This window comes from Triticum urartu, chromosome 3, assembly GCF_003073215.2.
Source record: "Triticum urartu cultivar G1812 chromosome 3, Tu2.1, whole genome shotgun sequence".
NCBI lineage: Eukaryota > Viridiplantae > Streptophyta > Magnoliopsida > Poales > Poaceae > Triticum > Triticum urartu.
The window spans coordinates 451,594,159-451,738,337 of NC_053024.1; positions in this window are offsets into that span (position 1 = coordinate 451,594,159).

A 144,179-nucleotide genomic window follows, 5' to 3' on the forward strand; every position below is an offset into this window, starting at 1 on the left:
TTAGAAGAACTACCAAAGGGTGGAACTCCAATGAGGAAGCTAATCTTAGAAGATACAAAAGGCTTCTCCTCCTTGAGTTTGATTCTCTAGATATTAAGGCAGAAACCACTGACCTCTCTGAGGCTGAGACTAATAGATTAAACTTTGTCCATGGAGAGCTCAAGAAAATTTGGCTTCAAGAAGAAGTCAAAGCCAAACAAAGGTCTAGAGATAGGAACATTAAGGAGGGTGATAGAAATACTGCTTACTTCCATGCAGTAGCTAACCAGAGGAGGAGGGAAACCCTCATTCACTCCCTTGATGGCCCTAATGGCCCTATTAATGAGGTAGATGAGATGCTGAAAATGGCTAGTGACTTCTACAAAGACCTGTTTAAGAAAGAAAACCCTTCTGGGTTCTCTCTACATTTTTTTTCTCTGCTTCTGAAAAAGTCTCTCCTGCTGAAAATGAGCTGCTAGAAGCCCCCTTTTCATAGACAGAGGTGAAGGAAGCCATTTTTTAGCTCTTATCCTGATGGGGCTCCTGGTCCTGATGGGATTCCCTTCTTGTTTTACCAGCATTTTTGGGACTTGATGAAAAATGATCTCTTAGATCTTTTCCAAGCCTTTCATAGAGGAGAGTTGGATCCAGCAACTTACTCATGGGGGGTCTGTTGGGGTCAAGTTAAATAACTATGAAAGTGATTTTTTCCTTGTTGGTAAAGGCCTTAGGCAAGGTGACCCCATCTCCCCGCTTTTGTTTAATTTAGTAGTGGACGTTCTTACTAAAATGCTGAGCAAAGCTGCTGATCATAGTCTGATTGCAGGGCTCTGTCCTGAGGTCTGCCCTGGTGGCATCATCTGCCTTCAATATGCAGATGATACCATCCTTTTCTTAGACAATGACTCCACACATGCTAGCAATCTGAAAACTGTTCTAACCTAGTTTGAACAAGTCTCAGGCATGATAATCAACTACTCTAAAAGTGAACTCATCCCTATCAACATGGATGATCAGGATTTAGCTGACTTCCTCTCTATTCTAGTCTGTAATAAAGGTTACTTCCCCATTAAGTACCTAGGTATCCCTCTCCACTATGATAAACTGAGGAGAGAGGATATCCAACCCCTTCTGGATAAAATCATTAAAAGGATTGCTGGGTGGAGGGGCAAACTTCTCTCTTACAGAGGTAGATTGATCCTCATACAAGCTTGTTTGGCTAGCATTCCAGTGTATCTCCTCTCCTTCAAGTTCTCTAAATGGGCAGTGAACCTCATCAATTCTCAGATGTCTCATTGCTAGTGGAATGATTTTGAGGGAAATAGGAAGCTACACCTTGCTAATTGGGCTCTAGTCTCTATGAAAAAAGATTTTGGAGGCCTAGGCATACCTAACCTCCAAGAAATTAACATATGTCTTCTAGGGTTTTGGATTAAAAGATTCTATGAGGAAGACCTGAAACCCTAGAAGCTTCTTATTGCCCATAAATACCTAGGAAATAAACCTAATATTTTTGTCCCTTCCTCCAACCCTAAGACCTCTAGATTCTGGAAAGGATTAAAATCTATTATGCATGCTGTGAAATTTGGCTACAGATGGAACATAGGGGATGGGAGCAGAACCAGGTTCTGGGAAGATACTTGGTTTGGCACATCCCCCCTAGTAGTCCAATTTTGGCCTATTTACTCTGTCCGCAATGAGCTTAACAAAAGTATCAATGAAGTTTGGGACGGTCAATGCCTAAAACTCTCTTTTAGAAGGAACTTTAGTGATAGTCTCATGGAACAATGGTTCCAGTTGGAGGAAATTGCCAAAAGCATTACCTTTACTGCCGAGCCGGATGCCCTGATTTGGCAGCTGGACAATAAGGGGAAGTGTTCCTCCAGCTCCCTCTATCATGTTATCAACTTTAGAGGGGTTCAACCCGTGTTTATCCCTGCTGTTTGGAAATTGAGAGTTCCCCCTAAAATTCATGTATTTCCCTGGCTTCTCTCCAAAAACAAATTGACGACTAGGGATAACATTAGGAAGAGACACATCATCAAACCCCTTGATTGTGTTTACTGCTTGGAACAAGAGTCTTGTTCTCACCTATTTTTTGAATTTATAGTTGCTAAACATCTCTGGCCCCACATTGAGGAATATTTCTCTAGTCAGATTGGCTCATCCTTCGAATCTGTCGCCAGATTCTGGATTGCTACCAAAAAGTGCTCAGTTTTAAACACTGTTAGCTCAGCTGTCCTTTGATGCCTCTGGAAATATAGAAATGCTATGATTTTCAGTAACACCTCCAGGATTTCCATTCCGCAGGTCTTGAGGTTGATCAGGAACATGGTGAGGAACTGGGCGATTCTCTCCTCCTGATCGGACAAGGACAAGTTGATGAGCTTCGTGGAAACCCTAACAAGATCCCTCCAGAAACTGTTGGCGATCACTTGTGGCTAAACAAGGCTCGACCTACTCTGGGGCTGGACCCCTGGGCTCGTCTCAAGATCTCTGATGAAGATGACGGGCACCTGGCACCGAAAAAGAGGGACATCCACCATGCTATGCCTTCCAGCCCGGTGTCTCCGCTTGCTTACTGGTCACCGCATGCTGACACGGCCCCTCGGCTGAAGACCATGAAGGCTTTGCTGGACCCTCCTTATGTCATTTGAGTGCTCTATCCGCTCTACGTTTGGCACCGCTCGGGTGATTTGTGTTATTCAGAGAACTTGTTCATCCACCCCCCTAGTTTGTAGCTTTTCTACCTTTGCTTTCGAACTGCTCTTTGAGCTGCTGTATCAGAATATGTTGTGGTTTCATTCTCAGCAATGGAACCGGGGAGATGCTCCCTGTTTTTCTAAAAAAATTATTTTATATGTTATTATATATTATTTTTATTGTCATCATATATTTAACAGATACTTACATATGTAAGAAAACAATATCCCGCATCTTATTAACTTATAAAAATAATTTCTTAACAAATAAAATCCTGGATAGTTTTGGCACGAAAATCCTAGTGATTGTGTACAAAAGCTTGGTAAGATTTAAGGAAGAATGTAATAATATCACTTATTACTTAAATATATTTATAACAAAATGCTCAGCCCCTTTTTATTTTTTGATAACATTGCTGGCCCAACCCAACATTATAATTAGAATCAGCCCAGCAAAATCGTGTATTTCGAGAAAGTGCAAATGGCCTATAATTTTTTAGGAAATAAAATAAACGGGCCGCATGGACGCTACATTATTTGTTCACCCAGCCCAGTTAATGGCTGTAATTCAGAAAAAAAGATCAAATTGACTGCAAATTCTACCGCGCAAAAAAAGACTGTAAATTCTGGAAAAAAAATGGGTTGAATACGTGCCACATTTTTGGAGGCTGAAATGTGGGCCAATAGGTCGAAGCCAATGCAAGTCGTTGTCAATTTAGTCAACAAATGATTCTGACATGTTAGCCGTTGGATTTACATCCAATGACCGGCATCCATCTTCAATCTCTCGTCTTCTTCCTCCAGCGCCACCGGGACCACCTCCCGCCTCCTGCTGCTAGCAGCTCTGCTTAGCACGCTTCGCTATGAAGCGCTACTCCACCGTTGGCCAGGCCATCCCTCCACCCCTCCACACCTCCTGTTCTTCTCCACCGACTGCTGAACCACACCACACTAGAACCAGTTAACCCTCGTACACCTCTCTGTCTGCGACTCTACTCCTGCATCTTCCCATCTCCGGCTCGTTGCTGTCTGGGGCCTCGCCGTCGTCGACCACCTTGGATGCGCTCGGCGCGACATGGTCAACGTGGTCAACGAACGACACCATCGGAAGTAGACTGTGCGTGGAGAGGCTGACAGCTGGGTCCACGGCCGCACACAAGGAAATGCCTCCTTATTACGCGCAAAATAATGATTCCTCCACCTGACATCCGGGACCCACCGGAAGGGCCTCTGTATTTCGCGAAATAAAGTGCCCCCCGCTGACATGTCAGACCCACCAGCTATCTTCACACGCAAGGAAGTGCCTCCTTATTACGCACAAAAAAAATGAATATTCCCCCTGCCAGCTGGATCCCAGCATAGTGGGAGGCTGACTTGTGGGCCTACCAAGTTGACGGGGACGGAGGGCTTTGTCAACTTAGTCAATATGAACGATTCTAGCTCCTATTACCGTACGATGTTCATCCAACGGCCGTAGTGCTTCTTCAACCTCTGGTTTTCTTGCTCCAGCCGCCCAAACCAGCGCCGGTCGTGCCGCGTGCTCCTGCCTCCCGTGGCCGGCTGTGATGCCGCGGAGGCCTCATCGCCCCCTACTACTCCCACCGCTGGCCAGGCCATCCCTCTACTCACCCACACCCCCTGTTATTCTGCGGTGACAGCAGCCTCACACCGCAGCCGAACCAGTGAACCCTCGTACTCCTCTTCGCGTGGGCATTCACTGCTGCTTCTTCCCTGGCTCCGAGTCGTCCCCTTCCTAGTCCTCGTCGTCGTCCACCGCCGTGGTGCTCTCGGCGTGGCGTGGTCAACGTGGTCAATGACCGACTTCCATCGGAAGAGTACTGTATGTGGAGAGGCTGACAGCTGGGTCCACGGCAGCCGCAAGGAAGTGCCTCCTTATTACGCGGAAAATAATTATTCCTCCACCTGACAGCGGCGACCCATCGGACGGGCCACCAGTATTTTGAGAAAAAAATCATTACCCCCTGACTGCTGGGACCCACCGGACGGGCCACCGTATTTCGCGAAAAAAACGTTCCCCCCGCTGTCAGCTCGGACCCACCGGAAGTGCCTCCTTATTACGCACAAAAAAATGAATACTCCCCCGGCTAGCTGGGACCCACCTTGCTGGGAGGCTGACTTGTGGGCCTACTAAGTTGATGGGGACGAAGGGCTTTGTCAACTTAGTCAATATGAACGATTCTAGCTCCAGTGACCGTACGATGTCCATCCAACGACCGTAGTGCTTCTTCGACCTCTGGTCTTCTTGCTCCAGCCGCCCAAAGCAGCACCGGTTGTGCCGCATGCTCCTGCCCCCGTGGTCGGCTGTGCTGCCGCGGAGGCCTCACCGCCCCCTACTATTCCCACCGCTGACCAAGCCCTGCGGCGATGACAGCCTCACACCGCAGCCGAACCAGTGAACCCTCGTAGTCCTCTCCGCGCGGGCTTCCACTGCCGCGTCGTCCCCTTCCTAGGCCTCGCCGTCGTCCACCGCCGTGGTGCTCTCCGCGCGGCGTGGTCAACGTGGTCAAGGAACGACTTCCATCGGAAGAGTACTGTACATGGAGAGGCTGACAGCTGGGTCCACGGCCATAGCCCAATTTTTTTGTGATTTGCCAAGTAAGTCGCTTTGTCAGGCTTGTTGGGCTGCAAATCTTTCAATACGAGGAGAGCTTTCATTCAGCTGGCCGAGAAAATGGCCCATCAGTAATGAGAAATGGGTTGTACATTTTTAAAACACATCAAACCGACAATTAGTTTCAAATATATTTTTTTCATTTCAAGATTTTAAATTACATTAATTTTTATGCGTGGAGAATTTGTTGGATTTTATATTGATATACATTTATTTTTAAAATCAGTTTGAATGTGAGTCGGAATTTCGGGATTAAAAACAGTTTGGACCGCACCGAAATATGCAAAATTTCGTATAATTTTTTAAGCATTGCCACAATATGGGTTGTAATGCTAACAAAAAGAATATGGGCTCCAAAAAACCTTAAGAATTAGCAAATGGGCTGTAAATTATTAGAAATAATGGCAGATGGGCTATATGCTGTTTTCCATAGATTTGAGGCTTTCCTTGAAAAAAGGTTGACACACAAGCACTAACTGTTGGATGTCCATCCAACGGCCGTCGTGCTTCTTCAATATCTGCTCTTCCTGCTCCAGCCACTCAAACAAGCGCTGACGGGACTGCCTGCTCCCTCCTACCCGCGGCCGGCTGTGCTGCCGCGCAGGCCTAATCGCCCGACCGTACTCCCATCGCTGGCCTAGCCATCCCTCTATTCACCCACACCTGCTGTTATTCTCCGGCGATGGCAGACGAACCAGTAAACCCTCGTACAGTTGTACTCCCCTCCGCATGGGAAACAACTGCCGAGTCTTCCCTGCCTCCGTGTCGTCCCCTTCCTAGGCCTCGCCGTCGTCCACCGCCCTGGTGCTCTCGGCGCGGCGTGGTCAACTTGGTCAAGGAACGACTTCCATCAAACGTGGACTGTACATGGAGAGGCTGACAACTGTGTCCATGGCCGCAGCAAGGAAGTGCCTCCTTATTACGCGGAAAATAATGATTCCTCCACCTGACAGCTGGGACCCACCGGACAGGCCACTGTATTTCGTGAAAAAAACATTTCCCCCTGACTGCTGGGACCCACCAGCTACATCTTCGCACGCAAGGAAGTGCATCCGTGCAAAAAAAAACGATTCGCCCCCTGACTGCTGGGACCGACCAGCTACATCTTCGTAGGCAAGGAAGTGCCTGGCAGTCGGGACCCACCTAGTCGAAGCGTATGTAGCGTTGTCATTCTGGTCGTGAACGTGTACGTACATACTGGTCGATGTAGAGGCACGCACGTGTCGTAGTAGAGGCGCGCACGTGTCGTATTAGAGGCGCGCACGTAGCATTTACACGTACGTACAACGGCCAGGGTGCAAGAAAGAAAATACGGCCACGTATGTGTACACACGGGCGGGGTCTCGAACGCCTACTCGCGCATACGTACGACCAGGGCTCGTGTACATGGCTGGGTCGGAACGGAGAAACAGCGTCGTCTCGTGTTCATGGGGAGGCAACGGAATGCGTCGTGTTCATGGGGAGGCAACGGAATGCGTCGTGTTCATGGGGAGGCAACGGAATGCGTCGTGTTCATCGGGAGGGCTTGGACGGAACAGGTGATGGAAACGAGGCCTGGCTTACCGCAGAACGGAGGAAACGGCCTTGTGTTCGACCGGCCATGTTCGAAACGGGATCCTGTTCATCGGGAGGGGTCTGGCGTATCGCAAAACGGAGGAAACGGACCTCCTACGGTCGAAACGGGGGTCTTGTTGATCGGAAGGGGTGTGGCGTACCGCAGAACAGATGAAACGGACATGTGTTGGAGCGCTACGGTCGAAACGGGGGTCCTGTTCATCGGGAGGGGTGTGGCGTACCGCAAAACGGGACTCCACGGGATACTGTTCATCTCCACCGTCGACCTCCTCCAGCCTCCACGGGCTCCTGTTCATCCAGCCTCCATGGGCTCCTGTTCATCCAGCCTCCACCGCGCGCTACTCCACCGGCTACTGTTCAACCACCCCTCCACCGTCTACTCTTCATCCAGCCCTCCACACCACGGGGTCCTGTTCAACCACCCCTCCACGGGCACCCCTCCACCGTCTACTATTCATCCAGCCCTCCACACCACGGGGGCCTGTTCAACCACCCCTCCACCGTCTACTGTTCATCCAGCCCTCCACACCACGGGGTTCTGTTCATCCACCGCTCCACGGGCACCCCTCCACCGTCTACTGTTTATCCAGCCCTCCACCACACCACGGGGTCCTGTTCATCCAGAGGCAACGCCACCGCTCACTGTTCATCCAAACCCCTCGCAACGCTCACTGTTCATCCCATCGATCGGCTTCAGTTAGCAGCAGTAGCGAAGGAATCGCTCGATCGGGTTCAGTTAACAGCCATCGATCAATCGCTCGGGTTCAGTAATGCGTAGCCTGCAGTGCAATCGCTCGGGTTCAATTAGAGCCCAACGCCTCGCTCAGGTTCAGTTAGAGCCAACGCCTCGCACACACGCGCATACGTGTACGAGAGAAACATGCATCGCTCGGCCCCCGACCTCCCACCGTAACCGAGAACTCCCCAAAATTTTCCTCCCCCTCGCTTCTCCCATGATTTTTTCCGTCATGGACGGCCTAAAGAATGTCATGCAGCTGCGTCTCCAGCCCGCCCAGGACGAAAAGCCCATTTTCTGTCATCATTTTTTGTCATAGAAGTAGGAGCCCACCACATCTATGATGATACCGGGTTTTGTCACAATTATCGTCATAGAAGTGTCATATGTATGACATAAATTTTTTTCGTTCGGCCCAAAATGTCACGGATGTGTCTTTTTTTGGTAGTGTCTGTACCCCTCTGGTGTATATATAAACCGGAGGGTTTTAGTCCATAGGCATCATCATAATTCATATAGACTAGACATCTAGGGTTTAGCCGTTACGATCTTGAGGTAGATCGACTCTTGTAACCCCTATACTCATCAAATACAATCAAGCAGGACATAGGGTTTTACCTCCATTAAGAGGGCCCGTACCTGGGTAAACATCGTGTTCCCTGTGTCCCTTGTTACCTTCGATCCTCAGATGCACAGTTCGGGACCCCCTACCCGAGATCGGCCGGTTTTGACACCAACAATGAGCCATGGCCGAACGTATGCACGAGTAGGCGTTCGAGACCACGCCCGTATATACGACGTGGCCGTATTTTGTCGGGTGGTAGGTGCGACATATGCCAACGGGTGGCTTATCATTGTGGGAGCCAGTAAGACATCGCCGGTGCCTGGAAATGGGATAAGGCGAAGACATGCACGCCGGCGGATCTTACCCAGCTTCGGTGCTCTCTGTGGAGATAACACCCCTACTGCTGCTCTGCGGGGTCTCCGCATGTTCACTAGATGAATCAAGTAGCTACACAACGCTCCTTGAGCTGTTGGGTGGGAGGAGGAAGAAGGGCACGGCTAGCCTGCTTCTTCTCCTTGTGTGGTGTCTAGGACTAGCAAGGGGTCCAACCCTTTGCATGGGTGCTCCGGGGGGTTTATATAGGCCTACCCCCGAGGGTACAATGGTAATCCGACTGGGCGCGGGGCCCAGCCGTCTGTGACTGCGCTCGCCGGCTTCTGCGCCGGCTGCTGGGGCCCGCCGACTGGTGGGTCCCGCCGACTGCCGGCCCCTTGGTCGACAGGCAGGCCCCACTGTCCAGGGCCTGGTCAGCCGCTGGTTACTGTGGCTCCATCTTGTTGACGTGAGCTTCATCGTGGTAAGCGTGGCTACAGTACCGCCGCCTGTCAGGCGATCGCTGTAGCCTCACCGCGTCTTGTCTCCTTTATGGGGCGTCTTCTTTGAGGGAGGCGGCAAGCCGGCTGCGGGGAGCCGGCTCTGTCTTGGGCCGACTGGTTGGAGGCGTGGCCACCTTCGGGCGTCTCTCTGCTCAAAGGGGCCCACCGTCTGTGGGCCACGCGGGTGGCCCGTCGTGGGTGATGCCAGGGTCAACATGGAAACAGTGCCGCGCCGGATGGGTCATGCCTACCCCGTACGGCGCACTGTGCCGGGCGTGCTCCGGGATTCGGGGGTGGCAGGCTTTACTGTAGCCACGCCCCGTTGCACCGCCGTTAGGTGGGTGCAAACTTTTGTGAGTACGGTCTTGACCGCTTTATGGGGAGCCGGCTCCTTGGAGTCGGCCTTCTCATGGCCGGCTTCTTGGAGTCGACCTTCTCATGAGGGCTAAAGTCGGACCGCCTTCCGAAAGCCGGCCTGGGTGGCAGGCAGCAAGGGGAAGGCGGCCCCATGTCTTGGATTCTTGAGAGCCGGGCGGGCTCGTAACTTTTTCAGAAGGGCCGGGGGAAGCCGGCTAGGCTATCCATAGCTATTTCCTCCGACATATTTACTTTCTTGCACCCTTGATGTACGTATGTGTACATGCTACGTGCACACCTCTACTACGACACGTGCCCTTCCTTACTCGGTCGGTTCGTCTCTGCAGCCTGCAGACAGACCGATCGTATGTATGTACACGTTCACGACCAGAATGACAACGCTACGTACGCTTCGACCAGGTGGGTCCCGACTGTCAGGGAGGATAAGGAGGCACTTCCTTGCATGCGAAGATGTAGCTGGTGGGTTCCAGCAGTCAAGGGGGAAATGTTTTTTCATGAAATACGGTGGCCCATCCGGTGGGTCCCTACTGTCAGGTGGATGAATCATTATTTTGCGCGTAAGAAGGTTGCACTTCCTTGCTGCGGCCGTGGACCCAGCTGTAAGCCTCTCCACGTACAGTACTCTTCCGATGGAAGTCGTTCCTTGACCACATTGACCATGCCGCGCCGAAAGCACCAAGGCGGTGGACGAGGCCTAGGAAGGGGACGACGTGGAGCCGAGGAAGACGCGGCAGTGGATGCCCACGCGGAGAGGACAACGAGGGTTCACTGGTTTAGCTGCGGTGTGAGGCTGCCGTCGCTGTAGAATAATAGGGGGTGTGGGTGAGTAGAGGGACGGCCTGACCAGTGGTGGGAGTAGTAGGGGGCGGTGAGGCCTCCGCGGCAGCATAGCCGGCCACGGGAGGCAGGAGCAGGCGGCATGACCGGTGCTGGTTTGGGCGGCTGGAGCAAGAAGACCAGAGGTTGAAGAAGCACTACGGCTGCTGGATGGACATCGTACGGTCACTAGAGCTAGAATCGTTCATATTGATTAAAGTTGACAAAGCCCTCCGTCCCCGTCAACTTAGTAGGCCCACAAGTCAGCCTCCCACTATGGTGGGTCCCAGCTAGCAGGGGGAGTATTCATTTTTTGTGCGTAATAAGGAAGCACTTCCTTGCGTGCGAAGATATAGCTGGTGGGTCCGAGCTGACAGCGAGGGGATGTTTTTGCGAAATACATAGGCCCTTTTGGTGGGTCCCAACTGTCAGGTGGAGGAGTCATTATTTTGCTCGTAATAAGGAGGCATTTCCTTGTGTGCGGCCGTGGACTCAGCTGTCAGCCTCTCCACGTATAGTCCACTTCTAATGGATGTCGTTCGTTGACCACGTCGACCACGCCACGCTGAGAGCACCAGGGCGGTGGATGACGGCGAGGCCTAGGAAGGGAATGACATGGAGCTAGGGAAGATGCGGTAGTGGATGCCCACATTCAGGGGAGTACGAGCGCTGACTGGTCGGCTGCGGGGTGAGGCTGACGTCGCCGGAAAATAAATGAATGTGTGGGTGGGTAGAGGGATGGCCTAGCGGCAACACAACCGTCCACGGGAGGAGGGAGCAGGCAGTCCCGCCGGCGCTGGTTTGGGCGGCTGGAGCAGGAAGATCAGAGATTGAAGAAGCACGACGGCCGTTGGATGGACATCCAACAGTCACTGCTCTGTGTTGACTAAGTTGACAAAGCCTTGCGTATGCGTCAATTTTTTTAGGACAACATCATCATCAACCTAGTAGGCCCAGAAGTCAGCCTCCAAATCTGTGGAGAACATCATACAGCCCATTAGCCATTATTTTCAATAATTTACAGCCCATTTGCTAATTCTTAAGGATATTTTGAAGCCCATATTCTTTTTTATTAGCATTACAGACGATATATTCTGGGCACTGCTAAAAAGTTCAATGAAAATTTTCATATTTCGGTGGGATCCAAACTCTTTTAGTCACAAAATTTCAAGTCACGTTAAAAATAATTTAAAAAAAATTATATCAAAATAAAATTCAAAAAAATCTCCACAAAAAAATGAATGAAATTTAAAATATTTACTAGCAAGATGCCCGTGCGTTGCACGGAACATGAGGATGCATTTGTATGAGTAGTTTATCTTGTGGGGGAAAAGGATGAACGAGGGAAGTCCGTATCTGCAAATGTGGAGAGGAGTGCGGGTAAATTGTCATAGTTTCCTTCCTATCTGTTAGATATAGATCGGACGGCCTATGTTGCAGGATGGCAGGCACATCATCATCACCAACTCTGCTTTTTATAAGAGTAGAGAAATCCAGAAAAACGATATTTTAATGTAATTGCCGGTTGGCTTTGGTTTAAAAATTTATAGCCCATTTCTTACAACTTATAGACCATTTTGTGGTGAAGCCCATTTCTTACTACTTACATCCCTCCCCGTCTTGAAAGATTTGTAGCCCAACAGGACTGAGAAAAGCAAGTAGGCCTCGGTTGGGTATTCTCCAAAAAAGAACTGGGCTAGCCATTTTAAAAAAGAAAAAAGATATTAACTGCGCTCGTCATGTGCTTAAATAAAAGCGTAAGCGTGGGCTAGACGGGACACAGCCCCCGCACAGCGCGCAGTTGAGCTCCATCTCTAAAACTATAAAGTAATTGGGCGAGCTGCTGCATCCCTGTTGTTATCCGCTCGTTGTGTAATTTTCTCGTTTATTGACTACATTGACAATGGCGTGGGACCTAGTTTTCAAATAATTAGGAGAAGTATTTTTTGGCTTGTAGGATTAATAACGAGGCACCTGCTTGCGAAATGCAATGACCATGGTGGGTCCCTACTGTCAGCCTCTCCACGTACAGTCATCTCCTGATTCCTCTCGGTTGTTTACCATGTTGACAACGCCAGACGGCGGCGGGCACAGCGAGCGAACCAAGGAGGAGAATGACGGCGAGGCCTTGGACGGAACGAACCGGAGCACTGGAAGGTGCGGCAGTGTAGTGGCAAGCGGAGGGGAGTACGAGGGAAACAACATGTAATTGAAGCTTACAAACTGTACAAAAAGCCCAAGGATTAATTGTTCATCAAATTTAGACAAAACCCAGATTGAACATGGCAATAACATCTAACCCAACCACTCTTTTTCGCAGTAACAAACAAATGGACCGACCTGATCCATAAAATCAACATCCTATGCAAAAAAATTATTGAAGGATGACTTCAAGTTGTTGTAAATAGAGGCTGAGCATGTTCAAAAGCCCATTTGTCCACCTGAAACTTCTTTTTTTGTTGTTCAACATGTCCGTCCGTGAGAAATCTCTTTATGAAAAACTTAAGCCTCATGGATAATAGTAACCTCGCATTCAACATGAAGAATGTGACAAAGCTTCTGTTTTCCTGGTTGGATGCATATCCATCCACCGTTATTGTCCTCAAACGAATGTCATGAGAATTGAGAAAATCCTGGTGCTTATTACGCCATTGATTGGTTATATGTTTTGCTCCATGTGGTTGTGCCTAAGTAGACATGGAGACTGTATACAGTTAAGGTCTAAAAAAAGAGTATGTCAAAAGAGCGACAACTGAATGGTTAATTTAAGTACAATATATACGGGCTTTCAATGTGCATGAAATCATCACCTTTATATATAAATTCTCCAGAGATCGAAAGCATTGTAGCAAGCCAATAATTATGTTCAGATCAAACTAAACATTCTGATATATAAGATCTTGACAGAATCCAACAACATTGATAGGCTATCCATGGACGAACTGTTCATTGAGCATATAACATAATATTAATACCCAAAGTGTACTCCAAGATGATATAAAACTTATGCACACAAATGAAAAGGCATCTTATGATTACAAATGTGTAGATGATAATATACGATACCTAAAAAAGTGAGGAGCCAAACACCAACTTCCTACGTCATTAAATGGATCACAAATTACACCCAAGGTCTCTAGTTTGGGCGTAGAGACGATAGTTATTTGCGAAGGTTTATAACAATCATCAAGGAGCAACCTTTGAAGTGAAGGGGCATCTTCGATGATGAGTTGCTGTCCTTCAAAAAAAATTCCAATGCTTTTAAGGTGAGGCGACTTTATTTGGAGACAACTGATAGGGATTTCTATTCCCAGAACAATCAGCAAGCGCTCCAGGGCAGGGCAACCGGAGTGGATGATGCTGTGCAGTGAGGCCTCCGACAGATAAACCACCACAAGCAAAAAAAATTAGCAGTGGAAGTCGAAGCATTTGTACCAGATCGTGTGGTAGATGGCACCGGGCGAAGGTGGCAGTGTGGAGAGAGGAGGAAAACCACGAGATGGACAATGGTGGTGTGGGCACAAATTCTTGGTGTGTTCATGGTACGAAACTTTCGTGGTAATGGTAGAACTCAAAATGCTGGAGTTTTCCGAATTCAGGGGATGTCAGCCATGCGTCCACCGTGCAGGGTATGGACAGCAGGTAGCGTGTCCGGATGCAGATGCGTTGAACAAGGCCCTGCTAGTGAGAGGAGACGATGGCTCTGAGGAGATCAAATTCAGGAAGGATAGAAATCTAACGATAGTCGAGATTGAGGGGTGCAGTGCGCCATATCGGGCGCCACCGAGTTGAGAGGACTTGTGTGCGGCAACAATCCTTGGTGGGATAAGAGAGATGATCTCCCCAAGGATGTCGTCTGGGAGATCGCTGATGCGGTCCACAGGAGATTCTATGGGTTCCTCAGATCCGGGTGGGGGCGGGGGGGGCTCGCCGCTGCTCCCCGCGTTGCCGAGTGCGGGATCTACAGCTGGCGGGAGCCTCATCTTCTTGGCACTAGGGACAGCCGACTCCATTTTCCTTGCGGGCGTCGCGCCGAGCTCACGGGTTTGAGCAGAGTAGCTAGAGACGAGCCTAGTGGTAGTGCGAGTGGGGAAGAAGGATGGCTGGGGTTTTCTATACGAGTGGAAGAAAAGGAGCAGGCATTTTCTGTACGAGTGAGGAAAAAGGTGAGAGGGGGTTTGTTGGATGAGTGAGGAAGATGGGGAGCAGGGGAATTGGGGGGAGACGGAAGCGGGAGAGTCCAGCGAGCTGCAGTATAAGTGGAAGCGAGGAGGAAGGAGGGTTTTTCTGGGATCGCCCCCTCTTCAAGAAATATGGGCTTCTCCTCGCAAAAAAAACAAATGGGCTTTAAGATGGATAGGCTTTTGTATCGGCCCAGTCGGCTGCCCATGTTTCGTACTGGAGGGCCTTGTGCTAGAGGCAGCCCGAGACACTCTCCAGCTTATTGCCCATTCGAAAGAAAAAAAAGATGCCTCCAGCTTATGGCTACTATCGATAACCTTTTTCAACTTGGCATCCACCAAATTAGAGGATGCGGTATTGGATGCAGACACTCACACTGGTCGCGTAGCGCAGCAAAGTGAGGTGTCAAATAACATGCCTACAATATACTTACTAGATTGTGAAGGTTCACAGGCTAGTCAACATTCACATTAAACTAAGCTTCAGAAGATACGATATGCATACTATTCAGAAGAATAAAAGTTCAGCATGTTTATGCATCTCAATGATTCACCATACTATAACCAATACAAAGCTAGGAGAAGGTGTGGAAATAAAGAAAATCAGTCGATGCTTCTCCGAGCAAAGGGCCTCCCCACACACGCATTAATTTCCTGGGCATGCTTGTTTCTTGTCAATCGTTGCGAGCACTTTGAGCATGTTGGCAACTCCACAGCTAGCTGGCTTCCTCATCTTGCAATTGATGCTGACACATTTGCAGCAAACACATGAGGTAATAGAGATGACTCAACATCAGTCCACATTGTGCAGTTCCCCTGAAATCATCTTCATTGTCCTGAATCTGAAAAGATAGGAAAACAATAGATATACTTAAATGGTGTTGCAAAACAGTAGCACATATCAATAGCTCGGCATGAAAAAACACGATCATCTGGATGAAGGGGATACTGACCTGCCGGAGGAAGATTATATATAATTTCATAAGTCCTTAGTTGATTTCCACCTTCGGCTGCACTGCTTGTTTGCTCCTCCACACATGACAGGATCGTTCCGCACTGCAATCAGCAAGTCAACGTATGAATAAGCTTATTTCATCTTGCAGTCACTACTGTGGGATGGTACAAACACGACACTGCGATTAGAGACCCTTCAACAAAACTGTGTGCGATGCCATAATCGCAAACAGTGGTGTAAAAACCCCGTCAAAAAGGTGCAAAAAGTTTGTGATGACGGATGCATCAAACACGGTTCTGATTTTAATTGCGTGTGCGATGCAGGGCATACGATTCAGTTCAATGAACTGTTCGCGATGATGCGGAACAAAAGAAACGGGCAGCCAGATGAAGGCGGGTGCGATATACAACATACGGTTCACTCGGATGAACTCTTTGTGATGAGGAGGAACAAAAGAAACGGGCAGCCAGATGAAGGTGTGTGAGATATACATCATACGATTCACTAGGATGAACTATGTGTGATTAGGGAACATAATGGAAACAGTTCAACTGAACACGGTTCAACTGAACAAGATGTGTGTGATACACGGCAAACAGGTCCATAATCAGAAATGTGTGCGAAGACCAATAATAACATAGATGATTGCTGCTAATAAGCTGTGTGATTTGCTCTGTCTATAGAAGAATAACATGTATATATATATATATAACTGAAATAAACATCCAATTACATAAGTGACTATACAGATCATTCGCACACACCTCAATAAACAATCGCATGCATTCTAAAGTAGGAGAAACGATCGTCTAGTCATCTACTTCTTGTGATGCTCCCGCCACTGCTATGTGGCTCGATCCCTCATCTGAGGTAGGAAGAAGACAGTTCCTCATGTCAATGATCCGCCTGTACATCTCGTAGCTTGTGTACGCGTCCTTGGCCGCGTACTTGACGTGTTCTTCATCCAGTCTCTCATGCCAAACACCGTGCCAGGCATTCTTGTCCTTCTCGCTCTCTTCCTTCATCTTCGCGTAGTAGGGGTTGATGATGGACGAGGCGAGGTCAACCAGGGAGTTCAGTTTGTTGTTGTCGCTCCCTCGGACCTTGTAGTGGTGCTGGATCTTGACAAGATTTGGGCAGTTCAAGCCCGAAACCTTGAGCTCTTTTAGATCGTTGGTGGTGTCCATCGTAGCGAAACTGTAGTCGGAGCTGTTGATAAACCTGGAGAAACACTCGCAAGGCCTTGTGGCTAGGCGGTAGTGGTAGACGAGGACGTCATGTCGCACGCACAACTAGGCAACGACAACCTTCTGATCATGCCCGGCACGACCCATGGTGTACTCGAGGTCGAAGCCGACCACTTGGTACTTGTCCTCGGCAAGGAACTGCTCCATAGTTTGGACGGAGATCTCCACCGAGACCGGATCGTTTGTGTACACCACTGAGAGAGCCTTCCCCCTCACGTGGGTGTCCATGATGTGTTGCGTGGTGAACTGCCCGCCGTTGTCGTCGTCGGCTGCTGGGAGCACCATTGGAGCCATGGGGAGCGCCATTGGAACCGTTGGATGTCCTCTCTGTATGTGTCCTCGTGGGTGTGCTTATTGTGTGGTGTGAGATGAGAGATGAAGGTAAATGGACGCATGAATAGAAGGGGGCCGGGTGGCGTGGATTCTCGGCGCGTCCGCATGGCAGTTTTTGCAGCGTGTAACTACATCGTTGCGCCACGCCCGGTGCAACCGCATGCACACAAACATGCGTGGTCGTGCGCCGGCCCCAAACACTGGCAGGGCGCGTGGAGGGACGAGGGCAGAGCACCCGGAGGGACGCGAGAGTAGAGCGCGCGCGGCGGGATGCGAGAGCAGAACGCGCCGCGGCCGCCTCAACCGCAAGCAACCACATGCATAGAGCCGTTGAACACGCAGGAAATGGTCGCCTACAAGCCGGCTGACAGTTGCGTCGCTGCATAGAGAGCGGACTTGTGCTACTACCTCCGTCTTGGTCTATAGTCCCCTTTATATTCTATGCCATACTTTGCCCTTAAATCTAACCACCAAAATGTTAATGCATGTTATAAAAATTATATAATTGGAAACTATGTTCAAATACGAATCCAACTATATAATATTTGGCGACATCCATTCGTATTTTATTAGTTAAATCCTACTTATAAACCAGGATGGGTGTATGGTAGGTAATTAAACCACAAACGTTTTTTTGTATTAACCATATGTGCATGTGTCCTTTCGTCCTCCTCTCGCACGTCTTGTCACCCCGCTGCCACAGACGGCTTACAACACAAGCTTGCGCAACGCGCATGGGCATTCTTTTGGCCAAACAGTGGTGCCAATGAATCGTCGGTGAGCCCGTTCCGGTGCAACTTCGCAGGTTCCCGTGCAAGCTTCCCGCTTGACTCGGTGAAATCCCCCAAAATCCCAATGCTTATCGGCCTGCTATATAAACCCTCATGGCCGACGAGTTCTGCATCGCATTTTCCCATCCCTCCCTGTAGCTTATCTCGTCTGCTTCTCCCACAATCGCCAATGGCACCGGTCCGTCGTCATCGCTCAGCCACTCCGCCGTCAATAGAGGACAGCTCTAGCTGGGAGGCTACACTGCGGTGGCGCGCAGTCCCCGGCGTAGTGTAGTGCGCGTGGCGTCCCTGTTGGGTGTGCACGGGACACCCACCACACGCTCCACTGCCGCTGCCCGTCGGCAGCTATTGCCGACCACCGTTGCCGCCACACCACCATTGAAAGCCAGGGCCATCGCCCGCTCCGCCATCGCGGCCCGAAGGCGGGAGGTGGCTGTCGTGGTCGCCACCCCACTGCCGGCCACCATGGACATCACCCGCTGTGCCACCGCAGCCTGAAGGTGGGAGGTGGTGGTCGTGGCCGCCAGCCCATCATCGGCCTCCGTGGCTGCCAGCCCATCGTTGACCGCCGGGGTCATCACCCGCTCCGCCACCACCGCCGAAGGCGGGAGGCGGAGGTGGATGCCTGCATGTGCGTCAGCGACCTTGCCCGCTACACCGAGTTCCTGCGGGAGGAGGAGGAGTGCCTCGTCGAGCACGGAAAGAGCCTTACCGCCGCCGTGGCAGCGGCACACACCGCCTTAGAGGCGAGGAATCCGGAGATCTACGAGGAGAACCACCGCTTCGAGAGCGGTCATATGGAGCGGTAGAGGGCATTCGAGGTGAGCGTCGCTGAAGCTGCAGCAGCGGCAGGCACCGTATTGCGGTTGCCCAGCTCGTCGGTAGGCTCCTCCTCCTCTGCCTCTTACTGAGCGCGCTCGGCAGAGGACAGGCAACCAGAAGTAGTACAAAGCCCCTCCGTAGTATAGTAGTAGTACTATTTAGGGGCTATTTTGTTCAGTTCATCTGACTATAGATGTGGTGAAATTGTACAACCTACTTAAAATTAGCTAGTATATATAGTTGAACTAGCTATTTTAGTACGTGGCTGGCAACAATTGGGGAAAAGTTTGGTCGGTTCAGCTATCGAGTAGAACTATTTGTATAAATTAAGAACGACTGCTTAATGTATGAATGAAATCTATGCTTAATTACTGAATTTTAGTTGCAAAAATTAGATACTGCCAGTGATTTTTAGCTTCATATTTTGACAAATCACAGTGTTACAAGGTTAACAAATGACAATGTTACTAGATCAACAAATGTCAATCTTTCCGATTTGACAAATGGCAACATACCCAAATTGTTTGTAAGTGGTTGCACACGGGTCATCTAAAAGAACTGTTTGTGTTGAAGAGCTGCACAAATCATGCTCTCACTTTGCATACGGGTGTTCTGTCTAAAACGTTTGCGATCAAGTGTTGCACAAATCCTGCTTGGCACATTTTCCCTTGGCTTCCTGGGGAAGCTGTCGGTTCGCATACGGGTGTTCTAACTAAAACGTTTGCGATCAGTGTTTTATATTTAAAAACCATTGACGTTTCTTTCAAAAGGAAATCGTTTGATTAGTCTGTACATTAAGAGAGAGAAATGCAAGTTTGCTCAAACCATATCTTTCATTCAGTCATACTGCGAATCTATATTCATATGATCGAGATACAGTATTAAACCCAAGAAAAAAACTATTTCCGGTGGTGGCGGAGGCGGCGTGTCGTGCCGTCGTTGTTGTTGTCGTCCGGGACGCCGTTGTTGAAGTCTTCAATGCAGCACAAAATGTTCTTCACTTGTAAATCAAACATCATGTCATTGCGTGATCGACAAGCGGGGCGCGGGAGGACGGCAGCTGGCGGCGCTGAGAGGTAACGGTCGACGGTGGCGTCCCATGCCGCTGAGGAGGGCGCGCGCCCGGGCACGGGCGCGGTTGGTGCGACCAAACGCACAGGGACCGGTGCCTTGGTGGGTGGAGGGGAGCGCACGGGCACGGGCGCTGGCGCTGGCATGTACACGAGCTCGCGCGGGTCCGCGGACACCTCGCTGACGCACGCGGCTTCTAGCTCTATGATAGTGCTCGGCGACCAGCCCGTCAATGCTACGGGGATGGTCGCTGGCGCGGGAGCTGGGATGGTAGCTGGGATGGGAGCGGGGGCAGCAACCGCCGCGGCCAGCTCATTCTGGGACATGTCCATGAGGCCCCATTCCTCCTTACTTTCTATTTCCTTTGGCTCGGAGCCGACTTCACCAAACTTGAAGACCAGTGGCAGATGATCCTTCTGCGCCATGGCGTTGGTGGAGGTCTGCAGGGGGGGGAATGTGAGGCGAACAGTAAGGCCACCCGTATTAAGCAGCGGCTCGGGCGCCATTAATGTAGAGGAAGGCGGGCAGCCATGGAAGTCAAAGAGCTTGCTTCCCAGTGAGCCTGCGTAGCGTACAGCTCGCATGCTTCCCGGTGAGCCTGCGCATTTGGAGGACAGCTTGCACGCCTCTCGGTCAGCCTGCACACTGGACTGCGCTCGCACGCCTCCTGTTCAGTCAAGGTCAAGCAGCTGTCCGCACGGCACCTCCTATGGACATTAAAACCAAGACACGTGGCATCACATGAATGGTTAAGAGAACGCACACGGTTTGAATTATATAAACGTTTGATATATTAACGTGGTAGCTATTTTTTCAAAATGCCTTTGTTGGCTGTTATTCGAGTGCGCCTTCTCTCAAAATGGACACAAAAAATACCACAGCATGTCGGATGCCATTCCATGATAGCATGCCAAGTTTCATGAATTTCAGACGAGTTTTGGATTTACTAGAATTTAAAAACCACGCATCTCAATGTTTTGCCGGAAATCAACGGTGCCCTGGTGTTTGAAATTCATTCCCATTTATTGCATGGGACCTAAGCATGCACCCAAGGACACATATTTGATTATTCAACCAATTTATATGCACTGGAGCATGTGCATGTAGTTCAAATTTGAATTATGCACATAAATGCATTGAAAACTTAGTTAATGCATAAAAATGTCCAAATGATCCCCGAAAAATCACAAAAATTGACACAACACTCCTGTTGTTGTACGTTGACACGAGAAAAAATTTGAAAGCAATAAGAGGCAATGGATAACATTTCATCCCCAAAGGTGGGACGTTCCTACCGAAACCATCATGCTTGTTGTGAGAAGTTTTGGTTTGTGAGAAGCATATACCAGGGTTCATACTTTCACTAGTGCAAGTTCTCTCAATAATAATAACATAATTGGATCATATAACTATCCCTCAACATGCAACAAAGAGTCACTCCAAAGTCACTAATAGCGGAGAACAAATGAAGAGATTATGGTAGGGTACGAAACCACCTCAAAGTTATCCTTTCTAATCGATCTATTCAAGAGCCCATAGTAAAATAACATGAAGCTATTCTTTCCGTTCAATCTATCCTAGAGTTCGTACTAGAATAACACCTTAAGACACAAATCAACCAAAACCCTAATGTCACCTAGATACTCCAATGTCACCTCAAGTATCCGTGGGTATGATTATACGATATGAATCACACAATGTTAGATTCATCTATTCAACCAACACAAAGACTTCAAAGAGTGCCCCAAAGTTTCTACCGGAGAGTCAAGTCAAAAACGTGTGCCAACCCCTATGCATAAGTTCATGAGGTCACGGAACTCGCAAGTTGATCACCAAAACATACATCAAGTGGATCACATGATATCCCATTGTCACCACAGATAAGCACGTGCAAGATATACATCAAGTGTTCTCAATCCATAAAGACTCAATCCGATAAGATAACTTCAAAGGGAAAACTCAATCCATCACAAGAGAGTAGAGGGGGAGAAACATCATAAGATCCAAATATAATAGCAAAGCTCGTGATACATCAAGATCGTGACGACTCAAGAACACGAGAGAGAGAGAGAGAGAGATGAAACACATAGCTACTGGTACATACCCTCAGCCCCGGGGGTGAACTACTCCCTCCTCGTCATGGAGAGCACCAGGATGATGAAATGGCCACCGGAGAGGGATTCCCCCCTCTGGCAGGGTGCCAGAACGGGTCTAGATTGGTTTTCGGTGGCTACAGAGGCTTGCGGCGGCGGAACTCCCGATATATTGTGCTCTCCGATGTTTTTAGGGTATATGGATATATATAGGCAAAAGAAGTCGGTCAGGGGAGCCACGAGGGGCCCACTAGGGTGGGGGCGCGCCCAGGGGCAGGCGCGCCTCCCTGCCTCGTGGCCACCTGGAAGCTTCCTTGACTTCAACTCCAAGTCTCCTGGACCATCTTCGTTCCAAAATCACGCTCCTGAAGGTTTCATTCCATTTGGACTCCGTTTGATATTCCTTTTCTGCGAAACACTGAAACTAGGGGAAAACAGAAACTGGCACCGGGCTCTGGGTTAATAGGTTAGTCCCAAAAATTATATAAAAGTGTTTAATAAAGCCCATAAACATCCAAAATAGATAATATAATAGCATGGAACAATCAAAAATTATAGATACGTTGGAGACGTATCAAGCATCCCCAAGCTTAATTCCTGCTCGTCCTCGAGTAGGTAAATGATAAAAACAGAATTTTTGATGTGGAATTCTACCTAACATAATCATCAATGTAATCTTCTTTATTGTGGCATGAATGTTCGGATCCATAAGATTCAAGAAAGTTTAATATTGACATAAAAATAATAATACTTCAAGCATACTAACTAAGCAATCATGTCTTCTCAAAATAACATGGCCAAAGAAAGTTCATCCCTACAAAATCATATAGTTTGGTCATGCTCCATTTTCGTCACACAAGAATGCTCTCATCATGCACAACCCCGATGACAAGCCAAGCAATTGTTTCATACTTTAGTAATCTCAAACTTTTTTTCAACTTTCACGCAATACATGAGCGTGAGCCATGGATATAGCACTATGGGTGGAATAGAATATAATGAGGGGGTTATGTGGAGAAGACAAAAAAGGAGAAAGTCTCACATCTACATGGCTAATCAATGGGCTAGGGAGATGCCCATCGATTGATGTCAATGCAAGGAGTAGGGATTGCCATGCAACGGATGCACTAGAGCTATAAATGTATGAAAGCTCAACAAAAGAAACTAAGTGGGTGTGCATCCAACTTGCTTGCTCACGAAGACCTAGGGAACTTGAGGAGGCCCATTGTTGGAATATACAAGCCAAGTTCTATAATGAAAAATTCCCACTAGTATATGAAAGTGACAAAATAAGAGGCTCTCTATCAGAAAGATCATGGTGCTACTTTGAAGCACAAATGTGGAAAAAGGATAGTAGCATTGCCCCTTCTTATTTTATTTTATTTTTTTCTTTTTCTTTTTTGGGCCTTCCTTTTTATTTGGCCTTTCTCTTTTTTTGGGGACAATGCTCTATTAATGATGATCATCACACTTCTATTTATTTACAACTCAATGATTACAACTCGATACTAGAACAAGATATGACTCTATATGAATGCCTCCGGCGGTGTACCGGGATGGGCAATGAATCAAGAGTGACATGTATGATAAATTATGCATGGTGGATTTTCCACAAATACGATGTCAACTACATGATCATGCAAGGCAATATGACAATGATGAAGTGTGTCATAATAAACGGAACGGTGGAAAGTTGCATGGCAATATATCTCGGAATGGCTATGGAAATGCCATAATAGGTAGGTATGGTGGCTGTTTTGAGGAAGATATAAGGAGGTTTATGTGACGCCCGGATAATTGAGCTACAGTAACCCTCTACTAATGATGCCACGCCGCCTCTGACACTGTAGTTAATCTCGGGTTAGTTCAAAAACCGATTCAAAATTCAAATTCAAAATCAAGGCAAACAACAAAAGTTTTGAAACTTTAAAACTAAAATGTTCGGGTTGTGCCAATTAATTCATAGGTAATTGTGATGAAGAAAACCCCACTTTCATAAAATGTTTAAATAATCTAAGATGGATAAAACAGCAACAAAACAATTAGTTAAATGCCTTTAACAATAACTAAAATATTAGAATATTTTATTTAGTTGCCCAAACTTTTGTGACACTAGCCTATTTCATAACACTAAATTAGGGACTATTTTTATAGTTTATATTAATAAAATAAGAGAGGAACTTGAGCTAAAACAGTAAAATAAAATAGATAAAGGAAAAGAATAAAAATAGAAAACAAAACAAAATACAAAAGAAAGGAGAACCCCCCTAGGCTTCGGCCCACCAGGCCGCCTTGCCGGCCCAACCGGTCGCCCCCCCCCCACTCCTTATCCTATCCCCTCACCCCTTGACCTAACCGACCCCCCCACTCACCCACGTCTCCCTTGTCTCCCACGCGCACCACCACACACTCAACAACGAGGGCCTGTAGGATCGAAAGTATGTCTGGAGGGGGGTGATTAGACTACTTGACCAAATAAAAATCTAGCCTTTTCCCAATTTTAGTTCTTGGCAGATTTTAGCTATCTTAGCACAAGTCAAGCAATCTCTACACAATTCAAGCAAGCATGCAAAGGGAAGGGTTTGGAGGATTCAAACGCAATTGGAGACACAGATGTTTTTGTCGTGGTTCCGATAGGTGGTGCTATCATACATCCACGTTGATGGAGACTTCAACCCACGAAGGGTAACGGTTGCGCGAGTCCATGGAGGGATCCACCCACGAAGGGTCCACGAAGAAGCAACCTTGTCTATTCCATCACGTCCGTCGCCCACGAAGGACTTGCCTCACTAGCGGTAGATCTTCACGAAGTAGGCGATCTCCTTGCCCTTACAAACTCCTTGGTTCAACTCCACAATCTTGTTGGAGGCTCCCAAGTGACACCTAGCCAATCTCGGAGACACCACTCTCCAAGAAGTAACAAATGGTGTGTTGATGATGAACTCCCTGCTCTTGTGCTTCAAATGATAGTCTCCCCAACACTCAACTCTCTCTCACAGGATTTGGATTTGGTGGAAAGAAGATTTGAGTGGAAAGCAACTTGGGAAGGCTAGAGATCAAGATTCATATGGTAGGAATGGAATATCTTGACCTCAACACAAGTGTAGGTGGTTCTCTCTCAGAAAATGTGTATTGGAAGTGTAGGTATGTTCTGATGGCTCTCTCCAAGAATGAAGAGTGGGTGGAGGGGTATATATAGCCTCCACACAGAATCTAACCGTTACACACAATTTGCCAAACTCGGTGGGACCGAATGGTTAAACTCGGTCGGACCAATTTAGCAAACCTAGTGACCGTTAGGATTTTCGGTGGGACTGAGATGCAACTCGGTAAGACCGATATGGTTAGGGTTAGGGCATAACGTAATCTCGATGTGACCGATTACACAAACTCGGTGGGACCGATTTTGGTAATAAGCTAACCAGAGAGTTGGTCAGGTAAACTCGGTGGGACCGATTCGCTCATCTCGGTGAGACCGAAATTTTACAAAAGGGAAACAGAGAGTTTACATTGCAATCTCGGTGGGACCGATCGCTCATCTCGGTAAGACCGAAACGTTACGAAGGGAAACAGAGAGATTACAATCCCATCTCAGTGAGACCGAGATCCCTATCGGTGAAACCGAATTGCTAGGGTTTGTGGCAGTGGCTATGACATTTGAAACTCGATGGCGCCGGATAGAAGGAATCGGTGGGGCCGAGTTTGACTTTTGGTTTAGGTCATATGTGGATGTGGGAAGGTAGTTGAGATTTTTGGAGCATATCACTAAGCACTTTGAGAAAGCAAGCCATTAAGCAACACCTCATCCCTCCTTGATAGTATTGGCTTTTCCTATAGACTCAATGTGGTCTTGGATCACTAAAATATAAAATGTAGAGTCTTGATCTTGAAGCTTGAGCCAAACTTTTTATCCTTAGAATTTTGAGGGATCCACTTTCCTCATCCATGCCATGCCATTCATTTAGCTTTTCATGAAATATTAATCTTGGAATAATGTTAGCTCAATGAGCTATATGTTGTTAGGAATTACCAAAACCATCCGGGGATAGTTGCACTTTCAATCTCCCCCCTTTTGGTAATTGATGACAACATATAGATCAAAGCTTCGACAAATAATAATAATAGTGAAAGATATTGTCGCTTTGAGAAGTATGTGAAAAGCAAGAGCTCCCCCTAAATTTGTGCATATCTTAAGATTTGCTTTAGACTGCAAATGCACAATGAGTTAGGATCTTGGGTTACTCTTCCATGTCACATACATCTTGGTGGAGCGCTCAAAATGATAAGAATTAAATACATGCACACATCACCAAGCAAAGTGAATGATCATATAAGGATAAGTAAGATAATATCATCCAACAAGCATAAGTGTAGCTTATGATCAACCACATGATCATCAATGTCTCATAGATAATAGCATAGTATCTCAAGCAATCAAAAGCAAACAAAGTTCAACCACCGAAGCAAGAGAGAATAAAAAGCAACACTCTCTCTCGAAGCCTATGATCTATACATATTTCCCCCCCTTTGGCAACAAGTTACCAAAAAGTTCATAGAAAATGCATAGCACTAGAACGTCTCTCAGGCTTGGTCTTCAGGTGGTGGTGTCCGGAGAACTCCAAGGACGAAGGCTTCAGTCGAAGTAGACGGAGTTGATGGGGTAGGTGCTGGAGCTGGTGGCACTGAAGCTGTAGCTGGTGCAGATGAAGTGGCTCTAGTGTCTGGTATAGACACTGCAGCAGATCTCTAAGCTCAGGGCACTCTGGAAAATGCATCAGTGGTTGTCTTGCCCTTCCTCTCCTGCATGTCATCCTGTAGCTGCTCCACAACAGACTGAATCTCAGTTACTTTGACATCTAAATCATAGAATTTTTGTTCCACGATTCTTTCCAGGCTCTCCTGGCACTACTAGGAAAAGGCCTACTAATGGCGCACCTAATTTGGCCATTAATGGCGCATTAGTGGTGCGCCATTAGTAGCATGCCATTAGTATATTTTACTAATGGCGCACCACAGGTGCGCCATTAGTATCTGGTATACTAATGGCGCACCCCAAATGCGCCATTAGTATATACAACAGTGCACCATTAGTATGCCTCCCAGGGGGCCATGTATACCCAGGTGCTTTGGCATACTAATGGCGCACGACAGCAAGATGCGCCATTAGTAACTTCGGCATACTAATGGCGCACTCTTTAATGATGCGCCATTAGTATCCTTTGGCATACTAATGGCGCACTATGATGTGATGCGCCATTAGTATGAATATTAGGTTTTTTATTTTTTTATTTTCTGTTTTTTGCACAGGTTACAAAATGTATAATTGGACAAAATATAGACAGCACACATCAACAACAGATTCATCGAATACAATAGAAGATTAGTCTCTGAATACAATTCATCATTTTAGTCTCCGAATACAAGTCATCATATTAGTCTCCGAATTGAAAAGACCAAACAAAGATAGAACATTATATTACAAGTCTCGAGACCGCGAGTTTGTCTTCACATTACAAGTCGATATCGATCATCTAAACTACCATCACATAGAAGAGAGCTGCGGTCATCACGATGAGCATCATCACGATGAAACTCGTCTTCATCCGGTTCCTCCAACGCTCCCTCCCCTCTCCCGCTAGATAGCGGGCGTATCTAGATTTGGCGTCGGCCTTAGTGGCGTACCCTTTGTAACTGTTACCGCTGAATCGGTGAACCTGTCTCCGACACTCCTCCCAGTCGTCGTAGACTCCGGGAACCTTACCCTTGTACACGACATACCACGGCATCGCTATGCAGTAGCCAAACGAAACGTTAGTACCAATTCACAGACAATACATAAGCAATATATAAGTATGCAACAGAACGATCGGAAGAGAAAAGCAAGACATTAATAGCATCCATTACATCTTAAGTTGAACGACTCTCGAAACCAAAGAGACATACTACAAGTTCATTAAAGTTTAATTACAACATGAGACTCAAGGGACCGGAGCGTGGATGAAGCCGCCGTCTATCGTGGGAGTCATGAAAGAGCGGGCGTTGTCAGCCTGCATTTGTAGGATTGTGTCGATGTCACTGTTGGACGGTTGATTTCTGAGGTAGAACTGCCCCGAGGTACGAAGGACATCTTGATGGATGATTTCCGCAAACTCCGACTGGATGCGAAAGAATTCTTGTCTGATGTCCGCGTCCTGGATTGCCGACACGCTCGCGGCCCAATCTTTGAGTCTACTCGGTAGAAGAAGGTGATGATGGTCCCATACGATCGCCCGCATGTGATGGATGGCGTAGTAGGCACCCTTCTGACCGCCAGGCGGCTGCTTGACGCAGCAGAACATCGTATTGTGGGAGAACACGTGCTTGCCATACTTACGAATAGGCCTGGTGAAGGTGCCTCCAGATTTGATGTAGCCGGGGAGAACATCATCAAGAACCTTCTTGACATTTGTGTAGTCTACGTTCGACTGACGGTCTGGGTCAAAATACGTGGCCATGGAATATTTGGGGCTTAGGAGGATGAGCGTGCAATGTGTGTCACTGCAGAAAACACGGAATGTTAAAGGAAAAACAATCGAAATCTAAGAATTCATATGTTATGGGGCGGTTGAGGGGAGGACTTACTCGGGAAAGTAAGGCACGAGGAAGTTATCCTTATCTTGGTTTGCCAGAATGATGCCTTCGAGGTAAGAACTCGCGACTTGCCGGTCCCCAGCGCTGCCCAAGATCTTGGCACGCATGTAGAAGGGGTCGACTATCACGATGTCCGGGGTCTTGTCGCGAATGATCCGCATCTCCATACTCAGCGAAAATAGCCGAACGAAGGTGTAGTGCAGCGGATGAAGGTTCAACATAGCGTGGATGTCATCAAACCGCAGGACGATCGTACCCCCGATGGAGTTATCCACAAAGCCCTTTCCCTCTGGCACCTTGGCCGCGAAAACCGGGTATGCCACATCCTTCTCTCTGAGACGCCGCTTCTCCAAAGAAAGAACACTGTCATGCAGACTCCGCATAGCACCGGTTGCAGCATCGAGCATATTTCTCGGTAGCATCGGCCTACCCGCCACATGCACCCTCCTCGAGATATCCTCAGGTGAAGGTGGCCCGTCCTGAGCACGGATCATACTCGGTGCCGGCTGGCCCGCACCCTTGTTAGTCTTTCTTTTGTGTGCCTTCTTCTTCTCATGTAATGGGACCGAGTTCTGCTCACAGACCGCCTTCTTGAGTGTGTTGGGGCTGATCATATTTCGCACCTCGCCTATCTGAGGCTCGGTGAAGTCGGCAGCTGGAGGCGTCTCCTGAGAGCTGAACTGCAGACGACGCCTGTTGCAACTTGGCTTCTCCGCGGTACCAGCTAGAACGCGCACGTCTTTTGTTGGGTTGGGTTCTTGAGAAGGAGGCCCCATGAAGTCGCCACCATACCCATGATCGGCAAAGTACTGATCGACGTTGGCAAATGTATCGTCGTCATCGTCGTCGTTCTGATCCTGTGCCATATGCATGTTTGGATCCAGTGGCATAGGGATGTCCGGCACCGTTGCGGCGGTCTTGCCATGGGGCCGACTTGGCGGCGACACGACTGGCGGTGTTGTCTTTGGGGTGGTGTCCCCCGCCCCCAAACGAATCTGGCTCTTCGGCCAAAGCAGGGGCCAGCTCAGGCAAGCGCTGAGGGTCATCACGTCATCATCGTCGGCCCCGACGGGTCGAATCGGAGGTAACAACTCGTCGCAGCCTGGCAGCACCCGAACCAGTTGAACCCTAAACAAGTTGGGTGGCATCTGGGTACCGTGGAACAAGGGGTTGCCCGGTTGAACGATTTTGCCCTTGGCGACATCGACCAACTCGTTGTTCACGAAGTGCAGGAGAGTGCACGGAACATCGGCGGTGCCCTACGAAAACATGTAGGGCGTCAGGGATTCCCAGTCAAAGGCAAGGAGATGAAGTCCTCGGCCGAGAGAGGCTTAATTAGTTACCGTGATGATGGCGTCGAGCTCGGCTAATGTCGAGGCACTGCCAACGGCGGGCGTGCAGTTGACGGAGGGGCCGCTTGCTGCAGAGGTGCCGGCCGGCGTACACCCGGGTGCATTAAGCTCCCGTGCCGCCTCCGCCGGAGACACCAATGCCGTCTCCGCCGGAGACACCAATGGCCCTGCCATCGCGGTCTGCAAGTTGCTGGCCATGAAGCTAGGAATCGGGGGCCGCCCCTGTTGGCCACCCACAATCCACGCACTAATCCCCTGGATCAAGGTAGGCACAATGGCGGTGATCGTCGCTCTGAGTTGTTGTTGCACTTGCTCTTGGACAATCTCCGGAATCCGCGCCACCTGTGCCCTGAGTTCTTGAACCTCGCGCGCCTGGCTTTCCGGGCTGGTCTTTTTCTCCTTTCGCCCACCAGTGTTATAGTATGACGACCATTTTGTCGACAAGCCTTTGCCGGCCACACGACCAGCTGACGTCGGCTTACTGAGCTTATCCTTGTTCTTCATTACATTCAACGCCCTATTTAGAGTGGTGTCCCAAGGGTTGCTCTTAGTCGACCCCGCGCTACTGCTTTCAGTCGCCTGCGGAAGGAATGTGAACCATTTAGAAATTTGGCTTCATTAATTAGAATGCAACCATATGGAGCTAATTACGCGGGGGTGTATTCCTTACCAGAACAAGCTCAAGCGTCCTGGTCTTCGGATCCGTGGTAAGATCCTTTGTTTTCGGGTCCTTCTTGTACCGGGCCCTGACAAAGTTCCTGGTCTGCTTGTCACCGTATTTATCGAAGAGGGGCGGTAGGCCTTGCTCGGCACGGTCCGCCTCCTCCTTGTCCCATATAGGCTCCGCCACTCTGTAACCGCCGGGACCGAGCGTGTGTTCCCCTAAGTTCAGCTCCCGCATTTCTTTCCCCCACTTACTTGATTCGGAGCTTGCGGTGCTCGAGCAATTGATCTTGAAGTCGTTGTAGTCATCTTCGGTGATCGAAGGATTTTTCTCCTTGATCTTCTCATAACTCTCACCTTTCTCGATCATTCTCTTCACATTGCTTTTCCATGTAGACAGGGCCGTGCTCATCTTCGTGAGGGCAGCATTGTTCACTTTATTCCGTTTGAGGCTTGTGTTTTCAAATTCAGCGGGGAACTTGTATCGTTCGTGCAGCTTCGTGAAGAGGAGGTTGCGCAAATTCCCTCGGTCAGGATGCCTGAGGTTCTCGGTGTTGATCGAGATGGTGCTCCGGAGAATGCACCCGAGCTAAAGCGAGTACCCCTTGACTATTCGTTCGGGCGCCATTGGATTCCCGTTGGAGTCCACTTCAGTAACTTCCTCCTTGAGGGTGCGGAGCACGGTCGGGCGCCGGTCCTTCCATTGCCTCTTCGGTTGGCTGCCATCTGTGCGTGCACCGCCATCATCAGTGGTGGCATCCTTGGCGGCACCATCAGTGGTGGCATCAGTGGGGTCATCCTCGGCGGTACCATCAGTGGTCTCAGGATCGGTGGGGAAGGCGGCGTCCTCATACAAGTGAGGTTGTTCCTCCATCTCCTGGGACAGCTCCCAGAATTTCTTGCCGCCCGAACCCCTGGCCTCATCGTTGTTGGCCACGTTTCTCTATAAATAGGAACAAAGTTTGGTCAAAAAGTTGGTTATTGTCAAGGAACAAGATCTCTAAGTTGACCAAATAACCTAATTCTCGAGGAATGTCGCCAAAAAGTTGGTTATTGTGAAGGAACAATTGAGAGATGTTTGTGATATTGCCTAGGTGTTTTGGGATAGAACCTGTTAGTGTATTGTTGCTAAGGTCCAAGTCCACGTTCTCAGGGTAACCTAGTTCTTGAGGGGTGTGTCTAGAAAGTTGGTTGCTGCAAAGATACAAGGTTGTGAGTTTGGTCAAATTGCCTATGATGTTTGTGATATTGCCTTGGATCTTGAAGGCACTATTGCATGATGCAGTGGTACAGCCAGCATGGGACCTCATCTTTGCAGGCTAATTTTCTAGATTGTAACACTGGGTTTTGTGCACAAGCTAAGCTAGCTAAGACAGTAGCTTCCTTGCAACCCACAAAAGACAAAGGAAAAGGGGTGAAAAGGGGGAGATGGTTAGCTTTGATGAGCAGGCAACATCTTCCTAACCCCCTTCTTCTTGTCTCCTCTCACTATCTCTCTCACACACATGGCAAGCAAGGGTGTCTGAGTGTGTGAAAAAAATACTAAACTAATCCAACCACTAAAGCAAATTAATTTTTATTTCGGTTGAGAATCGGGCACCTTCTAGGTCAAGAAAATTGGGCATGACCTTTGCTAATTTTCTTGACCTAGGAGTGCCCCATTTCTCAACCGAAACGGAAATTAATCAACATTTCAGGAGAAAGGGGTTATTTTAGAAGATCACAAGTAGCAGCAGCATCACTTGACAAAATCACAACTAGCAGCAGCAACTCGCAGATAGCAGCAGCAGCATCACTTGACAAGTAGTACAGCAGCCGCGTGGGCTGGATTAGCTGGAAAATAGTTAAACTGTTAGGCATTATGTGTCACAGGTACTACTACAGTTTTAAATAAGAAGATAAAAAAGAAAGCTGATGTACAAAACCTCAAAACAATGCAAAGTGCTGTGGGCTAAAAAACAATTACAGTAGACTAAAAAACAGGAATCATTATCTTCTATATGAAGCTGAACTAGGCAGACTGAACTGATTTTGATTTTCAAGTTCCAAAGTACCATCAAAACCATTGGTTTACGTATCAAGGTTCAGTATGGACTTTTTACTTATGAAATGATTCCCCACCCCTAGCAAACAACTATCTTCAGACAACCTTCTAGCATCTGTCCATAAACCCAACAGACACAATGTTGTGCCTGTTAACCACGTACTGATTTAATCCAACAGCAGTTCATACTATTTCCTAGTCTTAACTCCTAACTGAAAGTCTGAAACAGATTATCAAAAGTTCGGAACAATTACAGTAGGCTAGAAAATGGGAACCTATGTGAAGCTGAACTAGGCAGACTGAACTGATTTGGGTTTTCAAATTCCAAAGTCTTCCACTAGCAGCATATCGTATTAAAGCACAGTAGCATCAAAACAAATAGTTCCCATATCAAGGTTTAGTGTGGATTTTAAATCTGTCCATAATAGCATCAAAGAACTGATTTGATTCAACAACTTTTAATGAAAGTCTGAAACACATTAGGAAAAGTTTCAGACCACATAAACTGTTTTTCAGACTAGTAGTTTCGAATACCCAAACTTTTACTAAATTTGGAATTTGGAGGTCACCGACCTCTTCATCCCTTTTACTGTCAAAAAACTACTAATAGCACAAGTGACATGAAAATTCAGGAGTAGGAGATCACAAAGGCCATGTCATGCTTGGCAATATTTGTTTACTGAAACTAAATGAACATTTTACTGGTAGTGTACTGATAGTGTAATCTAGCTATTGTACTGATATTTCTGTTTCTTTGAACATTTTACTGTCAATAAAAATGATGTACTGCTGCTTTCAGTTAATTCAAATTAGCTAAAACCTCTTACTGTCAAATAGTGCTGATGTTTACTCTATGAAATAAACTACTCCTCCTCTCTTCTCTTCTTTAGTTAATTAGGAATAGTTTTAGAGGTAACTAACTGAAACTATTTATCATGTTGACAACAGTAGCATGTGGACCTATCATGGTGATTTCATATCAAAATAGAGGAGTACTCCTGTTCATTTGGAGAACTCATACAACAATTGTTATGCATCAAACTTGGGATCAACAGTAGCATGTGGCCTTATCATTCTGGTTTTTGGATGATTTAGTTAATCAAATTCCTCAATTGAGGAACACCTGGACTTGTCATTCCGGTCTTGGGATCAACAGTAGCATATGGACTTATCATTCTTGTTTCTGGATGATTTAGTTAATCAATTTGACATCAATTGACCTGGTTTTTGGATCAATTACTAGTTTGCTGCTGTGAATCAACTATACAAAACATGGCTGGAGAAGCAAAAAAAATCACAGGTAACCAGTCAAGAGGGGAGAGGGGAAGAGGGGGAGAGGGGAAGAGGGGGAGAGGAGGAGGGGGAGCTCACGGGGGCCGGGGGGAGGCGGCGTCGGGGCAGCGGCGCGGCAGCGTCGAGGCGGCGTCGGGGCGGCGGGGCAGCGTCGAGGCGGCGGGGCAGCGGCGTCGGGAGAGGAGAGGGGAAGGGGATCGAGGGCGAGGGCGAGGGAGAGAGAGGGGATAGGGAGGGGCCGGGGAGGGAATATGGATGGGGCGGGCACAATACTAATGGCGCACCACCCCTCGGTGCGCCATAAGTACATCCATACTAATGGCGCACCTCACCATGGTGCGCCATTAGTATTTTTTTTCGATTTCGACTCGAGCCAACGGGTTATCTTCCACCTGACCTAATCCACACCAAGCCCCCTCTACTAGCTCGACTGGTCAGCAGCCAGTTCTCACACTAAGAGGTCCTGGGTTTGATTCCTAGGCTCCACAAATTTTTTTTTATGCATTTAAAATGTTGTTTGATACTTATTTGTGTTTAAATATGTTCAAACTTGTTTAAATCATAACAGTAATTTTTTTTATAAGACAGTAATAATTTTTTAAAAAATATAATCAAACAGTAATGCCGGTGGAGCGGGGGAGGGTGCGCGGGGTGCGGGGGGTCGGCGGTGGCGGTTGAGTAGGGGAGGGGTGCGGGGGGGTCGGCGGCGGCGGTTGAGTAGGGGAATCGAGGGTGCGGGGGGTCGGCGGCGGCCGGTGGACCGGGGGGTGCTCGGCGGTGAGGGGGACCGGATCTGGCGAGGTGGGATAGCGATCGAGATGGAGGGGGATCGAGATCGAGTGTCCATGAAATTTAAAAATATTCATGATAGTTCAAAAAGTGCCCATGAAATACAATCGAGAAATGAAGGCTACGATTTAAATACAATCGATCTTAGCTAGCTATCTGTTCACAATCTTCTTGCCCTTCTTTTTCACAAATGGAGTTCTTCTGTGGAACGGACGTCCTTTAGGTAGGGTGGTCCTGCTTCTTCTTGTGGTGTATGCTGCTACTTCATCATCGTCGTCATGTTCGATCCTCGGGTTGCCGTACTTGTCGAAGTCTTGCTCATTGGCTACTCCATTCGTTCCGATGATCTTCCTTTTGCCTCTCCTCACGACAACACAACTAGGCTTTGACGGGTCGGTAATGAAGAAGCATTGGTCCACTTGGGAAGCTAGTACCCATGGCTCATTTTTCGCGGTGACGTTTGCGCCCGCGGTCTTGGATTTGGCTTCGGGTATAACCATGGTGGTGAAATACCGGTCTTCTTTTAGGACGCTCTTGGCCCATCTGACACGGAACATCGGGACCTTCTCTCCAGCGTAGCTCAGCTCCCAGATCTCCTCGATCCTTCCGTAGTATCTGTCCTTGTCGTTACCGGTGTAGGATTCCATCGTTACCCCAGAGTTCTGATAACCATCGCTCTTCATGTCCTTGGCCTCGGTGTAGAATGTGTAGCCGTTGATATCGTACGCCTCATAGGTCATCAGGTTGTGCTCGGCGCCCTGTGACAAGGCGAATATGAGTTGTTCTTCCGCGGAAGAATCCTCATGTAAAGGGTACGACAAAAGCTTCTGCTTGAACCAACGCGTGAAACATGAGTTGTGCTCTTTGAGTATATCTCCGTCCGTCCTCTGTTGGCCTCGGTCATTGTACGTCTTCTTAATAAAGGTTTTGTGCTCTACCACCCAAGGATCGACCACGTCTATGTGTTGTAGCGCGACTAGGTTTGCTCTTTCAAAGTAGGCGAGTCGACCCTCGAAGTCGACATGCATTTCGCGATGACCCTCACGATGACCCCATCCAGCGAGCCTGCCGAGGTGCCTGTTGACGGGCAGACCAACGGGGTTCTCGATGCCTAGATAATTCGTGCAGTAGGAGATGCACTCTTCGGTCAGAAAGCCCCTGGCTATGCTTCCCTCTGGACGTGACATGTTGCGAACGTATCCTTTGATGACACCATTCATCCTTTCGAACGGCATCATGCTGTGCAGGAATGTCGGCCCGAGTTGGATGATATCGTCCAAGATATGGACCAGCAGATGCACCATAACGTCGAAGAATGCGGGCGGGAAGTACATCTCAAGCTCGCATAGTATCACCACGATCTCTTCCTGTAGCCTTCTGAGTTGCCTCACGCCAACAGACTTCCAAGAGATGACGTCGAAAAAGTTCCATAGGCCAAATAGGGTTTCACGGATGTGCGCGTCCATGATCCCATGGATTGCAACTGGAAGTATCTGCGTCATCAGCATGTGACAGTCGTGAGACTTCATCCCGTTGAACTTCAGCTTCGCTGGGTCTAGGTATTTGCTTATCTTCCCCGCATAACCGTAAGGAAGTTTTACTCCTACGAGGCAGGTGAAAAACTGCTCGATCTCCTCCTGACTTAGAGTGAAGCACGTGGGAGGGTAGTCATTTCCGGTCTTCTTGGCCTTCTTGCCTTTGCGACGACTTTCCGTGTCTTGCTTCGCCTCATCATCATCATCATCATGATCATCATATATAGCGTGAAGCTCCTGCCTGATGCCCATTGATTTCAAGTCAGCCCTTGCTTTCGGCCCATCTTTGGTCCTCTCTGGCATGTTGAGCAGGGTACCAAGCAGACTCTCGCACACGTTCTTTGTGATATGCATGACATCAAGGCTGTGAGGCACATGGTGGATCTTCCAGTATGGCAAGTCCCAGAAAACAGACCTCGTTTTGCATACCTTCAGCAGCGGCTCTGGCGCCTTTTGCTTCTTTCCCGGCAGTGGGCAGTCTTTCCAATTTTTCAACAGCTCATCTATTTCCTCGCTGCTCCTCGTACGCGGGCGTCCTCGGGGTTCGGTTTCACCATCGAACAGATCCTTGCGTTTTCTCCACGGGTCATCATCGCGAAGCCACCTCCAATGTCCCATGAACACGGTTTTCGAAGACCCGGGATCTCTATCTAGCTGGCGATACGTTGTGTCATCCATGCACCTGACGCATCCAGAAAATCCGTGGACCACCTGCCCCGCGACATATCCGTAACCGAGATAGTCGTGCACCGTCGTGAGCAGCGCGGCTCTCATAGGGAAATATTCTTTCTCTGCGGCGTCCCACGTATTGGCTGGCGTTTTCCACAGCGTGTCAAGCTCCTCTTTCAGCAGCCCCAGATACAGATTGATGTCGTTCCCTGGTTGTTTCGGTCCTTCAATTAGCATACTCATGTGAATGTACTTCCTCTTCATACACAACCAGGGGGGAAGGTAGTACATCCACACAAACACAGGCTAGGTGCTATGTGTGCTTCTCTGGCTGCCAAACGGATTGACTCCATCGGTGCTCGCGCCCAGCACGATGTTCCTTGGATCGTTCCCAAATTCTGGGTCTTCGAAGTTCAACGCTTGCCACTGGCTCGCATCCTTAGGGTGACTCAGCATCTTGTCTTTTTTATCTATCTCCGGATCATTCGCGTCATCTTCTCGCTTCTTCTCCTCCCTATCCATGTGCCAACGCAGGAGCTTTGCTACCTTAGGGTCCGCGAAATACCGCTGCAGACGAGGAGTGATCGGAAAGTACCACACCACTTTTCGAGGAGCTTTCTTCCTCTTCTTGTATCGAGTGACGCCGCACACCGGACATATGGTAGACTCCGCGTGCTCGTCCCGATAAATGATGCAATTGTTCATGCACACATGGTATTTCACGTGCGGTAAATCCAGAGGACACACGATTTTCTTCGCCTCCTCCAAACTGGTCGGGCACTTGTTCCCCTTGGGAAGACGTTCGTGCCAGAATGACATGTTCTCGTTGAAGCATGCGTCTGTCATTTTGTGTTTTACCTTCATCTCCAGAGCCATGAGCATTACTTTCAGGCGGGTATCCTCGGGCCTGCATCCTTCATACAATGGAGTAACCGCGTCTAACTCAAGTTGATCCATCTTGGCTTTCTCTCGGGCGGCAGCTCTTGCGTTATCCGTCTGCTTGAGAAGCAGCTCTTGAATATGAGGGTCCTGCACCCAGCCCATCGATGGTCCAGCGTCGTCTGCTCTGCCGGCATCATCATCTTCATGATCATGCCCGTCGTTTGCTCCAGCATCTTCCTCATCATCATGTCCTGCATCTTCTACATGATGACTGTGTATAGCATCACCGTCGTGATCATCTCCTGGGGATTCTTCGTCTTCTCGCCTGCCCGAGCCGCGGTGGTTGTCTTGCTGCCCTTCCTCATTTCTTGCCCGGCCCCCATGGATGACTTCGTAGTCATCTTCATCACCTTGCCACCGATAGCCATCCATGAAACCACGCAAGAGCAGGTGGTCCCGCACCTGCCCGGATTCCGGGTCCGCAATAAGGCTCTTCAGCTTGCATCTTCGACACGGACATCTTATCTCCGTCTCGTTCTTTTGAAGCATCTCGGCCTTCGCGGACCTCAAAAACCTATTCACGATGCCTTCGGTCATCATGCGGACCATGGTCGCCTGCGGGGTAGAGCAAAACGACATTTTAGAACCAAGAAAAAATTTGGCATGACTTTCCCTAAAAATAGGACCAAAAAGAATGCTTAATGCCAAAATTCTCGCCGAAGCGGAAATGAATCAACATTCCGGCAAAATATTGGCAACTATCGCATTTCAAATACCGGTACACCTCCAAACACAAACACATATGCAACACCACAAACATATGCAACACCACGAACATATATAGATCTAGCTAGGCCATAAAAAGTGCATGTGCACATTGTTGTAAGGAGAACAACATAAATATAGCTTCCCCCCTTACTTACCTATCAAAACAAGGTAATTTAACCACTTAAATTGAATGAATCTATGGTGGAAATGAGGTGAAAAAGAGGAGGCACCCGAGACAAGGAGGAGGTGGAGAGAATGAAGTGGGGGGAAAGTGAGTGTGGGTAGGAGAGGCTGTCCAAAATATCTTGTTGCTGCCCACTTACTAATGGCGCACCAACTCTGGATGCACCATTAGTAATCCAGGTTACTAATGGCGCACCTTCTGGTGGTGCGCCATTAGTAGTTTTGCAAAAAAGGGAATAAAAAATATAATAAAAAAACAACATTAGTGGAGCACTTTCCGGCAGGTGCGCCATTACTAGTTACAACTAGTAATGGCGCACTGTGTCTGGATGCGCCATTAGTATGTTTGGACAGGCGCACTAGTTAAAAAAATATTTTTTGGATACTAATGGCGCACCCTGGGCCAGGTGCGCCATTAGTAGTTTCAACTCTAATGGCGTATCAGAAGGTGGTGCGCCATTAGTATATACTAATGGCGCACCGCTTGTCTGGTGCGCCATTAGTGTCAATCCCATCTATAGCCCTTTTTCTAGTAGTGTGGTTTTGAGTTAGGGTGGCCAACCCCTTCTCAATCCTCGGAGATGATGCTATCAAGTAACCAAGCTGGTCCTGCTTGCTTTTCAAAAAGTACTCAGATGCCTCCTCTTGAGTTGGCATCTTGGCAGCCTTCTCTCTCTTTGCCTTCTCCTTCTTTGCTTGTGCTTGCACTGACGAGGGTTCATCTTCATTCATCACAACTTGGTTGTCCTCGAAGTCAGGATAGATAGGAAAGTGTTCCTTATCCAACAAGTATGTGCCTGTGCCCATCTTTGAGTTTATCAACTCCTGGATCTGTGGGGCATATCCACAACTTCTTTTCTGGTTAGCTGTTGTCCTCTTGATAGTCTCAACTATAAGGCTCATGACCTTGAACTTATGTGGCACATCAAATATATGGAGCAAGTTAATTGCATGCCCTCTGAGCATGTTGTGGTCACCTGACTTGGGCAAAAGAGTGTGCCTTAGGATCCAGTTGATCGTTGGCAGTCCTGACAGAAGAAAATGGACTGACCCAAACTTGAAAGTTTCAAGGGCATCTTCAGGAATCTCCTTGTACATCTGTGACATAGAATTGTGATCCATCTTTTTCTTGGCATAAACATCCAAGTCATCTTCACTTTCCTTTGGGGCATTGACCAGATTGGCCCATTCCTCAATAGTTGATTGGTACCTTATACCTTCAGACATCCATACTATCCTGCCATCTGTATAGAAGTGTGCTGTGGAGTAGAATTGCATTATGAGCTCCTCATTCCACTTTGTGAGCTTCTGCCCAACAAAGTCTGCAACTCCACAAGCACGGAAGCTGTCAAACACACCAGGATAGTGTTCCTCATTTTCCTTCATGTAGGTCCAGTTGACCCACCTCATATCACACACTATAGGCTTCTTGTCCAACAAAATTGTCTCATAGAAATCCTGCTGTTCCTTTGTGTGGAACCTGTAATCAATAGCAATCCTTCTCCTTGTAGAATATGGGTCTGTCTCTCTCCATTTCCTCAGTCCTGAGTCTCTCCTCATCTTCATGTTCTCAGCCACAGGATGAGCATCATTGTGGTCTGGAATTTTTGGCTTTAATTTTCTCAGAACATGCTCTTCATCTTCTTCTTCAGCAACAGTCTCAGGCACTAGGGCCTTGTTCTTCTCAGCAGCTGGTATGTTTCTGGTATTTCTCTTTGGTGCAGTCTTGGGCTTGGAGGCAGCTTTGGGTGCTTCTTTGGGCTTTGATGATGCAACCCCTATCCTAATAGCATCACCCATAAGCTTCTGTGCCTTGGGTGCTGGTGCATCAACCTCTTCTTCCTCTTCTTCTTCCATCATGGAAGCCTTTCCAATCACTCTGGCCATGGTCTTCTTGACCCTTTCCTTCCTTTTCTTTCCTTCTGCAGCAGGCTCTTTGGGTTGAGATTCCAAAGATTCTTGAGAGGATGCTCTGGCCTTAGACATTGGTTGTCTTCCTGCTGGCCTTTTGATCTTCATCCCTGGCTTAACTACAGCTGAGCTGTACTCCTTCTTAACCACTTTCTTCTTTGATGTGGCCTCATCCTCAGTGACCACATAGTCTTCATCCTCAGACTCTGAAGTTTTCTTCTTGCTTGCTCTAGTGGCAGCCTTTGGAAAATTGCTTGGGGTGCTCCTGCTACCATCATCTGAACTGCTAGAGGGACTAGTGCCCTAACTCAGGTGAACCTGCTCCTCTGACCTGTTCTGGCTGTCACTCTGGTCAGACATGTTGCAAACACTGACAGCAGACCCTGTGAATAGATATAGATGAGATAGAGTGGATGAGCATCACAAAATACAGAGATTTTTGCAAAAGAATGAGTCAAAAACTTAGTTTTAGTTTTCCACAGAAAGCATTTCGGATCAACCGATTTGCAAACTCGGTGATACCGAAGCAGCTGTTGGAACCTAAACTAGTGAACTCGGTCAGACCGAGTCACAGTTCGGTAGCACCGAGACTGCTAGGGTTTCACAAAGTCCTGAACTCGGTCACACCGATTTGCAATTCTCGATCAGACCGAGAACCACATGTGCAATGGCCTTGGCCAAATCGGTGGAACCGAGTTCTGCAACCCGGTGGGTCCGAGATGGTTTCAGTGGAAACCTAACCCTAAATTTTCGATTCAACTCTAATCTACGGAGTGTTTTGACAGGATAGAAGCATTTCAATCGTGGTAAGAATCATAATGAAAACAATGTGCTAGGAATCGGACGGGGATAGCACTGTGATCGAGTCCATACCCTAGTTCAGCGGTGAACTCGCTACGGCGGCAACGGCGGGGAAGAATTCCGTTGACGGCGGCGGAGACCAGCGACAGAAGGCGGATGGCGACGAGGAAGACGATCCGGAGACCCTGGAGGCAGAGCGAGCTATGCGCGGGCGAAGGGGTTTCGGAGAAATTTCCAAAATTTTGCCTGTGAGTATATATAGCCCGACCCTGTCGGTGTGACCGAGTGGAACAACTCGGTGGCACCGAGATGCATAACTGTTGTCAGTTACAGCAACTCGGTGTGACCGAAAAGTTCAAATCGGTTGCACCGAGATTGAAGACCTAGATCGACTTAGTGATCTCGGTATGACCGAAATGGAGGAATCGGTCAGACCGAAACACACAAAGAAGTTTTGGAAGCTTCAGTCTATGACGAATCGGGGACTCCGAGTGCTCCTCACACGGAGTGGTTCGAATCTGACTTGATCAAATTTTATGATGTAGCATGAACAGAGTTTGAGACGATAAAAAGCATAGATAGCTAGAGAGGGTTCTTAGGCATTCTTGTCCATCCACTTGGCAGAAAAAAAAACCAATCAATCAAAACAACAAGTGGATGTCCTTGAATGAGTAAAATATATGCTCACACAATAAAATGGCAATTGAAATATGTGGCAAAGCATGCACAACCAATTCTAGCATCTATCAAACAATTTGCGATGACTAGGTCATCTATATATGAGTATATTGACTTAGGAGTCAAATGAGAACATTTGGTCATAGGTCATACTCATCGTTTAAGCACAAGTGGGGTTACCACTTTTACATAAAGCATTGTTGTGTTCACACCATTAGAGTTGCTTTAGCTCAATTCTTAGAGTAAAGCTCCCCCTAGATGTGAGATCCCCCCTAAGAGGGATGAACTAACCTTGGGTTTTGTCGATGATGACTTCATGTAGATGTTGAAGATGTGCATGCTCAATGTTGATGTAGATCATTTGGAGCTGTCCATTGGAGTGAGTTGCACTTTCAATACCTACATGGGTTAGTCCCACAAGGAACAAACAAGGATATCCATAGACATAGAGTGATGCACACACAAGATGATATCTATGAAAGCTTTTAGGTTACCTTGTCCCTTGTCTTACCAACAAGAGGGTTTGTGACTCCTTGAACTAGTGCAAGATGTGGAAGTTGATTGCACTTGTTCTTGCCAAGATGATAAGAGTGAAGTATGTTGGCGGAGTCACCCTCAAGAACTATCTAGTTCTTCTTCTTCGGGATCCACACCATCTTGATGGGAATCCTCAGTGTTGTAGTTGTACTTGATGAAGTGGAACTTGAAGTAGTCTTGGGAACCCACTTGACCAAGGCCTTAGGAGCTTCTTCAAATGCATCAATTTCCTCTTGAAGCTTGTCCTTGCCTTTTTGCTTGTGGTCTTGTGGTGGAAGATCATCTTGAGCTTGTGTCCCTTGGAGAGAAGTAGGATCATACTTCTCTTGTTGAGGAACAAACTTTGTCTTGGGGTATTGATCTTCTTCCCACTCAACTCCATTGGCATTGAACTTTCGTTCAAAACCAACACCTTGATTCTTCCGGTGCCTTCCTTGCTTGGGTACAATTTCCTCGAATTGCTTACTTCCGGCAAGGCTCTTGTAAACACCTTTCTCTATAATTCCCTTCAACAAGCTATTTTCTTGCTCAAGTGTAACTTGGCTAAAAGAATCATTAGTGGAATCAAGAGAACTACTAGAGGCAACAATATTGGATTTAGCATGATTATTGTTACTACTAGAGGAAGAATCTTTCTTGTTCTTGTTACTAGACTTGACTTGAGGCATGTAAGTGGATAAGAGTAAACGCTTGGCAATGTAAGAAGAACTTTTCTTGCGAAGATCGTCATTGATTGCTTTTAAGAACTCATGCTCTTGCTCAAGGTTGAGCTTTTGAAAGCGCAATTTCTCATGAGTCCTTAAAAGTTCTCGATGATCTCCTAAGATAGTTTCATGAGCTAACTTAAGAGTGTTTAGTTCTTTAGTTAGAGACTCAATCTTCTCCTTATCATTGTCATTCGTTTTATCTTGATTAGCATGATTAATTGACATTTCATCATAGTATTCATCACTAGAGTTGTCAACAAGTAAATCATCATCACCTAACAAGTCATCTTCATCACTATTGAAATCAACATACTCGGGGTGTGATACCTTTGGGCCTTTAGCCATGAAGCATGTTCCAACTCCTTCATTTGGTGAGTCAAATATGTCGTAGGAGTTGGTTGTCACAAGTGCTAGACCGGCAACACCTTCATCTTGAGTATATTCGGAGTCGGAGTGATAGCTTCTCTCGGAGTGGTTGTCAGAGTCGGAGCCGGATACCCATTCACCAACATGAGCTTGATGTCTTCGTTTTGTGTAGCTCCTTGATGACTTGTCCTTTCTTTCCGAATCCTTGCTTCTCCGTGAGGGTCTTCGTTCATAACGATCATCTCTACTCCTTCTTTCTCTAGATGGTGATTCTTCTCTTCTACTTCTTCTCTTGGGAGAATGTTCTCTTCTCTTGTAGGGGGCCGTACACTCATTGGAATAGTGTCCGGGCCTTCCACAATTGTAGCAGTTTCGCTCTCGACTAGAAGATCTTTTGTCATTGTAGGACCTTGATTTGGAGCTTCTCTCTTTGCTTCTACTCTTGTAGAACTTGTTGAAGTTCTTAACCATTAAGCTCAATTCTTCATTGAAGGTTTGTTTCTCACTCGATGATGTGGGGGCTTCACATGAGGCTTTGTAAGCACCACTTGATTTGTTGTGAAGTTCCTCTTTATCCTTGAGTGACATCTCATGAGCAACAATTCTTCCGATGACTTCCGTTGGCTTGAGATCTTTGTAATTGGGCATCATTTGGATCAATGTGCACACGGTATCATATTTTCCATCCAAGGCTCTTATCTTCTTGATGATGAATCTATCGGTCATCTCTTCACTCCCTAAGCCGGCAATCTCATTTGTGATAAGAGCAAGCCTAGAGTACATTTCAGGGACACCTTCACCATCCTTCATTTTGAACTTGTCAAGTTGACTTTGAAGCACATCCAACTTCGATTCCTTGACGGAGTCGGTACCTTCATGCATGTCAATCAAAGTATCCCAAATTTCCTTTGCATTCTCAAGATGGTTGATTTTGTTGAATTCTTCGGGGCACAATCCATTGAAGAGGATATCACAAGCTTGAGCGTTGTATCGTAGCATCTTAAACTCATCTGCGGTAGCTTCACAATTTGGTTCTTTCCCATCAAAGAATTCACCTTGCAAGCCAACACACACAATAGCCCAAATGGCGGGGCTATGTCCAAGAATATGCATTTTCATCTTATGCTTCCAACTAGCAAAATTAGTACCATCAAAGTAAGGACCTCTACGGTGATAATTTCCCTTGCTAGACGCCATACTCTCCTAGGTTGTGAAACCAAGGCTATGACCACCAAAAGCTATGGAAATCAAAGCAAATGGAGACCAAAGCTCTGATACCACTTGTAGGATCGAAAGTATGTCTAGAGGGGGGTGATTAGACTACTTGATCAAATAAAAATGTAGCCTTTTCCCAATTTTAGTTCTTGGCAGATTTTAGCTATCTTAGCACAAGTCAAGCAATCTCTACACAATTCAAGCAAGCATGCAAAAGAGTATATGAGCAGCGGAAAGTAAAGCATGCAACTTGCAAGAATGTAAAGGGAAGGGTTTGGAGGATTCAAACGCAATTGGAGACACGGATGTTTTTGTCGTGGTTCCGATAGGTGGTGCTATCGTACATCCACGTTGATGGAGACTTCAACCCACGGAGGGTAACGGTTGCGCGAGTCCATGGAGGGCTCCACCCATGAAGGGTCTACGAAGAAGCAACCTTGTCTATTCCATCACGGCCTTCGCCCACGAAGGACTTGCCGCACTAGCGGTAGATCTTCATGAAGTAGGCGATATCCTTGCCCTTACAAACTCCTTGGTTCAACTCCACAATCTTGTTGGAGGCTCCCAAGTGACACCTAGCCAATCTAGGAGACCACACTCTCCAAGAAGTAACAAATGGTGTGTTGATGATGAACTCCCTGCTCTTGTGCTTCAAATGATAGTCTCCCCATCACTCAACTCTCTCTCACAGGATTTGGATTTGGTGGAAAGAAGATTTGAGTGGAAAGCAACTTGGGAAGGCTAGAGATCAAGATTCATATGGTTGGAATGGAATATCTTGACCTCAACACAAGTGTAGGTGGTTCTCTCTCAGAAAATGTGTATTGGAAGTGTAGGTATGTTCTGATGGCTCTCTCCACGAATGAAGAGTGGGTGGAGGGGTATATATAGCCTCCACACAGAATCTAACTGTTACACACAATTTTCCAAACTCGGTGGGACCGAATGGTTAAACTCGGTCGGACCGATTCAGCAAACCTAGTGACCGTTAGGATTTTCGGTGGGACTGAGATGCAACTCGGTAGGACCGATATGGTTAGGGTTAGGGCATAACGTAATCTCGGTGTGACCGATTACACAAACTCTTTGGGACCGATTTTGGTAGTAAGCTAACTAGAGAGTTAGTTAGGTAAACTCGGTGGGACCGATTCGTTCATCTCGGTGAGACCGAAATGTTACAAAAGGGAAACAGAGAGTTTACATTGCAATCTCGGTGGGACCGATCGCCCATCTCGGTAAGACCGAAACGTTACGAAGGGAAACAGAGAGATTACAATCCCATCTCAGTGAGACCGAGATCCCTATCGGTGAAACCGAATTGCTAGGGTTTGTGGCAGTGGCTATGAGATTTGTGGGTGGGGCCGAGTTTGACTTTTGGTTTAGGTCATATGTGGATGTGGGAAGGTAGTTGAGGGTTTTCGAGCATATCACTAATCACTTTGAGAAAGCAAGCCATTAAGCAACACCTCATCCATCCTTGATATTATTGGCTTTTCCTATAGACTCAATGTGGTCTTGGATCACTAAAATATAAAATGTAGAGTCTTGATCTTGAAGCTTGAGCCAAACTTTTTGTCCTTAGAATTTTGAGGGATCCACTCTCCTCATCCATGCCATGCCATTCATTGAGCTTTTCCTGAAATATTAATCTTGGAATAATGTTAGCTCAATGAGCTATATGTTGTTAGGAATTACCAAAACCACCCGGGGATAGTTGCACTTTCAGGGCCCTCGTGCTCGAACCCCCCTCGCAACCTCTCCTCTCTAGTGCTCCTCCGCGACTCTCCGGTGCTCCTCAGGCGGGACGCAGCTGCCGCTCGTCGGCGAGGCAACCACCGCGCTGTTGGTCTTCTTCTCTGCTCGTTCTGGATCGGGCACGACCCCACCGACGCCACGACGTCATCGCCGTCCCCGGTCACCGGAGCCGCCCCCTCGTCCACCTCCACCTCACCGGACGCCTCGTCATCCTCTTCCCCACGAGCGCCATCGAGTCTCGCTGCCCCGCTTCTCTTCAACGCTGGTGAGGCCACCGGCCTCCCGCTTCCCCTGCACTCCGTCGTCGAGCCGACCACCGCGCCGGCGCACGCCCTTGACCACAGCACCTTACGCGCGGCGACCGCGCTCACCGCGGCCCCGCCCCGCCCGGCGTGCCATTGCGCGTGCGCAGCCGCGCCAAGCCGCACCCGCCCGGAGCGCTTGCACCTGTCGTGCCCCGCACCGCCGCAGCCTCCCCTGCTGCCTGCATTGCATGCCCACGCCGTTGTCGCCCGCCTCGCGCTCCACCCCACGGCTGACGCCCTGCCACTGCACCGCCGAGCCTGCTCTGCCACAATGGCCGCTCGTCGCGTCTGACCACAACCTTTTCCCTGCTCCACATACCCCGCTGCCGGCCTCGACCATGGCCTTGCAGGGGCCAGGTTCAGCCACCACACCCCTGCCCCTCCCCTGTGCGTGTTCGTGCACAGGAGGGAGGTGGCCTGAGCCACTTACAGGTGGGGCCCAGCCCCCTCTTAAACGAAAAAAAATGAAAATTAAATATATATATATATATATATATACTAATTAAATAATTAACCTAATTAAGTTTGCTTAATTAACTTAATATTAATTAAACTGTTTAGTTAAACTCTAATGGAAGCTAACTCAATGACAGCAAGGACCCACCACCACTGTTCACTTTGACCAGTCAATGATGACTGGGCAGTTGACCTAGTCAACTGGCCCGCCCTGCCATACACTGGCTGGGTACACTTCTGGGTACCCATAGCCTTTTTCTTGTTTATTTTCGAGATATAAATAATTCCAGAAAATGATTAAAACTTTGGAAATTAATATAAAATAAACCGTAGCTTGGAAGGAAAATGTTTGTACATGAAAGTTGCTCAGAACGACGAGACGAATCCGGATACGCAGCCCGTTCGTCCGCCACGCATCCCTAGCATAGCGAACACGCAACTTTCCCCTTCCGGTTCATTTGTCCGAAAACGCGAAACACTGGGGATATTTTCCCGGATGTTTCCCCCCTTCACCGGTACCACCTCTTACCGCGTTAGGGCACCCCTAGCACCGCTACTTGTCATGTCATGCATTGTCATGCCTTTGTTTGCATTATATTTATTGTTTCTTCCCCCTCTTCTCTCGCTAGACACAGAGACCGACGCCGCTGCTACCCAGTACGACTACGGTGTTGACGACCCCTCCTTCTTGCCAGAGCAACCAGGCAAGCCCCCCCCTGATCACCAGATATCGCCTACTCTTCTCTATACTACTTGCATTAGAGTAGCGTAGCATGTTACTGCTTTTCGATAATCCTATCCTGATGTATAGCCTGTCCTTGCTATTACTGTTGTTACCTTTATCTGCAATCCTAAGGCTTAGTATAGGATGCTAGTTTATCATCAGTGGCCCTACAATCTTGTCTGTCTGCCATGCTATACTATCGGGCCGTGATCACTCGGGAGGTGATCACGGGTATGTACTATATACTTTATACATGATACATGTGGTGACTAAAGTCGGGTTGGATCGAGGAGTACCCGCGGTTGATTCACGAATTGGGGGCTGGGAGGACATACTTTCCCGACATCCCTCTGTGTGGATCTTTGTGGCAAAGCGACAGGGCAGGTTGTAACCACCTAGGAGAGAGGTGGGACTGGCCCTGGTCGGCGTTCGCGGTTATTTCATAATAACACGCTTAACGAGATCTTGGTATTTGATTTGAGTCTGGCTACTGGCCTATACGCACTAACCATCTACGCGGGGGCGGTTATGGGCACTCGACGTCGTGGTATCAGCCGAAGCCTTCGTGACGTCAGCGACTGAGCGGCGCGCGCCGGATTGGACTGGAACGCCTGCTAGGCTAGGTCTGCTTCCGGCCGCCCTCGCAACATGCAGGTGTGCAATGGGCGATGGGCCCAGACCCCTGCGCCATAGGATTTAGACCGACGTGCTAACCTCTCTGTTGTGCCTAGGTAGGGCCGCGACGTGTTGATCTTCCGAGGCCGGGAATGACCCAGGAAAGTGTGTCCGGCCAAATGGGATTGAGCGTGTTGGGTTATGTGGTGCACCCCTGCAGGGAAGTTAATCTATTCGAATAGCTGTGATCTTCGGTAACAGGACGACTTGGAGTTGTACCTTGACCTTATGACAACTAGAACCAGATACTTAATAAAACTCACCCTTCCAAGTGCCAGATACAACCGGTGGTCGCTCTCTCACAGGGCGGCGAGGAGAGGATCATTGGTTAGGATTATGCTATGCGATGCTACTTGGTGAACTTACCATCTACTCTCTTCTCCTGCTGCAAGATGGAGGTTACCAGAAGCGTAGTCTTCGATAGGACTATCTATCCCCCTCTTATTCCGGCATTCTGTAGTTCAGTCCACATATGATACCCTCATTCCATTTGATACCAATGCATACATATGTAGTGTAGCTCCTTGCTTGCGATTACTTTGGATGAGTACTCACGGTTGATTTGCTCCCTCTTTTCCCCCTTTCTATACCCGATTGCTGCGACCAGACGTTGGAGCCCAGGAGCCAGGCGCCACCGTCGACGACGACTACTACTACTCGGGAGGTGCCTACTACTACGTGCAGCCCGCTGACGACAACCAGGAGTAGTTTAGGAGGATCCTAGGCATGAGGCCTGCGCCTCTTTCGATCTGTATCCCAGTTTGTGCTAGCCTTCTTAAGGCAAACTTGTTTAACTTATGTCTGTACTCAGATATTGTTGCTTCCGCTGACTCGTCTATGATCGAGCTCTTGTATTCGAGCCCCCGAGGCCCCTGGCTTGTAATATGATGCTTGTATGACTTATTTTATTTGTAGAGTTGTGTTGTGATATCTTCCCGTGTGTCCCTGATCTTGATCGTACACGTTTGCGTGTATGATTAGTGTATGATCGAATCGGGGGCGTCACAAGTTGGTATTAGAGCCGAGTGCCTGTAGGAATCCCCCTTCCACAATCCTTTGCCGAAGTTGAGTCTAGTGGATGAAAACTATTTTGCTAACATGGTTGTGCGGCCCATGGGCCCATGTCGCCATTGGGTGGTATTAGGGTCTTTTATTTCCCGACCTATACTCTGGGACTTTGATCTCTCTTCTATTCGGGTTAAATGATTTTACTAAAACTAACTCTAGGTTCTCATAACTACTTTCTCCCAGAGAGCCCCTCACCCCAGATGATTGCTTGGTGCACCGAAGGATTCCAAAGATACTCTCCGAGGTTTTCCCGAGACCCTTGTGCCCACCGACTTTATAACCCCCTACCACCGTTATACCCTTATAGATAACTACCTACAATTGTCATTCATACCTTCATTCTCAGTTGCTCTTGTTATTACAAGATGCCCTAAATTGCTCTCTGTTGTTCCGGAAATCCTTTAAGCTTACTGCCTTGCAGTTCTTTACCACATGAATACCCCTATTGAAAGTTCCTCGCACTTATTGAGTATCCGTTCATCCCCAGTGGTTCGTATGCTTCGTAAGATACTATGAAATACTATCCGACCTTCTGAGCATCCTCTTTGAACTATTGCTCTGCAAATACTTGTATGCTTACATTATGGATGCTCCCATATCACTAGCAATATTCACTAGTATCTTTTGACACTGTCATTTTGATCCTATTGATTCAACATGTGTGCGAATGCACACAATCATCAATCGACCCTTCTAAATTATCTTTCCAACTCAGGCATCATTTTAAGGATGAGCTGGATTTCGACCAATCAAATTGCCATCGATTGTACCCCTAAGGCTACTAAACTTATCCATCCCTAATCAGAGCATTGCTTATGACCCCTTGTCTTGGAATTCATAATTCCTTTGCATTTGAGCTTTGAGTTAGTGAATGTTTCTACAATATGACCTCATTGCATTCTTTCTTCCTCTGGTTGAGTACCGATGCTCACATCAGATCCCTTGTGGACCACCAGAACCTTTGTCGGATTTTAACCGACCGTGTCCTTCATATTGAATAACCTTGTGAGCCTTTCTATGGGTAAATAATGCCTTTGGTAAATTGTATTCTCTGCTTTGTGAACCATGCTCTACTTTCGAGGTTGTACTATTTACTCTGAAGTTTGTGGTATATGTTCCTAAGATGCCCTGATGGGTTGAACCTATGCCTTCCCTAATCCGTGTGAACCCAAAAGATTTCACGGGTCATAATTATCTGTTATTGCACCAGGTAAAAATTTCAACAACTATTGTCATTTTCGAAATATGAGAGGTGAATGAAAGGTTATGCGTTGAACAAGTGGGAGTCGACCTTGAACCCTGTGTTCATGCCCATGGACCCGATGTATACCTTATCATGGAAGCTTCTCTTAAAATAATTATCTCCTTGTTATAAGTTCAGCTTGTATCTGTGGACGTGGTTCCGGCCATGTTTCTCCTTGATTCCATTTCTCGTGCAAGTTTGAGCACTTGTCTTCTGCAGAGCATTACTCTAGTTCAACCTCTACTTTGATCTATCGTCGAGTATTACCTCCTGGTATCTCGAGATTATCATGGAACCGCATAACTTCTTACGAGTTCTTCATCAAGTGCTACATTCTCATTGATTCCAATTTTCACGGGCTCTGAGTTATTAAACACTCAAAGACACCAATAACTGACTCAAGTACGCATCGTGATTAATCAGCTCTTGGTACCTTCATTACTTACGAGTTTGAACTCGATCACGTCATCCCTAGCCTGCTTGGCTATATCCTTGTCGTGCCAATTTTAACTGTGCTACCTGGTCCTTCTTCCCGGAGCAAAAATTTCGATGGTGAGCTAATCTTACGTCGATCTTCCTCGTCATATCAATTTTCCTTGAACAACAAGCTTGATTTCAAGTTTGTGTCGTACCTATGGTTTCAATAACTTTTCGCTTCATCATTTCGTTAACTTGGTGTCATCGCCAATCGATTACATCTTCATGAAATCTCTCAACAACTTTGTCGTGATCATCATCAACATTTTGACCCCTTCCAGGATATCAATTGAATTCATGATGAGAAGTACCACCCTTGTCCTCGATGATTTGTGTTATCATCGACCACTTTATTGCCTTCCGTTTAACACAAACTTGTTCGTGTTTCATGATATACCTTGAGATCCTTGCTATCCAGCATTTGTTCTTTACCTTGGAGTATTACCATCTTTTATGTCAAGAGTGTCGTGATAATTTCACCTACTCCTGAGCATTCTTGATACATGTAATACTTATCACCATCACCATTCCTTCTTGGTCCTTGTGTTGTTCCTAACCGGAATACCGACAAATGAACTATGATGTGTGAATTCAAAACTTTTAGCAACCCTATTGCTTTGAACCAATGTTTAATTGTGTATGTTTTCCTCGAGCATACATCTTTATATCATTTTGATTTGACAAATGTTATCTCCTTGTTCACCTAATTGGGGAGATCCATCTCTTGAAAATCTCGATGGATTGACACTGAGTCCATCAGCCACCCCCTCATCCTCTCCTTGGGTTAATGATGAACTCATGATTCGGGACTTACTTCCATAGTTCATTTCCCGAAAATCTTACAATGTCATCTCGTCAATTGCGTTGCACCTTTTCTTTCTCAGGCATCTTGAGTCTGAAGTATCCTGACACCAATCAGACCTGAATCTCGGCCAGGTATGATGGTTGGAACATATTTCCAAGTGTTATAACATTGGTCTTTAACCCGATAAGGTGATGTCATCCAAACACACCTGCTCGGAGGGCCTATTGTAATAGTTTCCTTTCTAGCAAGGTTAGTCATTCTTCGATGAGTAATTTGTAAGACTTATTCTATGAGTTGTTTTCGATGGATTCCTTGTGTATCCAAAGTCTGATCTTTACCCAATGACCATGTCAATGATATCTCGAAGCTTGTCTGTGGTACTCCGATTTTCAACGAGAACATTTGAAGCTCAATGCTAATTGTTTCCTGCTCAATTACCCAAGCACCACTGTATGGGTAATGTCATGAAATTCCTCTCCCCTTAACTAAGTGATTTTCTACCTTCTATCCGGTCTTGGATATCATACCCTGCTTGTTCTTGGGAAGGATATGGCCCTGAAATATGTGTTTAAACACATTTTCCTTTCCATTGTTCTGTTTAATCTAATAATCACATTTTCCTTTCCATTGTTTTGTTTAACCTTCTTGAGGTTTATATGATCTAAGCAGTAATACGTCATTGCTTTTATAAGCACCTCAGTGTACAACTCTATTAGTAAGAACATGTTACTATTGTTGATGACATTCCGGTAGCCGCCGATGGACGAGAACTTTGCCTATTGGTCCGTCTCGTTCAACGAGCAGGAAAATGGTTCTCTTCGTCCCTCTCCCTTGGTACCGATGTTGTTGCCGACATAACTGACAGGCTATCCTCTGACATGCCTTGCTTACATGATCGTGCAAGATGTCACCGCCCTTCCTACTTTTAACCTACATGGTGGGCCAATAACCCACAGTTCCACAGGATCGAAACCTAACTCTCTTGTACACCCCCGGTTTCCAAAGTTATTCCTCACGCGTGACCTCGTACGTAATTCATGAGCCACCCTCCGAGAGATCATCAATCCTGGTACCAGACATAATACTTATTCCCGTTGCTTTGAACCCCTTTCACATGTTGTTTCCGGCATCGAACGATTACCTACCCCCTTGAAACTTCTTAGGGTACCTCCTTACTTTACTCTCGATATTTTCTTAAGTTTCAATTCGAGAGATACTTATGCTTCTTCCCCTGAGTTAACCGTCTGATGCTCAATCCTGTTAGAATCCGTCCTTATAGAGTTTTCCCTTCCTACCCTTTCGTAAGTAGGTGAAGATCCTGAAGGAGGGACGACAACTTCATCATGATGATCTGAAGCAGAGAAATGAAGACATCAGCGCTATGGATCGACCACTTCAAGAAGAGCAAGCAAGACCGAGAATATACGTTAGGATTTCGTAACCAGACCTTTCCCCTTATTCCACCTCTTAAATCTCGGGACGAGATTTCTTTTAGTGGAGGAGAATTGTGACGCCCGGATAATTGAGCTACAGTAACCCTCTACTAATGATGCCATGCTGCCTCTGACACTGTAGTTAATCTCGGGTTAGCTCAAAAACCGGTTCAAAATTCAAATTCAAAATCAAGGCAAACAACAAAAGTTTTGAATCTTTAAAACTAAAATGTTCGGGTTGTGCCAATTAATTCATACATAATTGTGATGAAGAAAAACCCACTTTCATAAAATGTTTAAATAATCTAAGATGGATAAAACAGTAACAAAACAATTAGTTAAATGCCTTTAGCAATAACTAAAATATTAGAATATTTTATTTAGTTGCCCAAACTTATGTGACACTAGCCTATTTATTAACACTAAATTAGGGACTATTTTTATAGTTTATATTAATAAAATGAGAGAGGAACTTGAGCTAAAACAGTAAAAGAAAATAGATAAAGGAAAAGAATAAAAATAAAAAATAAAACAAAATACAAAAGAAATGAGAACCCCCCACCCCACTGGGATTCGGCCCACCAGGCCGCCTTGCCGGCTCAACTGGTCACGCCCCCCCCCCCCTATCCTATCCCCTCACCCCTTGACCTAACCGACCCCCCCACTCACCCACGTCTCCCACGCGCGTCGCCACACACTCAACGACGAGGGCCCTCGTGCTCGAACCCCCCCTCGCAACCTCTCCTCTCTAGTGCTCCCTCGCGGCTCTCCGGTGCTCCTCAGGCGGGAAGCAGCTGCCGCTCATCGGCGAGGCAACCACTGCGCTGTTGGTCTTCTTCTCTGCTCGTTCTGGATCGGGCACGACCCCGCCGACGCCACGACGTCATCGCCGTCCCCGGTCGCCGGAGCCACCCCCTCGTCTACCTCCACCTCGCCGGACGCCTCGTCATCCTCTTCCCCACCAGCGCCATCGAGTCTCGCCGCCCCGCTTCTCTTCAACGCTGGTGAGGCCACCGGCCTCCCGCCCCCCCTGCACTCCGTCATCGATCCGACCACCGCGCCGACGCACGCCCTTGACCACCGCACCTTACGCGCGGCGACCGCGCTCACCGCGGCCACGCCCCGCCCGGCGTGCCGTTGCGCGCGCCGCAGCCACGCCAAGCCGCACTCGCCCGGAGTGCTCACACCTGCCGTGCCCCGCACCGCCGTAGCCTCCCCTGCTGCCTGCATCGCATGCCCGCGCCGTTGCTGCCCGCCTCGCGCTCCACCCCGCGGCCGATGCCCTGCCACTGCACCGCCGAGCCTGCTCTGCCATGCTGGCCGCTGGTCGCGTCTGACCACAACCTTTTCCCTGCTCCTCATACCCCACTGCTGGCCTCGACCATGGCCTTGCCGGGGCCAGGTTCGGCCACCACGCCCCTGCCCCTCCCCTGTGCGTGTTCGTGCACAGGAGGGAGGTGGCCTGAGCCACTTACAGGTGGGGCCCAGCCCCCTGTTAAACGAAAAAATGAAAATTATATATATATATATATACTAATTAAATAATTAACCTAATTAAGTTTGCTTAATTAACTTAATATTAATTAAAATGTTTAGTTAAACTCTAATGGAAGCTAACTCAATGACAGCAAGGACCCACCACCACTGTTCACTTTGACCAGTCAATGATGACTGGGCTGTTGACCCAGTCAATTGGCCCGCACTGCCATACACTGGCTGGGTACACTTCTGGGTACCCATAGCCTTTTTCTTGTTTATTTTCGAGATATAAATAATTCCAGAAAATGATTAAAACTTTAAAAATTAATATAAAATAAACCGTAGCTCGAAAGGAAAATGTGTGTACATGAAAGTTGCTCAGAACGACGAGACGAATCCGAATACGCAGCCCGTTCATCCGCCACGCATCCCTAGCATAGCGAACACGCAACTTTCCCCTTCCGGTTCATCTGTTCGAAAACGCGAAACACTGGGGATATTTTCCCGGATGTTTCCCCCCTTCACCGGTACCACCTCTTACCGCGTTAGGGCACCCCTAGAACCGCTACTTGTCATGTCATGCATCGTCATGCATTTGTTTGCAATATATTTATTGTTTCTTCCCCCTCTTCTCTCGCTAGACACAGAGACCGACGCCGCTGCTACCCAGTACGACTACGGTGTTGACGACCCCTCCTTCTTGCCAGAGCAACCAGGCAAGCCCCCCCTGATCACCAGATATCGCCTACTCTTCTCTATACTGCTTGCATTAGAGTAGTGTAGCATGTTACTGCTTTCCGATAATCCTATCCTGATGCATAGCTTGTCCTTACTACTACTGTTGTTACCTTTATCTGCAATCCTAATGCTTAGTATAGGATGCTAGTTTATCATCAGTGGCCCTACATTCTTGTCCGTCTGCCATGCTATACTATCGGGTCGTGATCACTCGGGAGGTGATCACGGGTATATACTATATACTTTATACATGATACATGTGGTGACTAAAGTCAGGTTGGCTCGAGGAGTACCCGCGGTTGATTCGTGGATTGGGGGCTGGGAGGACATACTTTCCCGAGTGCCCTTTGTGTGGATCTTTTTGGCGAAGCGATAGGGCAGGTTGTGACCACCTAGGAGAGAGGTGGGCCTAGCCCTGGTCGGCGTTCGCGGTCATTTCATAATAACACGCTTAACGAGATCTTGGTATTTGATTTGAGTCTGGCTACTGGCCTATACACACTAACCATCTACGTGGGGACAGTTATGGGCACTCGACGTCGTGGTATCAGCCGAAGCCTTCGTGACGTCAGCGACTGAGCAGCGCGCGCCGGATTGGACTGGAACACCTGCTAGGCTAGGTCTGCTTTCGGCCGCCCTCGCAACGTGCAGGTGTGCAATGGGCAATGGGCCCAGACCCCTGTGCCATAGGATTTAGACCGGCGTGCTGACCTCTCTGTTGTGCCTAGGTAGGGCTGCGACGTGTTGATCTTCCGAGGCCAGGCATGACCCAGGAAAGTGTGTCCGGCCAAATGGGATCGAGCGTGTTGGGTTATGTGGTGCAGCCCTGCAGGGAAGTTAATCTATTCGAATAGCCGTGATCTTCGATAACAGGACGACTTGGAGTTGTACCTTGACCTTATGACAACTAGAACAAGATACTTAATAAAACTCACCCTTCCAAGTGCCAGATACAACCGGTGGTCGCTCTCTCACAGGGCGACGGGGAGAGGATCATCGGTTAGGATTATGCTATGTGATGCTACTTGGTGAACTTACCATCTACTCTCTTCTCCTGCTGCAAGATGGAGGTTACCAGAAGCGTAGTCTTTGATAGGACTAGCTATTCCCCTCTTATTCCGGCATTCTGCAGTTCAGTCCACATATGATACCCTCATTCCATTTGATACCAATGCATACATATGTAGTGTAGCTCCTTGCTTGCGAGTACTTTGGATGAGTACTCACGGTTGCTTTGCTCCCTCTTTTCCCCCTTTCTATACCTGATTGCTGCGACTAGACGTTGGAGCCCAGGAGCCAGACGCCACCGTCGACGATGACTATTACTACTCGGGAGGTGCCTACTACTACGTGCAGCCTGCTAACGACGACTAGGAGTAGTTTAGGAGGATCCCAGGCAGGAGGCTTGCGCCTCTTTCGATTTGTATTCCAGTTTGTGCTAGCCTTCTTAAGGCAAACTTGTTTAACTTATGTCTGTACTCAGATATTGTTGCTTCCGCTGACTCGTCTATGATCGAGCTCTTGTATTCGAGACCTCGAGGCCCCTGGCTTGTAATATGATGTTTGTATGACTTTTTTTATTTGTAGAGTTGTGTTGTGATATCTTCCCGTGAGTCCCTGATCTTGATCGTACATGTTTACATGTATGATTAGTGTACGATCGAGTCGGGGGCGTCATAGTTTATGTGTGATAGAGCGTATCATATCACGGGGTTTGGATGCACCGGCGAAGTTTGCACCAACTCTCAAGGTGAGAAAGGGCAATGCACGGTACCGAAGAGGCTAGCAATGATGGAAGGGTGAGAGTGCGTATAATCCATGGACTCAACATTAGTCATAAAGAACTCACATACTTCTTGCAAAAATCTACAAGTCATCAAAAACCAAGCATTACGCGCATGCTCATAGGGGGATAGATTGATAGGAAAAGACCATCGCTCATCCCCGACCGCCACTCATAAGGAAGACAATCAAATAACACCTCATGTTTCAAATTTGTTACACAACGTTTACCATATGTGCATGCTACGGGACATGCAAACTTCAACACAAGTATTCCTCAAATTCACAACTACTCAACTAGCACAACTTTAATATCACTATCTCCATATCTCAAAACAATCATCAAGTATCAAACTTCTCTTAGTATTCAATGCACTTATACAAAAGTTTTTTATTATATCAAAAGAAAATTACCATGGTGTTCTAAAGGACTCTCAAAATAATATAAGTGAAGCATGAGAGATAAATTATTTCTATAGAATAAAACCACCACCATGCTCTAGAAGATATAAGTGAAGCACTAGAGCAAATGAAAACTACTCCAAAAGATATAAGTGAAGATCAGTGAGTAGTTGAATAATTATGCAACTATTGTGAAGACTATCCCATTTAATAATTTCAGATCTTGATATTTTATTCAAACAGCAATCAAAACAAAGTAAAATAACATTTTAATAATGGAAAACATCATGTGAATAAGCAAAAACTTCGGATCAACCGAAACTAACCGATAGTTGTTGAAGAAGAAAGGTGGGATGCCAACCGGGGCATCCCCAAACTTAGACGCTTGAGACTTATTAAAATATTATCTTGGGATGCATTGGGCATCCCCAAGCTTGAGCTTTTGTGTCTCCTTAATTCTTCTCATATCACGGTCTCCCTAAATCTCAAAAGCTTCATCCACACAAAACTCAACAATGACTCGTAAGATAAGTTAGTATAAACCAATACAAAAATCTTATCATACTCTACTGTAGAAAATCACTAAAATTATTATTCAACATTGCATACTAAATGCCTCTGCATATTTAATAGTCCTATCCTCAAATAGAATCATTAAAGAAGCAAACATATGCAAACAATGCAAACATAACAGCAATCTGCCTAAACAGGACAGTCTGTAAAGAGTGCAGCGAGATACATACTTCCCGACCTCCAAAAATTATGAAAGAAAATTTTCAATGTAGTAAATTTATCAAAGCTTATTATGCAAAAGGTTTCAAAATTTTATCACACTCTGACTTTTCTAGGTAATTTTTGCAACAGCGGTAAACTTTCTGTTTTCAAACAGCAACATGTGGATTTGTAAAATAGGCATAGTAAAGGCTATCAATGCCACTTTTACTGAAATAAAAGATGAAAAACATTGTTCTAAATAACAGCAAGCAAATATTAACAAAAAAAATTAACGCTCCAAGCAAAACACATATCATGTGGTGAATAAAAATATAGCTCCAAGTAAAGTTACCGATGAACGAAGACGAAAGAGGGGATGCCTTCCGGGGCATCCCCAAGCTTAGGCTCTTGGTTGTCCTTGAATATTACCTTGGGGTGCCTTGGGCATCCCCAAGCTTAGGCTCTTTCCACTCCTTATTCCATAGTCCATCGAATCTTTACCCAAAACTTGAAAACTTCACAACACAAAACTTAACAGAAAACTCGTAAGCTCCGTTACTATAACAAAATAAATCACCACTTAGGTACTGTTGTGAACACATTCTATTGGTGTAATATCTACTGTATTACAACTTCTCTATAGTTCATACCCTCCGATACTACTCATAGATTCATCAAAATAAGCAAACAACACATAGAAAACAGAATCTGTCAAAAACAGAATAGGCTACAGTAATCTGTGGGTTCCGAATACTTATGTAACTCCAAAAATCCTGAGAAATTAGGAAGTCCTAGAAACTTTGTTTAGTAATCTACTGCAAGTGGAATTGGTATTTTATCACTCTCTGGTAAAAAATGAAAATTATTCTCGTGAGCGCATACTTTCTGTTTTTTACAGCAAGATCAAATAACAATCACCCAAGAAGATCCCAAAGGCTTTACTTGACACAAACACTAATTAAAACATAAAACCACTTCTAACCAGAGGCTAGATGAATTATTTATTACTAAATAGGAGAAGCAAGGAACAAGAATAAAATTGGGTTGCCTCCCAACAAGTGCTAACGTTTAACGCCCCTAGCTAGGCATGATGATTTCAATGATGCTCACATAAAAGATAAGAATTGAAACATAAAGAGAGCATAAATAAGAATATGACTAGCACATTTAAGTCTAACCCACTTCCTATGCATAGGGATTTTGTGAGAAAACAACTTGTGGGAACAAGAATCAACTTGCATAGGAAGGTAAAACAAGCATAACTTCAAAATTTTAAGCACATAGAGAGGAAACTTGATATTATTGCAATTCCTACAAGCATATATTCCCCCCTCATAATAATTTTCAGTAGCATAATGAATTAATTCAACAATATAACCATCACATAGAGCATTCTTTTCATGATCTACAAGCATAGAAAATTTACTACTGTCCACATAAGCAAAATTCTTCTCATTCAGAATAGTGGGAGTATCATAAGATACTTGAATACTATAAATTGTTTCCACATTAAAAGAGTAAGGTTTAGAAAAAGGGTAATCAAAATCATGACAAGTTTCATAAATATAATCATCACTACTTTTTATAGCATATGTATCATCACAATAATTATCATAAGTAGCAACTTTGTTCTCATCATAATCGATTGAAACCTCTTCCAAGGTAGTGGAATCATTACTAAATAAAGTCATGACCTCTTGATACGTCTCCAACGTATCTATAATTTTTGATTGTTCCATGCTATTATATTATCTATTTTGGATGTTTATTGGCTTTATTATGAACTTTTATATTATTTTTGGGATTAACCTATTAACCTAGAGCCCAGTGTCAGTTTTTGTTTTTCCTTGTTTTAGAGTATCACAGAAAAGGAAAATCAAACGGAGTCCAATTGACCTGAAACTTCACGGAACTTATTTTTGGACCAGAAGAAGCCCACGGCATATCGGAGATGGACCAGGAGAGTCCCGGGCTGCCCACGAGGGTGGGGGGCGCGCCCACCCCCCTTGGGCGCGCCCCCCTGCCTCGTGGACAGCCCGAAGATCCACCGACGTACTTCTTCCTCCTATATATATACACCCATATACCCTAAAAACTTCGGGGAGCATAATAGATCAGGAGTTCTACCGCCAGAAGCCTCCGCAGCCACCGAAAACCAATCTAGACCCGTTCCGACACCCTGCTGGAGGGGAATCCCTCTCCGGTGGCCATCTTCATCATCCCGGTGCTCTCCATGACGAGGAGGGAGTAGTTCTCCCTCGGGGCTGAGGGTATGTACCAGTAGCTATGTGTTTGATCTCTCTCTCTCTCGCCCTCTCTCTCTCGTGTTCTTGAGGTGGTACGATCTTGATGTATCGCGAGCTTTGCTATTATAGTTGGATCTTATGTTGTTTCTCCCCCTCTACTCTCTTGTAGTGGATTGAGTTTTCCCTTTGAAGTTATCTTATCGGATTGAGTCTTTAAGGATTTGAGAACACTTGATGTATGGCTTGCGTGGGATACCCGTGGTGACAATGGGGTATTCTATTGATCCACTTGATGTATGTTTTGGTGATCAACTTGCTGGTTCCGCCCATGAACCTATGCATAGGGGTTGGCACACGTTTTCGTCTTGACTCTCCGGTAGAATCTTTGGGGCACTCTTTGAAGTACTTTGTGTTGGTTTGAATGGATGAATCTGAGATTGTGTGATGCATATAGTATAATCATACCCACGGATACTTGAGGTGACATTGGAGTATCTAGGTGACATTAGGGTTTTGGTTGATTTGGTGTTATTCTAGTATGAAGTCTAGGATAGATTGAATGGAAAGAATAGCTTCATGTTATTTTACTACGGACTCTTGAATAGATCGATCAGAAAGGATAACTTTGAGGTGGTTTCGTACCCTACGTCCCTACCATAATCTCTTCATTTGTTCTCCGCTATTAGTGACTTTGGAGTGACTCTCTGTTGCATGTTGAGGGATATTTATATGATCCAATTATGTTATTATTGTTGAGAGAACTTGCACTAGTGAAAGTATGAACCCTAGGCCTTGTTTCCTAGCATTGCAATACCGTTTACACTCACTTTTATCATTAGTTACCTTGCTGTTTTTATATTTTCAGATTACAAAAACCTATATCTACCATCCATATTGCACTTGTATCACCATCTCTTCGCCGAACTAGTGCACCTATACAATTTACCATTGTATTGGGTGTGTTGGGGACACAAGAGACTCTTTGTTATTTGGTTGCAGGGTTGTTTGAGAGAGACCATCTTCATCCTACGCCTTCCACGGATTGATAAACCTTAGGTCATCCACTTGAGGGAAATTTGCTATTGTCCTACAAACCTCTGCACTTGGAGGCCCAACAACGTCTACAAGAAGAAGGTTGTGTAGTAGACATCACCTCTCCAAATCCACTTTTATAATTATAATCATCATAAACAGGAGGCATGCTTTCATCATAATAAATTTTCTCATCAAAACTTGGGGGACAAAAAATATCATCTTCATCAAACATAGCATCCCCAAGCTTGTGGCTTTGCATATCATTAGCATCATGGATATTCAAGGAATTCATACTAACAACATTGCAATCATGCTCATCATTCAAAGATTTCATGCCAAACATTCTATAGACTTCTTCTTCTAGCATTTGAGCATAATTTTCTTTTCCATCATTCTCATGAAAGATATTAAAAAGATGAAGCGTATGAGGCAAACTCAATTCCATTTTTTGTAGTTTTCTTTTATAAACTAAACTAGTGCTAAAACAAGAAACAAAAAGATTTGATTGCAAGATCTAAAGATATACCTTCAAGCGCTAACCTCCCTGGCAACGGCGCTAGAAAAGAGCTTGATGTCTACTACACAACCTTCTTCTTGTAGACGTTGTTGGGCCTCCAAGTGCACAGGTTTGTAGGACAGTAGCAAATTTCCCTCAAGTGAATGACCTAAGATTTATCAATCCGTGGGAGGCGTAGGATGAAGATGGTCTCTCTCAAGCAACCCTGCAACCAAATAACAAAGAGTCTCTTGTGTCCCCAACACACCCAATACAATGGTAAATTGTATAGGTGCACTAGTTCGGCGAAGAGATGGTGATACAAGTGCAATATGGATGGTAGATATAGGTTTTTGTAATCTAAAAGTATAAAAACAGCAAGGTAACAAGTGGTAAAAGTGAGCGTAAACGGTATTGCAATGCTAGGAAACAAGGCCTAGGATTCATACTTTCACTAGTGCAAGTTCTCTCAACATTAATAAGATAATTGGATCATATAACTATCCCTCAACATGCAACAAAGAGTCACTCCAAAGTCACTAATAGCGGAGAACAAACGAAGAGATTATGGTAGGGTACGAAACCACCTCAAAGTTATCCTTTCTGATCGATCTATTCAAGAGTCCATAGTAAAATAACATGAAGCTATTCTTTCCGCTCAATCTATCCTAGAGTTCGTACTAGAATAACACCTTAAGACACAAATCGACAAAACCCTAATGTCACCTAGATACTCCAATGTCACCTCAAGTATCTATGGGTATGATTATACGATATGCATCACACAATCTCAGATTCATCTATTCAACCAACACAAAGAACTTCAAAGAGTGCCCCAAAGTTTCTACCGGAGAGTCAAGATGAAAACGTGTGCCAACCCCTATGCATAAGTTCACGAAGTCACGGAACTCGCAAGTTGATCACCAAAACATACATCAAGTGGATCGCATGATATCCCATTGTCACCACAGATAAGCACGTGCAAGCCATACATCAAGTGTTCTGAAATCCTTAAAGACTCAATCCGATAAGATAACTTCAAAGGGAAAACTCAATCCATCACAAGAGAGTAGAGGGGGAGAAACATCATAAGATCTGAATATAATAGCAAAGCTCGCGATACATCAAGATCGTGCCGACTCAAGAACACGAGAGAGAGAGAGAGATCAAACACATAGCTACTGGTACATACCCTTAGCCCCGAGGGTGGACTACTCCCTCCTCGTCATGGAGAGCACCGGGATGATGAAGATGGCCACCGGAGAGGGATTCCCCCCCTCCGGCAGGGTGCCAGAACGGGTCTAGATTGGTTTTAGGTGGCAACAGAGGCTTGCGGCGGCGGAACTCCCGATCTATTGTGCTCTCCGATGTTTTTAGGGTATATGGATATATATATAGGCGAAAGAAGTCGGTCAGGGGAGCCACGGGGGGCCCACAAGGGTGGGGGGCACCCAGGGGGCAAGCGCGCCTCCCTGCCTCGTGGCCACCTCGAAGCTTCCTTGACTTCAACTCCAGGTCTCCTAGATCACGTTCGTTCCAAAAATCACGCTCTCGAAGGTTTCATTCCGTTTGGACTCTGTTTGATATTCCTTTTCTACGAAACACTGAAACAAGGGAAAAACAGAAACTGGTACTCGGCTCTGGGTTAATAGGTTAGTCCCAAAAGTAATATACAAGTGTTTAATAAAGCCCATAAACATCCAAAATAGATAATATAATAGCATGTAACAATAAAAAAATATAGATGCGTTGGAGACGTATCAAGAGCGCGTCCGCAGCCGCCATGCGCGTGCTAACAAGGTGCATGAGCACAGCCGCAATCTGCGACTGGGCGGCCAAGGCAGCCCAAACGGCCGCTGTTGCTTCTCAGGTGGCGGCAGCAACATCTGCCTCGGGGATAGCAACTGGCGAGAGCGGCACAAACGTTGTCCGTTTCGCAGCGGCGGCCTTAGCCCTGATGGAGGCCGCCCACGACCATGTCGAGGCCGCCCATGCCCAGCTCGTGGCGGTCACCGCACAAATCGAATGAAGCTTCTCCGACAACGGTCGGCAACCCACGACCGAAGAGTTGGCAATCGCCGAGAGCGTTTGAGCAGCCGTCCGTTCCTCCGCCGCATACCTTGCGACGACGGAGCCCGTCCTAGCCCAGATCGCGGCCGCCCACACCCATCTCGTGGCGGCCTTTTCCAAAGAGATGGCGGATGCGGATGGCGAGATGCTTGCCGAGTATGGTGCGATGGATGCCATGGAGCGCCTTCCCTAGGAGACCGTCGGGCCCGAGCTGGACATGGAGGCGGCGGCGGAGATCGACGAGCACCAGTCATAGTATTATTCTTTGTTTTGTTTAATTAAGAGCGCCGGTCTTTAATTTTTTAGAGTAATGTTTAGGTCAGCTAGCTCTGTTTAATTACTGAACTTGCTCGATTAAGAAGTGTGGGTGTGCTGTAGTCTCCTTTGTGTACCCAAATTATGCAATGACGTGGATGACCATTGTAATCAGGGAAAATCGAACCAAAATTTTTGACGTTCAAAGTCATCACACACGGGTTAAGCTATCTGAATCGTTTGTGATGCTCACACATCATACACAGTTTCGAATAAGCGACCGCATCTGATGACATTTTGCGCGCCAGTTTTTTCGCTGAAGCGCTTCTAAATTTTCGGCTTCCGCAGAAATAACTACCTCCCCGCCCCTCCCCTTACCAAAAGCCACATTTCCCCTGTTTCCGCCTTTCTTTCCAAGTTGAAACCTTCACTCCTTGCTTGTAGCGCCGCTGATACGTCTCCAACGTATCTATAATTTATGAAGTATTAATGTTGTTATTTTATCATTCTTGGGTGTTTTACAATCATTTTATAGCAACTTTATATCATTTTTTGGGACTAACCTATTGACCCAGTGCCAGTTGCTATTTTTTTCTTGTTTTTACATAGCAGAAAATCAGTACCAAACAGAGTCCAAACACCGCGAAACATTACGGAGATTTTCTATTGGACCAGAAGGAACCCAATGGGCTAGACCTGCACCTCGGGGGTGCCCCGAGGAGGGCACAACCCACCAGGGCGCCTAGGTCTCCCTGACGCGCCCAGGTGGGTTGTGCCCACCTCGGTGGCCTCCCGCACCCCCTCTTTGCACTATAAATTCCTAAATATTGCGAAACCCTTCGAGGTTAACCTAGATCAGAAGTTCTGCCGCCGTAGGGCTACGTAGCCACCGAAAACCAATCTAGACCCATTCCGGTACCCCGCCGGAGGGGGGAATCATCTCCGGTGGCCATATCCATCATCCCAGCGGCCACCACGATGAGGAGGGAGTAGTCCACCCTCGGGACTGAGGGTTTGTACCAGTAGCTATGTGTTTGATCTCTCTCTCTTTCTCGTGATCTATATCATGGGCTTTGTTAATATAGTCAGATCATATGATGTTTCTCCCCTTTATACTCTTATTGTGATGAATTGAATCTTTACCCTTTGAAGTTTTGTCTTGTCGGATTGAATATTCAGAGACGAGAACACATGATATATGTCTTGCGGTATGAGTACTTGAGGTGACAATTGGGGTATCTTATTGATTCACTTGATATATGTTATGGCATTCAACTCACGGATTCCCACGGTGATATTAGGGTAATCTATGCATAGGGGTTGATGCACGTTTTATTATCTTTTCAACGACGAAAACTTTGGGGGTCTCTTTATAGTTCTTTGTGTGGATTGAGTATTATGAATATGAACTTGCTTCGGTGTTATCTTAGTACGGACTCTAGGATAGATCGAACGAAAAAATAGCTTTGTGTTATTTAGTACCGACTCTTGAATAGATCGAATGGTAAGAATAGTTTTGAGGTGGTTTAGTACCCTACAAACAATTCCTATCTTTTGTTCCCTGCTAATAGGAACTCGGGAGTGATTCTTTGTTACACTTTGAGGCATAATCATATGATCCAACTATGTTAGCATTATTAAGAGGTTGCACTAGTGAAAGTACAGACCCTAGGCCTTGCTTATAAGCATTGCAATACCGTTTTTGTGCCTATTTACTATTTTCTACCTCGTTGGTTTTATTTATTTAGATTATAAAGATATATTTCTACCATCCATATTGCACTTTTATCACCATCTCTTCGTCGAACTAGTGTAACTATACAAGTTGCCATTGTATTGGTGTGTTGGGGACACAAGAGATTTCTTGTATTTGGTTGCAGGGTCGTCTGAGAGAGACCATCACTACTGCAGGATGGTCCAAACGCGACACTACGATCAGAGACCCTTCGACGAAACTGTGTGTGATTCCATAATCGCAAATGGGGGTGTAAAAAGACCGTCAAAAAGGTGCAAAACGTTTGCGATGATGGATGCGTCAAACACGGTTCAGATTTAAGTTGCATGTGTGATGCAGGGCATATGGTTCAGTTCAATTAACTGTTTGGTATGAGTAGGAACAAAAGAAACGGGCAGCCAGATGAAGGCATGTGCGATATATAGCATATGGTTCACTAGGATGAACTGTGTGTGATTAGGCAACACAATGGAAACGGTTCAACTGAACAAGATGTGTGTGATACGCGGCAAACGGGTCCGTAATCAGAAATGTGTGCGAAGACCAATAATAACACAGACGATTGCTGCTAATAAGCCATGAGATTTCCTCTGTCTACAGTAAAATAACATGTATATATAACTAAAATAAACATACAATTACATAAGTGACTATATAGATCATACGCACACACCTCAATAAACAATTGCATGCATTCTAAAGTAGGAGAAACGATTGTCTCGTCATCTACTTCTTGTGACGCTCCCGCCACTGCTATGTGGCTCGATCCCTTGTCTGGGTCAGGAAGAAGATAGTTCCTCATGTCAATGGTCCGCCTGTACATCTCGTATCTTGTGTACGCGTCCATGGCCGTGTACTTGACATGTTGTTTATCCAGTCTCTTATGCCACACACTGTGCTAGGCGTTCCTATCCTTATTGCTCTCATTCTTCATCTTCATGTAGTAGGGGTCGATGATGGCAGAGGCGAGGTCAACCAGGTAGTTCAGTTTGTTTTTATCGCTGCCCCAGACCTTGTAGTGGCGTTGGATGTTGACAAGATTCAGGCATTTCAAGACCGAAACCTTGAGCGCTTTTAGATCGTTGGTGGTGTCCACCACAGCGAAACTGTAGTCGGAGCTATTGATAAACCTAGAGAAACACTCGCAAGGCGTTGCGGCCAGATGGTAGTGGTAGACGAGAACGTCATGTCGCACGCACAACTGGGCGACGACAACCTTCTGATCGTGCCCGGCATGACCCATGGTGTACTCGAGGTCGATGCCGACCACTTGGTACTTCTCCTCGACAAGGTACTGCTCCATAGTTTCGATGGAGCTCTCCACCGACACCAGATCGTTCGTGTACACCACCGAGAGAGCATTCCCCCTCACATGGGTGTCCACGACGTGTTGCGTTGTGAACTGCCCGCCGTTGTCGTCGTCGGCCGCCGAGAGCGCCATTGAAGCCACGGGGAGCGCCATTGGAACTGTTGGATGTCCTCTCTGTATGTGTCCTCATGGGTGTGCTTATTTTGTGGTGTGAGACGAGAGATGAAGGTAAATGGCCGCAGGAATAAAAGGGGGTCGGGTAACTGCATCGTCGCGCCGCGCCCGGCGCAACCGCATGCACACGAACGTGTGTGATCGTGTGCCGGCCCCAAACACTGGCAGCGCGCGTGGAGGGACGAGGGAAGAGCACCGGAAGAGACGCGAGAGCAGAGCACGCGCGGTGGGACGCGAGCAGAGCGCCGCGGTCGCCTGAACCGCAAGCAACCACACGCATAGAGTAGTTGCACATGCTGGAAATGGTCGCCTACAAGCCGGCCGACAGTTGCGTCGCTGCTTAGAGAGCGGTCGTGTGCTACCACCTCTGTCTAGTCTATAGTCCCCTTTATATTCTGTGCCATACTTTGCCCTCAAATTTAACAAAAAAATGTTAATGTGTGTTATAAAAATTAGACAATTGGAAACTATGTTTAAATACGAATCCAACTATATAATCTTTGGTGACATGCATTCGTATTTTATTAGTTAAATCATACTTATAAACCATGATGGGGATATAGTAGGTAATTAAATCGCAAACGTATTTTATTAACCGTATGTGTATGTGGCCTTTCGTTCTCCTCTCGCACGTCTTGTCACCCCGCTGCCGCAGACGGCTTACAACGCAAGCTTGCGCAGCACGCGGGGGCGTTCTTTTGGCCAAACGGTGGCGCCAATGAATCATCGGTGAGCCCGTTCCCGCGCAACCTCGCAGGTTCTCGTGCAAGCTTCCCGCCCGACTTGGTGAAATCCCCCAAAATCCCAATGCTTACCGGCTTGCTATAAAAACCCTCACGGCCGGCTAGTCCCGTGTCGCATTTTCCGCTCCCTTCGTGTAGCTTATCTCGTCTGCTTCTCCCACAATCGCCAATGGCACCGGTCCATCGTCGTCGCTCGGCCAGTCCGCCGTCATTAGAGGACAGCTCCAGCTAGGAGGCTACACCACGGCGGCAGTGCAGTCCCCGGTGTAGTGTAGTGTGCGAGGCGTCCCTGTTGGGTGTGCGCGGAACACCCACCACATGCTCCACCGCCGGTGCCCGTCGGCAGCTGTTGCTGGCCGCCGTTGCCGCCACACCACCGTCGAAAGCCAGGGGCATTGCCCGCTCCGCCGCCGTGGCCCGAAGGTGGGAGGTGGCCATTGTGGTCGGCACCCCACTGTCGGCCACCGTGGCCATCACCCGCTCCGCCACCACGGCCCGAAGGCGGGAGGTGGTGGTCGTGGCCGCCACCCCTTCATCGTCCGCCGTGGCCACCAGTGCACCGTCGACCGCCGGGGTCATCACCCGCTCTGCCACCGCCGCCCGAAGGCGGGAGGCGAGGTGGATGCCCGCACATGCGTCAGCGACCTTGCGCGCTACACCGAGTTCCTGCAGGAGGAGGAGGAGCGCCTCGTCGAGCACGCAAGGAGCCTTACTGCCACCGTGGCCGCGACACACGCTACCTTAGAGGCGAGGAATCAGGAGATCTACGAGGAGAACCACCGGTTCAAGAGGGGTCATCTGGAGCAACAGAGGGCGTTCGAGGTGAGCGTCGCTGAAGCTACAACAACGGCAGGCACCGTATTGCGGTTGCCGAGCTCGTCTATAGGCTCGTCCTCCTCCGCCTCTTACTGAGCGTGCTCGACAGAGGAGAGGCAGCCAGAAGTAGTACAAAGCCCCTCCGCTGTAGTAGTAGTATTTAGGGGCTATTTTGTTCAGTTCATCTGACTATAGATGTGGTGGAACTGTACAATGTACTTAAAATTAGCTAGTACATATATTGAACTAGCTATTTCAGTACGTGGTTGGCAATAATTGGAGAAACGTTTGGTCAGTTCAGCTGTTGAGTTGAACTGTTTATATAAATTATGAACGAATGCTTAATTTATGAATGAAATCTATGCTTAATTACTGAATTTTAGTTGCAAAAATTAGATACTGCTAGTGCTTTTTAGCTTCAAATTTTGACAAATCGCAGTGTTACAAGGTTGACAAATGGCAATGTTACTAGATCAACAAATGTCAATCTTTCTAGTTTGACAAATGGTAACATACCCAATATGATAGATGCAAATCGCACCAAATTGTTTGTAAGTGGTTGCACATGGGTCATCCAAAAGAACCGTTTGCGTTGAAGAGATGCACAAATCTTGCTCTCACTTTGCATCATGTCGTCCTGGGGTCGACGGGCGGGGGGCAGGAGGACGGCAGCTGGTGGCGCTGAGAGGTAGCATTCGACGGCAACGTCCCATGCTGCTGAGGGGGGTGCGCGCATGGAGAGGAAGGCGGGCGGCCATGGAAGTCAAAGGGCTCGCTTCCCAGTGAGCCTGCGGAGCGTATAGCTCGCACGCTTCTCGTGAGCCTGTGCATTCGAGGATAGCTTGCACTCCTCTCGGTCAGCCTGCGCACCGGACTACGCTTGCACGCCTCCCGTTCAGTCAAGGTCAAGCAGCTATCCGCACGGCACCTCCTACAACCATTAAAACCAAGACACGTGGCGTGACGTGAATGGTTAACAGAACACACACGGTTTGAACTATACAAATGTTTGAGATATTAAAGTGGCAGCTATTTTTCAAAATGCCTTTGTTGGCTATCATTATTTGAGTGCGCCTTCTCTCAAAATGGACACGAAAAATACCACATCATGTTGGGTGAGATTCCATGATAGCATGCCAAGTTTCATGAATTTTAGACGAGTTTTGGATTTACTAGAATTTAAAAACCAGGCATCTCAATGTTTAGCCGGAAATCAACGGTGCCCTGGTGTTTGAAATTCATTCCCATTTCTTGCATGGGACCTAAGCATGCACCCAAGGACACAGACTTGATTATTCAACCAATTTATATGCACTAGAGCATGTGCATGTAGTTCAAATTTGAATTATGCACATAAATGAAATGAAAACTCAGTTAATGCATAAAAATGTCCAAACGAACCCCAAAAAATCACAAAAATTGACACAACACTCTTGTTGTTCTATGTTGACACGAGAAAATTTTTGGAAGCAATAAGAGGCAATGGATATCGTTTCGTCCCCAAAGGTGGGACGTTCCCTACTGAAACCATCGTGCTTGTTGTGAGAAGCTCTGGTTTGTGAGAAGCATACACCCAGACCTGCCCCAAACGGGACAAATTTTTTACCATGACATGTTGATGCCGCTCCATGAAAGCATGCCAAGTTTCATGAATTCTAGACGAGTTTTGGATTTACTAGAATTTAAAAACCACGCATCTCAATGTTTTGCCGGCAATCAACAGTGCCCTGGTGTTTGAAATTCATTCCCATTTATTGCATCGGACCTAAGCATGCACCCAAGGACACATATTTGATTTTTCAACCAATTTATATGCACTGGAGCATGTGCATGTAATTCAAATTTGAATTATGCACATAAATGCATTGAAAACTTAGTTAATGCATAAAAATGTCCAAACGAACCCCGAAAAATCACAAAAATTGACACAACACTCCTATTGTTCTATGTTGACACGAGAAATTTTTTGGAAGCAATAAAAGGCAATGGATATCATTTCGTCCCCAAAGGTGGGACGTTCCATACTGAAACCATCATGCTTGTTGTGAGAAGCTCTGGTTTGTGAGAAGCATATACCCAAACCTGCCCCAAATGGGACAAAATTTTTACCATGACATGTTGATGCCGCTCCATGATAGCATGCCAAGTTTCATGAATTTCAGACGAGTTTTGGATTTACTAGAATTTAAAAACCAGGCATCTCAATGTATTGTCGGCAATCAACGGTGCCCTATTGTTTGAAATTCATTCCCATTTCTTGCATGAGACCTAAGCATGCAACTAAGGACACATATTTGATTTTCCAACCAATTTATATGCACTAGAGCATGTGCATGTAGTTTGAATTATGCACATAAATGCATTGAAAACTCAGTTAATGCATAAAATGTCCAAACGAACCCCGAAAAATCACAAAAATTGATACAACACTCCTGTTGTTCTACGTTGACATGAGAAAATTTTTGGAAGCAATAAGAGGCAATGGATATTGTTTCGTCCCCAAAAGTGAGACGTTCCCCACCCAAACCATCATGCTTGTTGTGAGAAGCTCTGCTTTGTGAGAAGCATATACCCAAACCTGCCCCAAATGGGACAAAATTTTACCATGGCATGTTGATGCCGCTCCATGATAGCATGCCAAGTTTCATGAATTTCAGACGAGTTTTGGATTTACTAGAATCTAAAAACCAGGTATCTCAATGTTTGCGGCCGAGTGACGGTAGCTGGGTGTTTGACATTCATTCCCATTTCTTTCATGGGACCTAAGCAGGCAACCAAGGACACATATTTGAATTTTCAACTAATTTATGTGAATTAGAGCATGTGCCTGTAGTTCAAATTTGAATTATGTAGATGAATGCACAGAAAACTCAGTTAATGTATAAAAATGTCCAAGCGAACCCCGAAAAATCCCAAAAATTGACACAACTCTCCTGTTGTTCTATGTTGACACTAGGAAAAAATTTGAAATCAAGAAGAGGCAACGGATATCGTTTCGTCCAGAAAGGTGAAACGTTCCCTACCGAAACCATTACACTTGTTGTGTGAGAAGCTCTGGTTTATGAGAAGCTTATACCCAAACCTACCCCAAATGGGGCAAAATTTTTACCATGACATGTTGATGCCGCTCCATGATAGCATGCCAAGTTTCAGGAATTTCGGAAGAATTTTGGATTTATTAGAATTACAAAAGCAAGTATGTCGATGTTTGCCGGAGAGCCACGATGCCGTGGTGTTCGAATTTCATCTCCATTTCTTGCATGGGAGATAAGCATAAACCCATGGACACATATATGATTTTACAACCCATGTTGGTGCACCGGAGCATGTGCATGTAGTTTAATTTAGAATTGTGCACCTGAAATGGCTAGAAAACCAATTTAATGTATAAAATGTTCAAACGAACCCTGAATAATTCCAATTCTTTTACGACACACATATAGTTGCATGTTCACTTCTGATAAAAGGTCTAGCAATTCAAACACCATCCATTGCCGTTGTGACCCCATTATGTGATTCAAATCAAGATGAAAAATCAAGTAGATCGCACACAATTTATTATCACCAACCGTGTGAGGTGTAGCACAAAATATCCTGGAGCACTGTCGGTGTATAGTACGCCTATGGCTTACACGAGAAGGTGCGTTGGCTACAGCCCATAGCCGGCGTCTCAAGCACACCAGCTCGCTCCCGAAATATCATTTCACTGTTCAATCGTCGCCGGTGAAAGATGGGCACGTGGACCCGCATCGTCAGGGCAACTTCGGTGGCCCACTCCGGCGAGAGCACGGCCACAGACGCCATGCGCGTGCTAACAAGGTGCATGAGCGCGGCCGCAATCTGCGGCCGGGCAGCCATGGCAGCCCAAACGGCCGATGTTGCTTCTCAGGTGGCGGCAATAACATCTGGCTCGGGGACAACAACTGGCGAGAGCGGCACAACAGCTGTTTGTTCCGCAGCGGCGGCCTTAGCCCTAATGGAGGCCGCCCATGACCATGTCGAGGCCGCCCACGCCCAGCTCCTGGCGGTCACTGCACAAATCGAATGAAGCTTCTCCGACAACGGTCGGCAACCCACAGCCGAATAGCTGGCAATCGCCGAGAGCGTTCGAGCAGCCGTCCATTCCTCCGCCGCATACCTTGCGACGTCGGAGCTCGTCCAAGCCCAGATCGCGTCCGCCCACGCCCAGCTCGTGGCGGTCTTTTCCAAAGAGATGGTGGACGTGGATGGCGAGATGCTTGCCGAGTATGGGGCGATGGATGCCATGGAGCCCCTTCCCAAGGAGCCCGTCGGGCGCGAGCTGGACATGGAGGCGGCCGCTAAGATCGACGAGCACTAGCCGTAGTAGTACTCTTTGTTTTGTTTAATTAAGAGCGCTAGTCTTTAATTTGTTAGAGTAATATTTAGGTTAGCTAGCTCTGTTTAATTGCTGAACTTGCTCGATTAAGAAGTTAGGCTCCTTTGTGTACCCAAATTATGCAATGACGTGGATGACCACTGTAACCATGGAAATTCGAACCAAAATTTTTGACGTTCAAACTCATCACACACAGGTTAAGCTACTGAATCGTTTGTGAAGTTCACATATCGTACATAGTTCTGAATAAGGGACTGTGTCTGATGACACTTTGCGCGCCAGTTTTTTCGCTGAAGCGATTCCAAATTTTGGGCTTCCGCAGAAATATCTACCTCCCCGCCCCCTCCCCTTACCAAAAGCCACATTTCCCCTATTTCCGCCTTCTTTTCCAAGTTAAAACCTTCACTCCTTGCTTGCAGCGCCGCCTCCTCATCGGCGACCCTCCTTCACGCTGCTCGGCCTCGTCTATCTAGGCGGGTAATCCATGCCCGACCTCATTGTCCTCCTTCCACATCCCACATGCCCCGACCACCGGCGCGGGCGCGACACCTTCCACCCAAATCACCGACCCCTCCACCAAATAAGCGCGGCCCTAAGCCACGGTGCATGCAGTATAGCTAGGATCTCAAATAGTAGTTGGCAGTGGAGAAGCAAATCGCGGCCGCACGCGGGGATGAGGTCGTGATGGCTGCCATTCGTGCCGACCCCCGGATCTTGGAGGAGCACCTTGCCATTTGCTAGCTACGCCAGTTAAGCAGGCTCGGTTTACCCGTTGCGTGTGCTGCTCCTGCCTTTCCTTCACAAATTCTAGTGAATTGTGCTATCTAATTTAACCATGCAATCTGTTACTCTAGTGTATATGTTCTATATGTTGTGCAGTGTGGTGCTCACTTATTAACTATTTTGTTAATTAGTTATCGTCTTCAGTTAACTGCTTGGTTCAATTCTGCAAATGTGATGTTCAATTCTTCAGGCTGCAATTTTGTATTGTCTTCCATGTGAGAAATAAATCGAATTTATCTTTACAAAATACATGAGAAACGAATACAATTTCTATATTTCCAAGTTGTCAAGCATGCTTGGTTTGGTTAGACATTGTGCAATGTGGTGCTCAGTTAACGTTTGGTTCATTTGTGTTGTGGTGTTTAGTTAACTGTCTGGTTCAATTCTGCAATGGGATGTTCAATAGTTGTGGGTGCATTCTGTTATTGTATACCATGTGAGGAATAAATTGAATTTGGCTGTAGTAAATACTTAATCTGATGACTAACTACCTTATATGTGTTGCAGGGAAACAATGGGAAGCACTGAGGTTTACAATCGATGTTAGCACGTGCATGGTCCATTGTCTAATAGCACATTATTGTGCAATTGCAGGAACCATTCTAATATTTTGGTTTTTAACAATTTGGACTTGCATAGGTCCTGCTGTCAGAGGTTTTGACCCACTGTTCGACCCTTGTTGCATATGGGGAAATGAGTTGTCCATGAATATCAATCAAATCAAGAAACTCAGAAAGATTGTTAGGATAAAGAAATTAGCGACAAAAAACAACAAGATCTTTGTCTGTACAATGAAGAAGTGATTATTTCACTACAAGATGGTACTAACTATTATACCTTGCCTTTTTTAATTCCTTTGCCCCATTTCCAATATAGAGAAGATATTTATGCACATTCTTATTTTCAGGCCTTTCCAAAGCAGTTCACTGAAGATTACCTCTCAACCCACCTCTATGGTCAGGAGGCGAGGACGGTTTTCATACAACACCCACGGTTCAACGTTGAAGTGTTCCTGAAGAGGATGAAGGACGGACAGTCAATCATCCACATGCACTAGCCTAAAGTAGCAAAGACCTTCAACATGAATGAATGCTCAATATTCGCCTTCCGCTTCAGCTGTTTTCTAGATGAGATGCATCTGTCTATATACTGTCTATGATGCTAATTTTGAAATGTTCTACATGTTGCATGTGAAACTTGGTGCTCGTGAAGTTGTGTAATGGGGTAGCTGAGTGCTGAAGCTATATCATGTTGTACTCTGATGTATTTCAATTATAAAATCTTGCTTCCTTAATATGGAAATGAAATATATTATGTGCTTAATATGAATGTCGATTAGATTAATAAATGGATTATTAATAATAGGGCAATTAGCTTGCTAATGGCGAATTAGCCTGCTAATTGGGTTTTGCTATTGCAAACAGTTGTTGAAAAAATACCGTGTGCGATGTCCTCAGGCAACCCACATAGTTTCTAGGAATAAACCGTGTTGGATCAATGAACAATCACACACGACTTTCTCTTGAAAACTGTTTGCGTTAGGCCACCTTGTGCAAATGTTTACCAAATAAAAACTATGTGTGATGGACAGCCTTTGCCACACAGTTTCTTCTACAGACCGTGTGTGAAACATTCAACAACGCAAACGATTTAACGGGAAAAATTGTGTGTGATGTACCTGTGAACGGAAATGATTTCCTCGGAGCGACTGTGTGGGATGTACATACAAACGGAAATGTTTAGCAGGGACTGACTGTGTGGGATGTACTTGCGACCGGAAACAATTTCGCCGTATAATTGTATTTTTTAGCTCTACTGTACGTATTTCCGTATTTGAGTGCTTGCCGGTCACACACAACCTCATTTTGCCGAGCGTGTGTGCCAGGAGGGCATATCCCCGACGGTTTTTGGGTCGTGTGGGAAGGACCCCCCTATCGCCCACACTCACTTGGTGACGGTTCCAAATGCCATCACGGAAAGGGGTTAAAAACCGTTTGTTTAGGAACGACGCGTACCAGTTCATCTTCATCCTACACCTCTCACGGATTGATAAACCTTAGGTCATCCACTTGAGGGAAAATTGCTATTATCCTACAAAACTCTGCGCTTGGAGGCCCAACACGTGTCTACAAGAATAAAGTTGTGTAGTAGACATCAAGCTCTTTTCTGGCGCCGTTGCTGGGGAGGTGAGTGCATGAAGGTATATCTTTAGATTTTGCAATTGAATCTTTTAGCTTGCATCGTATTATTGATCATTTTTATAATATCTTTCTTGAAAATGATGGTTCGAAAAATTGTGCTCAATTGTTAGAGGAAGAAGTGAATAAAATGTTTGGCACAAAATATTTGAATGATGAGCATGATTGCAATGTTGTTAGTGTGAATTCTTTGAATATCCAAAATGCCAATGATGATTGCACAAGTCATGACAAAAATGTTTCTTATAAGCATGTCACTTTTTGTGGAATGAATTGGGAGTGCCTTTGCACACCAAAAAGGGAAGATAGATTTTGTAAGAAGCATAAATATTTAGAAACAAAAAGGTTGCAAGAGAGGCTAGATGTTTGTGCTGAAAGATGTAATTTTTTTCGCCATCCTTGTGAACTTTGCAATGAACGTGGTCATTTAAATCTCCAATGCAATTTATTTCATGATCAAATCGTATCCAAACATTGTGATAACTTGATTACCCTTGAGCATCATAAAGAGCTTAGCCTTCTTTTGGGGTATGAATAAATGAAACGTATAACTAAGGGTTTTCCAAATCCCAAGAGATTTCTTGATTTTAATCTATAAGAAATTCATATGTTTTGTGCGGTAAATTGCATTGAGAATCCTTATATTGCCAAATATCTAAAGTCAAGAAAACAAATGGATTATGAAGAGAGTACTAATGAAAGGGAAAATGTTTCCCAAAACCCTCCTAGTGTTTATTATGATGAATCAGGTAACGAAGAGGAGCTTCCTATCCAATCAATCTCATCAATAGGAAGCTTAAAAATTAAATAAACCCACACGTGATGTGGTGAAGAAGAAGAAAAGAAGAAAGAAGAGAGGTAAAAAGGTATCTCCCCCAAATAATGTTGCTCCCATCACTATCGTGCCTCATGAAAGTGAATCAAATATGTTGATGGAGGACAATGATATTGATGATGATATTGTTATGCCTATTGCTTCTTGTGATGATTATGATTGGGAAGAAAATGATATCCCTTATGATCTTGAAAATACTTTTAGCACTTGCTTGAAACAATATGATAATAATGTTTGCTATACTATTGGTGCCATTCATGCTATTGATAAGAATGATTGTGATGATATGCAAAACCACAAGCTTGGGGATGCTATGTTTGATGAGTATGATATGTTTGAAGATTTACTTGTTGGAAATAATGCTTGTCCTAATCTTGGGGATGCTTTTCTTAATGAATATGATCCTTTGATTCCTTCTACTTTCAATAAGAAAATTTATTATGATGATAGCATGCCTCCTATTTATGATGATTACATTGATGAAAGTGGGTTTGGAAGAGTGTCAACTCTAGGTAGTAGTGATCCCACTATTTTGGAGGGTGTTGAATCTTATTACAATATTGATGAAAGCAGATTTGGAGAGGTCATGGCTTTATTTAGTGATACATCCACTATCTTGGAAGAGGTTTCAATTGACTATGACAATGAAGTTGCTATCTATGATGATTATTATGATGACATCTATGCCATAAAGAGTGATAAATCTTCTATGCTTGTGCATCATGAAAAGAGTGCTGTATGTGATGGTTATATTGTTGAATTCATTCATGATGCCTCTGAAAATTATTATGAGAAAGGAACTTATGCCCTTACATATCTCAATAATATCAAGTTTCTTCTCTATGTGTTGATTGTTTTGAAGTTGCACTTGTTTTGCCTTCCTATGCTAGTTGATTCTTGTTCCCGTAAGTTGTTTGCTCACAAAATCCCTATGCATAGGAAGTTGGTTAGACCTAAATGTGCTAGTCATATGCTTCATGATGCTCTCTTCATGTTTCAATTCTTATCTTTTATGCGAGCATCATTGAAATCATCATGCCTAGCTTAAAAGGCATAAAAGAAAAGCGCTTGTTGGGAGACAACCCAACACTTTTACCTACTGTTTTTGTGTGTTCACATGATTATGCTACTGTAGAATCATGTTTTATTGCTTTTGTTTCAATAAAGTGCCAAGTAAAGCCTCTAGGATCTTGTTGGGTGATAGTTGCTTTGATCTTGCTGAAAAACAGAAACTTTTGCGCTCACGAAAATAATTATAGTTTTTAATAGAAGAGTGCATTTGGGTTGCCTATTTTTGAAGAAGATTAATATACTAATTGCTCAGGTTTTCCTAATTTTCTAAAATTTTGGAGTAGCAGAAGTATGGTTTGAGTATAGATTACTACAAAATGTTCTGTTTTTGACAGATTCTGTTTTCAATGCATAGTTTGCTTGTTTTCTAGTTTCTATGCTTATATATTTTTGACTATGTACTGCTAGGCAACAGCCTCACAGTCTTTTATTAAACCACAGAGCCAAAGTGTACAAAGTTACAAAGTAAAGAGAGACGAGGAGAGAGTAATACTTACAAAAGAAATGATTAGGGTAAGGAAGCTATCCAAGAGATTAGACTATTCCTATATTTACATTTGATTCTATGTGCTAAAAGAGAAATGTCATGCAAAAAATTCCTCCTCCATGCCCTGAAAGAAGGTGATTCATTCCTGAAGATCTTCCCATTTCTTTGTGTCCAAATATTCCAAGTGGCAGTGAACACTATCTCAGAGAAAAAAGGATGTACAAAATCCCTCCTAGCATCAGAAGCCATGTCATAAGTGGTCTGGTTTGGTTGAGGATTCCATGAAATACCCAGGTAGTTCCAGATATGCTGGCTAAAATTGCAAGCGAAGAAGAGATGGGTTCTGTCCTCATGTGATGCCAAGTGACATAGAACACAAGTGTCATCCTGGATAATCCAATGCCGCCGCTGCATCATGTCTCTAGTGTTTAGGCAATCCATCAAAAGGATCCACCCAAAAACCTTGAACTTCAGAGTACAAGAACATTTCCAAATCCACCTGAATATGGGATCAACCACTGTGTCCGAAAAGCATGACAAGTAATAAATCCTGGACTGGTATTCCCCAGACTTGGAAGGCCATTTCCAGACATCATTTTGCCCATCTTGAAGATTAACCATAGTAAGCAACGCGTGAAGTTGATTAAACTCCTCAAAGGCCTGAGCAGACAGTGGCAGATGGAGATTGTCAGTTGGGTCTGGTAGCTCCAGAACATCCTTGACTGATAGAGTGTCGTCGATCACAAAGGAGTGGAGCCTCGGAAACTGATGTTGCATGCTAACCGTATTGGTGCCAAGTTGCCAACGGTCAAGCCAGAAAATCACCGTATCCCCCGATCAAACTAGTGGAACTGCCAACTTGCAATACTTATCATACAGCTTGAAAACATCTCTCCACCAGAAAGAACCGCAGTTTTGCGTGACTTGGGGGGGGGCGCAGAGGCGTAATAAGTGTCCCAAATAAGAGATACCCATGGTACGTCCATCTTATTGAAGAACTTAAAAAGATGTTTGATGAGCAATGCATCGTTTTGAACGCTCAAGTCCATAACTCCCAGACCACCAAAAGATTTTGGACGACATACCAAGTCCCAAGCCGCCAAAGATTGCCGGGGTGTATCCGTGTTCCCTCTCCACAAGCATTGCCGCATAATCCGCTCAATCTGCTTCAAGATACCCTTTGGTAGCGAAAGGGTGCACAAGAAATATATTGGCATAGAACTAAGGATAGACCGTAATAGTTGGAGGCGGCTTCCTTGATTCAAGAGACAAGAGGATGCAGATAATCGTCTCTCAATACGATCCACCAAAGGCAACAGATCATAAATTGTTGGCTGGGAAGTACCCATTGGTAGGCCCAGGTAAGTGAATGGCATGGAACCAACATCACATCCAAGCAAGGCAGCAACACGCATGCCCTCGTCATCAGTCATATTGATGGGTATCAAAGAGGACTTACTGAAATTCACCCTTAGTCCGGTTGATTTGGCAAAGACTTCAAGCATTTCTTTGAATGCAATGAGCTGGCTATCAATAGCAGGAAGAAAGATGAGTGTATCGTCAGCATACTGTACGATCGGATAGTCCATCGATGTAGTTGGGATTGGCAAGGTGAGAATATTTCTGGAGCACATCTCATTTACAACCGACTGAAGTAAGTCTACCGCGATCACAAAGAGTAAGGGAGATAGCGGATCACCTTGGCGAACACCTGATCGACAAACAAAGTGGTTACCAGGCACTCCATTCAAAAGAACCAAAGAGGAGCCTGTGGACAGAACGCTGTCAATCCAACTTGTCCAAGGATCATCAAATCCCTTACATTTCAAAATCCTAAGAATCAGTTCATACTCAATGGTGTCAAACGCCTTTGTGAAGTCAAGTTTAAGAAGAATGATAGGCCTCTTGGAAGCTTTGCATTGGTGAATGTATTCAAAACACCACGCCAGACAGTCCTGTATGGATCGACACCGTAGAAACCCATATTGGTTGCGGTGGATACATTTCAGGATCACACCCTGAAGACGATTTGCCAAAAGCTTGGTTAAGAACTTTAAACAACTATTAGTCAAAGATATGGGCCTAAAATCGCCAACATATTCAGGGCTTAGCTTCTTCGGGATGAGGGTGATAAGAGATGTGTTGAGACACTCCAAATTACATTTTCCCTCATAGAATTCTTGCACAAGTTTCATAAAGTCCTCCTTCAAAACAGGCCAACATTTCTTTAAGAAAAGCCCAGTAAAGCCGTCTGGTCTGGGAGCACGATCAGTAGGCATATTCTTAATTACCGTATCCACCTCAGAATCAGTGAATGGTAAAGACAACTCCTCTAGCCCATCAATTCGGGTAATTAATGTGTCTAGATCAAAACCCATCTAAATGCCTTTTGATTGGCCCATTCGCTGATTAAAATCAGCCCAGAACATTCCCGCCAACTGTTGATGATCCGTGACCACATCCCCCTCCGCAGACTTGATCGAGGAGATAGTATTCCTATGGAATCTTTCCGTAGCCATGGCATGAAATTTTTTTGAATTCTCTTCTCCAACTTTTATGTTTCTGGTCGTGCAACGCTGCTTCCAATAGATAAATTGCCAATGTAAGATATCCTCAAGATGCAATTTAACAATTCTACAAAAATTGAACTCCGGCCAACTCAAAGGCCTAATTTCCTCTAGATTATCCAGGAAAATAATCACTTTATTACAATCAGCAATTAAAGCTTTGACTGTGGGCAGGTTTAAATGCCATTTCTTGAGAGCATATCGGAGGTACTTAAACTTAGCTGAAATTGTTAATGCAATCGATGATTTTACCACTGGCCTATTCCAAACTTCAGCAACACAGTCAGCAAACCCGGGCAAATCCACCCAATAATTCTCAAAGCGGAAAACCTTTGCCTTGGGGATACAAGTGGAAATCGAGACCACGCACGGCACATGGTCGGAGGCAGTGCGTGCAAGTGGAAAAACCATTGTGTTGGGGTGGTCTGATGTCCAAGTAACCGAAGTGAAAAACCAATCTATCTGTTCTAGAAGAGGTGAGGTTTGCATATTCGACCAAGTATATTGATGCCCCTTGATTGGCAACTCAACAAGTCCCAAATGACCAATTATCTCATTAAACAAGAAGATATCGTTAACATCACCTCCTGGAAGATTGTGGTTCTCCAAGGATCTCATGAAGTTGAAATCACCCAAAAGCAGCCAATTCTGACCAAACCGAATATCAAGATTATATAACCATTGAAAAAATTCATCACGGGCAGGGCCTTGACACGGGCCATAAACAGAGACTAGAGACCAAGTTTCTGAGGTATGTTTGGATTTAAATTCCACAATTATCCCATAGGATTTGGACTCGATTAAAGAATCTATGAAAAAGGATGAATTCCAAACGACCACCATCCCAGCCGACGCACCAGCCGAAGGTACGTAAACAAAATTATCAAAACGCCTCGGGCAAAACTTCCTAATGAATCGCTGATCCATTTTCATGCATTTAGTTTCCTGAAGACAGACAACAGAACAACCACTTTCATCAATCTTCTGCCTAACTGCAAGCTGGCGTGCTTCAGTATTGAGGCCACGAACATTCCAACATAGCACCTTCCACTCCTTAAATCTTGTCTAATTCATTACAAACCAAAAGTAAAAGCATAGTAAATAGGCCACGCAATGACCTACACCGACCCACACAGCAGGCAAGCATAACATAGTTCTCAACAAGAAAAGAAAGATAAATGGCGATTACGGTTCGCCATAGACCAGAACCCTGCAGGAAGTAACTAATCATCAGAACCCCGGCTGCTGCTGGACTTGGCCAGATCAGCAACAAGCTTATCCATAGAGATCTTCTCAGGTGCAATGCAGAGACGAGCGCCAATGCGTTGGAGATCTGCAATAGCAGTTGGTGGTGGCACAGAAGAACTGTTTTCAGACTGGGAGTTGCTGGCCTTGCGCTTCTTCAAAGTGTGAGACTTCTTGGGAGAAACTTTGCGGTAGCCATCACGGAGAGCACTCAGACGTGCGCTGCGCCGAACCTCAGTATCAACAATAATTCTTGAGGCTTTAGACTTCCTTGCTTGCTTCAGAGATACCTCAGGCACAGCAGAAAATTCAAAGGTTTCAGAAACTGGGTCATCCAGATCATCAAAGCAGAGAGCTCGAGCAACTGGCCTTTTAACAGTAGCATTTGGCACATCCGGAGCAAAGCTGATCGAGGAGTCAGGTGCAGGCAGGAGCTTAAGAGTGGAAACTGGGCAACTGCAGAGAGCTTCACAGGAATGCTTGTTGAGTATAGCACCTATGTCAGACTTGAAAACAAACTGGGGAATGTTTGAAGACCATATAAATGGCAACATCTTCTCAAACGAACGCTGCTACTGCATCACAGGTGGCAAAATTGGTCCATAAATGGTGAGAACTTGCCCAATCATAAGAGGAGGTTGCTGTGGTCCCATTGGGGGCTGGAAGAGAGCTACCTCAGCAGCATTGTGAACATTGTTAACTGAATCATTTGAAGGTTGCAGAACAATGGACTACTGTGACTGAATTTCCTGAACTTCCTGATGCTGCACATCTTCATGAACCACATCATTGTTTTGCTGCTCATTGACTGGCTGTGGCACATCATTCCAACCCAACTCAGGGAATTCTGGCATAACCCAATTGTGGTTTTCAAAGTGTAAATTGCCAGGGAGGGGGTGCGGATTGCCATTGAAGGGCATGGGGTCTTCATCTGCTGGTAGAGCGTCTATAAAATCCGCTGACAGGATGTACACAGGTGCAGACCAAGAGATCCTAGTACCACCAAAGTCTGCATATTCTCTGTAAGTCACAAAGCGAGGAACCAAAGTCGGCGCAGGGAAAGACACATAAGCGAGCGAGCGGACAAGCATGGGATCATCTTGATGCCAATGATGAAATCTACCAAAGGTGCTAATTATGTCCGCAAGGTGCTGTGTGCGCCTATAATCCAGTGGAACACCGAGCAACATAACCCATCCACGGTGAAAACCCTGCGTTGCTCTGTAATTTACTCCCTCATCATGCGAGATGAACCTGACAAATCTATCATTGCCCAGATTGAAAGGTGGATGATCCACAAGAGCTTGACGAGCCAAGGCACTATGGAAACGAAAAAGCCCAACTCCTTGTATCCAAGGTTGGGCATCCAGAACTGCTCTTCCTAGATCATTGACAACAAAATTACTGACCATGTTTCGAAAGATGGCGATTTCTTCGTGTAAAGGAGCTGGCTCGACGATGGCGATGGCATAGTCCTCATGCTGCCGATCTGGAGCCACCGCAGGCGCGAAGAAGGTACGGGGCAGGCGCAGCTCACCACCGTCGATGATGTCGAAGCCTTGCGATACAAACTCCATGGGGTCCAACGCAAAGGTCGCCATTGCCGGTGCTGAAGAAGAGAGGCGCCGATCAGAAGTGGCGCAGTATGGCGGCGATGTAGTGTGCGATGGATGAGACGGAGGAGGCGATGCAGATGACGAGGAGGGAGGTTGAGGCGTTATGGGTGGTGGCTCTGCAGGTAGAGGTGCAATAGATGCGGTGGCAGGCTTGACGGGACTGGGCAGAGACCTAGCGGGACTAGCTATGGAGGGAATTGAGGCGTCGAGCATAGAAAAACCTGCTGACGGGCTGTAATCGCCCGATTTGATCCGTGGGACCCACTTGTAAGTTGGTGAAGGAGTAGAATCCGAACAACCCTTTGCCCTGTGCCCCAACCGAAAGCATCTACAACAACGGACCCTGCTAGTGCATGCTCTGGTTAAATGATCCATGGATAAGGAATTCTGACATTTCCACACATTAAAAACCATGTCATCAATAAACTCATTTAAATTAGCAGAATCTCCAGATAAATCTGTTGGTTGGAAATCAATATTCGCCTTGTTGCCAAAACCAGGTGGAGATATATCAGACAAATCCATGTTTGATAGGGCCGGGGAAACAACCTGGGCCATGGGAATCACCGGGTCTGTTGATTGGGCCGGGGAAGCATCTTGGGCCAGAATCGGAGCTGGTTCAACTAGCTCATCCCCATGCACATGCAGATTGACATCGAGAGTGGTTTGCGCTGCCACAGAAAACCCTGTCGAAGAAATCTGAGGAACGTTAACTGTTCCGAAAGTGATGGGTGGCTTGGCCGCCGTCCATCGGAGATCAGTCACCGGCGGCGGAGACAAAATTACTCATTCATGAGGAAGAATAGTATACCCAGCATGAACAACATCATCAACCATACCAGGCGAGGCATGATAAATATACCCCTTGCAAACATTGTATTATTGAAACGTTGCAAACGAAATTTTCTTTTTTGATCCAGAACCCGAACGCAAAGCGGACTTAGATGGTGGTTTGTGCATCACGATCAAACCAAGAGAAGCATGCCTCTTAGAGGGACTGATTAAGATCCACTCAGCATCACATTCCTTCTTCAAAATTAGAAACTCACGTTTCCAATTAGGGCCACCATTGCCCCAAAGATGGAAGAAACATTTGAATTGTGGGCATGCAAAAGATCTTAATTGAAGAACAAGAAGGCCAACACGTTTGCATGAGACACTAAATGAGAATACCTTGTCTTTAATGAGTTGAATAGACAAACCAATTGCAGATCCTCCAATTGCAGATTCCAAAGCCGCCGCCACCGAATCATCATCAAGACGAAAAGTGTTCCTGCTAAAAAACACGACCATAATAAAATGGCCCGTGCCATCCACGGGATGAATGCATTTCCCACAAGATCTAAAAACGTCCTCTGCAAAAGCCATTCCTTTAGAAAAATCCAGATCCAGAGTTGATCCTCCATGATGACCCATGGGAGATGGGTATAGGGAGAGAGATCAGAGGACGCCGGAGATGATCCATGGAGAAGGACCAAGATTTACTGGTTGGAGAGGGAGATCGCCGGAGAACCTAGGACGCCGATGGGAGGAGAGGTGGGAGGGGCCATCCAATCAGCCTCACCCTTCCTGTGTTGCTCAATATTGCTTATATTGCTCAATATAAATTGTAGAAATGATATGATACAGTAGGAATTGTGGGAGAACAATTATGAATCTTGTCTTTGGCAGTACCAAAAGTGGAATGGTTTGCTCTTTATCATACTAACCTATCTCACAAAGTTCCGTTAAGTTTTGTGTGATTGAAGTTTTCATGTTTTGGGTGAGATATAGATATGAGGAGCATAAGGAGTGACAAGAACCTAAGCTTGGGGATGCCCAAGGCACCCCCAAGGAAATATTCAAGGAATATCCAAGCAACTAATCTTGGGGATGCCCAGGAAGGCATCCCCTCTTCCGTCTCCAACATTATCGGTAACCTCACTTGGAGCTATGTTTTCATTCGTCACATGATACGTGTTTTGCTTGGAGCATCAATTTATTTTGTTAGGATTTGCTTTTTGTTAATTAGAATAATGTTTTGCATCTTTTATTTCCATAAAAGTGGCAATGATAGCCTTTGCCATGCTTATTTTGCAAGTATACTTGCTGCTGTTTGAAAACAGAAAGTTTACCGCTGTTGCAAAAAATTCCCTAGAAAAGTCAGAATGTGATAAAATGTTGAAACTTTTTGCAAAATGAGCTCTGATAAACTTTCTACAGTGTGGTAAATTTTCATAATGTTTGGAGTTGAATAAGTATTGATACTCTTGCATTCTTTACGGACTATACTGTTTTGGCATATTGCTGTTATGTTTGCATTGTTTGCATATGTTTGCTTGTTCAATGATTCTATTTGAGGATAGGAGTATTAAATATGCAGAGGCATTTAGTATTCAATGTTGAATAATAATTTTAATGATTTGCTACAGTAGAGAATGATAAGGTTTTTGCATTGGTTTATACTAACTTATCTCACGAGTTCTTGTTGAGTTTTGTGTGGATGAAGCTGATTTAGGAAAACCGTGATATGAGAGGAATTAAGGAGACACAAAAGCTCAAGCTTGGGGATGCCCAAGGCATCCCAAGATAATATTTCAAGAAGTCTCAAGCATCTAAGCTTGGGGATGCCCCAATAGGCATCCCACCTTTCTTCTTCAACAATTATCGGTTTGTATCGGTTGAGCCTAAGTTTTTTGCTTCTTCACATGAGTTGTGCTATTCTTAGAATGTCATTTTATTTTTGTTTTTCTTGCTTTTTTAATAAAATACTTAGATCTGAAAGTTTTAAATAAGCGAGAGTCCACACATAGCTATCTATTTACTTAACTACTCATTTGATCTTCGCTTATATCTTTTTGGAGTAGCTTGTCATTTACTCTTGTGCTTCACTTATATCCTATGAGTAAATTGTTGGATAAATTGAATGTCATGAAGTTGAAATCATATCATGCCTAGCGGTAGGTTCACATTGGGTTTAGAAAGTGAAATCTTTTGAGGCTTGACAATCACAATATTGGTCACACAAGCAATTCACGAATAATTAATATAAGGAAGAGAACTTTCACATATAAATACACTATCATGGAAATCTTTTGTGATTGTGAGCCCCCATCAAAATATTATATGCAAAATTGTTGATGTTAGACAAGGAAAACAACGTAATGGTTTATGTTTGTTCATATTCACATAGAAGTTATATTGTCATAAATCCTTCAACATGTGGTGCTTGCCCCCCATCTTTGCTAGCCAAAAATTCTGCACCAAGTAGAGATACTACTTGTGCATCCAAAAACCCTTAAACCCAACCCAAATCTTATTTTCAAGAGTCCACTATATCTACCTATATGCGGGATTCTTTTGCCATTCTAAGCAAATTTGTATGTGCCATCTCTAATATTCAAAATAAATTTCTCTTTTGTGTGCTTGTACCACTCGCGAGGCGGTGAGGGGTGGCCAATATTTTCCATGCTAGATGTGTTATTCTCACGATGAGTGTTTATTCACTTGTCATTGCACGAGAGTAAGCCAAAGGTATTAGGGATGCCCAGTCCCGAAATGAAAAATGAATTTACTTTATGTTGTCAAATAATAAATTCCTTGGAAAGTGTTGGTATGGAGGGAACCCGTGGATACGGTTAGCCATGGAAAGTGAAAGTATGGTGGAAAAAGGAATAAACTTTATTTTCTATTTGGGAACCGCCTATGATATATCTATCATGGAAAGTGTTGGAAGCTCTAAGTCGTTTTTGTTGGTGGGTAAAGTATGCCTCTCAAAATATTTTTTTATCTCTCAATTTTCTCTTTGAGCTCTGGCACCTCTACAAATCCCTACTTCCCTCTGCGAAGGGCCTATCTTTTACTTTTCAGTATTTACTTTTATGCAAAGAGTCAAAGTATTCCTCTCTATTCCTTTTTATTTTCTCTTTTGGTAAACATCATGTGGTGAGGAAAGATCTAGGCACATATATCCACTTGAATATGGGTAACATGAGTTATTATTGTTGACATCACCCTTGAGGTGAATACGTTGGGAGGCAAAACAATAAGCCCCTATCTTTCTATGTGTCCGGTTGAAACGTTTTGCTCATGTGTATGTGGTGAGTGTTAGCAATCATAGAAGACTATATGATGGTTGAGTATGTGGAGCTCTAACTTAAACTCTGTTGAATAAGATTGAATTGCAACTGCTTGGTGACTAAGAACATAGGTTGTTGGGTTTCAAGAGAATTCATTGTTTGAACCTTAACATGTGAATTGGTTACTACTATAACATGAGAAGTTTCATAAGAAAGAATTGTTGTTATGATGCTAGGAAAAGTGAATGAAATTATCGTTGATCAAACTTATGCACTTTTCTAGCATTCACACTTCATAAATTATTTCTTTTATCATTTACCTACTCGAGGACGAGTAGGAATTAAGCTTGGGGATGCTGATACGTCTCCAACGTATCTATAATTTATGAAGTATTCATGCTGTTATTTTATCATTCTTGGGTGTTTTACAATCATTTTATAGCAACTTTATATCATTTTATGGGACTAACCTATTGACCCAGTGCCCAGTGCCAGTTGCTGTTTTTTCCTTGTTTTTTACATCGCAGGAAATCAATATCAAACGGAGTCCAAACACCGCGAAACTTTACGGAGATTTTTTGGACCAGAAGGAACCCAATGGGCCAGAGCTGCACCTGGGGGTGCCCCGAGGGGGGCACAACCCACCAGGGCGCGCCAGGGCCCCCTGGCGCGCACATGTGGGTTGTGCCCACCTCGGTGGCCTCCCGCACCCCCTCTTTGCACTATAAATTCCCAAATATTCCGAAACCCTTCGGGGTTAACCTAGATCAGAAGTTTCACCGCCATAAGGTTCTGTAGCCACCGAAAACAAATCTAGACCCTGCCGGAGGGGGGAATCATCTCCGGTGGCCATCTTCATCATCCGGTGGCCACCACGATGAGGAGGGAGTAGTCCACCCTCGGGGCTGAGGGTTTGTACCAGTAGCTATGTGTTTGATCTCTCTCTCTCTCTCGTGATCTATATCATGGGCTTTGTTAATATAGTCGGATCATATGATGTTTCTCCCCTCTATACTCTTGTTATGATGAATTGAGTCTTTACCCTTTGAAGTTTTGTCTTGTCAGATTGAATATTCAGAGATGAGAACACATGATATATGTCTTGTGGTATGAATACTTGAGGTGACAATTAGGGTATCTTATTGATTCACTTGATATATGTTATCGCATTCAACTCGCGGATTCCCGTAGTGATATTGGGGTAATCTATGCATAGGGGTTGATGCACGTTTTTATTATCTTTTCTCTGACAGAAACTTTGGGGTCTCTTTATAGTTCTTTGTGTGGATTGAGTATTATGAATATGAACTTGCTTTGGTGTTATCTTATTACGGACTCTAGGATACATCGAACGAAAAAATAGCTTCGTGTTATTTTAGTACGGACTCTTGAATAGATCGAACGAAAAGAATAGTTTTGAGGTAGTTCAGTACCCTACAAACAATTCCTATATTTTGTTCTCCGCTAATAGGAACTCGGGAGTGATTCTTTGTTACACTTTGAGGGATAATCATATGATCCAACTATGTTAGCATTGTTGAGAGGTTGCACTAGCGAAAGTACGGACCCCATGCCTTGTTTTTAAGCATTGCAATACCGTTTTTGTGCCCATTTACTATTTGCTACCTTGTTGTTTTTATTTATTCAGATTATAAAAATGTATTTCTACCATCCATATTACATTTTTATCACCATCTCTTCGCCGAACTAGTGCACCTATACAATTCTCCATTGTATTGGGTGTGTTGGGGACACAAGAGATTTCTTGTATGTGTTTGCATGGTCGTTTTAGATAGACCATCTTCATCCTACACCTCTCACGTATTGATAAACCTTAGGTTATCCACTTGAGGGAAAATTGCTACTGTCCTGCAAAACTCTGCGCTTGGAGGCCCAACATGTGTCTACAAGAATAAAGTTGTGTAGTAGACATCGGCCACCTCCTCGCCGGCGAACCTCCTTCACGCTGCTCGGCCTCGTCTATCCAGGAAGGTAATCCACACACGACCCTCATCCTTCTCCTCCTTCCACACCCCACATGCCCTGACCGCGGCGCGACACCTTCCACCCAAATCACCGATCCCTCCATCAAATAAGCGCCGCCCTAAGCCATGGTGCACGCAGTATAGCCAGGATCTCAAGGAGCATTTGGCAGCGGAGAAGCAAATCGTGGCCGCATGCGTGGATGAGGTCGCGATGGCTGCCATTCGTGCCGACCCCAGATCTTGGAGTTGCACCTTGCCATTTGCTAGCTACATTGGTTAAGCATGCTCGGTTTACCCGTTGCGTGTGCTGCTCCTGCCTTTCCTTCACAAATTCTAGTGAATTGTTCTATCTAATTTTAATATGCAATCTGTGCCCTAGCGTATATGTTCTATATGTCGTGCAGTGTGGTGCTCACTTATTAACTGTTTTGTTAATTAGTTGCCATCTTTAGTTAACTCTTTGGTTCAATTCTGCAAATGTGATGTTCAATTCTTCAGGCTACAATTTTATATTGTCTTCTATGTGAGAAATAAATCGAATTTATCTTTACAAAATACATGAGAAACGAATACAATTGCTATATTTCCAAGTTGTCAAGCATGCTTGGTTTGGATATACATTGTGCAATGTGGTGCTTAGTTAACATTTGGTTCATTTGTGTTGTGGTGTTTAGTTAACTGTTTGGTTGAATTCTGCAATGCGATGTTCAATAGTTGTGGGTGCATTCTGTTATTGTATGCCATGTGAGGAATAAATTGAATTTGGCTGTAATAAATACATGAGAAACAAATACAATTGCTATATTTCCAAGTTGTTAAGCGTGCTTGGTTTGGTTAAGTGTCTGATCTTCTATTAGGAGTATGTTATATTGTGCAATGTGGTGCTCAGTTAATGTTTGATTCATTTGTTGTGGTGTTTAGTTAACTGCTTGGTTCAATTCTATAATGCGATGTCCAATTGTGGTTGGTAGAATTTTGTATTATTGTGCATGTGAGGAATTAATCGAATTTGGCTGCACTTAATACATGAGAAACATATACAAGTGTTATATTTCCTAGTTCTTAATCATGCTTGGGTTGGATAAATGGTTTTTCCATGTGGCTTGAATTAATCTGATGAATCTGCAATGTGCTTATTTTTCATCAATATATTTTACTAATAGCATGCGAACCCTTACTTAACCTGATGACTAACTACCTTATATGTGTTGCAGGGAAACAATGGGAAGTACTGAGGTTTACAATCGAGGTTAGCACGTGCATGGTCCATTGTCTAATAGCACATTATTGTGCAATTGCAGGAACCATTATAATATTTAGGTTTTTAACAATTTGGTCTTGCACATGGAGGTCCTGCTGTTAGAGGTTTTGACCCACTGTTTGACCCTTTTTGTATATGGGGAAATGAGTTGTCCATGAATATCAATCAAGTCAAGAAACTCAGAAAGATTGTTAGGATAAAGAAATTAGCGACAAAAAACAAAAAAGATCTTTGTCTGCACAATGAACAAGACATCGGTTCACTACAAGATGGTGCTAACTATTATGCCTTGCCTTTTTTATTCCTTTGCCCCATTTCCAATATAGAGAAGATATTTATGCACATCCTGGTTTTCAGGCCTTTCAAAAGCAGTTCACTAATGATTACCTCTCAAACCACCTCTATGGTCAGGAGGCGAGGAAGGTTTTCATACAACACCCATGGTTCAATATTGAAGTGTTTCCGAAGAGGACAAAGGACGGACGGTCAATCATCCACAGGCACTGGCCTAAAGTTGCAAAGACCTTCAACATGAATGAAGGATCAATATTCGCCTTGCGCTTTAGCGGTTTTCCAGATGAGATGCATCTGTCTATATACCGTCTATGATGCTAATTTCGAAAGGTTCTACATGTTGCATGTGAAACTTGGTGCTGGTGCAGTTGTGTAATGGGGTAGCTGAGTGCTGAAGCTATATCATGTTGTACTCTGATGTATTTCAATTATGAAATCCTGCTTCCTTAATATGGAAATGAAATATATTATGTGCTTAATATGAATGTCTATTAGATTAATAAATGGATTATTAATAATAGGGCAATTAGCCTGCTAATTGGATTTTGCTATTGCAAACGGTTATTGAGAAAATACCGCGGGCGATGACCTCAGGCAACACACACAATTTCTAGGAATAAACTGTGTTGCATCAATGAACAATAACACACGACCTTCTCTTGAAAAATGTTTGCGTTAGGCCACCTTGCGCAAACGTTTATGACATAAAAACTGTGTGTGATGGACAGCCTTTGCCACACAGTTTCTTCTACGCACTGTGTGTGATGCATTCAATAACGCAAACGATAAAATTGTTAATATCATGTGCAATGGCAATGCTATCACAAACGATTTAACAGGGAAAATCGTGTGTGATGTACCTGTGAACGGAAACGTTTTCCTTGGAGCGACTATGTGGGATGTACATACGAACGGAAACGTTTAGCGGGGACTGACTGTGTGGGATGTACTTGCGTCCGAAAAGAATTTCGCCAGTATAATTGTATTTTAGCTATACTATACGTATTTCCGTATTTAAGCGCTCGCACGACCTCATTTTGCCGAGCGTGTGTGCCAGGAGGGCATATCCTCGACGGTTTCTGGGTCGTGTGGGAAGGACCCCTCGTATCGCCGTCACTCACTAGGCGACGGTTCCAAATGCCATTGCGGAAAGGGGTTAAAACCGTTTGTATTAGCACCGACGCGTACCCATGGGTGGTCATTGTACCTAGTTACGAAACTAGGAATACCTGGAGCACCATGAGGTTAGCTGACAACAGGTATATGCAGCCATATAATTTTGTGCGGTGCTACCAAAATTGAGGTTTGTGTCCCTTCTCGTTATGAGAATTCTTCTTGAAGTTGGTAGAATGTGATGGCTTGTTCTTTGCATCAAACTTGCCTTCCCCTGATATTTGTTCTTGTTGTTTTGGGCCTTGTTGGGCTGGAAGTTCTTCTCGTGTACCATGTGGGCACTAGAAGCTCCCTCAGTGACCCGAGCACGTGTGTCTTTTGCTCCCGCCTTTTCTTCAAAATCAAGAGTGCTAATGAGATCCGAAACGGAAAACTCATGTCTCTTGTTTTTCAGAGAAGTAGAAAAATTGTTCCACGAAGGTGGAAGCTTGGAAATGATGGTCCCAGCAACAAATTTGTCCGACAACATACACTTAAAGTACACAAGTTCCCTAGCGAGTGACTGTATCTCATGAGGTTGCTGAACAACAGAGCGCTCATCAGTCATTTTGTAGTCACGGAATTGCTCCACGACGTACAACTCGTTGCCAGCGCCCGAGGCCCGAAACATGGCCTCGAGCGCAGCCCACATGTCTTTGCTGCTGTCAAATGACATATATATATATATATCCACAATGGAATCGCCAAGAACACCCAGCAGGGCGGCTTTGAAGAGGGTATCCATGTTCTCAAAAGCTACTTGCCGTGTAGGATTAAGATCGCCCTCAGGCTTACCCTTAGTGGCGTCAAAGCAGTACATGATCTGAAACCAATATACTGCTCTTGTGCGCCACCTTTTATATTACACCCCCTTAAAGGTAGGCGGCTTCAAAAGCGCAACAAAACCACTCGGAGTAAATTGCCTATAATCAGGTTTTTGGATTGGATTGTTCAATATATTAGCAATTTACTATGAGATTTAATCCGAATCAACAGTAAATAGATCATGACGACAACTGCAAAGATCAAAGTAATGATGCGGACTAAACTAGGAGGACATAATCACATATTGTACAGCGGGAGCAGAACCGCTGTGGTTGATGTTGTCACTCATGTCGTTGATGAAGAGGTTACCAAGGTCGGGGAAGAAGGCTGTCGTTGAGGAAGTCGTCGCTGGCAGCAGTCACAGGAGTGTGCTCCCCAAAAACCTGATCGCCCCTCTCCCGTACAGGATCATGAAAGGCGGGGTTTGAAGGACTGTTGTCCCTTCTCGTGGTGCACACCAGAAGGAGGGATGGAGAAGAATTGCGTGGCAGCGCTATGATCTGGAACAGTGCGAAACCATATGATACAGCGGCGGCTAGGGTAGATCCTGTCAGGTCGGTTGTGCGAGTAAGACCAAGTATAATAGTAGGCCTTTGGCCCAAACCCGACGTCCAAGTCAATAATATCCCCACTTCCAAAAGAATCAGAAACAGCTGAGTAATTAAGGCGTCCATTAATTATTAATTAATGACTTAATAAATTTTTTGACCAACAAAAATATAGACCACGTGCATAGCTTTTGTCCTTGGACAGGCTCATTCCCGAAGAGCGCGCGTGTAGTTTTCCTATTATCATGCTCATGCAAATGCTAGAATAGATCACATTATAAAGTGGTGCAACTCACACTCACCTAGAAGTATGGGACTAAACTTTAGTCCCACTCACACCACACTTAGAGCATGGTTAATAGTATAGCCAACATCCGGCTATATGAAGTGGACACATCATCTACAGCCAACCTAATAGCTTGCTAGCACAATAGTTAGTCCCTTTAGTATAATACTATATCATTAATACATGGGGCATGTTTTGTTTACAGCCTAAGGTTGCCACACCTAACCTTAGTCGTGCCACAACATCTTAGGTATTTGGTTCATTGCCACACTTGTGGCTTGCCACACTTGTGGCTTGCCACACTTTTGTAGCAACATGGTCCACATGTCATAGGCTCAATCTTTTGCCAAATCTTGCCACTTTGTGGTGGTCATTTTGTTAGCCACACTTTTTGTGGCAGTGATAACCCACAAGTATAGGGGATCAATCGTAGTCCTTTCGATAAGTAAGAGTGTCGAACCCAACGAGGAGCAGACGGAAATGATAAGCGGTTTTCAGCAAGGTATTCTCTGCAAGCACTGAAATTATCGGTAACAAATAGTTTTGTGATAAGGTAATTGGTAACGAGTAACAAGTAACAAGTGTAAATAAAGTGCAACAAGATGGCCCAATCCATTTTGTAGCAAAGGACAAGCCTGGACAAACTCTTATATGAAGGAAAGCGCTCCCAAGGACACATGGGAATTATCGTCAAGCTAGTTTTCATCATGTTCATATGATTCGCGTTCGGTACTTTGATAATTTTATATGTGGGTGGACCGGTGCTTGGGTGCTGTCCTTACTTGGACAAACATCTCACTTATGATTAACTCCTATTGCAAGCATCCGCAACTACAAAAGAAGTATTAAGGTAAACCTAACCATAACATGAAACATATGGATCCAAATCAGCCCCTTACGAAGCAACACATAAACTAGGGTTTAAGCTTCTGTCACTCTAGCAACCCATCATCTACTTTTTACTTCCCAATGCCTTCCTCTAGGCCCAAACAATGGTGAAGTGTCATGTAGTCGATGTTCACATGACACCACTAGAAGAGAGACAACATACATCTCATCAAAATATCGAATGAATACCAAATTCACATGACTACTAATAGCCAGACTTCTCCCATGTCCTCAGGAACAAACGTAACCACTCACAAAGAATATTCATGTTCATAATCAAAGGGGTATTAATATGCATAATGGATCTGAACATATGATCTTCCAGCAAGTAAACCAACTAGCATCAACTACAAGGAGTAATCAACTACTAGCAACCCACAGGTACCAATCTGAGGTTTGGATACAAAGATTGGATACAAGATATGAACTAGGGTTTGAGATGAGATGGTGTTGGTGAAGATGTTGATGGAGATTGAACCCCTCCCGATGAGAGGATCGTTGGTGATGACGATGGTGATGATTTCCCCCTCTCGGAGGGAAGTGTCCTCGGCAGAATAGCTCTGTCGGAGCCCTAGATTGGTTCCGCCTCGTGGCGGTGGAGTCTCATCCCAAAAGCTTGCTTATGATTTTTTTTCTCGGACGAAAGACCTCATATAGCAGAAGTTGGGCATCAGAGGGCCACCAGGGGGCCCACGAGGCAGGCGGCGCGCCCAGGGGGGGTAGGGCGCGCCCCACCCTCGTGGCTGGTGGGTGGCCCCCCTCTGGTACTTCTTGCGCTCAATATTTTTTATATATTCTGGAAATAACTTCCGTGAAGTTTCAGGACTTTTGGAGCTGTGCAGAATAGGTCTCTAATATTTGCTCCTTTTCCAGCCCAGAATCCCAGCTGCCGGCATTCTCCCTCTTCATGTAAACCTTGTAAAATAAGAGAGAATAGGCATAAGTGTTGTGACATAATGTGTAATAACAGCCCATAATGCAATAAATATCGACATAAAAGCATGATGCAAAATGGACGTATCAACTCCCCCAAGCTTAGACCTCGCTTGTCCTCAGGCGAAAGCCGAAATCGAAAAATATGTCCACATGTTTAGAGATAGAGGTGTCGATAAAAATAAAATACGGACATGAGGGCATCATGATCATTCTTAGAACAGCAACATATATATATATATTGTCATATGATCTATTATGCTAAAGTAACAACTCAATCACAATTTCAAGTATGAATCATAAACTTCATTGAGAACCAACAAACTATAATCTCAGTCATTGAGGCAATTGCAATTTATCATAACATAGGAAAGAGTCAATATAAGAGCTTTTCAGCAAGTCCACATACTCAACCATCTTTAGTCTTTCACAATTGCTAACACTCACGCAATATTTATGGGTATGAAGTTTTAATCGGACACAGAGAAAGATAGGGGCTTATAGTTTTGCCTCCCAACGTTTTACCTCAAGGGTAATGTCAACAATAATAGCTCATGCAGACTCACATCCAATTAGCTATATGTATCTGGATCTTTCCAACACATTGTGCTTGCCAAAGGATAAAATGTAAAAAGGAAAGGTGAAGATCACCATGACTCTTATATAAAGTAGAAGATAAAAGTAAAAGATAGGCCCTTCGCAGAGGGAAGCAGAGGTTGTCATGCGCTTTTATGGTTGGATGCACACAATCTTAATGCGAAAGAACGTCACTTTATATTGCCACTTGTGATATGGACCTTTATTATGCAGTCTGTCACTTTTATTTCTTCCACATCACAAGATCATATAAAGCTTATTTTCTCCACACTAATAAGTCATACATATTTAGAGAGCAATTTTTATTGCTTGCACCGATGACAACTTACTTGAAGGATCTTACTCAATCCATAGGTAGATATGGTGGACTCTCATGGGAAAACTGGGTTTAGGGATATTTGGAAGCACAATTAGTATCTCTACTTGGTGCAAAGGAATTGGCTAGAAAGAGAGGGAAAGGCAAGCTCAACATGTTGGATGATCCATGACAATATAATTTATCTCAGATGAAAGAAAACATAACCCATTACGTTGTCTTCCTTGTCCAACATCAACTCTTTAGCATATCATACTTTAATGAGTGATCACAATCATAAAAGATGTCCAAGAGAGTATATTTATATGTGAACCTCTCTTTCTTTATTACTTCCTATTAATTGCAACGATGACCAAAACTATGTTTGTCAACTCTCAAAAACTTTTATTCATCATACTCTTTATATGCCAGCTCATTACTCTCCATAAGATCCATATGATCTCTTTATTTCTTTTTATTTCTTCTATTTTATTTTATTTAATTCCCTCAAGATCATAGCAAAATAATCAAGCCCTTGACTCAACACTAATCTTTATTATATAGCTCGTGGACTCGATTACATAGACGGATCATAAAGCATAACTCACAACTAGATCATTCTAAAACTTTATTCTACTAGATCAAGATATTATCAAAAGGATCGAACTAAGAAAAACGATAAAGATAAAAGTTGTGATGGTGATACGATACCGGGGCACTCCCCCAAGCTTGGCAGTTGCCAAGGGGAGTGCCCATAGCAGATACTCAGTTCTTCTTTGTCGGTGAAGAAGGTGGAGTTGTTGATGATGGATAGTCACACATCAAGCATAGGAGGTCCTCCAACTTGCGGATAATGCCCTTGAGTGCGATGATATGCTCCTTCAACAAAATATTTTCACGTGTGAGATACTTGTTTTGTATACAGGCTAACTCAATCATCTTGAAAGCTTCGATCTCAGTTGGGGTAAGAAGATTGTGATCAAGTTGAAGGATGTCTTCTGCTGCCGGAACTTGGTCCTCCGTGGTCTTCTTGATCTCTTCATCCTTGTTGATCTCCATAGGTTCTTCCCTCTTCATCTCTATCTTCATTAGCCAAGCATCATTGTCACCATTGTTGGAGGAGGGGGACGTCATGATGCCTGGCCTTGACAACCCTGATAGAAAACAGCTCGAAACAAGAACAAAGGATATTTGCGTGGTACGGTGGTCAAAACCTTCGGGATATTATATAATGAATTTTTACCGACCAAAAGAAGTATGATGCAAGAAAACGGAGTCCGGAGAACACACGAGGTGCCCACGAGGTAGGGGGCATGCCCAGGGGAGTAGGGCGCGCCCTCCACCCTCGTGGAAGCCTCGTGTCCTTTCCGGTCTGCTTCCTATTTTCCTATCTTTCTAAATATTCCAAAACGGGGGAAAATTGCCATTAGAACTGTTTTGGAGTCGGTTTACTTACGTACCACATACCAATTCCTTTTGAGAGTCTGAAACGTTCTGGAAATTGTCCCTTATGTATTCCTCCGGGGTTATGGTTTCAATAATATTGGTTTCAACATTTACGGGATTACCTTAGATATAATGTTTGATTCTTTGACTGTTCACCACCTTTGGATTTGTGCCTTTGAAGTTGTTGATTTTTATGGCACCGGAACGATAGACCTCCTCGATAACGTAAGGACCTTCCCATTTAGAGAGAAGTTTTCCCGCAAAAAATCTTAAACCAGTGTTGTATAGCAATACATAATCACCTACATTGAACTCACACTTTTGTATCCTTTTATCATGCCATCTTTTAACTTTTTCTTTAAACAGCTTGGCGTTTTCATAAGCCTGGGTTCTCCATTCATCAAGTGAGCTAATGTCAAAAAGCCACTTCTCACCAGCAAGTTTGAAGTCATAGTTGAGCTCTTTAATAGCCCAATATGCCTAATGTTCTAATTCAAGAGGTAAGTGACATGCTTTACCATAAACCATTTTATACGGAGACATACCCATAGGATTTTTATATGCAGTTCTATAGGCCCATAATGCACCATCAAGTTTCTTGGACTAATTCTTTGTAGATCTATTAGAAGTCTTTTGCAAAATTAATTTGAGCTCCCTGTTACTCAATTCTACTTGACCACTAGACTATGGGTGATATGGAGATGCAATTCTATGATTAACATCATACTTAGCAAGCATTTTACGAAAGGCACCATGAATAAAATGTGAACCACAATCAGTCATTAAATATCTAGGGACTCCAAACCTCGGGAAAATAACTTCTTTAATCATCTTAATAGAGGTGTTATGATCAGCACTACTAGATGGAATAGCTTCTACCCACTTAGTAACGTAATCAACAACAACTAAAATATGTGTATACACATTAGAGGATGGAAAAGGTCCCATATAATCAAAGCCCCAAACATCAAATGGTTCAATAACAAGTGAATAATTCATAGGCATTTCTTGACGTTTACTAATATTACCAATTCTTTGACACACATCACACAACAAGACAAACTTGCGGACATCCTTGAAGAGAGTAGGCCAATAAAAACCAGATTGCAATACCTTATGTGCAGTTCTATCTCCAGCATGGTGTCCTCCATAAGCCTCGGAGTGACACTTGCGTAGGATCTGTTCCTGTTCATGCTCAGGCACACAACGTCTAATAATACCATCTACTCCTTCTTTATAAAGATGTGGGTCATCCCAAAAGTAATGCCTCAAATCATAGAAGAACTTTTTCTTTTGCTGGTATGTGAAACTAGGTGGTATAAATTTAGCAACAATATAATTAGCATAATCATCATACCATGGAGCAGTTCGAGAAGCATTTATGGCATTTAATTGTTCATCAGGAAATCTATCATCAATAGGCAGTGGGTCATCAAGACCATTTTCTAACCTAGACAAGTTTTCTGCAACGGGGTTCTCAGCTCCCGTTCTATCAATAATATGCAAATCAAATTCTTGTACCAGGAGAACCCATCTAATAAGTCTAGGTTTAGCATCTTTGTTTTCCATAAGGTATTTAATAGCAGCATGATCAATGTGAATAGTTACTTTAGAATCAACAATATAAGGTCTGAACTTATCACAAGCAAAAACAATTGCTAAAAATTCTTTTTCAGTAGTAGCATAATTTCTCTGGGCATTGTCTAGAGTTTTACTAGCATATTGAATAACATTTAATTTCTTATCAACCCTTTGCCCTAGAACAACACCTACAGCATAATCACTAGCATCACAGATAATTTCAAAGGGTAATTTCCAATCAGGTGGCTGAACAATAGGTGCAGAAATCAATGCTTTCTTAAGTATTTGAAATGCTTCTACGCAATCATCATCAAAGACAAAAGGAAATCTTTTTGTAATAGATTAGTCAGAGGCCGAGAAATTTTTGAGAAGTCCTTAATGAACCTCCTATAGAAACCGGTGTGACCAAGGAAGCTTCTTATACCATTGATGTCATTGGGACATGGCATCTTTTCAATAGCATCAACTTTAGCTTTATCAACTTCAATGCCTCTTTCAGAAATTTTATGCCCCAAGACAATACCTTCATTAACCATAAAGTGGTACTTCTCCCAATTCAAAACAAGATTAGTTTCTTCACATCTCTGCAAAACTCGATCAAGGTTGCTCAAGCAATCATCAAAAGAGGATCCATAAACAGAGAAATCATCCATGAATACCTCACAAATCTTTTCACAAAAGTCAGAGGATATAGCCATCATGCATCTTTGAAAGGTAGCAGGTGCATTACATAAACCAAAAGGCATATGTCTATAAGCAAAAGTACCGAAAGGGCAAGTAAAAGTGGTCTTTGCTTGATCATCAGCTGACACAGGTATTTGAGAGAAACCAGAGTAACCATCTAGAAAGAAAAAATGTGTATGTTTGGATAATCTTTCTAGCACTTGATCAATAAAAGGTAAGGGGTAATGATCCTTTTTAGTAGCCTTATTTAATTTGTGGAAATCAATTACCATCCTATAACATGTAATATTTTTTTTGTGGGATCAATTCATCTTTATCATTGGGAACAACGGTAATACCTCCCTTCTTAGGGACACAATGGACAAGACTTACCCACTGACTATCAGCAGCGGAATAAATTATGCCTGCCTCAAGGAGCTTTAATATTTCCTTTCTTACCACTTCTTCCATCTTAGGATTTAGCTGTAGTTGCTGATCAATAACTGGTTTGGCATCTTTCTCTAAGTTTGTTTTGTGTTGACATAGAGTGGTACTAATGCCCTTAAGATCATCAAGAGTATATCCAATAACAGCACGATGCTTCTTCAGAGTTTTCAATAATTTCTTTTCTTCATGCTCTGAAAGGTTAGCACTAATAATAACAGGATATATCTTCTTTTCATCAAGATAGGCATATTTAAGAGTATCAGGCAATGGTTTAAGCTCAAACACGGGATCACCCTTGGGTGGAGGAGGATCCCCTAGGATTTCAACAGGCAAATTGTGTTTCAGAATGGGTCCTTTTTAATACTTCATTTATTTCCCTTCTTTCATTCATAAACATATCATTCTCATGGTCTAGCAAATATTGTTCTAAAGGATCATTGGAAGGCATAACAATAGAAGCAAGACCAATAATTTCATCTTTACTAGGCAATTCTTCATCACGGGGTTGTCTATGAAATTTAGAAAAATTAAACTCATGAGACATATCATCCAAACCAACAGAAACAATATCCTTATTGCAGTCTATCTTAGCATTAACAGTGTTCAAGAAGGGTCTACCAAATATAATGGGACAAAAGTCATCTTGTGGGGAACCAAGAACAAGAAAATCAGCAGGATATTTAACCTTCCCACACAAGACTTCAACATCTCTAACAATCCCAATTGGTGAAATAGTATCTCTATTGGCAAGCTTAATGGTAACATCGATATCTTCTATCTCAGCAGGTGCAATATCATGCATAATTTCTTTGTATAAGGAATGGGGTATTGAACTTGCACTAGAACCCATATCACATAAACCATGATAGCAATGATCTCCTATTTTAACAGAAATAACAGGCATGCCTACAACAGGTCTATGTTTATTTTTAGTATCCGGTCTAGCAATTCTAGCAGTCTCATTATAGAAGTAAATAACATGCCCATCAATATTATCACCGAAGAGATCTTTAACCATAGAAATATTAGGTTCAACTTTAACTTGCTCAGGTGGTTTCTCAACATAAGCAGTGGGAACAACAGGATCATTATAAGTGATAGTCTTTTCTTCAACTTTAATAGGTGCAACTACTTTTAGTTAAATGGGAGGATTATATTTAAACCACTTCTCCTTAGGGAGCTCAACATGAGTAGCAAAGGATTCACAGAAAGAAGCTACTATCTCAGAGTCATGTCCATATTTAGTGCTAAATTTACGGAAAACATCGGTATCCATAAAAGATTTAACACAATCAAACTTAGGTGTTATACCTGACTCCTTACCTTCGTCGAGATACCAATCTTCAGAGTTGTGTTTAATCCTCTCCAATAAATTCCATTTGAATTCAATAGTCTTCATCATAAAGGAACCAGTACAAGAAGTATCGAGCATGGAGCGATTGTTGTCAGAAAGTCGAGCATAAAAGTTTTGAATAATCATTTCTCTTGAGAGCTCATGATTGGGGCATGAATATAACATTGACTTAAGCCTCCCCCAAGCTTGAGCGATGCTTTCTCCTCGCGAGGCCAAAAATTATATATATAATTACGATCACGATGAACAAGATTCATAGGATAAAACTTCTGATGGAATTCCAATTTCAACCATTTGTATTCCCATGATCCCATATCATCACATATCCTATACCATGTCAATGCATCTCCCTTCAAAGATAAAGGGAAGACCTTCTTCTTGATAACATCATCGGGCATACCTGCAAGCTTAAATAATCCACAAACTGTAGCGACCAGACCTCAAACAGTCTGATCTCTGTGCATCAGTGTCATCCCTGGATCGGTAATTCTGACACGCACAGTACTTGAGGATTTATAGCAGAGTAGCGATCACATACTTATTACATCGAATGTCTGAAAAGAGAACTTATTACAATGACCTATGGCTCCTTACTCATTGTTTGAAAAGTCTGCAACATGAACGTTGCAGCACGAAACATGTCAGCACGTGGAATATGCTGGCAATGTAACACAAGAGAGGAATGAACAGAATAGTTGCTAACACTACATGCATATTTGGCCGGTGGTAAGCTCTACGGTTACAGTTTTGCATAAAGCCAATTTTCCCCTACAACAAAGGAATAAATTTTATTTAACTATCATGGTGGTTGTTAAACATTGAGAAGGTTCGTACAACTCAATCCCAATTAAGCATCATCATTAAACCCAATCAAATTATAATAAGGGTGATGAGGTCAACATAATAATCCAAGAACTAGATACTCAAAGCGTCCATAACTCGGGACACGGCTAACCATGATTAGTTTATACACTCTGCAGAGGTTTGCGCACTTCTCCCCACAAGACTCGAATACATCCATGGTCGGAGATTCAAGACATAGTCTTTCTGAAGCATTAACTCTCTACTTTGGATAGACAGTACCACCTACAACCCACTACATCTGCTAGTCTACCTCTTCGAGAGCTTCACGCAACTTACTCAACTATGCCAGAGCCCATAATGGCTTGTGGCTGCACACGGAAGTTTCTAGCATGAATAATCTTATGATCCCTTTGAGCCTGGGTGGCGGGCCATAGGATGATCACACGGGTCCTCCGGGATATCCTAGGACAACACTGGATTCTCCAGCTGCCCACAAGCAATCCACCCAGATGTGTATTAAAGTTTCCACCTTAAGTTGAACCATTAATTAACAAACTCACATCTTTCATGAATAATCTCAAACCCAATCCACGTCTACTAGCATAGCATAGCAATATAAGCAACGTAGAAGTAACTCCCATAGGTTTGATAATAAGCAGGTGAATAGGTACTACCTCATCTACTTCCCAAAATCCACAAGTTAATCAAATCCTAACCATGGAATTGTTTGAGGATTGATCTAATGCAATAAAACTGGGTAGTGAAAAGGTATGATCAAAGTGTTACTTGCCTTCCTGATGATCCGTGAAACCTAGAGACTCGTAGTAGCACGCTTCGCACTCCGGGTACTCTATCGCAAACAAACAAGCATACAAATAAGCACTCAACTAGAAGCACAGGTAAAACCCACATAAGAAATCTAACTAGAAAGTTCAACTTAAGAGATCCGGTTTGCAAAAAGAATCAAATCAAACGAAGCAACGAAACTCAAACTACAAAAGAAACAAGATCCGTTTACTAATCTGGACTTAAGTCAAATTTTACAGTTGCAAAATCTTGTTCAAGTTAGTTAAACAGAAAGAGGGCTTCGAGACGAAGATCTAGGCGCTTGAATCGCCTGATTCCAATAAACGAGCGAAAAGATAAACTAAAACGAAAATCGGGTCAGAAATCGCGATCGAAAATAATCACGGAAAACCCTGGAAAAAGAAAAACTGATGAACAGGCTAACGAACAAACGTTCGCTGTCTGCGGTTAATGAGTGAAAACTATTCGTTAAAACGAACGTACGAACGGCCGCTCGCTAAATAACTAAACCTAAAAAAAATAAAACCGATCTAAAAAAATAACCAGGGTTTCTAAAAAAACCGAATGGTTTTTGGACAAAAACTGGAGGCTACCTCGGTTTGCATGGCGGCAGCGGTCAACTCCGGCGGCGACGGCGGTCTACTCTGGTGGCGGGGTCGGCGGCGTCTGGCGACGGCGGTGTGGGGTCGCGGCGCGGCGGCGGCGGCACGGTCGTGGGTTAGGGTTAGGTTTCGGTGGCGGCGGCGGGTGGGCTGCGGGATCGGCGGGGCGGCTTATAAAGCCTGGGGCGGCGGAAGTCCTAGTCGGGTACGGCCCGACTAAGTCGGTTGACTTTTTTTTAAATAAAAAAATAATTCCGTGCAGAAAAACAAGGAAAAGAAGTACTAAACGGCTCCAAAAATCCCGAAATAAATTTTCCCCATCCTCTAAAAATATAGCGGACAAGGTGAACATTTATTTGGGCCTATAATGTAATTTTCAAAAACGCATATTTTCCTAATTCAAACAAAATAGCGATAAAACTCCGAATAAAATTCTTATTTGATTTTAATATTAAATCTCCAATATTTATTTATTTTGAGTAATTCATTTTATCCCCTCTCTTTTATTTTCATAACAGAAATATTCGAAGAGAAAATAATTAAAATTAAACGATCCTCTTTTCAAAATTGGAGAAAACTCAAATATGAAAATTATGAAATCCCCAACTCTCTTCGTGGGTCCTTGAGTTGCGTAGAATTTTCTAGGATCAAGCCAAAATGCAATAAAATATGATATGCAATGATGATCTAATGTATAACATTCCAAATTGAAAATTTGGGATGTTACACAAACTTCATCCACATAGATTAAGTGTAAGTCGGGATGCAATGTTTCATCTCCTGCAAAAGGATTAGCTAGCAGTTTCTCCATCATACTGATACGTCTCCATCGTATCTATAATTTTTGATTGTTCCATGCCAATATTATACAACTTTCATATACTTTTGGCAAATTTTTATTCTATTTTTGGGACTAACATATTGATCCAGTGCCCAGTGCCAGTTCCTGTTTGTTGCATGTTTTATGTTTCACAGAATATCCATATCAAACGGAATCCAAACGGGATAAAAACGGACGGAACATATTTTTGGAATATTTGGAGAATTCCGGAAGAAAAATCCACGCGAGACGGTGCCCGAGGTGGCCACGAGGCAGGGGGGCGCGCCCCTGACCCTCGTGGGCCACCCGTAAGGCGGTTGATGCCCTTCTTCGGCCGCAAGAAATCTAATTTTTGGTAAAAAAAAACACGGCGAAGGTTTCGGTCCAATCGGAGTTACGGATCTCCATATATATATATACGAAACGGTGAAGGGCAGCAGGCGAGAACGCAGAAACAGAGAGAGACAGAGAGACAGATCCAATCTCGGAGGGGCTCTCGCCCCTCCCACGCCATGGGGACGATGAACCAGAGGGGAAACCCTTCTCCCATCTAGGGAGAAGGTCAAGGAAGAAGAAGAAGGAGGGGGGCTCTCTCCCCCTCGCTTCCGGTGGCACCGAAGTGCCGCCGGGGCCATCATCATCACTGCAATCTTCACCAACAACTTCACCGCCATCATCACCAACTCCTCCCCCCTCTATGCAGCGGTGTAACATCTCTCTTACCCACTGTAATCTCTACTTAAACATGGTGCTCAACGCTATATATTCTTTCCCAATGATGTATGGCTATCCTATGATGTTTGAGTAGATCCGTTTTGTCCTATGGGCTATTTGATGATCGTGATTGGTTTGAGTTGCATGTTTTATTATTGATGTTGTCCTATGGTGCTCTCCATGTCACGCAAGTGTGAGGTATCCCCGCTATAGGGTTTGCAATATGTTCATGATTTGCTTATGGTGGGTGGCGTGAGTGACAGAAGCACAGACCCGAGTAAGTAGGTTCTTTGCGTATGGGATAAAGAGGACTTGATACTTTAATGCTATGGTTGGGTTTTACCTTAATGATCTTTAGTAGTTGCGGATGCTTGCTAGAGTTCCAATCATAAGTGCATATGATCCAAGTAGAGAAAGTATGTTAGCTTATGCCCTCCCTAAAATAAAATTGCAATAATGATTATCGGTCTAGTTGTCGGTTGCCTAGGGACAAATAACTTTCTCGTAACAAAAAGCTCTCTACTAAAACTAATTTTGTTGTGTCTTTATCTAAACAGCCCCTACTTTTTATTTACACGCTCTTTATTACCTTGAAAACCTATTCAACAACACCTACAAAGTACTTCTAGTTTCATACTTGTTCTAGGTAAAGCGAACGTCAAACGTCTGTAGAGTTGTATCGGTGGTCGATAGAACTTGAGGGAATATTTGTTCTACCTTTAGCTCCTCGTTGGGTTCGACACTCTTACTTACCGAAAACTGTTGCGATCCCCTATACTTGTGGGTTATCACATACCCGAATGAATTTCAAAGTAAACATTTTCAGTAGGTTGGGGAGAAACTATTTTATCTACCGGTCGGGGTGAAGATACCCCGAACAAGCCCCTCAAAGGATTACTTTCCATAGTAACAAGTGACAGTAAATTTCAGCACACTATATAAATTTTTTCCTTACCAAATTCCACCTACCAAAGGCGCTTCACTCCCCGGCAACGGCGCCAGAAAATAGTCTTGATGACCCACAAGTATAGGGGATCTATCGTAGTCCTTTCGATAAGTAAGAGTGTCGAACCCAACGAGGAGCAGAAGGAAATGATAAGCGGTTTTCAGCAAGGTATTCTCTGCAAGCACTGAAATTATCGGTAACAGATATTTTTGTGATAAGGTAATTGGTAACGAGTAACAAGTAGCAAGTGTAAATAAAGTGTAGCAAGATGGCCCAATCCTTTTTGTAGCAAAGGACAAGCCTGGACAAACTCTTATATGAAAGAAAGTGCTCTCGAGGACACATGGGAATTATCGTCAAGCTAGTTTTCATCACGTTCATATGATTCGCGTTCGGTACTTTGATAATTTGATATGTGGGTGGACCAGTGCTTGGGTGCTGTCCTTACTTGGACAAACTTCCCACTTATGATTAACTCCTATTGCAAGCATCCGCAACTACAAAAGAAGTATTAAGGTAAACCTAACCATAGCATGAAACATATGGATCCAAATCAGCCCCTTACGAAGCAACACATAAACTAGGGTTTAAGCTTCTATCACTCTACCAACCCATCATCTACTTATTACTTCCCAATGCCTTCCTCTAGGCCCAAACAATGGTGAAGTGTCATGTAGTCGACGTTCACATGACACCACTAGAGGAGAGACAACATACTTCTCATCAAAATATCGAACGAATACCAAATTCACATGAATACTAATAGCAAGACTTCTCCCATGTCCTCAGGAACAAACGTAACTACTCACAAAGCATATTCATGTTCATAATCATAGGGGTATTGCTATGCATAATGGATCTGAACATATGATCTTCCACCAAGTAAACCAACTAGCATCAACTACAAGCAGTAATCAACACTACTAGCAACCCACAGGTACCAATCTGAGGTTTGGATACAAAGATTGGATACAAGAGATGAACTAGGGTTTGATATGAGATGGTGCTGGTGAAGATGTTGATGGAGATTGACCCCCTCCCGATGAGTGGATCGTTGGTGATGATGATGGTGATGATTTGTAGTGACCCGACCTCAAACGGTCAAGTCTCTGTGCTTCAGTGTCATCCCCGGATCAGTAATGCTGACACACACAGTACTCGAAGGATTTATAACAAAGTAGCAATCACACACTTATTACATCGATTGTCTCAAAAGAGAATTTATTACAATAAATATGGCTTAAGGCCATCAAATACGATAACAGCGGAAGGCTTGGAAGCTAAAGTGAGTCCATCAACTCCAACGGCCTAGCTGAGCTGCACGACAACGACCTAACGAACCTTACTCCTCGTTTGAAAAGTCTGCAACATAATATGTTGCAGCCCGAAAACGGGTCAGCACATGGAATATGCTGGCAATATAACACAGTAGATCAAGAGCAGAATAATGCTATCACTACATGCATATTTGGCTGGTGGAAAGCTCTATGGTTATAGTTTTCGCGAAAAGCCAATTTTTCCCTACAACAAAGGAATAAATTTTATTTAACTATCATGGTAGTTGAAACATCATTGAGAAGGTTCCTCCAACTCAATCCAAATTAAAGTAATTATCAACCCAACAATATTAATTAATAGTGATGAGATACTTAGGATACTCCAAGTACTAGATACTCAAGGTTGTCCATAACCGGGGACACGGCTAACCATGTAACATCCCAAATTTTCAATTTGGAATGTTATACATAGATCATCATTGCATATCATATTTTATTTGCATTTTGGCTTGATCCTTGAAATCCTACGCAACTCAAGGACCCATGGAGAGAGTTGGGGATTTCGTTATTTTCATATTTGGGGTTTTCTCAAAATTTGAAAATAGGATCATTTGATTTAATTATTTTATCTTCAATAATTCCAATTATAAAAATAAGTGAGAGGGAATAAAATGACTTTCCCAAATTAAAGGAATATTGAGGATTTAATAAAAAAATCAAATAAGATTTTATTTTTGGAGTTTTTCGCTGTTTTATTTGAATTTATGAAAATACGTGTTTTTCAAAATTGCATTTAGGCCCCAAATAAATGTTCACCTTGTCCGACATGATTTTAGAAGTTGGGGAAAATTTATTTCGGGATTTTTGGAGTCCATTCAGTATTTCTTTTACTTGTTTTTCTGCGGGAAACTATTTAAAAAAAGAAGAAAAAAACGAACCGACCTAGCCGGGCCGTACCTGACCCGGACTCTAGCCCGGCCGGCCTTTATAAGCCGGGGGAGCCCAGCCCCGAGCCACCCAGCCCCGCCCTCACCCTAGCCGCCGCCGCTTGCGCCGCGCGCCGCCGCCCGCCACCGCCCCGCCGGAGTTCGCCGCCGCCGGAGGTAGCCGCCGCCACCGCCGGTCTTCACCGGTCAACCGCCCGGTTTAAAAAAAACCGCGGTCATTTTCTTTTTTAGATCGGTTTATTTTTTTCTGGTTTAGTTTATTTAGCGGACGTTCTTTTTTACGAACGGTTTTCGTCGTTTAGCCGCAGGCAGCTAACGTTCGTTCGTTAGCCTGTTCGTCGTTTTTTCTTTTTCTCGGATTTTCCGCGATTATTTCTGATCTCGATTTCTGATCCGATTTTTGTTTTAGTTTAACTTTTCGCTCGTTTATCAGATTCAGGCGATTCAAGCGCCTAGAGTTTCGGCTCGAAATCCTCTTTCCGTTTAACCAACTCAAACAAGTTTTTGCTTCTGTAAAATTTGACTTAGATCCAGATTATTAAACAAAGCTTGTTTCTTTCGCTGTTTGTTTTTTGTTGTTTCGTTCGATTGTTTCTTTTTGCAAACCGGAGTTCTTAAGTTGAACTTTCTGGTTAGATCTCTTATTCGAGTTTTACCTGTGCATTAGATGAGTGCTTATTGTGTGCTTGTTTGTTTGTGATAGAGTACCCGGAGTGCGCCGCTTGCTACTTCGAATCTCTAGGTTTCATGGATCATCAGCAAGGCAAGTAACACTTTGATCATACCTCTTACTACCCAGTTTTATTGCATTAGATCAATCCTCAAATATTGCATGATTAGGATCTAATTAAATTGTGGGTTTTGGGAAAGTAGATGAGGTAGTATCTATTACCTGTTTTATTATCAAACCCTTGGGAGTTACTTCTACGTTTGCTTATATTGCCATGCTATGCTAGTAGACGTGGATTGGGTGAGTGTATCCATGACAGATGTGAGATTGTTAATTAATGGTTTATTTAAGGTGGCAACTTTAATACACATCTGGGTGGATTGAGGCACCTCGGTATTCCACCGATTGCCTATTTTTCTTTATGGACCGCCACCCAGGCTCAAAGGGATCACGAGATTATTTCATACTAGAAACTTCCGTGTGCATCCACAAGCTACTATGGGCTCTAGCATAGTTGATTAAGTCGTGCGAACTCTTACAGTGGTAGACTAGCAGATGTAGGGGAAAATAGGTGTAACGGTCTACCCGATCGTAAGGTGCTAGCGCTTCTGAAAGACTATGTCTCGGTCATCCATTTCTCAAACACCGTGTAGTCCGAGAATCCCAACGGAGGAGATCGAGTCTTGTGGGGAAAAGTGCGCAAACCTCTACAGAGTGTATAAACTAATCATGGTTAGCCGTGTCCCCGGTTATGGACATCTTGAGTATCTAGTACCTGGATTATCATGTGAATCTCATCATGTGACTTTAATTAATTTTGTTGGGTTTTAATGATGATGTTTAATTGGGATTGACAGGGTGTCTATGCTCTCAATGTTTAAGAACTACCTTGATAGTTAAATAAAATTTATTCCTTTGGAGTAGGGAAAAATTGGCTTTACGCAAAACTGTAACCATAGAGCTTTCCACCAGCCAAATATGCATGTAGTATAGCCTATTTCTGTTCATTACTCTCTATGTGTTACATTGCCAGCATATTCCATGTGCTGACCCGTTTTCGGGCTGGAACGTTCATGTTGCAGACTTTTCAGACGACGAGTAAGGTGCCTTTAGGTCGTGGTTCTATACTCAGTGATGCCGTTGGAGTTGATGGACTCACTTATCTTCCAAGCCTTCTGCTGTTATCGTTATTAGATGGCCTTAAGCCATATTATTTGTAATAAGTTCTCTTTTGAGACACTCATTGTAATAAGTGTGTGATTGCTACTCTGTTATAAATCCTTCAAGTACTGTGCGTGTCAGCATTACTGATCCAGGGATGACACTGAAGCACAGAGATCAGACTGTTTGAGGTCTGGTCGCTACAAGATGGTATCAGAGCACACACTGACTGTAGGACACGACCACTAAGCTAAAGCCCTAGATCACTACTCACTCTTCTCATTTCTGACTCCTTATCTTTTCTACTCTTTTAGGATGGCGGATGCAAGGAACAAGTTCACGCAACCGAATGAAGATACACCCTTTGGACGCCACCTGAAGGAAGTCACTAAGTACCTGAACATTGGAGTACCAAGCTTCACCGGGACCTACAATGCCACTTTAGCCGAGGAGGAGCGCTGGATGATTCAAGTTCAAGTTCCAGGAAGGACGTTCGCGCCAGTCACTGGGCCCATAGAGTTTTCCTTTGATGCACCAACCTGGAGTCTAGGAAAGAGTATGGCGGCCCACATCATCATGGGACGTATTGGAGAAGTTTACCGCAATGATCTCAAGGATACTATCTACCGGATTTTTGGGCGCCGAGATGAGCACTGGGAAATGATCAGCACCAAGAAGGATCGATCAATTGCAGCTTTTATCCAGGAGTTAAACCAGCACATTCGATGCCAAGAAAACCAGATGTGCGCAGACATGATAGATCTGAAGAAGGCGATGACAAGAATCACGGAACTGGAGGAAGAACTCAAGGCTACACGTGAAGATTATGAGGAGGAAATCGCCGTACTAGTGGAGAAGAATGACGACCTGATTAAGAAGATCGGAATATTCATGGGAGACCCCACACCAGTAGAAGAAGACGCAGAACCCAAGGAGATTTGCCCGGAAGACTACATCATCATCGACGACACCGACTCTGACCTGAGCGATGATGACTTTGAAGACGAAGCTGGAGCAGATATCATGGAGTCTGCAACCGAAGGATATTTCTAGTAGACCACCACATCAGTAGTAGTATTCCACCATGTAAATAGAGTAGTCCAAGCACTTTTGTGATAGTTAGACCGATTGTATGCCCTTGTTTGATTGATTGAGTGAAATGTTTGAGTTTGTCTTATGTGCATATGGGTAGTGCTTTCTCATTAGACCTCATTCTATTCTAATCTCTCCCATCTAAACCCCTCAGATGCCTCCGAGACATGACAATGGATTTGCCTTTCCACCGGAGCTCACTCAGTTGATCCAGCAGTAGAATGCGTTGATGCAGTTGCTAGTCCAGAATCAGAATCAGGGGAACAACAACAACAACAACAACAACCCACCACCACCACCACCTGTTGATCACTTAACCCGTTTCCTTAGACTAAATCTGCCGGTGTTCTCCAGTAGCACCGAGCCTATAGTAGCAGATGATTGGCTCCGCAAGATTGGAAGGGAGTTAACCACTACAGGATGTACTGACGCTGAGAAGGTGCGTTTTGCCACACACCAGTTGGATGGACCAGCAGCATTATGGTGGGAGAATTACACTGTCACCTACCCTATAGCCACAGTGACATGGGACCAATTTCAGCAGGCTTTCCGTACAGCCCATGTTTCAGCCGGAGCTATGGCCATGAAGAAGCGTGAGTTTCGCAACTTGCGCCAAGGAGGACGGATAGTTGGCCAATACGTGGATGACTTTAGTAAGTTAGCACGTTATGCCCCGGATGATGTTGCTACAGATGCAGCTAAGCAGGAGAAGTTTCTGGAAGGACTGAATGATGAGTTGAGCATGCAGTTGATGGTAGCAACTTTCAACAACTACCAGGAACTGGTAGATCATGCTCTTATGATTGAAGGGAAGCAGCAGCAGATTGAGAACCGCAAGAGGAAGTATGGAGAAGGGAAGTACAATTCAGGAGCTCAGCAGAAGCCACGTTTTACCCCAAAATTGGGAGGACATTTTCAGCATACCCATGGAGGAGAAAGTTCGCATAATCATAATGGCCCCAAGAACGGTAATGGGAATGGGGGAAGCAACGGTCAGAACCGTACCAACCCATCAACCCCAGCCAAGAAAGACCTGAGCCAAGTCACTTGTTATAAGTGTCAGAAGACCGGACATTATGCCGATGAATGTCCTAAAACCCAGAATGGAAATGGCAATGGAAGCTCTGGGAAGAAGACGAACCCTTTCAACAGGGGACAGGTGAACCACGTTAACGTGGAGGAACTTGAAGCCTAGCCAGATGCAGTAATAGGTAAGTTTTTGGTTAAGTCATTTACTGCAATCGTTCTTTTTGATACTGGTGCATCGCATTCATACATATCAAGGGGATTCGTGGATAAGTATAAACTGCCCACCAAGGTTCTTAGAACACCTATGTTAGTAAGCTCACCAGGAGCAGAGTATATGGCCAGTACAGGATGTTTTCAAGTGCCATTGAGTATAGGTAGGCATGTGTTTCCCTCGGATTTAATCATTTTTAAATCGCAAGGTTTGGATGTAATTCTGGGTATGGATTGGCTACTGATGTATGAGGAAACATCGATTGCGCTAGTAAGTCGATTTTGCTTACCACCCCAGAAGGAAGAAGGATCAAGTATGTGTCACGGCATGAGCTGAAGAGGACACAAGTAAATTCCCTAACAGGAGTTGTACAGGAGGAAGTACCAGTGGTAAAGGATTTTCCGGATGTATTTCCAAAAGAATTGCCCGGCATGCCACCGGATAGAGACATTGAGTTTTTGATTGAGCTTTTGCCAGACACATGACCAATATTTAAGAGACCATATAGAATGCCTGCAAAGGATTTGGAGGAGATTAAGAAGCAGATTAAGGAGTTACTAGATAAGGGATATATTCGCCCAAGTTCGTCACCTTGGGATCACCAGTACTTCTAGTGGAAAAGAAGGATGGATCGTTAAGGATGGTTGTTGATTATCGAGGATTGAATGAAGTGACGATCAAGAATAAGTACCCACTGCCGATGATAAATTATTTGTTTGACCAATTGCAAGGAGCTAAGGTATTTTCCAAGTTCGATTTGCGATCAGGATACCACCAGTTGAAGATTCGAGAGTAGGACATACCTAAGACAGCTTTTACCACAAGGTGTGGGCTGTATAAGTATACCGTTATGTCATTTGGTCTGACTAATGCACCCGCTTATTTTTATAAACATGATGAACAAAGTGTTTACGGAGTTTTTGGATAAGTTTGTCATAGTATTCATTGATGATATTCTTGTTTACTCGAAGAATGAAGAAAAACATAAAGAACATTTGCGTTTGGTACTTGGTAAGCTCAGAGAACATCAGTTATACGCCAAGTTCAGCAAATGTGAGTTTTGGTTGAAGGACGGTGGATACCTCGGACATGTTATATCCGGAGAAGGAATATGAGTAGATCCCACCAAAGTTGTCACTGTGACAAATTGGGAAGCTCCAACAACAGTTGGAGAGATCCGGAGTTTTCTTGGACTCGCAGGATACTACCGGAGACTCATTGAAAATTTCTCGAAGATTGCAAAACCTATGACGGAGTTGTTGAAGAAGGATACCAAGTTCAATTGGACTGAGGAATGTGAGGCCAGTTTCCAGGAGTTGAAGAAACGTTTGGTTACCTCGCCAATGTTGATTCTGCCAGATCAGTGCAAGGATTACGAGGTGTATTGCGACGCTTCACGTCGAGGACTTGGAGCAGTGCTTATGCAGGAGGGAAGAGTTGTTTCATATGCTTCACGACAGCTTAAGCCCCATGAGTTGAATTATGCTACACATGATTTGGAGTTAGCAGCCGTAGTGCACACATTGAAGACTTGGAGACATTTTCTCATTGGAAACCATTGTGAGGTGTACACGGATCACAAGAGTTTGAAGTACATCTTCACGCAGAAGGAGTTGAATCTCAGGCAAAGAAGATGGTTGGAGATCATCAAGGATTATGATATAAGAATGCATTATCACCCCGGAAAGGCTAACGTAGTAGCCGATGCATTGAGCCGCAAGAGCCATGTCAACACACTAATGACCGGAGAGTTACCAAAGGAGTTAGCCGAGGATCTTCGTGAGCTATGTTTGGAGATAGTTCCGAGAGGCTATGTAGCAATATTGGAGATTCAGTCTACTCTGATGGATAAGATCAGAGAAGCTCAGAAGACCGACAAGGAGATTGCCTCTATTAAAGAGAAAATGAGCAAGGGAAAATCTAAAGGATTTCGTGAGGATGAGCACGATACCTTATGGTTTGAGGACCGCGTTTATGTGCCCAATGACCCGGAGATCAGGAAGTTAATTTTGCAAGAGGCCCATGATTTGCCGTACTCGATTCACCCAGGAAATACAAAGATGTATTTGGATTTGAAAGACACTTTTTGGTGGACCGGAATGAAGAAGGATATTGCAGAGTATGTAGCCATTTGTGATGTATATCAGAGAGTAAAGGTAGAGCATCAGAAGCCAGCAGGATTCCTACAGCCATTGCCGATACCCGAATGGAAGTGGGATAAGCTAGGCATGGATTTTATCATGGGATTACCCAGGACCCACTTAGACTATGACTCGATATGGGTTGTAGTCGATCGCTTGACGAAGGTAGCTCATTTCATCCCAGTAAAGACCACTTACACCTGTGCTAAGTTGGCAAAGATATACATGACCAGAATCGTAGGTCTGCATGGAGTTCTAAGGAGCATTGTATCAGATAGAGGAACCCAGTTTACCTCAAAGTTCAGGAATCAGTTGCATGAAACTTTGGGTACCAGGCTAGAGTTCAGTACAGCTTTCCATCCGCAGACCGATGGACAGACCGAGAGAGTCAATCAGATTTTCGAGGATATGCTGAGAGCTTGTGCGCTAGATTATGGATCTAGTTGGGATGGCAACTTGCCATATGCGGAGTTCTCTTACAACAATAGTTATCAATCTAGTTTGAAGATGGCCCCTTTTGAAGCCTTGTACGGAAGACGATGCAGAACACCATTGTTGTGGGATGAAGTTGGAGACCGCCGGTTGTTTGGACCAGATGTGATTAAGGAGTCTGAACAGAAAGTGAAGTTGATTCGCGATAGGCTCAAGGAAGCCCAGTCCAAGCAGAAGAGCTATGCAGATTCTAAACGCAAGGAGACAGTTCACGAAGTCGGAGACAGAGTTTATCTTCATGTATCCCCTCTTCGAGGAGTTAAGCGCTTTGGAGTTAAGGGAAAATTAGGCCATGTTTTGTGGGACCATACAAAGTTTTGGAGCGTATGGGAGAAGTTGCTTACAAGTTGGAGTTGCCCGAAGGATTGTCAGGAGTTCATGATGTGTTCCACATTTCCCAGTTGAAAAAAGTGCCATGCAGAGATGGCTGATACACCACTAAGAGATACAGTGCCGCTGGAAGCGATTCAGTTGGATGGTGATTTGACCTACGAGGAGAAACCAGTCAAGATTCTCGAATATGCCAGCCGAGTCACCCGCAGCAAGGTTATCAGGTTTTGTAAAGTTCAGTGAAGACACCACATCGAGGATGAAGCCACCTGGGAGCGAGAGGTAGATCTGCTGAAGGACCACCCTCACCTATTTTCTAGCCAACCCGAATCTCGAGGGCGAGATTCATCTTAAGGGGGGTAGGTTTGTAACATCCCAAAATTTCAATTTGGAATGTTATAATAGATCATCATTGCATATCATATTTTTTTTGCATTTTGGCTTGATCCTAGAAATCCTACGCAACTCAAGGACCCATGGAGAGAGTTGGGGATTTCGTTATTTTCATATTTGGGGTTTTCTCAAATTTTGAAAATAGGATCATTTGATTTAATTATTTTATATTCAATAATTCCAATTATAAAAATAAGTGAGAGGGAATAAAATGACTTTCCCAAATTAAAGGAATATTGAGGATTTAATAAAAAAATCAAATAAGATTTTATTTTTGAAGTTTTTTGCTGTTTTATTTGAATTTTGGAAAAATACACGTTCTTCAAAATTGTATTTAGGCCCCAAATAAATGTTCACCTTGTCCGGCTTGATTTTAGAAGTCGGGGAAAATTTATTTTGGAATTTTTGGAGTCCGTTTAGTATTTTTTTTATTTGTTTTTCTGCGTGAAACTATTAAGAAAAAAAAAAAACGAACTGACCAAGCCCTGCCCCGCCGGAGTTCCGCCGCCGCCGCCGGTCTTCACCGGTCAACCGCTCGTTTTTTTTAAAAACAACGGTCGTTTTCTTTTTTTAGATCGGTTTTTTTTCCAATTTAGTTTATTTAGTGGACGTTCGTCTGTACGTTCGTTTTTACGAACGGTTTTAGTCGTCTAGCCGCAGGCAGCGAATGTTCGTTCTTTAGCCTGTTCGTTGTTTTTTTCTCGGATTTTCCGTGATTATTTCCGATCACGATTTCTGATCTGATTTTCGTTTTAGTTTAACTTTTCGCTCGTTTATCGGATTCAGGCGATTCAAGCGCCTAGAGTTTCGTCTCGAAACCCTCTTTCCGTTTAACCAACTCAAACAAGTTTTTGCTTCTGTAAAATTTGACTTAGATCCAGATTAGTAAACGAATATTGTTTCTTTCGCTGTTTGTTTTTCGTTGTTTCGTTTGATTTGTTTCTTTTTGCAAACCGGAGTTCTTAAGTTGGACTTTCTGGTTAGATATCTTATTTGAGTTTTACCTGTGCATTAGATGAGTGCTTATTGTGTGCTTGTTTGTTTGCGATAGAGTACCCGGAGTGCGCCGCTTGCTACTTCGAATCTCTAGGTTTCACGGATCATCAGCAAGTCAAGTAACACTTTGATCATACCTCTTACTACCTAGTTTTATTGCATTAGATCAATCCTCAAACATTGCATGATTAGGATCTAATTAAATTGTGGGTTTTGGGAAAGTAGATGAGGTAGTACCTATTACCTGTTTTATTATCAAACCTTTGGGAGTTACTTCTACGTTTGCTTATATTGCCATGCTATGCTAGTAGACGTGGATTGGGTGAGTGTATCCATGACAGATGTGAGATTGTTAATTAATGGTTTATTTAAGGTGGCAACTTTAATACACATCTGGGTGGACTGACGCATGTGGGTATTCCAGCGATTGCCAGTTTTTCTTTATGGACCGCCACCCAGGCTCAAAGGGATCACGAGATTATTTCATACTAGAAATTTCCGTGTGCAGCCACAAGCTATTATGGGCTCTAGCATAGTTGATTAAGTCGTGCGAACTCTTATAGTGGTAGACTAGCAGATGTAGGGGAAAGTAGGTGTAACGGTCTACCCGATCGTAATGTGCCAGCGCTTCTGAAAGACTATGTCTCGGTCGTCCGTTTCTCAAACACCGTGTAGTGCGAGAATCCCAATGGAGGAGATCGAGTCTTGTGGGGAAAAGTGCACAAACCTCTGCAGAGTGTATAAACTAATCAAGGTTATCCGTGTCCCCGGTTATGGACGTCTTGAGTATCTAGTACTTGGATTATCATGTGAATCTCATCATGTGACTTTAATTAATTTTGTTGGGTTTTAATGATGATAATTGGGATTGAGAGGGTGTCTATGCTCTCAATGTTTAACAACTACCATGATAGTTAAATAAAATGTATTCCTTTACAGTAGGGAAAAATTGGCTTTACGCAAAACTGTAACCATAGAGCTTTCCACCAGCCATATATGCATGTAGTATAGCCTATTTCTGTTCATTACTCTCTATGTGTTACATTGTCAGCATATTCCATGTGCTGACCCATTTTGGGGTGCAACGTTCATGTTGCAGACTTTTCAGACGACGAGTAAGGTGCCTTTAGGTCGTGGTTCTATACTCAGTGATGCCGTTGGAGTTGATGGACTCACTTATCTTCCAAGCCTTCCGCTGTTATCGTTATTAGACGGCCTTAAGCCATATTATTTGTAATAAGTTCTCTTTTGAGACACTCGTTGTAATAAGTGTGTGATTGCTACTTTGTTATAAATCCTTCAAGTACTGTGCTTGTCAGCATTACTGATCCAGGGATGACACTGAAGCACAGAGATCGGACTGTTTGAGGTCTGGTCGCTACAAACCATGATTAGATTGTACACTCTGCAAAGGTTTGCGCACTTCTCCCGACAAGACTCGATCGCCTCCGTTGGATTTCTCGCACTACATGGTGTTTGAGAAACGGATGACCGAGACACAGTCTTTCAGAAAATTAACTCTTTACTCCAGGCAGACCATACCAAACCACATCCCTCTACCTGCTGATCCACCTCTTCAAGAGCTCATGCAACCTACTCAACTATGCTGGAGCCCATAATAGCTTGTGGCTGCACACGAAAGTTTCTAGCATGAAAATATCTCAGTTCCCTTTGAGCCTGGGTGGCGGACCTGAGGATGATTACACGGGTACTCCGGGATATCCTAGGACAACACTGGGTTCTCCAGGTGCCCGACAAGCAATCCACCCAGATGCGTATTAAAGTTGCCACCTTATATTGAACCATTAATTAACAATCTCACATCTGTCATGGATTCACTCACCCAAACCATGTCTACGAGCATAGCATAGCAATACAAGCAATACGTAGAAGTAACCCCCAAGGTTTGAATATAACAGGGCAATAGGTTCTACCTCATCAACTACTTCCCAACCCACATGTTAATCACATCCTAATCATGCAATGTTTGGGGATTGGAACTAATGCATAAAAACTGGGTATGAAAGGAGTATGATCAATGTGTTACTTGCCTTGCTGACGATCCGCAAAACCTAGGGACTCGTAGTAGCATGTTTCGCACTCCGGGAACTCTATCGCAAACAAACAATAGCATACATAAGCAATCAAGCAAATAAGCACGGGTAAAACTCAAATGAGAAGAATTGACCAGAAAGTTCAACTTAAGAACTCCGGTTTGCGAAAAGAATCAAATCAAACGGAGCAACGAAACTCAAACTGCGAAAGAAACAAGATCCATTTACTAATCTGAACTAAAGTCAATTTTTACAGTATCAAAATCTTGTTCAAGTTGATTAAACAGAAAGAGGGTTTCGAGATGAAGATCTAGGCGCTTGAATCGCCTGATTCCGATAAATGAGCGAAAAGATAAACTAAAACGAAAATCGGATCAGAAATCGCGATTGAAAATAATCACAGAAAATCTGAGAAAAAGAAAACTGACGAACAGGCTAACGAACGAACGTTCATTGTCTGTAACTAGCGAGTGGAAACCGTTCGTTAAAATGAACGTACGGACGAACGTCCGCAAAGTAACTAAACCGAGAAAAATCGGCGAACCAATCTATAAAAACGAAATTAGGGTTTCTAAAAAACCGGATCGGTTTTAAAATAAAACCAAACGGCGACGGCGGCGGCGTATACCTCCGACGAGGCTCCGGCGAGGTGAGGCTGCGGCGGCGGGGTGCACGGGGCAGCGGCCGCGCGGCAACGGGCGGCGGCGGCTCTTCAGGTGGGGTGGGGCAGGCAGCGGGGTTGGTGGTGGTGGGGGTCCGGTGGCGGGGTAGTTAAGGAGGGGGCTGCTTGGGGAGGGGGCAAGCGGCGCAGGGAGGCGGAGTCCCGGCCGGACTCGGGGTCGCAGCAGCGGCGGCCTCCCGGTCTCCTGGAGGGAGACGGCGGCGCGGGACTAGCGGGTCGGCTCGGCTGGGCTTCGGCCCAGTCGGGCGCTGAGAGTTTAAAAAAAGTAATTTCGCCGGAAGTTAAATAAATCCTAGAAAATAAAATAAAAATCTAAAAATACCAAACATAATTTCACCGTCTAAATAAGATATTTAGAACGAGATGAACATTTTCTTGGCCCTAAAATGCAATTTTGAAAGACGTGTAATTTTTCTAATGCAATTAAAATGGCAATAAAATCTGAATAAAATCAAATATTTGATTTTTAATATTTTTCCTCCAATATTTCAATTATTTTGGAGAAGTCATATTATCTCCTCTCATATATTTTAATATGAAATATTTTCGGAGAGAAAAATAATTAAAACCAAAATCCTCGTTTCAGTATTTGGTAAAATTCAAATACGAAAGCAATGAAATCCCCAACTCTCTCCGAGGGTCCTTGAGTTGCTTAGGATTTCGAGGATCGCGAAACGAAATGCAGTAAAATATGATATGCATGGATGAACTATGTATGACATTCCAAATTGAAAATTTGGGACGTTACAAACCTACCCACCTTAAGATGAATCTCGCCCTCGAGATTCGGGTTGGCTAGAAAATAGGTGTGGGTGGTCTTTGCGAAGATCATCCTCTCGTTCCTAGGTGGCTTCATCCTCGGTATGGTGGCTCCACTGAACTTTGCAAAACTTGATAACCTTGCTGCGGGTGACTCGGCTGGCAAATTCGAGAATCCTGACTGGCTTCTCCTCATTGCTCAAATCACTGTCCAACTGAATCGCCTCCAAGGGTACTGTTTCTCTTAACGGTATATCGGCCGTATCAGCATGACACTTCTTCAACTTTGAAACATGAAATACATCATGAACTCCTGACAGTCCTTCAGGTAACTCCAACTTGTAGGCAACTTCTCCCATACGTTCCAAAACACGATACGGTCCTACAAATCTCGGGGCTAATTTTCCCTTAACTCCAAAACGTTTCACTCCTCGCGAGGGTGATACTCGCAGATATGCTCTATCTCCAATTTCATAGGTTATCTCCTTGCGTTTTGAATCTGCATAACTCTTCTGCCTGGACTGAGCTACCTTCAGTCTATCTCAGATTAGCTTAACTTTCTCTGCAAACTCCTTAATCAAATCTGGTCCAAACAACTGTCGGTCTCCGACTTCATCCCACATCAACGGTGTTCTGCACCTTCGTCCATACAAGGCTTCGAACGGTGCCATCTTCAAACTGGCTTGGTAGCTATTGTTGTATGAAAACTCCGCGTAGGGCAAATTGTCATCCCAACTAGATCCATAATCTAGCGCACAGTCCCTCAACATATCCTCCAGAATCTGGTTGACTCTCTCGGTCTGTCCATCTGTCTATGGGTGGAATGCCGTACTGAACTCCAACCTTGTCCCCAAAGTTTGGTGCAGCTGGTGCCAAAACTTTGAAGTAAACTGTGTTCCTCTATCTGATATGATGGTCCTTGGAACTCCATGCAGACATGCGATCCTGGTCATATATATCTTGGGCAACTTCGCACTTGTAGAGGTGGTTTTCACTGGGATAAAGTGAGCTACTTTGGTCAAGCGGTCAACTACTACCCATATAGAATCATATCTTGATTTGTTCCTGGGCAATCCGGTGATAAAATCTATGCTAAGTTTATCCCACTTCCATTCGGGTATCGGCATAGGCTGTAACAATGCTGCTGGCTTTTGATGCTCTGCCTTCACTCTTTGACACACATCACATACGGCTACATACTCGGCAGTATCCTTCTTCATACCTGTCCACCAGAAACATTTCTTCAAATCCAAATACATCTTGGTGTTCCCGGGGTGTATCGAGTATGGTGAGTCATGAGCCTCCTGAAGTATTAACTTCCTGATCTCTGTGTTATTGGGCACATAAACACGGCCCTCAAACCATAAGGTGCCGTGATCATCCTCACCAAAACCTTTGGCCTTTCCTTTTCTCATTCTCTCTTTTATCTCGGCAATCTCCTTGTCATCCTTCTGAGCTTCTCGAATCTTTCCTAACAATGTAGACTAAACCTCCATTGTTGCAATAAAACCTCTAGGAACAATCTCCAATCAAAGTTCCCTAAGATCCTCTGCTAACTCCTTTGGCAATACCGTGCTTACTAGGGTGTTAGCATAACTCTTCCGACTCAAAGCGTCTGCTACGACATTGGCCTTGCCTAGATGATAGTGAAGCTTCATATCATAATCCTTTATAAGCTCCAACCATCTCCTCTGCCTAAGGTTTAGCTCCTTATGTGTGAAAATGTACTTCAAACTCTTATGATCCGTGTACACATCACAACAGTTTCCAATAAGGTAATGTCTCCAAGTCTTTAACGCATGCACTACGGCTGCTAACTCCAAATCATGTGTGGCATAATTCAATTCGTGCGGTTTTAGTTGTCGTGAGGCACATGAAACAACTCTTCCGTCCTGCATAAGCACACTTCCAAGTCCTAGGCGAGAAGCGTCGCAATACACTTGGAAATCCTTGCGTATATCCAGCAGAATCGGCACTAGGGCTATAGTCAAACGTTTCTTTAACTCCTGAAAACTCGCCTCACATTCTTCCGTCCATTTAAATTTAGTATCCTTCTTCAATAACTCCGTAATTGGCTTCGCAATCTTGGAAAAATTCTCAATGAATCTTCGGTACTATCCCGCGAGTCCAAGAAAACTGCAGATCTCGCTAACTGAAGTAGGTGCCAACCATTCAGTGACTGACTAAACCTTGGTGGGATCTACTGTTATACCTTCTCCTGATATAACATGTCCAAGGAATCGAACTTCCTTTAACCAAAACTCGCTGTCAGTGTCAAAACCGGCGGATCTCGGGTAGGGGGTCCCGAACTGTGCGTCTAGGCCGGATGGTAACAGGAGACAAGGGACACGAAGTTTTACCCAGGTTCAGGCCCTCTCGATGGAGGTAAAACCCTATGTCCTGCTTGATTAATATTGATGATATGGGTAGTACAAGAGTTGATCTACCACGAGATCGAGGAGGCTAAACCCTAGAAGCTAGCCTATGGTATGATTATTGATGTGTATGTTGTCCTACGGACTAAAACCCTCCGGTTTATATAGACACCGAGTAGGGTTAGGGTTACATAGAGTCGGTTACAATGGTAGGAGATCTTCATATCCGTATCGCCAAGCTTGCCTTCCACGCCAAGGAAAGTCCCTTCCAGACGCGGGACGGAGTCTTCAATCTTGTATCTTACTAGTCCAGGAGTCCGGCTGAAGGTATAGTCCGGCCATCCGGATACCCCCTAATCCAGGACTCCCTCAATAGCCCCTGAACCAGGCTTCAATGACGACGAGTCCGGCGCGCATATTGTCTTCGGCATTGCAAGGCGGGTTCATCCTCCAAGTACTTCATAGAAGATTTTGAACACAAAGATAGTGTCCGGCGCTAAAAAATAAGTTTCCACATATTGCCAGAGAGAATAATATTTACACAAATCTAATCTGCTGACATATTCCGTAGCGTGACACACCACGGCCAAGCCTTTATTTGAACCGTTTTACTGTCCCATCTCAGCGTGTTATGCGAGGCGGTTTCCTTGGCACGTCTTGTTAAAGCAGGGATCGTGTCCCCCTTATTCCGGGATTCTCATCAATACGGGCGTGGGTAACCCAACCGCGCCATCGATTACGGTGCTTGGAGATAAGCGAGTTTTATCAGGCTGGTGGGGACATGTATCTGCGTCCACCCATATAAGGGGATAAAGATCCACCTTTTCACCTACGCCTTCTTCCTCCTTCGCCTATCCATTCTTGCGCACTCGAGCTCCAGCGCCCAAGTCCGCACTCCCAACCTTAACCTTCTCTAGCCATGTCCGGAGCGGGAGGCAAGTGGATGGTCTCCTCCGTCACGGAGGGACATATCAAAAAGCTGAGGAAGGCCGGATACCTGTCTAACGACATCGCGTACCGGCTCCCTGAAAAGGGGCAGCTCATCCCCACCCCGAGGCCCCATGAGAGGGTGGTGTTCCTCCCCCATTTCCTCCATGGACTGGGCTTCCCTCTCCACCCATTTGTCCGGGGGCTCATGTTCTACTACGGCCTGGATTTCCACGATCTGGCCCCGAACTTCGTCCTCAACATCTCGGCGTTTATCGTCGTGTGCGAGGCCTTCCTCCGCATCCGCCCCCATTTCGGGCTCTGGCTCAAGACTTTCAACGTCAAGCCGAAGGTGGTGCGCGGCAGCCAGGCGGAGTGCGCAGGCACCATGGTGGGCAAGATGGCCAACGTCCTCTGGATCGAGGGCTCCTTTGTGGAGACCCTGAAGGGGTGGCAATCGGGGTGGTTCTACATCACCGAGCCGCGCGACACCGAATGGGTCACACCCCCCGAGTTCCGGTCCGGACCCCCAACGCGGCTCACGTCCTGGAAAGAGACGGGCCTGTCGTGGGGTAAAAAAGGAGAGCTAACCGGACTCCAAACATGCGTTAAAACCCTGGTGGACAAGAAGCTCAAACTTGTCAACGTAGTCCAGGTTATGCTCATCCGCTTGATCCTCCCGTGCCAACAACGGGCTTTCAACCTGTGGGAGTTCAACCCGGCGCGACACCAAACCCTGAGCAGGCTCTTCGACACGACGTACGAAGATGCCTGGAAGGTGCTTTTCAAGGGCGCCGAGGCTCCCGCATCCGCTAGCGAGGATCGCGGATTCAGTGCGCGGCATCATGCTCTCACGGTAAGCTGTTTTTTCCTTTTACAGGGTATCAGTTTTTCATAGCTTGACTCCATGCGGGATCTAAACTCCCTTAACCTTTAACAGGATTGGAAGGTGACCTTTGGACAGATCAACTGTCCGGCTCCTTTGCCCGAAGGCCCAACGGATGCTCGCTTGGCGAAGCTGCTGGTTCCGGCACCCTATGTTCTGCCAGAGAAGAAGGTCAAGAAGAAGGTCACGGGGACTCGAAAGAGTGCCCGACGCCTGGAGGTGTCGGATTCATCATTCGAAGAATCCAAGACGCACTCCTCCCATGAAGACGAGGAGGAGGAAGAAGAGACCCCTCCCCCTCCAGCTGGGGAAGGGAAGAAGAGGAAGCTCGCCGCAACTTGGGAAGCCGAAGGGTCCAAGAAGGGGAAAACCCTTCCTACGACCTGCTCCACCGACGCCGACGGCGGCGGAGAGGAGTGGGCGGCTAGGGCCAAGCCCCTGGACAAATCGTAAGTATCCGGATACCAGAGTAATTCATAGTATTCGTTTAATGCACATCTTTCCTTATGTCGAATATGTTTATGCAGCCCGCCCAAAGACCGGCTCGACGCGTCGTCGAGCGGCTCACTGGACTCGTCGGATGTGAACTCGCTTCCAACGGCTTCCTCCCACCACCCCATGGACGATACCGAAGTGTTGTCTCAACAGGTTCTAAGCCGGGAGGAGGTGGTCCTGGAGGCACCGCAAGGCGACCTCCCGAACTCCAGGAGTAAAGGGGATGAAACCCCTCGGGGCTCCAAGTCCGGCTCTAGGCCGGACACCGCTCCGGAACCTTCAGAGGTTCCAGAGTCTGGAGGGGGACCTCCTTCCAAGAGGAGCAAGTCCACCGTGCCGATGGCCCCGTCCAACCGGAGGTGTCGGACAATATGTTGGAGGCGCTCCAAGGCGCCTCCATCAACGAGGAGCACCATGCCATTATGAGTGCGGTGGTCCAGAAGGTTCAGTCCGCCAAGAGCGGACTGACTGAAGCTTGTAATAGCCATTTGACAGGCTTTGAGGTAAGTAAATAATGTGAAAATAGTTATTACCGCATAGACAGTAGCCCCTGATGCTCTGTTGGGCGATCGCGAAGAAAAGCCGAATAGAGGATCAAAACTTCTCAGGAGTCTAACAAAGGAGTCAATATGCGTATGCATGCTTCTCTGCTGGCGTCCGCCGCACTGACTGCGGAAGTGGACATGCTGAAGCTGAGCCTCGAGAAGTCCGGGCAAGAGCTCGGGCGTGCCAAGCAGCAGCTCGAGGAGAAGGAAGGTAAGAAGTACCTTGTTTGAATATGTATAAAAAGGGTGCATTTGCAAAAAAAAAATTTAATAGGATCAACATGGCTATTGTAGGGGCCACGTCTGAGGTGGCGACCCTTAAGCAAGCGCTGCTCGAGGCCGAGAAGAGTGCGGCCGCGGAGCGCACCGAGCGGGAGAAGTATGAGGCCGAGGTTGGCAAGGTGCGGCAAGAGCTCTAGGTTCTCATGAAGAAACATGAGAGTTTGGAGCTTGACTCGAAGACGCGAGCGTACGAGCTTGCGGCGGCTATTGAAAATGCCAAGTCTGCCAAGACCGAATCCCAGAAGACCCTCCGGGAGTTGGATGAGGTGAAGAAGATAGCGGCGGGTAAGGCATTCTTTATGCAAAGCAAACATATAAACATGAGTTACTTGTTACTTACACGAATCCGGAGCTCTCCAGGAGCGTTCGCAGATCTTCCCCGGAGTGTGTTTGATGTCGCCGCATTCTATCGAGCCGAGGAGGGCAGCTCGACGGAGAAGGTGTTCTGGTCTCAGTATGCTGAGGCCGGACACCCCGTGCCCCTAAGCGACCAGCTGAAGCAACTGGTCGAGCTCCACAAGGCGGCCGAATAGGCCATGAAGGGCCTCCTAGTACGGCTGTGGCCTGGGGAGGCCCTGCCTGGGAGCTATTTCGGGCAGGTGCGGCGGTTGGTGGAGGCCTGTCCAAGGCTCGAAGTCATCAAGCGCTCCATCTGCATTGAAGGTGCCCGTAGGGCCCTTGCCCGTGCTAAGGTGCACTGGGGCAAGCTGGATGCTGAGAAGCTTGTGAAGGACGGGCCACCGCCGGGGAAAGAGCATCGCAAGCCCGAAAATTATTATAAGGATGTTCTGAAGGGTGCCCGCCTTGTGGCGGATGAATGTTCTAGGGATGTAATTTTTGAGTAAAACTCGCTCGTTTTTGTCCTGTGCGCTGAAAACTTGTTCATATGCGCTGAGCAATGCTGTTGGAATTTAAAATATTACCTTCTATGCGGCTGTTTATCAATTCTGAGAGATGGCGAGTCGTCCGCTTCTGCCCCCGTGCCGGTAGTGCTGGGGTGTTCGGGGATAAACCTGAGCGCTCTTTTTCCATGTTTGGGTGCTTCGAGGGAGGCGCTCTGCCCAACGAACAAGGCAATCGGACTATAACGCGTGAACACTCTCACTTAGCCATAGAATTCTATAATTTTAAATTTCGGCGAAGCCCCTAGTATTCGGAAGACCGAGTTCAGGGCGCTATCCACGCCTTGGCCGGACAGAGCCGACTCCTCGCCCTAAGCGGCATAAGTCTTTAGGGACTCGAAAAAACCTCTTGAACAGCGACTAGCTCTCGCTTCATCATGACAGTCAGTTTTAGCTTTCTCCACTGAGGTGCTCGGCCTAGCTCAATTGGGGTACAATCGCAGTGGTTCTCCTAGTGCTACCTTAGCCGATATAGCGGAACGTAAGTCACCAAAACATAGGAGCCGGGCAAACCCAACTATTGACCCAAGACATCATTCGGAGCCGATGCATATAATGCTATAAGTTTGGGGTGCCGCACTTGTGAAAGTGTTCGGACTTCTCACACCATATTGAGGGGTACTGAAGCCCCTGGCATATTTTGGCCATACCAATTTGTACGGGTGCAACATGTCATTAAGGAACATATATTTATAAAAGGATAATGCAAAAATAGACAAAAGCTATGCATTGTTTATTAAAAATAGCTGTGATCAAAGCAGAACGATACAAATAATGCGATAAGTGGAAGGTTGGACTAGTTAACATGTCCGTTCCAGGGGAAAGCTACGGAATAGTATGCGGAACGGGTATACTGCTCGTGATAGAGACCACCTGGGAGTTCCGTAGTGCGGTGTGGCTTGTCTGCTTCCCTGGTTCTTGCATCGTTTGTGCGTCAATTGAGCTGCCGAACAGGCCTTCCGAAGGATGAAGTCCTGAAAGTAAGAGAAAACTAAAAAATCGGCAGCCCCTGGTATGGTTTAAGCCGTGTTTTGGGCGTGCCGTGATGGTGCCCCTCCCCCTGTTCCCATGGTATCTATAGAGCATAGTTATGTATGCGAAGTACTGGCATCGCCTTTTCGCGAGGGTTGGGGTTGGGGCCATATTGCTACGCCAGCTCGGATCGTGCCAGGCGGTCTTGTTGTAGGTTACTCCGGGCGCGCTTGACGGTGTCCGGTCGTTTAGTGGCCGGACTGGAGAACTGCCTGGAGAGGCTGCTTTGAACTTCCGCTGCAAGGGCCGCCATGTGCTCCTCCATTCGGAGGGAGCGTTCGGTGTTTCCATTGATCGTAATTACTCCTTGAGGGCCTGGCATCTTGAGCTTAAGGTATGCATAGTGCGGTACCGCGTTGAACTTAGTGAATGCGGTTCGCTCGAGCAGTGCGTGATAGCCACTACGAAACGGGACTATGTCGAAGATTAACTCCTCGCTTCGGAAATTATCCGGATATCCGAAGACCACTTCAAGTGTGACTGAGCCTGTACAGTTGGCCTCTACACCTGGTATTACGCCATTAAAGGTCGTTTTGGTGGGCTTAATCCTCGAGGGATCTATGCCCATTTTCCGCACTGTATTCTGGTAAAGCAGGTTCAGGCTGCTTCCGCCGTCCATGAGGACTCTAGTGAGATGAAATCCGTCAATAATTGGGTCTAGAACCAATGCAGCGAATACGCCATGACGGATGCTAGTGGGGTGGTCCCTTCGATCAAAGGTGATCGGGCAGGAGGACCATGGGTTGAACTTTGGGGCGACTGGCTCTACTGTGTATACGTCCCCTAACGCACGCTTTCGCTCCCTTTTGGGGACATGGGTTGCGTATATCATGTTCACCATCCGCATTGTGCGGGAAAACCCTTCTGTCCACTGTTGTTCGGCGGCCGGGGCTCCTCGTCGTCATCGCTATGCAGCCCCTTGTCTTCATTTTCGGCGTTTATCTTGCCTGCCTGCTTGAACACCCAACAATCCCTGTTGGTGTGATTGGCTGGCTTTTCGGGGGTGCCATGTATCTGGCACGAGCGGTCGAGTATTCGGTCCAAACTGGACGGCCCCCTAGGATTCCTTTTGAATGGCTTTTTCCGCTGACCGGATTTAGAGCCTCTGAATCCGGCATTAACTGCCGTATCCTCAGCATTGTCGCCGTTAATGCGGCGCTTCTACTTGTTGCGATGCGACCTGCCACTACTGTCCCTGGTGTCCGAATTACCAGGGTTCTTAGTCATATTGTTGCTACGAGCAAGCCAGCTGTCTTCTCCCGCGCAAAAGCGGGTCATGAGTGTCGTGAGTGCTGCCATAGATTTCGGCTTTTCCTGTGCAAGGTGCCGGGCAGCCACTCGTCGCGGATATTGTGTTTGAAGGCTGCTAGGGCCTCAGCGTCCGGACAGTCGACTATTTGATTTTTCTTTGTTAGGAATCGTGTCCAGAATTTCCTGGCCGATTCCTCTGGCTGCTGAATTACGTGACTTAGGTCATCGGCATTTGGGGGTTGCACGTAAGTGCCCTGGAAATTGTCGAGGAATGCGGCTTCCAGGTCCTCCCAACAACTGATTGATCCTATTGGAAAGCTGTTAAGCCAATGCCGAGCTGGTCCTTTAAGCTTGAGTGGGAGGTATTTGATGGCGTGGAAATCATCGCCGCGAGCCATGTGGATATGAAGGAGATAATCCTCGATCCATACCACAGTATCTGTTGTGCCATCATATGATTCGATGTTTACGGGTTTGAAACCCTCGAGGATTTGATGATCCATTATTTCGTCTGTAAAGCAGAGTGGGTGTGCGGCGCCTCTATACTGGGCTATATCATGACGTAGCTCCAATGAGCCTTGTCTACTGTGTTCGGCCCCGCTGAATTTGTGGCCGGCGTGACGATTACCATCTCGAGCCGTGGGGTGCCCACGCGATCCGTAGATCGATCTTGTTTGCCTTGCCTTGTCCTCCAACATGTCTCGTAAGTCCGGCGCATATTCCCATGCCTTGGTACGGGGTGCGGCTTGTGTGGAGGGCCGAGAGACCTCTCTGTAACGACCACGAGGTGGACGGTCGGACGCATCAAGTGCTTCCTCCTCTAATCAGGGTAGCAACCTGCGCTTTGGGTAGCTCTTGGAGGGGCATTCAAGTTTATGCTCTTCGGCCGCAAGGACTTCAGTCCATCCTCGACTAGCAAATCTTGATCAGCTCTAAGGTGTTGCTGTTTTTTCTTGAGGCTTCTTGCCGTGGCCATAAGCCTGCGTTGAAAACGCTTTTGCTCGACGGGATCCTCTGGCACGACGAATTCGTCGTCGTCGAGGCTTGCCTCGTCTTCGGAGGGAGGCATATAATTATCGTCCTCGTCCTCTCTGTCTGCCGCTCTCTCATGAGGGCTGGTTTCTCCATCCTCCTATGCTAAATCTTGCTGGAGGGGGTTTTCTTCGGTGCTTTCCGGAGTATTATTATCTCCCGTGCTGGAATCACCGTGTTTGTTTTGGCGGGATTTGGAGCGGCGCCGCTGACGCCGGCGCTTAGGCTATTTCTTGGAGGGTTCATCCTCCGCTGTTCCATTGCCATCTCCCTCTTTTGGGGTGTCCACCATGTATATGTCATATGACGAGGTGGCTTTCCAGGGCCTAGTAGGTGCTGGTTCTTCATCATCTCCTTCATCGACGTCCATACCGTCGATATCTTCGGAGTCGAAGTCGAGCATGTCGGTTAAGTCGTCGACAGTGGCTACAAAGTGGGTGGTGGGTGGGCTTTGAATTTCTTCATCGTCCGTACCCCAACCTTGCTGACCATAGTCCGGCCAGGGCTCTCCTGATAAAGAGAGAGACTTCAGTGACTTCAGGATATCGCCAAAAGGCGAGTGCTGAAAGATGTCTGCGGCGGTGAACTCCATGATCGGCGCCCAATCGGATTCGATCGGCAAGGGTGCGGGGGGCTCGGAGTCCGGAGAGGAGTCCGGCTCCTTGGAGTCACGGGTCTCGCAGAGTACGGGGCTGGTGCTTGGCTCAATCGCCGTTGGGGTTGCAGCCCCCGAGGTGGCATCCAACCGCCCGTCCTCGATCGGCGCAGTTGGCTCCGAATTAAGGGTCGAAGCAGACGCGGGTGCAGCCTCCAGGGCACTGTTCAGCGGTAGAGCTAGATCATGCTCGTCGTGACAGTGCGGCGCGCTCGGTAGTGGCTCGAATCCGTCGAAGATCAAGTCCCCGCGGATGTCAGTCGTGTATTTTAAACTTCCAAATCTGACCTGATGGCCAGGGGCGTAGCTTTCGATCTGCTCCAGATGGCCAAGTGAATTGGCCCGCAGTGCGAAGTCGCCGAAGATGAAGATCTGTCCGGGGAGGAAGGTCTCACCCTAGACTGCATCGCTATCGATGATCGTAGGAGCCGTCGAGCCTGACGGCGACGACGTAGAGGAAGTCTCAATGAAAGCACCAATGTCGGTGTCAAAACCGGCGGATCTCGGGTAGGGGGTCCCGAACTGTGCGTCTAGGCCGGATGGTAACAGGAGACAAGGGACACGAAGTTTTACCCAGGTTCGGGCCCTCTCGATGGAGGTAAAACCCTACGTCCTGCTTGATTAATATTGATGATATGGGTAGTACAAGAGTTGATCTACCACGAGATCGAGGAGGCTAAACCCTAGAAGCTAGCCTATGGTATGATTGTTGATGTGTATGTTGTCCTACGGACTAAAACCCTCTGGTTTATATAGACACCGGGTAGGGTTAGGGTTACATAGAGTCGGTTACAATGGTAGGAGATCTTCATATTCGTATCGCCAAGCTTGCCTTCCACGCCAAGGAAAGTCCCTTCCGGATGCGGGACGGAGTCTTCAATCTTGTATCTTCATAGTCCAGGAGTGCGGCTGAAGGTATAGTCCGGCCATCCGGACACCCCCTAATCCAGGACTCCCTCACTCGCATTTGCTGAACTTGGCATACAACTGATGTTCCCTGAGTTTCTCGAGAACTAAATGCAAATGCTCCTTGTGCTCCTCCTCATTCTTCGAGTATACCATTATATCATCAATGAACACCACAACAAACTTATCCAAATATTCCATGAACACTTTGTTCATCATGCTCATGAAGTAGGCAGGGGCGTTAGTCAGTCCAAACGACATGACCGTATATTCATACAACCCGTACTGTGTGGTGAATGCTGTCTTTGGTATATCCTTCTCTCATTTTAACTGGTGATATCCTGATCGCAGATCGATCTTTGAAAACACCTTGGCTCATTGCAGTTGGTCGAACAAATCATTGATCATCAACAGTGGGTATTTGTTCTTTATCGTCACCTCATTCAACGCACGGTAATCAACAACCATTCTTAGAGACTTATCCTTCTTCTCAACCAAAAGCACTAGGGCTCCCCATGGTGATGAACTCCGTCGAATGTAACCTTTCTCCAATAACTCCTTGATCTGCTTCTTAATCTCTTCCAGATCATTCGCGGGCATCCGATAGGGTCTCTTTGATATTGCCCCTGTACCTGGCAACAGCTCTATCAAAAACTCAATGTCTCAATCCGGTGGCATGCCTGGTAACTCCTCTAGAAAAACATCCGGGTAATCCTTCACTACAGGCACTTCTTCCTGAACAACTCCCGTGAGGGTATTTACTTGGCTCCTCCTAGGCGCATGCCTAGATAGATACTTAATCATTTTCCCTCTGAGGTGGTGAGATAAATCGACTTACTAGCACAGTCAATGCTTCCTCCATACTTTGACATCCAGTCCATGCCTAATATCACATCCAATCCTTGTGACTCCAACATTATTAGGTCGGACGGAAAAACATGGCTACCAATGGTTAAGGGTATCTGGTCGCACCATCAACTAGCCATATACTCTGCTCCAGGTGAACTCACTAACATAGGGGTCCCAAGGGTTTGGGTTGATAGTTTAAACTTATCCACGAATTCCCTTGATATGTATGAATGCGATGCACCAGTATCAAAAAGAATAAGGGCGGTAAAAGACTTAACCAAAAACTTACCTATAACTACGTCTGGCTGCTCTTCAACCTCCTCCACATTAACGTGGTTCACTTGTCCTTTGTTGAATGGATTGGGCTTCTTCCCAGCGCTCCCATTTCTGTTTCCATTCTTCGCTTCAGGGCACTCCGTGGCATAGTTTCCAGTCTTCTCGCACTTAAAGCAAGTAATGTGACTTAGTTCTCTCTTGGCGGGTGTGGCTGGATTGGGGCAGTTCTGATTGTTGTTTGCTCCATTTCCAGTCCCATTCTTAGAACCATTGTGGTTATGCGAACTTCCTCCGGTGTGGTTATGACCTTCATGGTTATGAACAAGTCCTCCCGAGTTTGGGTTTAGGCGAGGCTTCTGCTGAGCTCCTGAGTTATACCTCCCTTGCCCATACTTCCTCTTACGGCTCTCAATTTGCTGCTGCTTCCCTTCAATCATCAGAGCCTTATCTACCAACTCCTGGTAGTTGTTGAATGTTTCCACCATCAACTGCATGCTCATCTCATCATTCGGCCCTTCCATAAACTTCTCCTGCTTCACGGCATCTGTGGCCACATCATCTGGGGCATAGCGGGATAACTTACTAAACTCATCCACGTACTGAGCTACAGTACGGTTCCCCTGGCGTAAGTTACGAAACTCATGCTTCTTCATATTCATAGCTCCAGTTGAGACATGGGCGGTGCGGAAAGCTTGTTGAAACTGATCCCAAGTGACGTTGGCTATGGGGAAAGTGGTCGTATAATTCTCCCACCATGAGGTTGCTGGTCCATCCAATTGATGTGCGGCAAAGCGCACCTTCTCAGCATCTATGCAACCTACGGTGGTCAACTCCCTTCCAATATGGCGTAGCCAATCATCAACAACTATAGGATCGGTGCTACTAGAAAACATCGGCAGCTGCAACCTCAGAAAGCGAGCTAAGTTGTCAACTAGAGGCAGGTTGTTATTGTTGTTGCCTTGGTTCTGGACTAACAATTGCATCAAGGCATTCTGCTGCTGGATCAACTGAGTGAGCTCTGGCGGGAAGGAAAATCTGGTGTCACGTCTCGGAGGCATCTGGCGGGTTTAGAGGGGAGAGATTAGAATAGAAAAGGGGTCTAGTGAGAAAGCACTACCCATATGCACATGAGACAAACACAATCATTTCAATCAATCAATCAAGCAAGGGCATACAAACGGTCTAGAACTATCGTAAAAGTGCTCAACTACTACTATATACATGGAGGAATACTACTATCATTTGGTGGTCATCTAGAAATTTTGATCGGTGGAAGACTCCATGATGTCTGCTCCAGCTTCATCTTCCAAGTCATCATCACTGGGGTCGGAGTCAGTGTCGTCGATGATGATGTAGTTCTCCGTGCAAGTGGAATCGTCGTCCTCTCCTCCCGGCGTGGGGTCTCCCATGAATACTCCGATTTTCTTTATCAGGTAGTCATTCTTCTCCAATAGTGTTGCAATTTCCTCCTCATAACCATCGCGTGTAGACTTGAGTTCTTCTTCCAGCTCGATGATCCTTGTCTTCACCTTCTTCAAATCTATCATGTCTGCGCACATCTGATTCTCCTGGCGTCGAATGTACTGTCTTAACTCCTGGATGAAAGTTGCAATGGACCTGTCCTTCTTGGTGCTGATCATCTCCCATTGCTCATCTCGACGCCCACATATCTGATAGATAGTGTCCTTAAGATCCTTGTTGTAGACTTCTCCAATGCGTCCCATGGTAATGTGGGCTGCCATGCTCTTGCCTAGACTCCAGGTGGGTGCTTCAAAAGAAAATTCTATGGGCTTAGTGGTTGGCGAGAACGTCCTTCCTGGAACTTGAACTTGAATCATCCCGCGTTCCTCTTCTGGTAAAGTGGCGTTGTACGTCCCGGTGAAGCTTGGTATCCCGATGTTCAAGTATCTAGTGACTTCCTTCAAGTGGCGTCCAAAGGGTGTGTCTTCATACGGTTGTGCAAACTTGTTCTTCAGTTCCGCCATCCTAAAGAGTAGAAAGTAGGAGAGGAGTCAGAAATGAGTAGAGAAGAGTGACCTACGGCTTATCTTAATGGCCGTGTCTTACACTCAGCGTGTGCTCTGATACCATCTTGTAGCGACCCGACCTCAAACGGTCAAGTCTCTATGCTTTAGTGTCATCCCTGGATCGGTAATGCTGACACACATAGTACTCGAAGGATTTATAACAGAGTAGCTGAGGGAGTCCTGGATTAGGGGGTGTCCGGATGGCCGGACTATACCTTCAGCCGGACTCCTGGACTATGAAGATACAAGATTGAAGACTCTGTCCCGCGTCCGGAAGGGACTTTCCTTGGCGTGGAAGGCAAGCTTGGTGATACGGATATGAAGATCTCCTACCATTGTAACCGACTCTATGTAACCCTAACCCTACCCAGTGTCTATAAACCGGAGGGTTTTAGTCCATAGGACAACATACACATCAACAATCATACCATAGGCTAGCTTCTAGGGTTTAGCCTCCTCGATCTCGTGGTAGATCAACTCTTGTACTACCCATATCATCAATATTAATCAAGCAGGATGTAGGGTTTTACGTCCATCGAGAGGGCCCGAACCTGGGTAAAAATTCGTGTCCCTTGTCTCCTGTTACCATCCGGCCTAGACGAACAGTTCGGGACCCCTACCCGAGATCCGCCGGTTTTGACACCAACATTGATGCTTTCATTGAGAGTTCCTCTGTGTCATCGCCGTCAGGCTCAATGGCTCCTACGATCATCGATAGCGATGCAGTCCAGGGTGAGACCTTCCTCCCCGGACAAATCTTCATCTTCGGCGGCTTCGCACTGCGGGCCAATTCACTTGGCCATTTGGAGCAGATCAAAAGCTACGCCCCTGGCCGTCAAGTCAGATTTGGAAGTTTAAACTACACGGCTAACATCCACGGGGACTTGATCTTCAACGGATTCGAGCCACTGCCGAGCGCGCCACACTGTCACGACGAGCATAATCTAGCTCTGCTGCCGAACAGTGCCCTGGAGGCCGCACCCGCATCGGCTTCGACCCTTAATTCGGAGCCAACTGCGCCGATCGAGGACGGGCGGTTGGACGCCACCTCGGGGGCTGCAACCCCAACGGCGATTGAGCCAAGCACCAGCCCCGTACTCTGCGAGACCCGTGACTCCAAGGAGCCAGACTCCTCTCCGGACTCTGAGCCCCCCGCGCCCCTGCCGATCGAATCCGATTGGGCGCCGATCATGGAGTTCACCGCCGCGGACATCTTTCAGCACTCGCCTTTTGGCAATATCCTGAAGTCACTGAAGTCTCTCGCTTTATTAGGAGAGCCCTGGCCGGACTATGGTCAGCAAGGATGGGGTACGGACGATGAAGAAATTCAAAGCCCACCCACCACCCACTTTGTAGCCACTGTCGACGACTTAACCGACATGCTCGACTTCGACTCCGAAGATATCGACGGTATGGACGCCGATGAAGGAGTTGATGAAGAACCAGCGCCTACTAGGCCCTGGAAAGCCACCTCGTCATATGACATATACATGGTGGACACCCCAAAAGAGGGAGATGGCGATGGAACAACGGAGGATGACCCCTCCAAGAAACAGCCTAAGCGCCGGCGTCAGCGGCGCCGCTCAAAATCCCGCCAAAACAAACACGGTGATTCCAGCACGGGACATAATAATACTCCGGAAAGCGCCAAAGAAAACCCCCTCCAGCAAGATTTAGCACAGGAGGATGGAGAAACCAGCCCTCATGAGAGAGCGGCAGACAGAGAGGTCGAGGATGATAATTATATGCCTCCCTCCGAAGACGAGGCAAGCCTCGACGACGACGAATTCGTCGTGCCAGAGGATCCCGTCGAGCAAAAGCGTTTTCAACGCAGGCTTATGGCCACGGCAAGAAGCCTCAAGAAAAAACAGCAACAGCTTAGAGCTGATCAAGATTTGCTAGTCGACAGATGGACTGAAGTCCTTGTGGCCGAAGAGCATAAACTCGAACTCCCCTCCAAGAGCTACCAAAAGCGCAGGTTGCTACCCCGATTAGAGGAGGAAGCACTTGATGCGGCCGACCGGCCACCTCGTGGTCGCGATAGAGAGGTCTCTTGGCCCTCCACTCAAGCCGCACCCCGTACCAAGGCACGGGAATATGCGCCGGACTTACGGGACATGTTGGAGGACAAGGCAAGGCAAACAAGATCGATCTACGGATCGCGTGGGCGCCCCATGGCTCGAGACGGTAACCGTCACGCCGGCCACAAATTCGGCGGGGCCAAACACAGTAGACAAGGCTCATTGGAGCTACGTCATGATATAGCCCAGTACAGAGGCGCCACACACCCACTCTGCTTTACAGACGAAATAATGGATCATCAAATCCCCGAGGGTTTCAAACCCATAAACATCGAATCATATGATGGCACAACAGATCCTGCGGTATGGATCGAGGATTATCTCCTTCATATCCACATGGCCCGCGGTGATGATTTCCACGCCATCAAATACCTCCCACTCAAGCTTAAAGGACCAGCTCGGCATTGGCTTAACAGCTTGCCAACAGGATCAATCAGTTGTTGGGAGGACCTGGAAGCTGCATTCCTCGACAATTTCCAGGGCACTTACATGCGACCCCCAGATGCCGATGACCTAAGTCACGTAATTTAGTAGCCAGAGGAATCGGCTAGGCAATTCTGGACACGGTTCCTAACAAAGAAAAATCAAATAGTCGACTATCCGGAAGCTGAGGCCCTAGCAGCCTTCAAACACAATATCCGCGACGAGTGGCTGGCCCGGCACCTTGGACAGGAAAAGCCGAAATCTATGGCAGCACTCACGACACTAATGACCCGCTTTTGCGCGGGAGAAGACAACTGGCTTGCTCGTAGCAACAATATGACTAAGAACCCTGGTAATTCGGACACCAGGGACAGTAGTGGCAGGTCGCGTGGCAACAAGCATAAGCACCACATTAACGACGACAATGCTGAGGATACGGCAGTTAATGCCGGATTCAGAGGCTCTAAATCTGGTCAGCGGAAAAAGCCATTCAAAAGGAATCCTAGGGGCCCATCCAGTTTGGACCGAATACTCAACCGCTCGTGCCAGATACATGGCACCCCCGAAAAGCTAGCCAATCACACCAACAGGGATTGTTGGGTGTTCAAGCAGGCATGCAAGACAAACGCCGAAAATGAAGACAAGGGGCTGCATAGCGATGACGACGAGGAGCCCCGGCCGCCGAACAACAGTGGACAGAAGGGTTTTCCCCCACAAGTGCGGACGGTGAACATGATATACGCAACCCATGTCCCCAAAAGGGTGCGGAAGCGTGCGTTAAGGTACGTATACGCGGTAGAGCCAGTTGCCCCAGAGTTCAACCCATGGTCCTCCTGCCTGATCACCTTTGATCAAAGGGACCACCCTACTAGCATCCATCATGGCGGATTCGCCGCATTGGTTCTAGACCCAATTATTGACGGATTTCATCTCACTAGAGTCCTCATGGACGGCGGCAGCAGCCTGAACCTTCTTTACCAGGATACAGTGCGGAAAATGGGCATAGATCCCTCGAGGATTAAGCCCACCAAAACGACCTTTAAAGGCGTAATACCAGGTGTAGAGGCCAACTGTACAGGCTCAGTCACACTTGAAGTGGTCTTCGGATCTCCGGATAATTTCCGAAACGAGGAGTTAATCTTCGACATAGTCCGTTTCGCAGTGGCTATCACGCACTGCTCGGGCGAACCACATTCGCTAAGTTCAACGTGGTACCACACTACGCATACCTTAAGCTCAAGATGCCAGGCCATCGAGGAGTAATTACGGTCAATGGAAACACCGAACACTCCCTCCGAACGGAGGAGCACACGGCGGCCCTTGCAGCGGAAGTTCAAAGCAGCCTCTCCAGGCAGTTCTCCAGTTCGGCCACTAAACGACCGGACGCCGTCAAGCGCGCCCGGAGTAACCTACAACAAGACCGCCTGGCACGATCCGAGCAGGCGTAGCAATGCGGCCCCAACCCCAACCCTCGCAAAAAGGCGACGCCAGTACTTCGCATACATAACTACGCTCTAGAGATACCATGGGCACAGGGGGAGGGGCACCATCATGGCACGCCCAAAACACGGCTTAAACCGTACCAGGGGCTGCCGATTTTTTAGTTTTCTCTTACTTTCAGGACTTCATCCTTCGGAAGGCCTGTTCGGCAGCTCAATTGCCGCACAAACGATGCAAGAACCAGGGAAGCAGACAAGCCACGCCGCACTACGGAACTCCCAGGTGGTCTCTATCACGAGCAGTATACCCGTTCCGCATACTATTCCGCAGCTTGCCCCTGGAACGGACATGTTAACTAGTCCAACCTTCCACTTATCGCATTATTTGTACCGTTCTGCTTTGATTGCAGCTATTTTTAATAAACAATGCATAGCTTTTGTGTATTTTTGCATTATCCTTTTATAAATATATGTTCCTTAACTACATGTTGCACCCGTACAATTTGGTACGGCCAAAATACGCCAGGGGCTTCAGTACCCCTCAATATGGTGTGAGAAGTCCGAACACTTTCACAAGTGCGGCACCCCAAACTTATAGCATTATATGCATTGGCTCCGAATCATGTCTTGGGTCAATAGTTGCGTTTTCCCGGCTCCTATGTTTTGGTGCCTTACGTTCCACTATATCGGCTAAGGTAGCACTAGGAGAACCACTGCGATTGTGCCCCAGTTGAGCTGGGCCGAGCACCTCAGTGGAGAAAGCTAAAACTGACTGTCATGATGAAGCGAGAGCTGGTCGCTGTTCAAGAGGTTTTTTCGAGTTCCTAAAGACTTATGCCACTTAGGGCGAGGAGTCGGCTCTGTCCGGCCAAGGCGTGGATAGCGCCCCGAACTCAGTCTTCCGAATACTAGGGGCTTTGCCGAAATTTAAAATTATAGAATTCTATGGCTAAGTGAGAGTGTTCACGCATTATAGTCTGATTTCCTTGTTCGTTGGGCTGAGCGCCTCCCTCGAAGGACCCAAACATGGGAAAAAGAGCACTCAGGTTTATCCCTGAACACCCCAGCACTAGCGGCACGGGGGTAGAAGCCGACGACTCGCCATCTCTCAGAATTGATAAACAGCCGCACAGAAGGTAATATTTTAAATTCCAATAGCATTGCTCAGCGCATATGAACAAGTTTTCAGCGCACAGGACAAAAACGAGCGAGTTTTACTAAAAATTACATCCCTAGAAGATTCATCCGCCACAAGGCAGGCACCCTTCAGAACATCCTTATAATAATTTTCGGGCTTGCGATGCTCTTTCCCCGGCGGTGGCCCGTCCTTCACAAGCTTCTCAGCATCCAACTTGCCCCAGTGCACCTTAGCACGGGCAAGGGCCCTATGGGCACCTTCAATGCAGACGGAGCGCTTGATGACTTCGAGCCTTGGACAGGCCTCCACCAGCCGCCGCACCAGCCCGAAATAGCTCCCAGGCAGGGCCTCCCCAGGCCACAGCCGAACTAGGAGGCCCTTCATGGCCTGTTCGGCCGCCTTGTGGAGCTCGACCAGTTGCTTCAGCTTGTCGCATAGGAGCACGGGATGTCCGGCCTCAGCATACTGAGACCAGAACACCTTCTCCGTCGAGCTGCCCTCCTCGGCTCGATAGAATGCGGCGGCATCGGACACACTCTGGGGAAGATCTGCGAACGCTCCTAGAGAGCTCCGGATTCGTGTAAGTAACAAGTAACTCATGTTTATATGTTTGCTTTGCATAAAGAATGCCTTACCTGCCGCTATCTTCTTCACCTCATCCAACTCCCGGAGGGTCTTCTGGGATTCGGTCTTGGCAGACTTGGCATTTTCAATAGCCGCCGCAAGCTCGGACGCTCGCGTATTCGAGTCAAGCTCCAAACTCTCATGTTTCTTCATGAGAACCTGGAGCTCTTGCTGCACCTTGCCAACCTGGGCCTCATACTTCTCCCGCTCAGTGCGCTCCGCGGCCGCACTCTTCTCGGCCTCAAGCAGCGCTTGCTTAAGGGTCACCACCTCAGACGTGGCCCCTACAATAGCCATGTTGAACCTGTTATTTTTTTGCAACTGCACCCTTTTTATACATATTCAAACAAGGTACTTCTTACCTTACTTCTCCTCGAGTTGCTTCTTGGCACGCCCGAGCTCTTGCCCGGACTTCTGGAGGCTGTGCTTCAGCGTGTTCACTTCCGCAGTCAGTGCGGCGGATGCCAGCAGAGAAGCCTGCATACGCATATTGACTCCTTTGTTAAACTCCTGCGAATTTTTGATCCTCTATTCGGCTTTTCTTCGCGAACGCCCAACAGAGCATCAGGGGCTACTGTCTATGCGGTAATAACTATTTTCACATTATTTACTTACCTCAAAGCCTATCAAAAGGCTAGTACAAGCTTCAGTCAGTCCGCTCTTGGCGGACTGAACCTTCTGGACCACCGCACTCATAATGGCACGGTGCTCCTCATTGATGGAGGCGCCTTGGAGCGCCTCCAACATATTGTCCGGTGCCTCCGGTTGGACGGGGGCCACCGGCACGGCGGACTTGCTCCTCTTGGAAGGAGGTCTCTCGCCGGACTCTGGAACCTCTGAAGGTTCTGGAGCGGTGTCCGGCCTAAAGCCGGACTTGGAGCCCCGAGGAGTTTCATCCCCTTTACTCCTGGAGTCTGGGAGGTCGCCTTGCGGCGCCTCCAGGACCACCTCCTCTCGGCTTGGAACCTGTTGAGAAAACACTTCGGTGTCGTCCGTATGGTGGGGGGAGGAAGCCGTCAGAAGCGAGTTCACATCCGACGAGTCCAGTGAGCCGCTTGACGACGCGTCGAGCCGGTCTTTGGGCGGGCTGCATAAACATATTCGACGTAAGGGAAGCTGTGCAATAAACGAATACTATGAATTACTCTGGTATCCGGATACTTACGATTTGGCCAGGGGCTTGGCCCTAGATACCCACTCCTCTCCGCCACCGTCGGTGTCGGTGGAGCAGTCCGGAGGAAGGGTTTTCCCCTTCTTGGACCCTTCGGCCTCCCCGGTTGGGGCGACCTTCCTCTTCTTCCCTTCCCCCGCTGGAGGGGTAGGGGTCTCTTCTTCCTCCTCCTCGCCTTCACGGGAGGAGTGCGTCTTGGATTCGTCAGATGATGAATCCGACACCTCCGGGCGTCGGGCACTCTTTCGAGTCCCCGTGGCCTTCTTCTTGACCTTCTTCTCCGGCACCACATAGGGTGCCGGAACCAGCAGCTTAGCCAAGCGAGCATCCGCTGGGCCTTCGGGCAAAGGAGCCGGACAGTTGATATGTCCGGAGGTCACATGCCAATCCTGTCAAAGGTAAAGGGAGTTTAGATCCCGCATGGAGTCAAACTATGAAAAACTGATACCCTGTAAAAGGAAAAAAATAGCTTACCGCGAGAGCGTGACGCTGCGCACTGAATCCGCGATCCTCAG